A 144179-nucleotide genomic window follows, 5' to 3' on the forward strand; every position below is an offset into this window, starting at 1 on the left:
CATTTGGTTCGGGACTAAATAAACTCGATCTTTTGGTCAAAGTTTTAACACTTCTTTTAGGATGTTATTTGTAATTTATAAAATATTCATTTCTCAGAGAAAAACAATCTTTGATACGTCACTATAAAGTGAATTTAGAAAAAAAAAACTTTATTAACTCGTCATAAAAAATGTTACAACTATTCAAAAATTATAATTTAAAATAATTTTTTTTTGTAAATACATTTTGAATATTCTCAAAATATTTTCCAGCACGCCTCCTCACTCTAAGCATCTATAGCCTCATATGTAATAACATCTGCTCTTGTATAACAATACGAGTTATACGATCATCGCACAAACACAAATAAATAAATGTGAGTTAACCATAAAAAAAATGTGATACAATATAATAACATACTCACCCACACTGCTCAAATCAACCATTCAGATGTAAGGGAAGTTATCTTTTTTATTTGTTTATTTTTTTCTATGATTGTATAACTTGTGTTGTTATACACGAGTAAATGTTGTTATAGATGATATTGGAGATGTTTAGAGTGAGGAGGCGTGCTATGGAATCTTTTAGGAGTTTTCAAAATGTATTTAGAGCAATAATTTATTTTAAATTGTAATTTTCGAACAACACCTAAAGTTTTGGAATTGCAATAAAGTTTTTGTTTGTGAATGGTTGTAACATTGTTTATGATGAGTAAATAAACTCTCTTTTTTAAATTCACTGTATAATGATGGTATCAAAGATTGTTTTTCTTTAAGAAATAGATATTTTATAAATTACAAGTAGCATCCTGAAAGGGGTCTTACAAAAACTGACTCGGTTTAACCTTTGGCCTAGGATGACTTGACACGACCTTTGGTTCGAGTTGACTCGACCTGACTTCGACCCGGGTTGACTCAACTCGACCTTGAGTATGGATCAACTCGGCCCGACCTTCAGCCTAAGTTGACTCAACTCAACCTTCGGTCCATGTTGAATCGGCTCTACCTTCGACCTAGGTTGACTCACCTCAAACTTCGGCCTAGGCTAACTCATTTTGATCCTGGGCTTGAGCCAATTATTGACCTTTGGCCTAACTGACTTGTCTTTAACTTTGGCCTATGTCGATTTATATCGACCTTCAACCTAGTTCTAGTTGTTACAACCTACGGTTCAACTGACTCATCTCGACCTTTAGCCATGATCGACTTGACTCATCATTCATCTCGGGACAAATCAACTCAATCGTATGCATATGCCAAATCAACTTGGCATTCAACCTACATAAAAATGTCTTTACTTTCGGTCCAACTAACTCGCCTCGAACTTTGATTGGACCGATTCATCTTGACCTTTGGCTTGACTAACATGTCTTGGCCTTTAACCAGTGCCAACATTGTCTTGACCTTCGACCTGTACCAATCTATCTCGACCTTTGGTCCAATCAAATCATCTCAACATTCGACCATGACCAATTCGACTTGTCGTTTGTCTTGAGGTTTAATCGATTTTTCCTTTGTCCTTGGGTGAATCAACTTTGCTTTCAAGTTAGGCCATTGCCTCGACCTTCCACCTAGGTTAAATCGTCTCGACCTTTGACTTGACTTGACTTGTCTCAACCTTTGGCTTATTTCAATTTGTGTTAATCTTCGACCCTAATCAACTCATCTTGAACTTCGATTTGGATCGAAAATTGAGTCAATTTGATCTAGATCGACTAGGTTGAGCCTTCTACTCGAACCGACTCAACTAGACCTTCAATATAAGTCAACTTAGGTTTACTTTTGTGAGTAAAGTGAAAGCTGAGTGAAAAAAATAAAATTTCAAATATCTTATATTTTTTAAATATATAAAATTCTTCTATTTTATTTATTTAAAATATCTTTCACAATTTCTTAAATTTCAATTTATTTCTAATTACTTTCAATTTATTTATGTTTATTTATAACTAAAACCAAAATACATAAAAGTTTTAAAACCAAAATAAAATATAAATATACAAGTTCTTAACATTTAAATACATATAAAAGTTTAAACAAAATATAAGTATTGTACTTAAATTTAAATTTCAATAATATACATCAATATTTAAATTTTATATATAAAATAAAAATGAAATAACCAATATATTAGAGGATTTTTAACCATTTTCTGCATCAGATTTGACCGGTTTTATACTAATCTTATTGGATTAATACAAATTTGTATATCACCATTTTAGATGACAACTGAGACCAGAGGTCTAGCAGCGAGGTCAATTTGATAACCATGGTTTGGAGTATATGTTCATGTCGTCCTTTATTACCTTTCTTTTGGTTCTTTTCATGTCTTTTGAGGCAAAAGAATTGGTAATAGTTCTCTGTATGTATTTTTTGTTAGCACAAAGATTGAAAGTTTCTCGTATATGCTTCTTATTTGTAGAGTATAAAATTATTAGTCATCATCATAAACATGCAATTATATCTTTTCTTTGGTGCCATTAATACTAAAATATTTGCAAAATGAGTTTATATGTATTTTAGATGCTTTTGGTTTCTCCTTGGTTGAACAATAGAGTTTTAAGCGGACAATAAATCCTTTGATTCAACCGAACTGGTTAAGGAGAATTGTTTATGTCCATGTTTATCAATTTTTGCTACATTATAAATACATTTGTATTCAATTTTTCTAGAATACGATCACATAAATAGTAGAAAGAATGGCTGTTTCATATACCTTGTTTTCCCATATGCAATAACTAAGTCCAACAAAATAGACAGTTCTACAGAAAAATTCTATTCTCATATACAATCTCACTTCTTTCGGATACAAAAGAAAAAAGAAAAATCAAATTGATTTCACATACAACAGTTGCTCAGGGATTTTGATGGTTGGATATTTGAATCCCTTTTTCCAATTCTGTAAACTCCTAATGTTCTCCATTATTACCTCCCTCGTGGCGAATGAAACAAATGTATCATACAACACATTACAAAGAATCAGTGAATATATAGATGTATTTGGTGCTAGGGTTTCTTGGCCTGCAGAAATTACAACATTATAGTTTAGGAGATAAATAAACAAGATTATGTTGGAAAACAAAGAACAGAAACACAAATACCAAAGAAACTATGGTTAAAGATCGGTGCTTGGAATTCGGAGATTATGATTTAATGCATTTTTAACAAAAAAAAAACTGTAGAGAGAGTTGATGGCAATTGATATTGACATTTAGCCGTGACTCTAGAAACTGGTACGTGCCTACAATGCAGTTTGCATTTCCTCCTATAATAATATGGAAATTCTAAGGTATGAAAAGCAAGGAAGAGTTGCAGAGTAAAACAGTACCTTTTTCAAATATTTCTTATGAAGTTTCATAGCCCCATTGCAAGCTTTTTTGGCGTCTAGATTCCCAGTTATGTCGTTCAAGATCTGAGAATAATTACATCAAAGGAGAAAAAACAAGTTAGTAGATACAAGAAAAATAATAGTCTCTCCCTTCTTGCTAATAATTTTCAATTACTTAATTCATTAAGGTTAAAAGAGTGGTTAATTTCATTGATAATAAAAAACATTTTCAATGTATTTTTTTTTTTTTCAAAACTACCCTTGTCGTTCACACTCTTTTCTGTCCTCTAATTGTTTGGCCATATAACTTCTCTATTTTAATTAGAGGTATTTTAGCCTAAATAAATTAATGAATTTGATATTATCAATTGAGTCTTATAAAAAGGATTAACAGTGTTGACTTTTAATAATATTCACCTAAAAAATTATTCCAAGAATTATTTCTTAGTTAACATATTAAACTTTTGTATTGACAATCATACTGAATGATGGAGCAATAAAGTAAAGCAAAATTTGTTAAAAAAGAATAGTTTAATTTATATACACTGTCAATATAAAACTTTTTACATAGACTTTCAATAGGAATTCTCCCTATCACTACATTTTATTAATAAATAATAAATAACTAAATCTATATGCAAGGTTAGTGTAAATTATGTTCACATAGATGTGCAATGAAATTTAATCATTTTACTACATTATAATATTCGTTAATAGTGAGACAATCGGGCAAATTCTAATTGCATATCTATGAGAAATGTTTTACAATGTATATAAATTAATTTCATAAATGAATAAGGTGAATTATATCCCATATATAAATGTTTTATTTTGACAACTAATGTAAATTATATTTTTTAAAGAATATAAGAATTGTTTGATTTTCAAGTATTGAATTTTAAAATTTTGTACACAGTCAACCAATACAAAAATCACATTGTATACGTCTTTAACAATTTATCTATCTATATATATATATATATATATATATATATATATATATATATATATATATATATATATATATATGACTGTTTATGATTGGATATAGTATAAAAACCTACATTAATGTTAGTATTTAATTAAATTCATACAAATATATTGTTTTTATATAATACATAAAAAAAACTTAAGACACTGTTCAATAAGAAATAATTTAAGGTCAGATTCATTTTTGTCCTCCTAGTTTAGTCAATGTGATTTTCCAATTAATTTTAAAATTTTATGTAAGTAAATAATTAATATTGTCATCAGTTAACAACACATCAAAATTATGTTAGAAATGAGAAAAAATATTAAAAGTGGACTAAAATTATTTAATGGTTTAATTAGTAATTTGATATCAATATTTAGGTTTTTGATTTGTTTTGATTCATATATTCTTTTTGAGTCAGCTTATTTAAAAAAAAATTCAATCGAATCCCTAATTTTGAACAAAAAAAAACTCAAGATGGTCCATTCTTTTAAATTGGTATTGTCATTTGGAAATATCATGTGTCAAAATCTGGGTCTACTATGAATCAAAATTTGATTCATCTTTTACTTAAAAGGTGTCATGTATCAAAATCAAAAGAGTTCTAACGTAGAAGATGATTTAGATTTTGACACAATAGATTTTGATACATAACTTTTAAAAGGTGTTAACTTCAATTTAATGGACGGGACCAGAGTTTTCTCATAAAAATAGGAACTCAACACATTGAGTATTTTCATAAAAATAAAAACTTAATTGCAATTAAAACGTAGGAAAAAAGTGCATTTCAACCATTTTAATATATATAGTTTCTCTCCATCTGATTGATCCATCTTATTCAATGCAAAGTTAAATGTGACAAGACTAACCTTGACAACATCATCCAAACCCCGTGCTTCTTGGAGTAGTTTTGAACTTTTATCTTTCAAAACACTAGCAACAAGGAAAACAGATATAGGAAGAGGAGCTTGAGAAGCATTCTTTGATCCACTCTTCAAAAATTCTCTCTCATACTTTCCACATTGACGTATTGACTTTGATTTCCCTTTTGAGCCCACAGCTTTTTCAGAAGCTGATTCAGGCATTTCATACATCAAGAACAAGTCAGGATCATATTCCAAGGCCCACATCATCTGTTCAAAGTTTAAGTCATTACTTACTCATCATCCCAATGCATACACACAAAGGGAACACTAAACTAATCTCATGAGATAAATCATAAATTTATTGATCCAAAAACTTCTAATACAAAAATAATGTAACATATCAGATCATGATTAGGTACATGATACATCTGTTATATACACAAAGCAAACTTAAGAGATTCCTTGGTTCAATACATGTAACAAAATATATCACAAAGCACAAAAGAAGCCAAACATACCTCCCAAAGATACAATGAATCACAAAAGGAGAATTCTCGACGAAACAAAACCATTAGCATTCGAAAAGCAAACAGATAGTCACCTCCACCAAGATTGTCTGTGCTCCAAGATCAAAAGACAGCACATTATTAGTACATTCTGTTTCTTCAACATTAGTTGAGAGCAGTGAAATTAAATTTAATTGAAGAAAGGAGATTGATTTATTCAACAACTTTGAATGACAATACAAGAGCTGATCATAACAACTCATTTTCTTGCAATCTTCATTTCTTGAAACAAAGATCACATAAAAACAATATAATTTAAGTTAAAAATCCTTCTTTGACCATAACTAAAAGACAAAAGCATATATGCAAGAAAATACCTAAATGGTTATGAAGTTTTGGATCAATTACTTGAGTAACTGAAGCCAACACATTTAGTTGAGATGTCACCCCAACAGAGCTCTCAGTGCATCTAAAATTGCCGCGCTTTACAAATTCAAGAACACAAATAATAAGAAACTGAGATTCAACCTACGAAATACAACTAACAAAACAACTTTCTGTGTAACCACAAAGCACTAACTATTCTCATGGAATCTTTGTGCACCTACTTCTTTAATAAAATTTCAAGCATCGATGACCAACTCACCTAAAAGTTTAAGTTGTTGGGTGAATGCTCAAGAATGGTTTATTACGTGAGTACATCCTTAACCCACCCCATTACACAAGACCCAATAGGACTTCAAAAACGAATAATACATGGGGGCATACCATGTGTTGAAGCTCAAATACCATCTATGCAACCAACTCTCCTAAAAGCTTATGCTGTTAGGTGAAGACTCGAGAATGGTTTAATTACATTTACATCTCTAACATGTACAAAGTTACAAATACATTGCAATTCTTCTCTTTCAAGTTGTATATCTGAAAACATGAAAGCTCAATTGTAATTTTATTAACAGAAGTACATCTTACAAAATTGGGATAGCTCCAACTGTGCAAGGAAGAGTAAAGGTGACATTGGCAAAATTGTGATAGAAATATCTAATCTAACCAAGTATGCACAAGAAAATAGTAAACCAGTGAGTTTTCAACATTATAACGAATGGATTTCTGAAACAGCATACTTAAAACATTAGTGTCAAACCTAGAGGAACTTAAGCAAAATTTTAACTGGCCTCTATGCATTGTGCAACTTAAGAAAGAGATTATATTTAGAAGTGAACAAATCCAATATATATAACATTTCCAGGAAATGCCAAGAAAATTCAATAATCAAATACTAGAACCCTCCCTCCAATCTTGTCAATAAGTAATAGAATAAAAGAGTGTTGAAGAAAGTTAATAATAAAATAGAGTCTAAGAGACAAGATGTTTACAAGCCTGCGCATCAGACGCTCAAAGCACCAAAATGCATCTGCTTCATCATCAAGAAGAATTATCATAGGGGAGCATAGGTCACACATTCCTGCCCAGAATTGTAAAATGTTAAAACTGGAAGCTTTTTGTTGCAAATGGTGGCTAGCAAATATTTCTTGCTTGATCGCAAGAGAAACAGAAGATAAACTATATATAAAGCAATATGCCTCGCTTATTAAATTCTTTCCATAAACCAAGTTGGTGTTTTCTTCTCTCAGAGTACAGATTTATCTGCTTGTTTTTTCAATATTGAAAATGAAGAGGCTTTAATCTGACCGACCACTTAAAAACAGTTGTCTAAATACACAGGGGAATTGATAAGCTATTTCAAAAACTAAAAATACACGAACACAGAAAGTTACCATGCATTAACTACCAATTAACTATTCCATGAATGTTGGCCTCCCCTTGAGGACCAGGTTTGTTGAGGTTAAAATAAGTCTCAACAACTAGTAAATATATCATAGAACAGTGCAAGCTTGTTGCATAGAATTATCATGAGTATTAAGGAATGATCTCAGATAGGAATATCTAAATATTATTATTGGTCCTTGGGTCTATTTGAACAAGGTTCTTTATAAGCACTTTTAGAAGAGATTAATAAGAAAAAATAAATTTGATTTCTACATAATTCAAAATTAGTTCATCACAAGTTAAAATTAAAAAAGCTACATGATAAAACTTATACAACTTAATTTGTGCACAAGTTAATTTTAACTTATAGAAAACCAATTTCGCTTTTTTTATGTTCTAGAAGTTCATATGTAGAAAATGTTGTAAACAGAATGTCCAAAATATACCAAATATGTATGACCCACCTTGACCATAGCCAACGTCTTTATCTACCCAAGCATAAACAGCTAGTACATCCCATAATTTTGACAGGTTTTCTTGCTTCTCATAAAAAACTAATGTCCTATCAGTGCGAACCACATCAAGACCTGAAATATAAGTACAATAGAAATGTCATTTGCTGTGTCAATTATATTTTAGCAATTGGGTCTTATATTATTGCATGAGAAAACTTTCACGACATAATAGATTGTACATTCCACCCATATGCCATGCAAATCAAATTGAATCTGTACAACAAATCATTTCAGGCATAATGGACATGTGAAGAAAATAATTGTGGGGCAGGGTTCTGCCTAAAACTTAAAGATTACATGCAGAAAAAATAGATAAAATATAATATACGAAATATAACAGACTGTATTAAGGAAAAAATTATTTACAAACCTATTTGATGAAGAGTTAACAGCCACTGGACTACTATCTTGTCTGTCACCTTCTGTAAACTATTTGTAGCAATCCTACTTGAATGATTATTATTATCTTGATGATGTACATCCAATCCCTTGGCTGAATTTGTTTCTTTCAGAACCAATGGATCTTGAATTGGAAGACCATCTTCAGTAACAACAGGTGCTGTGACAAATCTACCACTTCCAATAAGAGGAAACAATTGGCGGCATTCTTCTTTAAGTGTAGCATATTGCATTCTGATAACATAAAAAGTAAAAGTGATAGTCAAGTAAGGATCTATTAGATTTGGAATTCAGCAACTGAAGTTTATACCACAAAAAGTACTGATATTATAAAGGACGAGGAAGCAATTACTGTCACAATTTTTAAGGCTCATCTCAAGTATGTGGTGCAGAGAAGTGAAACACCATAAAATATTTAAATTTTTTAGGATGCTGTGACAGTGATAAGGTTGAACAAGAGGATTCTTATAGAAAAAAAAAACAAGGATTCTTATAGAAAAAAAAAAACAAAAACCATTAAACAAGAAAACTCGTAACCTTTTGCGGTGTCTTATCTGATCTCTTTCCTCAAATGTACTTTTGGGGTCATAGCAACCAAGTAGAAATTCCCAAACTTCTCCCCTGATAGATGGATGGACTCCCTGATTCAAAAATTTTAACAAAGCAACCATCAACCCACAGCACAGGAAAAAAAGGTGGAAGATGTTTCACAAGAAAAATGCATATGAAAATATGTGAAAAAAGGAATTTCAATTTTATTCCAATCAACAATATCTTGAAATCTGTAGTTGGCAGTACTTGGCCAGCTTAATTTATTTCTGATAATTAGTGGTCTGTATACTTCAATCTCAGCCAAGTTAATGGAATCTCATGCTCTAAAGAGAACCAAATTATACCAATACCAAAAAGTTCTGTTAGATTCCAAGAGTCAGTTCAACCATTCAAAACAGATAACCTTATGTTTTCCAGCCAGCCAGAGTTCCCCGTGGCACTGACTACACCATTACGGAATGTAGGAGACAGACTAAATTCCATATCCTTAAACATATTGAAGCAGCATTTAACTATAAAAAACAATTACCCCACGGTAGATTCGGCTTAGAGTCTTGCCTATATCTAGATACCCTTCTGGAGTAAATGCAGCATGCCACTTTCTTGCACTTAGTGTTTTACCAGCCTGAACCACATAACAAAAATAAGTTCAAAATAAATGAACATTGTATGAGTATCACTAGATTAGAAATTGAACTAACTGTACTAGTTCTCAGTTGAAGGTGAATGATTACCCTTTTTTCTTCTTTTTTGATAAAAAAATTGCAACCAAGCATAAAAGGAAAAAAGACAAAAACTAAAAACAAGTAATATACAACACAAACATGTCAATCTCTCTATAGATCTAAAAGAGACCCCTGACCCACCCCCAAATAAAAAAATTAAAGAATAAAACAAAAAATGGCCATGGGCAGAACGAAATGAAGAAGTGAGAAAAACTAGCTGATCCAAACTTGAATCGGGACAAACAATGTCTAGAAGATTATCGTGTTTCTTTCCAGCCAAAATACACCATAGAACCACAATAAGACACATGACTTTTGCATTGAGGTATAGAACCATCTAACTGATTTATTTTGTTTAATGTCTCATATGATACAAAGGACAACAAGGACAATTACTCAGGTGGCATTAGTCATGACCCGTTATAAAATAAAAAGTGTATTTTATCCATACTCAAATTTAATTCTCATTTAAGTTATATGTGTACTTCGCAATCAAGCAGTGAATAACAAGCCCAAACGCTGCATTGTTTATTGCAGCAAAAGCAATATGGAAATATTGATACAATGAGTGTTTCACTTAATCAAACTCTGCTTGATCATCTGAATTGTTAAGTGTTTCTTTTTCATGCAACTAGTTTAAGAATCAGGATTGTATCCATTGGGATAATAATATAACCAATAACATTTATATATATGTAATTATGTACAATAAATTCTTCTAACTGAACCAAGTTTCATTGATTAAAACGGATACTTAACATCACTTATTTGAAATACATAAAAAACAAAAAGAAACACTATCCTGCTGAAAGATGTAAAACGAAAACTCCTTTCCCATTGATAAAATACCAACATCAAAACCACTGTCGACGACTTCGTAAAGGTCAACAATTCCCCATCCCTCAGATGAACAAATTTGTTTTCCAGATATTCACTTAACAAGCTCGTATAGCTTACAGAGGAAGTCAAGCCATATGTGTGTATAGCTGACATTCTTAAACGACCAAAACCATTCACAAAACCTCAAATTCACATGCATTGCTCACATTAGACCAACATCAATTCCCATCAACCAAAGACTTCTCATTCACAAACAAACAAAGATACCCTTAACAAATTACACAAGACCAAACCAAATAATGGGGGGAAAAGAAAAAGAAAAAAGAAAAAGATTAAAAACAAAAACAAACCTTGATTTTAAATCGAGAAATAGGAACATCGGTACATTCCGGGCGGATTTCATAGAAAGAATCAGCTGAAACTCCCGGATCTCTCCACATCCCACTTAACCGAGCAAAAGGTAAACACGAGCAGCAAGAAGGCAGTTTTTGGTATGAATAATTCTTGGCAGCAGGCAAGAGCTGGAAACCTTTGAAAAGATCAAACAAACCCAGAAACAAAAACTAGTCAAACGAAGAATTCAAGGAGAATCCAGCTCCAAAAAGCTACACGGAACAAAAAAAATGACTTTTTTATTTTTTGTGTTTATTTAATTGTTGGAATGCTATGGCATTCTGGGTTGGTTGTTGGTGGTGGGCTTGGTGTTAGAGGAAGGTAGCAATACCCTGTCAAAAGGGTGGAATAGGAAGAACTGAAGATTCCCAAAGTTTCATCAACCCTTTTCCGCATTCTCCCCGTTTAATGCGTAAATTTACACCAGATAATATTACCTTTTGTATTTTCTTTATTTCTCATTATTTTTTACCTGCTTTTACCTCATTTTTGCTTTTACTCTTTTGTTTGTATATGTTTTCTGAGAAACGTTGAGTAATCTTACCTTTTCTTTTTTCTTTTTTTCTCATCCTCTTTTACCTGCCTTTACCGTTCAGTTTTGCTTTTACTCTTCTGTATGTTTTCTGAGAAACGTGTAATACTTAATGTTTCTCAGTGTTTTATGATAAGAAAATATATAAAATAAAATAGACTTAAAACTTTGTAAAAAAGGAATAATTTATAATGTATAATTATATTTTAATTTTAATAGTATAATTAAAAAATGAGTGAGTGTGTGTGAATATATGTCACTCGTTTAGTTAAAAATAATATTTACCAAGTTATAATTTCACTTTCAAAAATAACCCATGTATATGGAATAATTTCATGATTTCTTTATTTCTTTATTCCTTTATTCAATAAATAAAAAAGACTAGTAAAATAACATATTATATAAAAATTAAATTTTTGTTTAGTTGCTAGATACACTTTTTGGTTACTCATTTATGATGTCACTTTGCAATTGGAAGTTTTCATTATAAGGGTTTGCATTGGAATTTTTGTGGGGTTAAAAGTTAAGTGAGAGGTGCATTATGAAAGTTGGTGGCTAATAAGTTGAATTGGTCTTTAATTGAGCAGAGTCAATACGTCAATAGAAGAAGGAGCAGTCACAGATTGGATTTTTGTGTAAATCAACTGTGTCAAATAAAATATCAACCAAACAACTTTCACATTCACATTGGATCCATTTTTCTATAAGGTTTTAGATAATCTAAATCAAATCAATTTCCTGTACACAATTTTAGAATTTTCGAATCATACAGTAACAATAATAGTTAAATTTAGATTATAAGTCCTGAAAATACATTTACGAATGGAAGATGAGGAATTAACGTTCTTAATTAAAACATGCTTATGTAATTATAGATAAATTTTATAAACTTGGCAATATAAGAAACTACTACAAGCAATAGTTTGAAACATAAAGAATAGATAATTTTGTATGATGACTTTAAACTGGTATTTTAATTAAAGTTCAAGTAGATGTTAAAAAGCTAAAGCACGTGATGACTTTTTGTTTTTATCATAAATCAACATGTGAACTTTTAAATAGATTACAAGATTTAAGTGACGGTTTTAAAGTTTTTGATAAAACTTAAGTTAGTAAGAAAATTTTAGAATTTATATTAGTAAAATAACGAGTATGAATTATGATTTGTATTCTATCACATGTATTTATAATTTTGTATGTCCTATCAAAATTGTTATAAAATAAAAGAAAATAAAAATTTATCTCATTTATAATAAATAGTAACAATAATATATTATTTAACTACGTTATATATATATATATAGAATATTTATCATGTAGTCTAACTATTAAAATTTGACTATATATTCTATTAATATACTATAATTGTTCCAACAAATATTTTTAAATATTATTTAACCATTTTACGTCAATAATATTGAATAAGCCTTGTTGGATTGCGTTCTTTAATATATAGAGTGAACTTATTGTTGTAACTAACTCTTGTAGTTAGCTTATGTTTATAGGTGGATTGGTCGTTTGGATGGATTGTATGTGATACTCTTTAACCGTGCTAAACTCGATGTTGACTTCTGTATGCATGCATAACCTATACTCGAAAAATTCATTATATTAGCTGGTCAGGCTTAGATTGTCATCTTAGGCAAGTTTTATACTACCAACTTGCGTACGCTCACACCCTATTGAAGTAGGTTTTAACACCCGACTGACTTAGGTAGGCTCGTATATTGTCAAAGTAGGTTTTAACTTGTGCTATTACCTTAGGTAGGTTCATGTGTTGTTGAGGTAGGTGTTAACGGTCATCTCCGAATCACTCAAGTAATATAAAATGGTAAGTCCAGGTATCGTTTCTCAAAAGACTCGTGTAATACTAAAGAATTGTATAATTAATAACTCATATAGACTAAAGAATAGAAGATTATGTGCAAGAAGATAAATTAACAAAGAAATAAAAGGTGGACTTTGATAGTTGGAGGCACTTAGAAGAGGGGAAAGGTTAGAAATGGAATGAAAGGGCATTGCTAAGGGTAGAATTCATCGGCTTCACTCTCGTGCACACACACAATCATCTCCTCTCAACCAAACATTAAAGTCAACCCACTAAAACATTTTAACCTTAATCCCTTAGGTGAAAGAATCTAGGTTTTCTACTAAGAACCAATCCCCGTGGACACTTATAACCTGTATTAAGATCTAAGGTTTAAGACAACTAATAACTCAAGTTCCACTCCTAGATACAAGCTCCATTAGATTTCTTATTTCAAGTTTAGGTTTCACTAGATTCTTCCCAAAACCTAATGAACCACAAATCAAACTATCCACGTCCCCATTTCAAGCAAGCACTAAGGGTAGAAACAAGAAATTAACATTTAATGAAAGACATATATATTCAAAGCATTTACAAAGTAGGCGAAAGTTCAATGACTACAAACACCTCTAACAAGATGGGTTTGGCTTTCCATTTCTGTGGAAAGCCTCGAGCTTACAAAATGGAAGATGAAAGAAGAAGGAGACACAAGGAGAAAGAATAGGATGTTCCTACAAGCCCCAAGCAGCCTCTATGAGCTCCAAACAATGTAGTCGTGCCTCAAAGCCACCAAAGACTTGATTCCCTTTGAGCTTCAAGAAAATATAAGGTTCAACTTGCCACATCAACAAAACACCGCTCAATGCACGAGGTTTACCACTCAGCGTAGGTCTTCATAAAACACCAGAGTTGCTCTTTGGAATGTGCTTGCTCAATGGTGTTTCTAGGCGTTCAACGCAAGTCTTCTCTAGAGTGCTCTCACCCATCAACAAGGAGGTGGCGCCCAATGTCCCCTGGACTTTAAGACTCCCCTTTTTTATGTTCTTTTTACTTCTCTAGGTTGCCAAGCTTCTTCGATTTGGTGAAGGTTCTTCTTAACACAAAATTAGCTACAAAAAGAGGGGATTAGATATATACTTACATAAGTGTAGCCCAAAATGTAGATATTTACGAAAACAAGATAAAATAGAGGATTTAGGCAAGTTATAAGTTATAGAAAAGTTGATTTTGTCAATTAAATGAGGCTCAAATAATGGTAAGAATTAACTTTATCAGTATGATTTAACCCCCCCTGCGCTTATTACCTTCTTCGCTTTTGCAAGTCTTTTCGTCCTTCAACTTTCTTTGCTTTCTCTCTTTATGGTTATTTTCTGCAAAGTTATGTGATGTGTGGTCATACTAGTTGGAGCCATTCTTACTATAAAAAAGCAAAAATGAATAACAAACAAACAAGGGAAGATAAAATATCCCAAGTAAACAGAGTTCTTTTGAGGATAAAGTGTTTGTTTATATCTTGGATGTTTGTGTTTGTACTTAATTTCTCTTAGGATTTGTCTTGAGGTGACATCAGATATTAGCTTTCGATTAATTTCTTCGATGGTAGGCTCTATTCTAGAGAGAGCCCGTAAAATGGTTTGTCCTAGTTGGGTACATGTTTTCTTTTTGCTTAAAGTTTCGTGTTGGAAGTGGGACTTCCAACATCTCGACCATCGCTGGACTTTCTCCAAATTGGATCTATCTTGTGGAACGTTCTTTCTTGAACCCAAGTATTGTAACAATGGGTTGTTATTTTGTTCAGCCATTACTTTTCTTATATGACTATCTCACTAAGTTTGATATCCTAGATATATTTCTAAGTTCATTCAATTGTCCTTTGTTTGACTACTATATTTTGAACTTGAATTAGCACTCCAATTAAGGGTGTAAATTTATCTAACAATTGTACCGGTTCGATTGTAGCACAACAAGGTCATGTATAGAGGGATTTGGTTTGATAAAATAATATCTATAATCTATTCAAGTTAATAATAACTCAATAATAAAGGTTGGACATTTTTGAAAACAAGTTTGAATATAAAGATGAAGATAAGTGATGTTGATTAAGGCGTTGAGATTGAACTTTCTCTTCACTCAATTTACTATCGTTGATTTTTATAAGTTATGTTCTTATTTTAGTGTTTTGAAAGTACTTCAAGATGTAATTATAATTTCCTGTCTAGCATATTAGAATCTAAAGTTATCAAATTCAGTGTGATGTCTCACTCTTGATTAAATGACTCCTTATGTAATATATAACACTCAACAACTTATAAATTTTGAGAAATTTTCATAACTTTTAGAAAATATATAAAAAAAAGGGGACAAAGGAAAACAAAACCAATACAATTTTGTACTAATTAATTGAATTTAACATCCATGTCCTCCAAACAAAACAACACCATTTTAAAGTTGAAAAACAATTATCTTCATGATACCCGTTGAATCAAGTTTAAGTCTTTTAAAAAAAGACAACTCTTTTTTAAGCTTTTTACGGGCACCAAAATTGCCTTAATCACATAGCCAAACTTATGTTCCATTTCATTTAATAGTAGTTTATTCCACAGACAATTTTTTTTTTCTAAAATCACAAAAACAAAACCTAATATAGCAAAAAGTTCTAAACAAGAGAAATTACGGAAATATTAATAATAATGAAATGAATTATATATTGGTAATATTTAATATAATTTAAAAATAAATAAATTATCCTACCCTTATACTCATATTATGAAGGAGTTGTAAGATTGTAAAGTCATAAGAAAAGGTCGAAGAGATCGTGGTTTAACTTTGTCCACTAACATAATACTTCCAATTAATATTTTCAATCTAAATCTATAAGAAAACTTGTATTTTTATGAACTATTAATTTTATCTCATATTTAAAGAACTATTAATTTTTAATTTTATAAATTTTATTTATGGATAAACAGTTTTTAACTTTATGACATTTATTTTAGTCTAATAAGATTTAGTACTATTTTATTTTAATCAAATTTATTATTATTTACTCTCTTTAACCTATAAATGCAATAACTCATAAAAAATGTTTTTCACTCCTATTATAGAAAATATTAGTATTTATAAGATTCACATATTATTCGTTACATTCTATGGATCTGATGTGTTATTGTATCTTGAGAGACAAACACATATTATTTTGTTTTGTCTTATATAGTGGAAACATTTTCTTTCTAAGAACAACATTTTGCATATTTTAATCCTTGTTCTTTCTAATTTTTTTTTTCATTTATAATTTTATCTATATTTATTGTTTGTTTGACTTGTTCAATTTTCTTTTATTTATGTATTTATCTTATTAGTAAGAGACAATATTATATAATATATATATATATATATATATATATATATATATATATATATATATATATATATATATATCATAGATATGTTTAAGTCACAATTCATTTAAGTCTAAAAAATTTATGAATGAATTCTTTTTCTCGCTAACAACAATAAATGAAATTTTGACTCACTAAAATATGATTATTTTTTGATATATCTAAAATTATTGATTTTTCTATTATATTAAGTGATATGAACATGTTTTTGGTTAAGATATTTTATATGAACATATTTTAAGTGTTTGTGTATGATAACATTTATAAAGTGATTCGTTATACTAGAAGGGTTATTGAGTTATGCCTTGCAATAAAATATGCATTTGAAAAAAAAAACAGAAGTTTATCTCGATATTTTATGTGGAAAAATAATTTAATTTTAAATGATTGATTTTAGTCCACATCATGTTTATAACTTTTATAATTTAAAAATTGTTTCCTTAATGGTTTAATTGTGTTAAGTCCTTTAATTTTTCATCTGAAAAGTACAATGTCACTAGTTCTATATTAAATTTTGTTTTTAATTCAAATGATTAATTTATAAATTATAAGACTAATGTTCATATGTATAACGATAACTTTTATATATATATATATATATATATATATATATATATATATATATATATATATATAATTTTTTTTCTATATCGTAAATATAGGAAATAGGTGCACATGTTTTAAGAGAAAGTGTCACGTCCCATTAAAATTCACTCAAAATCCCATCTTAGTGGATTACATGTGTTAAGGAAGGGGATCCGAAAATCAGATAGTAAAAGACAGGTGTGTGATGCAGATTGGACGTTCGGTTTTGACGATAGAAGCAAAACTCAAAGTTTTCAAAAATGCACGCCACTTCTGCATGCACCCTTCTTTCTCAAAGTTCTGAACTTTCATTTTCTCCTCCTTCTCTCTAAAACCCCCTACTTCTCTCTAAGAAATCTTAATCTTTTCTTCTTCTGATCACCACTCAGGCACCGTCTGAACACTCCCGGCGTCGAGGGCGTTCGTTTGAACCGATCAGTTTCGGATTCTGGACTGGTAAGTTCACCTCTATCAGTCGAGTGGTTTTTCTCTGTACATGCAAACCCAGTTTCCAGGTACATGAGTTCCTTAACCCATTTCTGAACGCCTTTCTGGCCATTCATGTGGTTAGTTTCGTAAATTGTGATCGTAGTCTTCTAAGAAATTGGTGGTGAGCCATTCTGTTCAAATTGTGAACGTTCGGTCACGCTTAGAGGTAAAGGAAGCTTATATAATTTGATTAAATTCTTGTTTGAACGTTGATATGTTTACATGATACGTTGTTTGATTTTTGATTAGTATGAGATATGAGTGTACTGCTTGTTTGGACGTGTGGATGGATGAATGATGCATGTGGTGAATTGAGTTGAGATAGGGATTGATCGTCAACTGTAGTATTCCGAGTAAATGTGGTAATCTGGTCGAGCGTCCGTCTACATTAAGTTTTCTTATACAAGGAATTACGGTAATAACGAGCGTGTTATAATATTAGAATATATATATATATATATATATATATATATATATATATATATATATATATATATATATATATATATATATATATATATATATATATATGAGTGTTCAGCCTAAGTGTAGTTTTCCTTTAGACTTCCTGAACAGTTTAGTTAACGTGTTATATACTACTCAAGGTCGTAGACGTTATTGTTCTTTTTCATTCAGAATAAGTGGTGGCTCAATTGTATAGATTTATATAGTCATTTGTTTTATGTGAGTTTATTAGCGATCGGTATTGGACCAAGCGTTCAGTCTCGGTAGCGCTCGTTCCTGATAAGCATTTGGTCTTGGACCAGCGCTCGTTCAATAGTATTCGGTTTCTACAGGGCTCGGTCTTAAACCAAGCGCTGGGTCTTGTTTTCTATAATATATATTATTATCGTGTTTAGAATAAGAGTCTTCATTCAAACTCTATAGCGTTCGTTACTCATAGTTTCTCATCAGTATTAATATCGTGCGTCAAACAGTGTTGGTCTTTAAAAGGTGTTTGACCTAGAGTCTTAGTACTCGGCCTAGGCTTCATGACGCCCGTTTTGAACTCTTAGAGGTCTATTTATTTAAGTAATAAGTGACGCCCAGTCACGTTAGTTTCTGAGACGTGTTATTCCAGTCGAATTTATGAGATAATGAGAGAGTGTGATCGTATTCCAATTGAATGTGTTAATGATTGATTTTAATGGAGTTTGACATGTGATGTGAATGAAATAGTGTGATTCTGAACGAGTATTCCAGGGAGGAATATCTCATGAAGTGGTTATTGATTGGTAAAGTATGAATGTGGGCAAAGCTTAGCGGGCGTTCATCCTGATATTCCATGATTACTCGTTCTCATGTAGAGAGGAGTAAGTCATGTGTGGGAATGACAGGAGGTCCTAGTCCATAAGGTTAACTTGGACGGAACGGATCAACCTCGGGTGACAGCTGTTGATGGTATCCTAGTTACTACATCACCCGGGTGCACGAACGTCGTAGCTACACAGGATTCATACAGTCCGGACAGTCAGAGTCAAGTGGTCATTTTTGCATGCCTTGAATGTATGAATGATGATTTGAGTGTCATTGGTTTATTTATGAATGTTGTTTGCTATTATGGAAGAAATTAAATTACATAAGCTTACCCTGTTTATCATTTTTATCTGTATTGTGCGTCTAGTCGTTGTCATGTTGCAATGATCATCCGTGTGGATGTGAGCAGAAGGAGAAGAGTTGCTGGAAGAATTGTTGGTAGATGCAACGGAAGTGAAAGCCGAACCTTGAGAGCGTTCGGTCTGATGTTGGCTTTATTTTTGTAAAGACCGTACAATATTAGTGTATTTTGTTAAACGTTCGGTCTAATAGTAGCTAGCGTACTTTTAAATCCCTTGTTATTGTGTAAGGTCGTTTAGCCATAATCGTATTTCGTCCTGTGAAAAACTTATTTGTAGTATTATTATTATGTGATGATTCTCGTATATGGTTTTATACTGTATTTTGGGATGTTACATAAAGTCAAGTGAAATTACAGTTATATTTTAGAAATTGTCTTATTTTCATGTTTTTTATTTTTTCTTAATAAAATCTTATAATACTTTCTTGTTGTTCAACAAGGTTATATAGTTGTTTTTTAGTGCAATAAGGTTATTATTTTTGTTGTTAAAATATATGTTTGTGATTATTTATTTAAGTTAAATGTTATGTTTTTATCTTCATTTAATGTTTAATAGTTAAGACATTTTTTATGTAAAATTTTTAACATTAATGAAGAATATATTGATGTGAATTAGATTTTTTTTCTCTAATAACACAATTACTTTGGATGAAAATGTGTTAATATAGAAATATGCTAACCAAATTGTTATGATTGTACAATGGCAAAATTTCTTAAAAAAGAAAATATATGATATTATTAAGCCTAAACATTAGGAATGAAAATTGGTCGAATCAAATATGGATAGTGTCTATCCACAACTTGAATTACAAAATTAAAACTCAACCCGCAACTCGTCCACTACAGTACCTATTTCAAACAATCCACGAGTATTTTAAAACTCGCATGTATATGCAAATATCTGCAAATATTAAAAAATATATTTTTTATACATTTTAAAAATAAAATTTAAATAAAATTACAAAAAATATAAAAAATTAATTTAAATTAAATTAAATATAAATTAAATAAAATTAAAATTTAATTAAAAATTAAAATTTAATTTTAATTAAATTTAATTTAATAAAATATAAATTAAATTTATTTTAAATTTAATTTAATTAAATAAAATATAACACAGATTTTATGAACGAATACTTGCGATTTTTCTTTTGCCATCCTACACATTGAATATTATATATTGAGTGATAAAAATTATAATGTAAAAAGTAGAAACATAAATAAACTATTTTAACTCAAGTAAGATTTTAAAAATAGTGTATGATCATATAGTCAAAGTTTCTTTAGTGTACGTTAGGAACTATAATCGTAGTTGCATCAATTATATTTTTTTGCAATATTTTTTTATAATATTGAGAACTTTGATCGCAATATTTATTAATAATATTAAAACATGTCAAAAATCTTTAATTTTGTCCACTTATATATTTTATAACTTTGAAATAAAATATTAAGAGTAATTATTTAATTTGTTTACAAGTATAATTATGTAAAACTATATATAATACCTGTTTAATTTTTACACATATTTATATAATCATTTAATTATAAAAAGGTATTGATATAACTTTTATGACAATTCTTTCTAAGACAGAAACTATACTATGATTTTATAAAATGGTAGTGTATAAAATATTAGTATTATAAAAGTGTATATTATTTTTAAAGTATATTAATTTAAGAAATATAAATAAAATATACTTTTATGTACTTTTTTTTATATTTTTTAAATAATTAACTAATTATTGATTATGTGTTATTATAAAATAAAAGGTAATTATCATACATAATAGTTTGAAATTGAATGATAAAAATAAGTACATTTTTTCTAAAATTCATAGGATAATATTGTAATATTAGGGAATTAAATTGGTAATTATACAATTTCAATAATTTTAAACAAAAAATTGTACTAATTAGATATTTTTGCCAAAATTGAAAGGCTACACATTCTTCCTCTAACTATTTTGAAAAAGACATGATCTTAGAAGTTCCTGATTACTCATTAATACCAAATCTTAGCCAATAATCCTCTTAATTACTGTATTATAATTTCCGTGAAGTTGTTATATTGAAATAAGACATATGATGGGAGCTTTTCTAGAATTTTTATACAAAAAAAAGTAGGATGCCAATAAGCAAAGTATAAATGGATGCACGTTCATACATTAACATGAAAGATTGAAAGAAATAACTCGTAACAAGGAAAGAGAACTTATGCTTTGCTCCAGAATCAAAGTAACCCAAAGAGGCAGAGAATAAGAAAAAGTTTCAAAAGCTTCACTGCCACATTTTGTAAAGTTTACATGCATCTGATGCCTACAAAAACCGTGATGTTGGTCCAGTTTATTGCATCCCTCTATCTCCAACATTTCCACCACTTGCTGTGCAATATCCACTTGCCTGTTCTCAATGGCTACCATCATTTTAAGGTCAAATGAAGTGCTTCATGCCTTGCTCTTGTTCTGTCTCTTCCTGATGCTGCACAACTGTCGTGCCTATGAATTCATTGTCGGAGGCCAAAAGGGTTGGAGTGTGCCAAGTGATCCCAATTCTAACCCTTATAGTCAATGGGCACAAAAGAGCAGATTTCAAATAGGAGACTCCTTAGGTAAGTTTCTAATCTTATGCATGTCTTCATTGGTTTTAACTTTAATCCAAGAAGGCAGGGCAAACAAGTGAAGCATTTTTAACTGGGTCTAAATTAAATGAAATTTTTTTAGTTGGATTTGTGGAATTAGATTTGTTAACACAACATAGTCTAATCATGTGTAATTGATTTGATACAAATGAGATAAAAAAACTATCTTTTTGTGACGTAATCTTGTTAACACATACTTTAATATTGCTTAAAGTTTATTGAAAACTACCGTTTAAGAGAGACTTGTTAAATATGAGACGAGACCTACTAAAAGTTATGATTTTCAATAAATTTCTTTCTTCCTAGTTCTGTTATGATAAATAAAACTGTACTTTGCCTGTTGGAAGTTTAAAAGCCTTTTAAACCACAATGCTATACTAATCCAAAGGATTCAAACATTGTGTTCTACCTATCCCTTTTCAACACTAAAATGATTGCAACAAGTAAAATGACACAATCAATCATTTCAGTTAAAAAATATGGTGTAGCTGGTTATTGAAAAGGGTGAAGTTATATATTTCAACTACACAAATTACAATTGCAGTGTTCAATTACCCTTCTGGCAAAGACTCAGTGATTCAAGTAAGCAGCAAAGACTATGAGAGTTGCAACACTGATGCATACGCTGAAAAATTCTCAGACGGCCACACAGTCATCAAGCTCAGCCAATCAGGGCCTCACTACTTCATCAGTGGAAACAAAAACAACTGTCTCAAAAATGAGAAACTGGTGGTGATTGTGTTGGCCGACAGGAACAACAAAAACACATACACCAACCAAACAAGTCCTTCACCTTCTCCTTCTCAGTTTACAACACAATCAGTAGCTCCATCCCCAGCACCTTCTCAGCAACAGGTTCCATCTCCGGTGGCAGCACCTCCTCAGCAAGAGGCTGCTTCTCCACCATCTCCACCCTCTAACCAAACACCAGCTCCAGCTCCTGTTTCTGATCAGCCTTCTCCTCCTTCTCCTCCTCACAATGATGCTTCCTCAATCCTGGTCAGTTTTGCTGGTTCTGTTGGAGCATTATTCATGGCCTCGGTTCTGTTTTTTTCTTTGTAAGTGGAGTGTATGATGTTGTATGAGTGGTTGAGTATAATTTTTTTAGTTGTACTTTTTTTTTCTTCCACAAATTCTTTTTTTTTTCTTTTATGGATTCCTATATACTTTGAGTCCAGTGTTATTAAACTGAACTTTGTTCCAAAGTTGGGATGCTATTTGATATTTGTTTGTGAAAACTGAAAAATAAGCTGACAAAACATGTACCCTTTTGTGTGCTTGTATTTGATGGTTGTAAAAGTATGATGTATACATGTTGATCTTGAAATAAAGTATAGCTATTTTTAATTGTAATCTAGTCATAAAGTATAGCTATGTTTGTATCTAATGGAGATGTTTATTTTGGAGTTTTAAGAGATCCTAAAAGAACACATCTTTATATTTTTTCATAATTTATTTATTAAGTTATTTGTTTTATTTTGAATAAATAAAGTATAAAAGTTAAAAGACTTATTTATACTACTATTTCATAAAAATAAATACAAAATAAAAAAAAATAGCTAAATTAAATTTTATTTAAAATAACTAATAAAAATTTAAAGAAAAATGATAAAAACTGTAGATAAATTATAATGATATTATAATATTTTTTCAAATCAGACTTCCACTCCCTTCCACTTTTCTTTTTCACCATTATACTGATTTCTTTTATAAACTTAAAGACCTATGTAATGTAAAAGAGAATGACAATGAAATGTTTTTAAAAATAAAGAAAAATTATTGAAATTTAAAAAAATTGGAATTTCTATAATTTGATAAAATATGAAATATATCTGTTTACTCAAGATTTTAACATTCGAAAACAGTAAAGAATTTTTAAGTGATAACATTGTTAATACATAATGTATTAATCCCTGTCGTAAATTTATGCCTGTCCTGTGTGTAGTCTTGCATGGAACTTTTGGATAAGTATTACATTTTTTCATAACTTCAGATTAGGTATTCTAATATTGTAGAACCAAAACACGCCCTTAGGTGGCACATGGTGCAAGTCAAATTGTTCACTTTTAACCATTTAGGTAAACATTTGATCAATTTAGTCCCAATTTCACATTCAAAATCATTAATAATCTAATACCATAGCAACATTAAGTTATCATCATAACAGTACAAAAAATTAGTGGAGGCAAATACATGATGTATTTATGGGGTTCCCAATCCATGTAATTATCGTTTAACTGAATAAAAAACTAAACAATATTATATTTGTATGCTTTACGGTGGATCCATAGATAACAATCTGCCAAAAGACCTCCTCGCTAAAGTGGATCTGGCGAAATCAACAGTCCTATGCTATAATAAATTGTCAACAGCTATCTATCAAAAATTTTTGCCAAGCTCAACTTTTTTCATTAGTCTAATAGTGTTGTGCAAAATGGAGTCCAAAATTCCAGCAACCTGAAAACCACAGAGAAGACTCGTCAACCATACCAATAGAGGACAATACAGGGGCTGAACCACAATATGAGATACAAACCGTGAAAACACCCCCAATAATAGCACAGACATTCGTAAGGAAGTGAGAAAAGGACTTCGGATTTTCTGTTATTAAGACCTGCTCACAAAAAAATATCATGTAAACCAACTAAACTTATAAAGAAAACGGAAACTTAATCAAATCCATAATCTCCATTTGCAGACCTGCATGGGGGAGAGCTCAAGATGGAACTTAGCAACAGGAATGTGTAAACTCTGTGCAACACTGCTGTGCGCTGTATACTCATACTCCTCAACTAATTTATAATCTTTTCTTGTTATCACCTCTGTTTTAACTACCTGAAGGTAATGTTCCATCTGTAGCCACAGATATCAGATAAATGTGTAAATCAATCTCCAAGCATCGGAAATGCGCTCATATTTTCTGTAGTTATCAAACATCCATGAAGATAATAACCATGTCTAAAGTCACCAAAAGATTAGATTCTATTAGAAGTTGTGTTATCTCTGAGGATATTAACAACTAATGAAGGAACTTGTAAATGGATTTATTGCCTCCACCTCCATATTGCTTTTTTTTTTTTCATTTGTTATCCTTTTGGATGCTTCAGAGATTACAGATGCATGCAAAAATTCAAACACATATACGTTCAACAAGTTCCCACATTTTAGATAGCAAAACAAAGAGTTAAGAAGGTTAAAGATTAGAGCCCTTTAGAAATCAATGATATAACTTCACCATGCATAGGAGAGTAAAGCTTTTATTTATTTCTGTATATTTTATTCTAGAAGTCTAGCAGCAGTCAGTAGTGTATAAAAAAATTCCAGATTATGAGTGAAGGAGAAATGCTGGAATGCAATTTATAGGGAACAATATGTATTATAGTCTAAAAAATGAATAGAACTTCATCACGCCCTGGGCAACCTATATCTACCGCATCTTACTCTGGCAGATGCAGGTCTATATAACTTCTCCATTAATAATCAAATATGCTGATACAAACCATAAAAAGTCACATTCTCAAATAAAAAAAGTTAACGAGGTAGGGATTTTTTATGTTAACTATTAACTTACAGTAACATTTGCTCCTAAATCCCGTGTGTTGATAAATGACAGGCCATTCAGCCTGTCATGACTGCTACCTACGTAAGGTATCAAGCGCTTCACATCACTCATAACCCTAGGTGACACTTTCCTTCCAAAAGATAAGTGGTTTATGACATGTGACATGTTCATTTGGGAAGCATCAAAGGAATGGGCATCGGATCTAGCTGAGATGATTAAGTTTCCAGGAACCTGCAGAGAGCAAAATAGCTTATGTTTCAGCATAATATATGTATATTTTTTAAAAGAACAGGAGGTCATATCCCCTGTACAATTTTTTATTATTTCAATATTAAAAACAATAGCTTCTATTAAAGGCAAAAAGACAATTTAAAAACTAGGTAGGACCTAATGTGTCAGTTATTTCCAGAGCATTGTGAATGTTAGTTCATCCTCGCACTTAAAACACGAAAGTACTGGAGTTTTTTTACATTGCAGTAGGTTAATTTAACCATACAGAAGTATACCTTCTTAACACGCACATATCCTTCAATTCTACATCCCCCAGCTGATGGTGCTGGTCTTTTTGTATGTGACGCAAAAGTGGATTTATCCCCCAAACTTAACTTCTGAGATTCTGAAGGAAGAGACGCCACTAAATTGTCCATGGTCTGCAGGTGAGATACTTCATATCAGGTATGTTTCACTCTAATGGTAAAGAGGTGATGTTCGATTACATTAAAAGGCTTTGTCTGGACTCTTTCATGTTAAACTCAAAGCATATAATGCTAATTTTTAAACTATATATGTTTACCTTGACTAGGCTATCTGTGTCGCGATCACCGTAATAGGACTCGTGCTCATGATGTCCATGGTCACTCCTGAAATAGGAGAAAAGATGACTAGATATGATCAGAAATCTAAAACTTTAAAACCCAAATCACAGACCAAAGAGGTTCAATATTCCAAATGTTCAATCGTGTAGATTTCGTTGAATTGAGATTGCCTACAGATAGAATTATTGACTGCTACGACTTTCAAGAAGGAAAGTGTCAGCAGCAGCACCAAGCTACCTTTCATCATTACTATATAGGACATGACTCACATCACAAATTACCATATGATCTTCCTTCTAAAGTTAAGCTGGTCCACCTATTCCAAACAAACATCCCTGCATTCTCCCAAATTTTCTATCATTACCATTGTTGGCATTTGATCATTATTCTCGTTCTAGACAAGATTTGAGCAAATAAACAAGCATATAATACCTCAAAAATCGCATGAATACAAGTATGTTTCCCAAAAAGAAAACTGTAAAAAGAGATCTTGCATTATTACCTCACATCACTTCCTTTTCGAAAGATACGAATTGAAGGATACCCTTGTACATGATGGCTGGATATTGGAATGAATACCAAAAAAGACAAGGAAAAATAGAAAAGTCAGCAAAAATAACACGCTTTTCTGGTCAAAGCTCATCTCCATCATTATAGTAAGCTAAGCACATATCTATAAACCTATATCATAAGATTTTCTGGTCATAATCCACGAACTTAACATGATTCTCTAATCTCCCGGATGCAACGAAAGAATATATTATATGACAAAAGAACGAATATCTTTGTTACACTATATGGAAATATCCAACGCTATCCTGATCATATCTTTGATAGTCTTTTAGAATTGGTTCTCACATAGTAGGAATATGATTAGTCTAACTAAGGGATAGAGCTCTAGGATTTGTGATCATATCAAGACATGTAACACATCAAATAGTTAAGATTTAAAGAGATTATTGTCCCGTCTCTTTTTTCCCTGTCCCCGCTCTCTATTGTGGTTGGTAGACTCATAATTCATCTAATTTCAATTCAATGTTTGATATTTAATTTTTTTCAAATCCTTCTATTGCTCTCTATTTCATCGATTTTTAAAAATCCATCCCACTGCCTTAATTGCCCCCTAAGTAATAGCTAGTATGAGTGATGGGTAAGACTAATCGATGAAAAGCACATTTTAAGTTTGGTAAAATTGAAAAATCAAGTCCATTTTCTAATGCCTACACATAATTTTTTTGCACATCGTCCACAGTACTCAAACCCTAGGGGAGCAATGCGAGATGTCTAGTCTTAAATTTTGAGCTTTAAACTTAATTTAACTATAGAAAATCAGCTTGTAATATATCATATTTTGGATATATATTTAGATAACATCTTTTTCAGCAAAAATTTGGACATAAAAATATTTAATTTATTTATAATTTAATTTTAATTCAATCTTATAAAACTTTTTGTAACGTGAAACTTATCTCACATTTATATACTATATTTTTTTTATTGTATCTCTAATTTACGTGAGTTTTCAAACAATGAGTTATTCCCTATTTTCTTCGGCGGAAAGTTTAATCTATAGTCATCGTTTTCCCCAATCCATCAGCGTAATCCCTTTATTACAAATATATTATCTCTGTACTTTCAGCCACGGTAAAACATAAAAAATCATCTACATACAATTCAGTCAAATTATGAACGATAGAAAACCTAAATTATCAATAAACACTACATAAAAATCAAGGAGATAATCAGCTGCAAGTAAGAAACGTTCTTAAAAAAGGGGTACCTCCGGCACAATTCTCCATTTTGAGTGCAATCTACCCTCCCCATAACAATACGACCATCCGTTTCTGGATCATATCTTCACAAAAAAGCAATCGTACAGATAAGACATCAAATTATAAAAGTCTAATCTCTAGGACCGAGGAAAGCACTGTAAAAATTGAAGTACCTCTCTCTAATTATTTTAGATGCTTTTTCCCATGAAGGTTTCTGAAAGGAAATAGATGACGAAAGTGTCACACAAAAACTTAAACGTTAAACAGAACAACTTCTACATGATTTTCTTTATCACAATTTAGTAATTCATCAATCATCTTATATATGCAAATTACATGCACTATGCAACACTTACACCCTTTGAATGGCATATCATTTAGGTTTCTGCAGCATGAAGTTGCATTAGTCACCGTTAAAGTGTATTTGATGATGAGGTTGCATTGCAGTAAACATTCAAATTAGCCCTTACCCCTACTTACTTAACCGAACGATTATTTCTTAAGGGATAAAAGTTAATGATAATAGAAATAGAAAAGTTAATGTATTTAGGCAACAATAAAGAAACGAGGAACCCCTTATTTGTTGAACTAATGAGGAACAATAAATGAAGATAAAATAATTACCAATCTTTGACTCCAATAACACCAAGGAGCATAAAAATTAACAACTGTAATTGGAAACCTGCCAAAAGGTTATTCAGAATGGGGTTAATGGTACAAAAATATTGTTCAGTCCCAGACACCAGAGAGAAAGAACTATTCATCTCTAGTATAGCTGAAACTACAAAAATCAACAAAAAATGAATGAATTTCTTGATTAACCCACTTACTGGTGAGCATATTTATCAAAATTATCTGTTGTGAGTTCAAGAGAACCTCCAATGGATTCTTCATGTACTTCATTATCGTGCTTTATGTTGGTAGTAGCTGGTTCTGAATGGTACTCGTGACCAGTGGTTCTTAAATTTGAATCAATAGAAAACTTGCGAATTGTTTTTGTTAGATTCAGCCTGTTCTGAAAACAAGAGGTCACAAATTAAGGACAAGGAAATATCAACAAACAGAGACAAGAAGGAATTAAAGCACAGGTTTCACATACAATTCATAAAAAGATGAGGATTTTGTCATTCGGAATATAAGGAATAGTGCGAAAAGAAGTAATAGATCTATTTGAAGTACTTGTTATATTTCAGTGCACTGGATTCACATTTAAAGGGAAAACATGGCATATAGAATTTTGAAAATCTATTGATGAACAAATGTTCTGAAGGTTAAAGGCATCTTCATTTAATAACACTGAAATTTCTACAAGATTCAATGAACTTTTTCTAGTGGTTAATTACAGGTTCCTTAGGTCTGAATTCACAAAATTATACAATGTATCTTCCGTGAATAGCATACTCATGTTTAGCCAATTCTTTGCTACTCAGTTTTAATGAATACATATGAACTTATTACGTTAAACAAATGGAACTAATAAATACTTGGAGATTTTAATTTTTTTTTTTTGCTACAGTACTATGGTAAACTCAGGGAGACTATGACACATTTAATTAACTAATCAAAAACCAAAGTAAAATTTCTAAAACCAGAAGCATAAATGTTTTTTTGTAAGAGATGATCAAAAGAAAATAATAGAAACTTACTGTGCCCAGCACATCACTCACATCAACCGCTGCAAACTCACAAGAAAGGGCAGGAAAACTACAATATAAATTAAAGCCATCAGCAAGAAACAATATATAGAGAGCAGAAAAGTTCATAAACAGTCATACATAGTAAGAAGAATACGATAAATAGCTATAGTTGCTATATGAATTGAACAAGTAATACAAACTCAGAAAAATCATGAAACATATAAAACACAATTATCACAACGGCAATCCTTGATTTCAAATGTATAAAAATAATTAAAACAGGGTCCCAGTTTTACAGCTTCAAATCCAGTTTGAAAGGAAGAAAGAGGTATACTATATGAAAAATAATAGGTAAGTAAACCTGTCGAAGGAAATAATTTCTTTCTATTAAGAAGTCAAATTACAATTCATTTTCTTTAACAAATTAACCAAATTTTTAATGATTAAGTTATCAAACTCCTAAGAGGTGCCCTTTGTAGATTTTTAAGTGGAGAGTTATACGCATTCTTGATAACAAGAGTGATGGTATACAAATATCATGCAGCACAAGTTCTACGCTGTACGAAGTCCATGTGGGAGAAAAAATGAAGCTATATATACAAACATAGAAAAAGCCTATTTAGCCTTTTACCTCATATTGAAATCTATACGTAAATAGTCCCCATCACTACTCTTGTCAACAATAACAGATGTAGCGGTGCTGACAGACAAATAACTATTAAGTTCCTGCAACACAGTTGCATGTAATAAATCAATATGAATTTTGACAACCAAATTGAAGCATGAGACCTAATATCAATCCTAGAACACATGCATGAAGGCTTCACATGTGATAAACATAAACATTAGTGGTAAAAGCTACAAACCATTCCAAACAAAAACACCATGCAGAGAGCTGCTATTATGGATAACCCTGCTCCTGATACTGAAGCCTCGGTTAAATCTCTAGGGATTTTTCTGCAGACAGAAGACAAACAGTAGGCACATATTTATCAGCAAAAGGACAATGTTACGTGCATTCACAAATCTTCCCCTATATAATTTGAATGCTTTTACTTGAGTAATTTAATTTCTTATTCCACTATCTCTCAAAGAATAACATGCCATTTTTTCTTGTTTATTGCTTCCAAGTTTTCAACAAATAATCACAACATTAACACTTTGTTTTTACTTTATTTTATGTTTCCAAAGATTTACATAAGAAACAACGAAAACAAAAAAAAATCTTGTTTTCAGCGTTTTGTACACATATTTGAAAATAGGATTGAACTTAGAAAGCAAAATGACTATTTTCTAAATGTTTGTAAAAACAAGAAAGAAATAAAAACACTGTGTGGACTACATATACCACCATTTCTCGTATATAAAACATTTAGCACTTTCAGTAGGCATCGATGTATCACATCACAGTACTTCAAAAGGCTTCTCCCTACCGGTAAAAACATTCAATATTTTCTCGGAGATGATAGCACATGGTTCATAGTATAATATCTCAAAATTAAACTCACCAATAAAATCCAGAAGCTTTGCTAATAAAAATTAAAAACACTTGATTCCTTATACGTGTATATGAAGTGAAACATGTTGACAAGGTTCATGCATATAAAAAGTCTTTATTAATAAAGACATATCCATTTGGACTATCCATATCCTCAACATCTTGGAAGTGGTCACTGCACATTCCAAACAAGATTCAAAACTAAATCCCCATTCACTAATATCCATTTTTGCATATACACACACTGATTAAATACCGCATCAACGTTCTCTTATGCTGTAAATTTCCCTGAATCACACACAACTCACAAATAAGTCCGCGACCATGTTAACCGCAATGTAAGGTTTCCGGAGTGTCCACAACCACAATTGAGGCCGCATCTGTCACATTTATCAATAATATTCCATATATCAAGGAAAACGACGAAACTGCGATTGCAACAGCTTCTATAACATTTTCCAAATGCATAACAGAAGCAAAACGAATTGAATTGATTTACCGCTACACCAAAAACAGAGTTAAATGCCACGAAAAAAAAAACACACATAGAGATGATTGAGGGAATAACAGAAAGAGTAATAATCATTATATGAATCAGTCGGTAACTACAAGTTTACGGTCAAATTAACGGAGCCACCGGCATTGCAGCTGAAGATTTTCACGTGCATTCAACGTATAGATAGATTGAACAAACAAGGTGATCCAAAAACACGAAATGCACGATTGTGGAAGAAAAGAAAAGAGAGATAGATACGTAGAGAGGGAGATTCTAACCTGTAAAAATCCACTGATTTGAGTTTGCTGGAGGAAATCATGGTTGCGAGAAAGCGAAATTTCACGGAAAATGGAAAGGAAAATGAAAGAGGAGGATAGATGAAGAGGAGAATAGAAGAAAGCTCAAATCCCAAAGGATTGAGATTTGAGATTGCAAATGGAAATGTATTGGTAATAGATCGAAGGAGAAGGAGCTTCAACTGTTAGCTTTTCCGTTGAGTTTTCGTTCAATACTAACTAAAACTCCGCGCACTCTGTCTCTCTCACTCAGTTTGCGCACAAAAAAATTATATTTTATTTTCATTTTTATTTTAAATAAGTGATAATACTACCTTCAGTACTTTTCACGAATAAAATAGTATAAGAAAACACCTTTACAAAAAAAAGTATAAAAATTCACAAAATAAAAAATTCACAAAATAAAAGATGACTAAATTTGGAATACCTTGTAACAAACTTAAAAATCTTATACGTTTCCTTTTTTCCTTTGTAATGGTGTGTAGTAGTTGAAACTTTAGAATGCCTTACTATTTTTATATGCATGTATTTATTTATATGCATGTATTTATTTATATGCATGCATATATATATATATATATATATATATATAATTTCTTAAATAAACACATTGTTATAATTTTAATATCCTAATTTATACTCTCATTATAGTTTGATTATTGAATATTTTAATTTCTAAAACTATTGATGGTGGATTTATTACAAAGGAGTATTGTAATTATCATTGGCATGATTGTTCTTTAATAGCCTCCTTTTTATTCAGCCAATCAGGCAAAGGGTGGAGGTTTGCACTATCATCATTAAAATATGTGCAAAAAGTATAAAAGATTAAGGGTCAACTACTGTTTTCAGTCAACATTATTAAGATTGGGATTTTAGTGAGAGAGAGACTTTTTATTTTGCAATCTTGTTCATATGATCTATAATGCTATGCATAGTTATAACTATGAGACACAAGGAAGAAGAAAATCAAAGAGAGGAACAAGATAAAGGAAAAGGAGAAGAGGAAACAAAATTTGACTTATTTTTAAAACAAAAAAAAAAACAATCTTAATTTACCATATGTTGCGTTTATTTTATTAGACTCTATTCATAAATGTTTTTTTATTCTATCACGTATGTTGACAAAGTTAAAAAAAAGAAGCTAATGAAGAGAAACAGAAAAAAAATTGACAAAATATACTCAACTGATGGAATGGATTTTATTTTAGATAAATATACCAAAAATAGTTTGGAAAATCTAATCTTATTTAAAACTATGATTAAAATTATAATAAATATCAATCATATTTCTTCTAATTTTAATATTTTTTTTCGTAAAGTCGCATTCATATCTCTATAATTTTTAAGCAATTCACTTACTATATATTTTTAATGAATATCACTCACATTCCTCACAATTTTTTAATAAATAGTTTTACTATATGAGAGAGATGCGAATTATTTAGTGAACATATGAAATATTAAAATCCATTACATGTCTGGAGCCAGGATGTCTCTCCGTGGTGACACAGGAGTAGTTCGATCATAGGCACGCTTAGAGTAAAATTGAATTAAAAAAGATAAAATTTACTAAATTGCGCATCCGGGGAATCGAACCCCGGTCAGTACCGTGGGAGGGTACTATGATACCACTACACCAGATGCGCTTTTGAAAATGTAATCGAGGTTTTATAATATAGACGTTAAAACTGAAGGAGCGAGATTTGTTCGGTTAATGAAAGAAGAAAGAGTAGTGTAAGAAGTAACATGTTCACTTTAGATGATTCGTGGAAAAGTGATTAAATAGATTTGAGAATAGATTTAGAAGTAAAATTTATAAGAATTAGAATAAGATTTTATTGATGTGACAAATAAAAAAAAATTGTTTAATAGATAGAAATTAAAGATTGTCAAAATGCTTCTAGATATTAATGTAATATAAAATTATATTTGTTAATGTTATTTAATTATAACATGAGTTTATAAAGAGTAAAAATTAACATTAAGTATTAAAATTAATTCTAATGTTATACAAAAATAATTTAGCATGTCATTGATTGTTTTTTTATTTTATTTTAGTTTTGTTTACAATTATGGAAAAAGAGAGCGAGTAAGGGATTTATATAATTTACAATTAGCATTTAGGATTTCGTTTAATAATTATTATTTTTTTTATCCTAATTGAATATGTTAGAAGGAAACCCTAAATTTAATTTCCTTTTTCCATTGAGGTTTCCTTTTCTTTTCACGCATCATATTTCGGTTGGCTTGATGAAGCTTACGGTAGTGTTTCTTTCACTTTCCTTTGGCTTCGCACACTCTTCTCCTTCAGAAACAAACCTAGATTAGGATCGCGTAGGGGAAAATCTTTCCCCAACCTCTTTTCTTTTCTAATCACCGTAATACAGAGTAACTAGGTTTTCTCTTCTTGATTAAATCCTCTATGATTAACCCCCTCCACAACGCGCACTAGTCCTTCTTTCACCTGCAAAACCAAAGAAACAAGTGAGATAGCCATCAAAAGGAAGATCTCAAGCCATCAAAACAAAGATCTCTTGCACTGGAATTAAGTATGAAGCAGTTTATTCGGTTACACCCAGTCTCGTAACCGAATACGAGGTGCTGAAGCAATTTTCAAGGCTATGGAACCCAATCCCAGCAGCTGGAACCGAATATGCTGCAACACAAAACATGATGGAACCGAATCCATCCACACAAAATCAAATACAACCTCCACTTTTATATCTTCTACGCGCTGAAATAGATTACTTGGAATCGAATACTTCAATTTGGCATGAGTTATTTCAAACAAAAAGTGATAGCATTTGACGAAAAAACTGAGGGTAAGGATGACATTTCTCAATAAATCAGCTCAAATCATCGCATTTCAGCGAGATATCAAAAAGGCATCAATCCCGCAAATCATCTCAATTTCTTCCTCGTTAATCACTCAAAACGAACACGAATATCTCGCAAATCGTCGCTCGAAATTTCTCTTGAACATAGTTTTCCATTTAAGCGAACACACTGTAAGTGATGAGATTTTTAAATAGTTGTGTTGAATGTGATGTTGGGTGATAAGATGAAGATACGTGAAGATGATGTAAAGAAAAATTATTTTTACGGAGGTGTTGAAAGATGGTTTATGTAATTGTGATTTGTTAAGAAGTAAATTTTTAAGTCTAACTCAATTTTCTAAAATATAAAATGTTTGTATTCATTTATATTATATAAATTGATTTTATTTTTAATTGATACGTTAAATTATATAATAAAAATAAAAAGAACAATAAACACATAATTTATACTACTTTTAGAAAAGAAATAACATGTTCTTTCATACATATTTTTATCTTATTATGTCTAAATGCAGTTTCATAAAATATATGAAAAAAGGTTTAATTTTTACATATTTAAAAAAATAAGAATCAATTGAGATGTAGAAATATGAAAATATGAGATTTTCTAATAAATATAAAAATCAACGGAATATTTCAACCTATAAATTATCATCTGAATCCAAAATAGTTTTTAACATTTTATTTCTTTTCTCCAACAGTAATTATTTCAATTTTTTAAGCCATTTTTTTCAACAATACACCTATATATAGTTAAAAGTAATCAAACCACTAGCAGTAAGAAAAATATAGAAGTAGTCGAAAGTTAAGGTTTTTTTTTTTTTAATTTGTACTGATTGAATATTTCTAGTGTTAGAAGTTTAAAAATACTATTATTTAGAAGGCTGAAAATATGTAACAAGTGAAGTGACAATTGATATAATCAATAATATCAAAACATTTGAAAACGAAAAAAAAGAAAACCTCAATAATAATTAGGGTAAGAAAAAAACATAAAGATGGTCGACAGGGAGAAAGCTTATGCGCAATGGGTTCCTTCCTCTAGACCATTACTCCTGCACTCATGTTTTTTCCTGCACTTCCACAATCTTTAAATACCAACTCTATCTTTTGAGTAATTGTTTTTCATTTTACAATTTAAGTTCCAAATGTAATTCATAGATCTTTCAAATCACACAATCCAGAAAGAAAATGTTATATTTTTATATTTCAAATTATACCATCTAAAATATAAAATTAATATTGTAGATTGCATGCAGATTTAATGACGATTTGCCTTACTACAATAATTGTCAGTCAAGGAACCAGCGTACGTAACAAATAAACTTGAAATATGACTATTTTCTTAATAATAAAATTTTAAAAGAACATAGGTTTATTAAATTTAATATTTAAATCTTGAAATGTTATCCTAAAAGTTTATTTTGGTATAACATTAGTTTAAATATGATTGTGATAGTATTTGATGTAAAAAGTGAATTCTAAGCAATTTAAATTTACTTTTAAATTTAAAATTTTATGCTTTTTTTTCTTAATCTCCAATAGATAAATAAACAAATTATATATATATATATATATATATATATATATATATATATATATATATATAACAAATATAATTTGCATTATTAAGTTTTATTACATACGTACTTAACCTACACTAATAATTGAGCGAAATGAAAGAGGAAGAGAAAACCTTCGGAGAAAGGGAAAAAATATAGAAGATTAAAGAAAGAAAAACAGTATATTTCTTTTTTATAATTTTGATACATCTATTACCTAAAAAAATATAGTTATTTTTCTATTTAATTCTTTTTCTTTATAGTTGTTGAGCTCTGAGGAGTTTAACTTCAAATAGATTTTTTTTTAATTTATATATATTGAGATTTTTAGACACAAGGTATTATTCACTTTTGTTTCATTTTTCATATATCTTTACATTTTATATCTTTATTCAAATTTCGAGTTAACTTATTTCATTAATGAAATAAATATAACTTATTTCATTAATTATTTTAAATAAATTAGTCATTTTTGTCTTAATTAGATAGAAAATAACTTATTTGTATTGGTTTAATAAAAGATACGAGGAAGATACTTCGTATAAATGAGAATATTTGATAAATAAAAAGAAGAAAACCTATAAATTTATTATTTTAAGCTTTTAGATAGAATCTAACATTATAACTTCTTATATGGATTATCTCATTATATGGATTATCTCATTATTAGTATCCAGTCTATCAAAAAATAAAGAATCTTAATTTGTGATTTTTTTATATTGAAAGTACTTCTAGTAAGTGTTTCAGGTGTGTTCTCTTAAGATAAAATGACGATTCAACTAAAGCCAAAGTCGAATTAAGAGAGAGTGAACCAAATGTGAAAAGACTCACACTTACGTTTTGTTCACTTGAGGGAGTTTGGAGGAGACAATTTGGGGGAGTTTGGAGGAGACGATTTGCGGGAGTTTGGAGGAGACGATTTGCGGGAGAGTGATTGAATGAATTTGAGGAGATTTGAAGGTAATTTTTTTGTTGTTTATTTGAGTGGATTTGGAGGTAGATGAGAACGTATTTGGAAGTAAAGTTTGTGAGAATTAATGTAGGATTTGATTAATGTGACAAATTTAAAAAATTTGTTTAATTGGTAGAAATTAAAGATTATCAAAATGCCCCTAGTTATTAAAGTAATATAAAATGATATTTGTTAATGTTATATTTAATTGTAAAAATGTTTATAAAGAGTAAAAAATTAAAAATAATTATTAAAATGTAAAATAATTATAATTTAGTAAAATGAATTTTGTAAAAATTCTCCCTCACCCCACAAGCAAAGCACCCTCAACCTTTTTCGCTTCAATTTTTTATTTTTCATTGCTTCTTTTTTTTTTCTTTCTCTCTACCCCATTTTGCTTTTATGAGTTTTTGTGTTTGTTGTTGGGATCTATTTCATAATGGGTTTATCCCAAGGCCCCTGCACTGATTTCAGGGACCTTACCAATGCCCAAACCTCTTCCCCCGTAGATCACTATTGTGACTACAACAAGCTTAAATTCAGAACATTGCTCAGAAAAATGATTTGGGAATTCGATCTTGCTTGTGTGGCCAACCTTCCTGGCGCCGGAGGGACTCTGAGAGGGGACTGAGCGATGGCAAGAAGACGAATTTGGAACACAATAAGGTGTGGTTGCTCGCGGAGTCTGGTGGGTGTGGAGTAGAATTGTCCAATGCTGACCCTCAATCAGTTCACTCCTCTTTCAGGTTCAGCTTTTGTTCTCAGGTGGAGTTGGAGTCCCTCCACATGAGTTCTTCCAGTGTTGTGACCGTTTTGATGGTTAATTTGGATAATGGGGTGAGTGAATCTCGCGCCAAGGAAATCAAATGCAGGAGGATGGAGTCCTTGGAGAAGAACATATCCCCTATGCCTCACTCCCTTCTTCTTCTTAATAGCATTGGAACTGAATACCAACCATTGGAATCGAATACAGCTTCAGTTCTCCTTCTTCATATCCGTGGAATCGAATACTAGGCAATGGGAACCGAATACAACTTGGCATTGTTGTTCTTCATGGGGTTGAAACCGAATACGGGTTCCTTGGAACCAAATATGCTTTCCTCTTCTTCATCTTCTCCAGCTTCAAACACTCGTTCTCTTCATCAACCACTATTTTCTTCATCTTCCATCAACCTTATCTTCTTCATCTACAACCAACCCTACAATGTAAAAACAACAAATTGCAACTGGAATTATTTTCAGATATAGGGACACTTCAGACTTTTTCGATTCCATCCCTCCAAATCTCACCACATTCGCGAGTAAGTGAATAGTCCATGATCTCGCGTTTCCCTTCAAATCTGCCCGCGCATTTCTCTTCATGTAAACATGTAATTCACTTCAAATCATCGCTCTTAAAACTGCGTAAACAGTACTTTCCCTCGAAGTGAACACGGTGTTAAAGAGGAGTTGCAACGTATATGAAAGAAAACTCATAAACCCATTAAGATTCTTGATTAGAGGTAGTGTCACAACAAGTTGAGAGCGAAATTTTACATCAATTTAGGAAGGAACCAATGGAAAAATTCTCTTTTTTCACTTCAAACAATTCCAAGCATTGTAAACAATGCATCTATCATTTAAAAACATTTTTCATTGAGTGTTCTCAAGCAAAAATTAAAGAGACTTTGTCTTAAACCAAAAGGAGATGACAACATTGTTACAAGGGTAAAGTCCTCCCTTACAAACACGAAGCACATACAACAAAACATTCAAACTATAACGCACTTATGAGGTCGAGAAGACATAAGTGAAACATATTGATATTATTGTACAAATAAAAATATTCAACACCAACTTTTATCCTACTATATAACATTGTCTTTGATCATTATAATAAAACATAATCATTTTTAGTATAAGCACACTCACATAAAAAATAATACAAATAAGAGCATACAATTAAATTATTATTTTTATTAGAATAAAGTTGTAAATCCTCTCACAAATTTTATAAAAAATTTATGCAGATTTACAAAAGATAAAAACTGAACCTTATGTTTGGATAAAACGAATTTAATTATAAGAATTTCAAATACATTATATTTGAAATACTTTCGATTGAATTTTCTTTATTTAAAAAATAGTTTGTTTTGATGGAGTAATTGAAATATCTTAGATTTTAATTTTATTTTTTGGATAAAATTTTTGTAATTTTTTTAAGTCAAAATTCTACTTTAAAAATTTGTTAATAAGTTAACTTTACCCTTAAGCCCAAGTAGACTTAGGTTAACATTCAGCGTAGAGAAACTCATCTTGAGTCACCTTGATCTTAGGATTGGGACAAGTCATCTCAACCTTTGATTTGAGTTGATTCGTCTCAACCTTCGACTATGATGACTCGAGCTAACCTTCGACATAGATTGACCTGCCTTGACTTTTGGTCCGAGCCTAGTTATCACTACTTATGATCTGATACAATTCGTCACGACTTGTCACGCAACCTTTGACCTAATAAACACATCTCGACCTTTGATATGAATCAACTTATCTCGACATGTGACCCGAGCTAACTCGGCTCAACCTTCAACCAGGGACAAATCGAGTTGACCTTTGGCGTAGGTCAAATCGAATCAACCTTCGTCTAGGGAAGAATCAAGTTGACCTTCAGTTTGGGCAAAATCGGGTTGACCGTTAGTCTGGGAAAAATCATATCGATTTTCGACTGTGATTATTTGTTTCAACCTTTAGATCAGGCCAAAATTTCTCAACCTTTCGGCCTAGACTAAATCGACTTGACTTTCTCCCTAGACCAAATCAGCTTGACCTTCGATCTAGACTAAATCTGGTTTACCTTCAACTTGTCCTAAATCAGCTTAACCTTTGGCCTAGGCCAAATTGACTCAACCTTTGTCCTGAGTGGAATCATGCCTGACTTTTGGTCCGTGTGGGATCAACTAGACCTTTGACTCGTGCCGAATTGATTCAACCTTCTGCTCGAGCCAAATATGCTCAACCTTCGATGTAAGCCACATGCATTCAACCTTCGGTCGAGATTGAACAATTTTGTCCTTCAACCCAGACCAACTCGTCTTGACTTTCAATGTCAAATCTTTTTGTCCTCTAGCCTAGGCTGATTCATCTTGACCTTCAACTTAGGTAAAGTCGACTCGACCTTCGACCTTAGTCGAGTCGACTTGTCCTTTGACCTAGGCCGAGTAGGCTTGACCTTTGGCCCAGACCGAGCCAACTTGACCTTAATTTTGATCCGAATTGTTTCTTCTTTCAGCTCATTATGACTCATCTCAAATTTTAGGCCAGACCAAATCGTTTCGTCCTTTAACCTAGATTGACTCGTTGAACTTCGGCCTAGCCGACTGGACAAGACCTACGACTTAGGCCAACTTAGCAAGATCTCTGGTTGGCCTACCCAACTCGACTAAACCGACTTAACCCGACCTTCAATCCAAGTTAACTCAAATAAGTCTTTTGCTTAAGTCAATTCGATTATGCCTTCAGTTTGGATGGACTTAGTTCAATCTTCGTGGGTGAAATGAGAAGAGTTGAAAAGAGTAAAATTACAAATTTACAAATTTATTATATCTTTTAGGATATTTAAAAATATATTTTTATTAATTTAAAATACATTTTAAAAAAAATAATTATTTTTAATTAATTTAAGTTATTTTGAGTTTAAGAATTTTAAATTCTTAAAATACTTGAGTTATCTTTTTAAATTATCTCATTCAATATTTATTGAGTTCTGATGAAACCAATTAAATCAAATTTTAATTTTTATATTATTTTTTATTAGTGATAGTTTAATGAATACTTATGTAAAAAAAAGTAATAGTTGATGAACAATTAAGTTCTCTCAAATTAATTTTTTAGTGAAAATAAAATAAAATAGAATAGTTAAGTATAGCTTATTATCACTCTTTTCACATGTTTCTTCTTTGATTCTGGTTTTGGGTGATTAGTTTTATACAGTCTTAAGGGCTGAATTCTTTTGTTAGAATTCAAATATAGTTTCTATAATGGGTAGTCTTTGCTTCATACTAGATTTATGTTCCATAAATAAATATATAAAAGTGCTACTGATATAGTGTAAAGGATTAAATGATGCCATTGGAAACAAATAAAACGACTTTATAAATTTGAAAACAATGATTGATTCATTATATATATAGAACATGTTCTAGCTGTCTGGCATGATTCTATTTTGCCTTAAAAAACGATTATCCATTATGTGCACTAATTAAGAGAGAGAGAAATTCATAAGTATTTTCAACACTCAAGAATTCACAATTTTCTCATTGTCCTTTTTCTTGTTGCACATCCATATTCATTTTCTTTTCCTGTGGGTGTCAATGGATATATTTTCTCAAATGCATATATATTGAGTGGTTTTTCATGGAATTAATCAACCAATATATTTCGCTATCATCGACATAGGAACTAAGCAAAGACCTTTCTTCTTCAGTTCTGTGTGGTCGTTGTCACTTCTAAGACTTTCATCTCTCTCTCTTGGGGTAGTTTTTTTTCCCTACAAAAACAAAAAGGAACAACTTTTGTTAGTTTTTTTAAAAAAAAAAACTTAAATTGTTCATCAACTTAGTTCCATAATCAACATGTATATGCATTGCAAGCTTTTGCTGAGTCGGAAGAAGGACACCATTTCAATATAGGAAAAGGTAATAAGGAAAAAGATACGATAATAATTCCAACCTTCAATTAATCAAGAAATTTTTCTCAAATATCTTTTCTTTTCTTCCAAACAGTAAGAATGTAACAAATAATTATACACATATCATATATCATCAATAAAAAGTGCATTGAGTTTATCAAATTAGCCTGAAAATTCTCCATTTTTTTCTTTCCCTTTTGCTTTATTAAACTGGTTCTCATATAATATTTTCAATAAATTAAATAATTATAATATGTTGGGAATCCAAAAGACCCATCAATTTCACTAAATGAAAAGAAAAAACACGAATGCATATATAAGATGAAGAAGAAAAGAAGAAAAATAATGAACCTTGGAACCTTTGACCGGAGAAGTTGCAGTATCTTCCAAAGCATCATCAACCACTAAAGCAGTTTTGATCTTCTTTCTCTTCCTGAAACATGAATCCTGAGGTTGCGTGGTGTCATCATCAGTTAAGGTTTTCTGAGCAGCACAGGAAAAGAGGGTGGAGTCGCTATCAACACCAGAGAAAGACACAGAACAACGTTTGTGATCATCAATACGATGGTCGTTAAGGAAATCCTCAAAGTACTTAGTCCAACCACTCTCCTCGGAGGAGCCACACTCACTTGTAGGAGGTTTGGTTATGGCAGAACTCATAGAAGCTGCACCAAGAAGATAAGATGAAGGAACGATGATGAAAATATTATTGGGGTTGGGTGGTGAGAAGTTTTAAAGAAGAAACGAAGAGTGTATAGTTATAACATATATGCAATAAAGAATGAAGAAATATGATAAAATATAGAGGAGTTTGGAATCTTGGGGTGGGACATAGAGTAGGGGAAGTTAAACTAAGGTATGTGTCATTATGTGTGAGTGTTTGACCTTTGTGGTATGTGGGAAGAGGTTTGCAAAATTTTCTTCATGCCGGAGTTAACTTTCCACTATTGCTTTGAATTAGTCATTGCTTCGCCCTACCTATAGAACCTTGGAAATCTTCTTTCGGCTTAACTTAACTCATTCATTCTCTAATCTTCTTTTTCTTTTTGCTGCTTTTATATTTACAGTTCACTTATTGAAAAGTATACATTTTGTATATGAAATTAAATTAATAAGTAATTCGTTTGACAATAGATACAATAATAGACTCAACCATTAATAAACTTTACTAAGAAAGATAGATTCTAACTTATTAATAATATTTTAGTAATTTATATGATAAATTATAAAAACTTAATATGAAGGAATGTTGATTTTATATAGATGGTTAGATAGAATGTCTTTCTCACATATATGGGGATGTATCAATGGAATAGTTTTAGTTGAATGTATAATAAATATTTGAGAGAAGAATTGATGGATATATAATTCAATTCAAACGTATCCAATTATAAACATATTTATATAGTTTGCTTAACAAATTTTGAGTTAATCTATATTTCTATTAATCATCAGTCTCTCACTTACAGAATAAGAATGTTTACAAGAAAAGAAAATAAAAATGGAAAAAAAATTACCAAATAAAAAACAAGATGTAGACAGTGGAAGAACGCAAGATGACATCTGTTGTGAGGAAGTGTGTAATTATGTATTTATTGTGGAAAAATATAATGATAATTAATTAATTTATTATATAGACATACCATACTAGTTGTTATCTGATTGGTTATTCTATTCTCCGATCGATCTTTATATATAAGAATTTGTTATGAGTTTTCTTCACTGTCCTCAATGCTCAGATGAATCAGACTAGACTCACAAAAGTGTAATCGACCAGATCGATTTGTATTACTCCATCAGATACCTATTATACATTATCATCATTACCTTTCTTATATATATATATAATATAATATAATATTTACAAAAATGAATTTCCTAAGTTCCACGTGTTAGTATAAATGTGTAGACTATTTGGATATAAAGCAAGTCTTGACTTTCTTTTGTGTCCCACCTTTGTTCTTACTGAAAATTGAAGCTAACTAGAAATATAATTGAATTTTTTTAGAATCTTCCTATTCATTTAGCATATTATTTGATATAAAAGTAGATTTGTAGAAAAAATGGTTAATACTTTAATTAATTTCAATATTTAAGTTTGTGTTTTAATTGTTTTTAGAAAATCACTTCTAAAACTTTATAAAGTTATGATCTTAAACAAATTTATCGTACTTATATATATGTAAATAGTTTTATCTTGAATTAAGTTACGTACGTGTTTTTTAACATAAGTTTATTGGGAAAAATGCATAAAAAGAATTTAAAAATTTTAAAAGAAGAGGAAAACCTTAAAAAGAAGATAAGAAATAGAAAATGGAAGAAACGATTACTCCATCTTCAGTCAATTTATCTGATTTTAACCCATATTCATCAAAATATTTAAAAAACTTCAAATTAAATTTCTTCTTTTACAGACGAGACATTAATTGATTTGGAAATTAAACTATTATATTTATAACTCGCTGAGTTTATAAAAATGATTAAAAATATAAATGTGAGTTTAAATTTGTAAAAAGCTGGGCATCATCCATCTCTTCTTGCCATAGAGTGTTGAAAATCTGACGATATAATTGAGGAGGTAAAGAGAATTAAAAGGGCCTGCATTTTTTTAATGGTGACTTTATTTAAGTTTCTTGGTTTCATAATTTAAAGGTAGTGATGGTTGAAAAAGATAAAGAAGTAAGGCATGCTGATTGGGTGGAATGATGTATTGAGAGTTTAATTTTGTTGACTTAAATCATAAACAAACACACGATCGTTTTGAAAAGAATAAAGATAGATGGTGACTTTGCGTTTCTTGTTGCCCATTTCTTTAACCACTTTTTTTTTTCATTGTTTTGCTGATGATGTTGCTTCATGATTTTTTTATCTTCACATGTTAAACTACGTCACCAAAGATCCTATTAAAGGATATTAATTTTAATTCTCAAGAGTTTACTATTGCCGTGCCCCACAAAAAACCTACTTCAAAACTCCTAAATTAAAAAGATAATCCATTTTTTTTTCATCTCTGGTTTTTAAACAGGTTTTAAAATTTTAAAAAATGTTTATCTGATTATACTATATATCCAATTAAAAAATTTAGAAAAAAATGGATTTTTTTAAACTAAGTTTGGTAAGCGTGACAATCCGTTTGATTGCTACGTTTTAGTTTTCAGATTCACAAAGTTGACGGGACGGATACATTGAAAACTACACTCGAAGACAACTTTTTTTTCTACTATTATTATTTTTTAATCTTTAACTTTTTATTTTAATCAATGGGATAATTAATATTACGAAAATATAACTGGCATCTACTTACGTATATATTATTTTACTTAAGTTCAAACTTGATTAAAATATTTTAAAGCTGTAATGTAAGATTGATAGTGGAATATACATAACATGAAAAAAATATAATAATTGAAACTAAAATGTAAATAAAATAATCGGTTTACGAAGAAAAACATTCAAAGAGTTAAAAAGAAATTGAAAACAACTATTATAAACATTTTAACCATAAAATAAAATAAAAATTATATAAAAATATTATATAGATATGTATATATTTGTGATTTTATATCTCTACCTACTCTAGTATATATACTTTTGTCAACTATTAATTATTTTCTAAACCAGTTCAACAAGTTTTAGTTACTATAGTTCGTTTTTCAGCTTTTAACTAACTTTCTAGTTTCCAGTAAGCTAAGGGTGTACGTTTAACGTAAACGAGAGATTTATGAATTCTTTCTAAATTGAAGTGTAAGTATAGTTAAAAAAATATTCAGTATATAACTCAATAAAAAATTGCAAACCTTATAATATTTTTAAACTAAAAATGTATATTTTTTATTTTCAAAATTAAAATAAAAGTCCATGAATTAAAAAAAAAGGATTTTCTAAATGTTAAACTTTAAACGCTACAATTATTCTTTCAAAACTAATTTTAATCTCGAAACAATAAATTTAAAAGATTGAAACTGTATTATTTTAATTTGAGAAATTAAAATAATTTGGAAACTAAAACCGGATTCAGTTGAAATTTCAATCAAATTATACCACTCGGAATCGAAAAGGAGAAAACGATTTGACCGAAAAAGATGTATATGGACCACACAACACATGCACAATTTGCAAAAGTTCAACCTGGGCAACTGTTTTATGAAGACAAAACACACATGAGCCTATACCACGATGTCTCTGTGTCGTTGAACTTTTCGTCTCAGTGGAAATGTAGATTTGTCTTCCACCACCCCCATACGTGACTCATGCTAAACCTCACGAATAATTTGACTTATTAAAATCTACTTCACCCTCAAAGAACTCTCTAGCAAACAATGCATTCAGCACGTAGCAATTTTGTTTTCAAATATATATGTGTTGTGACCAGTCATGTATATACTAGAATATTTATTCTATACGAATCATCACTATCATAATATTAATGATAACATTAAATAACTATTTTGACATAAAATTGGTCCATAACGAAATTGGTATATTTAAATTTTCCATGTTTTTAATACTCAATATTTAATAAAATACAAATTTAGGATTAATATTGATTTTATTACTCCTAAAAGAAATCGTATTAACATTAACCTATAATTATCATGTCAATAACTATTAAAACTAAATTCACATATATTTTAAATGTTGATTTTGTAGGTAAGTGTTTCTGATTTTTTTTTTCAATTAGAACTATCATAGGAATGATAGAGAAGATGTTAGAGTGAGAGAGATGAAACAAAAAGGTTGAGAGGAATGAGGGATGAGAGAGGGGTAAGTAAGGATTTAGGGTTTTTTGTTTTTTTTTTTTAGTTTTGAGAATGAAAATTATTCAAATACCTTGACTTTATTAAAATTCATAATATAAGAATATTTTTGTCTACTAAAACTCGATACACTTTGCTAAAATATACCAACTTAAAAAAAAGATTAAGTATGTTAGCAAACCTCTAATACAATAAAGATTAGTGGTTGTATTTATCCTCAATAAGGATGTGACATTCAATACCAAATGAACTTCATGATCTCATATTTTTTTATCTTCTTGCTTTTCTAGGTTGTCAAACTCTTTAGTTTGATGCAAAAACTTCTTGTCACTAAATTAAATATAAAAAATGAAGATTAAAGTTACAGGATAAAGAAAAGTTGATTTTGTTAATAAAATATAACTAAAATAATGGTAAAAATTAAAATTATCAAATAATGATAGAGGAGGAGAAGAGAAAAAAGAAAAAAAAAGAAAAAAAGAAAAAAAAGAAAAAAAAAGAAAACCAAATTGTAAAATTTATGGATGAAGTTTACCAACCAACAATACCTATTCATAATTACCAACAAATATTTATCTATTATTACTTGGATATTTAAGGTCGACAATATCTATTCTTTTAGGAGCTATAAAATTAACTTATTGATAAAATTTGAAAGGAAGCTAATGAAGCTATGAGTCTAACTTTTTCCATAAGATTTGCCGAAAAAAAACAAAAAAACATAATAAGTTTTGTTATTCTTGTGAGAGCGTGGGAGATGCTGTTATTAATCATCAATATACGTTACACAATAATATCCTTTATATGGTTTAGTTGGAAATTCTTATAAGAAAAAAAAAAAAACTAGACTAATCTAGTGGCAAACATGAACATTAATTGAGTTGAATCCACTACTAATTAGTGGGACCAAACTAAAGTAGAAAAGTATTTCATTTAGGCAAATACTCTTTATTTCCTTTTCACTGTAATCTAATATGTCATTCCAGACGTAAAACAAATACATCCGCGTGCTCCATCTGTTGCTTTTGTAATATAGTCCAACAAGTAAATAAAATGAGATCTTAAGGAGTATTTTATCGCATAAAAGTTGTATGAATTTCGAAAATATTTAGATTGATTTCATATAATAAGAGGTTGAAATTTTAATATATAAGATCCTTTCTATATGTGTTTATAAGATTTTAAATAGCTACGTAAACTTAAAAAAACATATTTTCAAAATCACTTGAATAATTTAAAAAATGATAAAAAGACAATTTTTTTATAAAAAAATAAGGTAATTTTAGTTTTTTTCAATTATGATATTAATAGAAGTCATTTAAATTATATATTACTCATTTTATATTAATTTTTTTTTTAGTTTTCGATTTATTTAATCCTCTTTTTTATTCTTTTTATAAGTATTTAGATATTTATTTCTTTTGTAAGAATCTAGAAAATAGAGTATTAGAGTTGGTAGGTATTTTAAAATAATGAGACAAGTTATTTTATTTTAAAATAATTGAATAATATAAATAGAATTTTCTAATCTAGTTACATTACTATCTCTCTAAAATCCTTTTTCTTTGTTTCCTTTCACTTCTCTCTAAGAATTCTCACTACCGAGTCATTTCTTTGATTATCAGAAGGTGTCTAATTGATCACGGCAAAGAGGTCTACATTTCTAGCCATCAATTTCTATCATAGAGCAAGTAAGTCCTCACTCATTTTTTCTCTCTCTTTCCTAATCTGTTTTTGGAAGAAGCAAGTGTCGTTGTATGTGTAATCTTGCTTCTTCTACTCATTATTGGTTCATCTAAAGTTCTAAAGACTTTGTCTGCTTCCAATTTGGTGTTTCATAGATTCATCTATAAATTCCTTGCGTTTTAAGCATATGGTGGAGCGTTTTAGAGTCGGACAGTTTATTATGAGGTAAAGGAAGTTAGACCTTGTCTTAATTATCCGTTTTGGAGCTTGAATTTAGAATATTTTATGATTGATAAATGATTTGAGAAGAATTGTATGTTGTTGCTAATACTATTTGTGATTAAATGAAGATAACTGATGGTATGATATTTGTATGTTTGGTATGGTATGTTACCATTGTATGTACTATCATGATTTGGGTTGATAAAGTAGTTTTAGTGATTAAAAATAATTTAAAGTGGTTGTGATGTGGAATGAGTTAAATTCTTGAGTTTTAAGACTAAAAATGGGGGTTTTGCATGTGTGAGTTTGAGAATTTAGGGTAGAGGTAAGGAAACTATTGTCTAGGTGTTGTCATGGGGTAATTTAGGACTTGTTGGAGGGATATTGTGATTGAAATCTGATGTGTAATGTAAAGGTAGTTCCTATTTAAAGTTTTGAACTGTTTAGTGTAAAAAGGGAGTTTTGAGTGGTGAGATTTTGAAATAAAGAGTGTAAAATGTTTTTGATAGTTAGAGATATGTTATTAGACCTATTAGGACTTTTCTAGACTGTTAAACGAGGAAAAATCCGGTTTAGAATTGTTAGGGTCATTTTAGGGTGAGTTATTAGGTGTTGCTAGCACAAATGAAAGGTTTGATATGGTAAAAACTTAAAACAGAAAGGCTGTGAATATTCTAAGGTGTTAGGGTGTGCTAATGAGTGTGATTGGACTTGGTTAGGTAGTTGGTAAACTAATATGAGAGTTGGAAAGTGTAGAATTGAGTTTAGGTAGCTTATAGGAGTGAAATTGGGTTTTAATGGGTCATTTTGAGTTACAGTTGTGTTTTCAGAATTTTCTCAAAGTTTGGAGGGTTCTAGGGATCTTTAGAAGTTGTGGGGTAAGTGGGAGAAACAATCTAAAAAGAGTAAAATTTTTCTGATAGTGCCTGAGTGTCCAAACTGGGCGTTAAGCGACCCATTCCATGGACCAGGGAGTTGAGCACCAGAAAAGGAGAAGCTAGGGCACTGAGCGCCAGCTTCTAGGCGCCTGAGTGCCACCTTTGGTACTTAAATGTTTATGTTTTAAATGTTTTGTGATGACTTATTGGGTTGTTTATTGCACTTTGATGCATGATCAATGATAATATATGGTGATATTCAATTGTGCAAGTGTGTGGACATATGTATATGGCTTCAAATGGTTTCAAGGTTTGGATGGTTAGTTCCAAGGTGGAACTTCTTAGTTTGGTTCAAGTGTGTTAGAATGAATGCAGGTAGCTCAGTCTTGTGGATTTTCCTAACAATCTAATGGTCATACATTCTCATATAGAGAGATTTGATGTATGTAGTAAGAGTAACAAGAGGTCTTAGTCTAGGTGCTTGTGATGTGTGATAGGGTGAAACCTAATTGGCAAGGGCTTTGCAAAATAGTAGTGGCCACCACAAGTGCATAACTCGTCATAGCTCAACATTCATTCTAAGTCTGGATACTTGATTTAGGTCTTTGTATTCTAAGATGCTTGAGTTGGTCTATATTATATATATGATTATTATGTGAAATGTTTTAACATATATGATGTATTGTTTTTGAATCTAGCTTACCCTTTTGTTTTTGTTGTGTTTGTTATTATGTTTCTTTGGTTTGGTTTGGCTATGATCATCTAGTGGATGTGAGTAGAAGGTGATGAGATGTCAATTGAGCAAGCTCTTGATGGATATGTTTTCTGATGCTCCTTTGTAGTAGTAGTAGTTTCATATGTTATAGCTTGTTTAGTTTTGTGATTGAGATTTCCATTTTTTGTATAGTGTCAATGATTCATATAAGTCGACACACCCCTTTAGTTTGAGTGATTTGGGTTACTAACACGAAGTAATAAATAGACTTCTTTCGGATAATTGAAGATGGACGAGTACTGATTTTCAAGTGAACTGATGTGTATGTTTGTTGTGCGTTTTTTTGGGATTAGATTACACTGAATCTGTTATACACAGCTGCAAGGTTTTAGTCTGAATTTAATTAAGACTGAAATAAGACCAGTTGAGTAAGAAGAAAGTGACCAGACAAGGAAAAAGACTATAGAAAAATTGTAACTATAACTGTATATGGTTTTGGTTAACACTTTTATGTATAAGTGACAATGCAAATGACTCACATCGAAAAAACCAACTCATTCATGGAAGGAAGTCCATTATGAAAGCTGATGAAATGTATGAAGTGGAAAACAGAGATTCATCATCCACAGGATCCTTTGGAACAAAATGTGACTAACTCGTATATAGAGAAAGAGTCTTTGGTAATAGATGCACTTATATGATCAGTGAAGGTTAAAGCTTTTCAAGTAGATATGATCTAGGGACATTACAGAGTCTTAAAAACAATATACATGCTTATTTTCAGTATATTTGTTTCTACTTATGAATTAAAAAAAGAGGACAATCCTTTTTTGTCCCCATTCTAGTTCAATTTCTTTGAATTATTCAATTTCTACTTTTTTTTCTTTAGTTAATTGTATTTATAAAAATAATTTATTTAGGAATTTTAAGAGAAGAGACATAATTTAATCATTTTTACAAATAAAAAAATAATTAAATTAAATAAAAATTAAGATCTAATTGAATAATTCAAACAAATTAAAAAAAAAGATTTTAACAGTAAAAAAAAATCATTTATCTAACTGTTCACTTCTGTAACGAGTGAATGGATTTTAGGAATTTGACGATAAAATTTATGTTATTTATTTTAAGAGATTTGATAGTGAAATGAAAAAAATTTTTAAAGATAGAGTTTATAAGAGATAAAATTTTAAAAATAGTTATAAAATTTTAAAAATAAAATAATTTATACTAATTAGAGTAAAATTAGTAAGTAATAATGTGTACATAAAAAATAATTATGAATGGTTACATAAACCAATCCTCCTTAATAAGTATTAATAAAGATCAAATTGGTAATTTAATATTACACAAATAAATATTACACAATAAAGACGTTGCAAAAAAGCAATCATTTTTATTACAGGTATGTTTTAGATATTTATTTTATTGTTGTTAGTTATTTGAGTTAAAAGAATAGTTACAGAAAAAATTATAAAGCTTTGTTCATAAAGAAAAAAAAATATTTATTTACGAGGGGTTATAGAAATCAATCCTCTTTAAACTTTTAATAATTTAATAATATTTTTATTTTAAGAATCACTAAAATAATTATTTTATTTTATTTATTTGATTACATATCCTCTTTAAAATATTTTCTATAACTATCAGTTTTAAATTGCTTTCTAATATAACTCATCCTAAATATAATTATCTAAATGTATACCTTTACACATTTATAGGCATAGTATTTTTCACGATATCATGATGATAGAATATTATGAGGAATGTTTATTATGTGTTATTGTCATTTTCACTATTATATAAATAATAATGGAACCCTGTCTTTTCGACTCAACGTTTGTTTATTGTTTATATTATAATAACAGAAAAATTATTTTTATCATAATTATTAAAATTAATATAAAATAAATAATTTTGATAATAGGTGAATTTTTATTGAAGGTAATTTCTTTTATAGTTAATTAATTATATTTTAAAGAAAATGTCACAACACAGTACCACACACTATCATGGGGGACCACAACGACAATGGCGCAACAGAAACAAAGCAAATGCACTGACAATGGGGCACACAACACAGACAAACCATACAAAAATCAAAACTTCTGGGGGGACCACACCCAAAGCAACACAACACATTATAAAACCTGCCATAAACGCACCTTCGAAAGTCGCTTTTCGATACCCCACCAACACGATCTCCACGAATGGTCGTCCACTGACAAATGCTTTCTCTTAAACTTAATGGTTCCCGCGATCACTGCCTCTGTCCTCTTTCGCACACACCACAATGCCCTAATCTGCAACAAATCACCCCCAAATCAGTTTATCCCCCAATTTCCAATTAGGTGCCCTAACTTTAAAATCATGTGCCCTAACACCACGTAAGCACAATCTCAATTACGTGTTGACACCTAATCAGTGACTACTGCCACATCATCAGCCCATTAACTCCGTTTGCCTCTATTTAATGAAAGGGACTAAATAGACTCACATAATTACAAGTAAGGATACATTACAATAAGTTTTATAAAAAGGGACTGAATTGAGATTTTCGAACCAAACTGGGGACAAAATTGGGTATTAAACCTAATTTATATAAGTAAGAGTAATTAGAAAGTAATATGATAAAATGGTTACATCCACTTTACTAATAAATATAAATAAGGGTAAAATTGGTGATGAAGTATTACACAAATAAGACTGTTGAAAAAAACAATCTCTTTTATTCAAACAATTACTTCATGGTACTAGCATTAAATAGATGTTCAGGTTTTTTGCTTAAGAAAAAATCCTATACATATATTAGGAAAAGTGAAACTTAATTCCTCAACTATGAACTCACAAAACGCAAGATGATATAAATTACTTTCTAATTTTACTCTTACTGATGTTATTTTTCAACAGTCTTATTCTACATCCACTTTACTAATAAATATAAATAAGGGTAAAATTCTTGATGAAATACTACACAAATAAGACTGTTGAAAAAAATAATCTCTTTTATTATGTTATTGGTATATTTTAGATATTTATTTTACAGTTATTTACTTTAAAAAATAATTACGGACCAAATTATAAGAAGTTTTACATTAAGAAAGTAATTATGTATAAGTGGTTACAAAATCAATCATCTCTATTAATTGGTATATAAATGAGAATAAAAGTGGTAATTAGAAATTACTAAAAAACTGTTACAAAAACCAATCTTGGTACTTTTTATATATTTAATTTATTGTGGATGGATAAGAAAATAGTCATTGACAAAATTATAAACCATTGGTATAAGAAAGGGTAATTAGGAAGAGATTGCATTATACCTTACTTATACTTTACTTTAAAGTCTGTGCTTTCTGTAAACTAAATTTTATACTCCTTTAATTTAAATTTAACTATTTTTTTTCTAATTTTACTTTGTTTAAGTAATATTTTTAAACTTAAATAATTAGTTTACCACTTGTTAGTTTAAATTTAACTTCTTTTTAAAAATGAAATAATTATTTTATACATTTTTTTATTTTTTTAAAATTAAATTAATTATCTATAAAAAAAAGTCTTGGTATATTTCTAATAAAATTATAAGAATTTAGAAAATAGAGTATTAAAGTAGATAGGTGTTTTAAAATAATGAGACCGATTATTTTATTTTAAAATAAGTCGATAATATAAATAGAATTTCATATAGTCGTCTTATTACTTAAAACACACTTCATCTTTTTAGAACTCTAAACTTTCTCCACATTCTCTTTAAGTTTTCTTACACTTGGATCATCTATTTGACGATCAGGAAGTTCCTAGGAGATCACTGCTAAATTGTAGCCACCGATCAATTTCTGCAATAGAGCGCAAGTAAGTTTTTATCCATTTTTCTCCTTCTATTCTCGGTCTTTGATCATACATGTAAATTTGTTTTTGCATGTACCAAAACTGTTTCTCCTTTAATTCTTAGTCAATTTGAGGTTCTAAGGTCTATTTCCAATCATCAATTGGTGATTTGTAAGCTTTTTTAGAATTTTCTTGCGACAGAAGCAATGACCGAGTGTTGGAGACTGGGGTTAGGGCTAACTAAGGTAAGGAAGCTAATTTTGTATTTCATATATGTAGTAGGAAGTTGAAAATCTATTATTGATGTGTTTAATTTGGTTTATGATAACTTGGATATGATAAATTGGGTGAATAAGTGATTGTTGTGCTTTATGATGTGTGTCTACGTTATATGTATGTGCATGTATGTTGTGCGAGTGCATGTATATTGAAATTAGTATGGTTGTAAATGCAAAACGGTATTGAAGATTATATTAATGAAAAGAAATGGTTGAGGTACTACTTGGTGGTTTAAATTGATGGGTGTTGATATGTCAAATTTTGGAATAATGAGTTTAAAGAGAAATCTGTAGTTTAGTAAAGGCCATAGGGTCTAGTATAATTAGTTTAAGTTCTAAAATAGTTATATTATGAAGTTAGATTGAGAAAGAGCACTTGAGTTCATTTTTCTACTGTTTTAGAGTGATATTGGGGTTTTAATAGGTGAGTGAGGGAATGGTGATTTGAGAAAAGTATAAGTATGGAGACTATTTTAAGGTCATTTAGGACTTGTTGAGACTTTAAACCAGTAAAATTCTCTTGTATTATGCAGTAGAGAGTTGTGAGGGTGTATTTTGCATAATTTTTGTCCAAATGAGGGGAGTTGTGAGGGTGTATTTTGCATAATTTTTGTCCAAATGAGGGGGTTTTGGGTAGTGAATTTCTAAGGGAGTGATTCTGGGTTGAATTAGAGGGTTTAGGGTCTGTTATTAAGTAATTTAAAACTAGTTATGCAGCTTATGCAATGGAATTAATGTTAAAAGAGGAATAAATGGGTTTTGATAACTTAAAGAGCTTAGATTAGGTTTGGAGTGCAAATTGGAGTTACAAAGGTGTTTCTAGGGGATTCTTAGTGTTTATAGGGTCCTACGGAGTATTAGAAGTTGGGAGTGAAGTACCCAAGGTCAAAGAAAAAGAGGTACCACATTTGTCATGGCGCTGAGCGCCAACTCTCCGGTTGTAGGGTGCTGAGTGTCAGTCTAGGGGGCACCTAAGCACCAACACACTGTCTTTACGGCGCTGAGCGCCAGTCTTGGGCGCCTGGACGCCAGTCAACAGGTTTTTCCAAGTTGATTTTTAGGTGTGTTGTGATACTTGATTTGGTTTTTTTTTATTCTTTTGTGGATGTTGCATGGTTTCCTATGTTTGGATGCAATCTGTCATGAGGTTATCAATACATGAATGAAATATTGGGAATGAGAATTCCAAGGAGGAATCTCTTGTGAGTGGTTTTATGTGGGATTAGTATAAATTGTAAGAAGTTGATATGGAGGTTATCCTAATACTCTAATGATCATCCATGGTCAATTAGAGAGTAATGAGTCATGTCGTGAGAGGAGCAAGGGGTCCTATCCCGGGGGCCTTTCTTCATGGTAGCAAAAGGCGTTTTAAGGACTAACCTTGTGTTGCATCTTTGAGTGAGTCAGCTAATCCACCACACATGTGTAAAACCTTCCATAGCTCGACATTTATACTATATAGTAAAGGGTTTGGCCAAGTTTGAGTCAGTAAGTGTGAATGGGAATGATGTTCTACTTTTTGTGTGCTTGAAAATTGTATGTTTACCTTAATATGAATAATCGTTTTACAATTAGCTTATCCTTCTTGTATGTTTCTTGGTTGTTTGTTCTGTGTTATTTTTCTTGGGCGATGATTATCCGGTGGGTGTGAACAAAGCCTGATGATGTGATGATTGAGCAAGCATTAGGCGACGAGGGTTCTGACGTGTAGTAGATTTAGTATTTTATTTCCTTAGTTATCCTTTTCTTAGTGATTTTTGAGACACTATTCTTATACATAGTTTTGATACTTGTACTTGTTGTATATAAATTAGTTTTATGGTTACTTTAAATGATTGTAAAAATGACTTTATATTTCTTTTTCATCTTGTTAACTAATTTATCTCATTGACTATTGACTATGTAATATCTTCTTTATGGTTTCAATATTGTTTTTGGGATGTTATAAGAATTCATTGGTTGCTCTTTCAAAGTTTATCTTTCTAATAATTATTTTTTCAAATTTAAATAAACATTTTTTTTAAATTTCACACTAGATAAATATTTCTTTTAAAATTAAATAATTACTTACAATAAAAAATTATTTTTCAATTTTATCTTTTAATTATTTTTTTAAATTGAAATAATTATTTTTTTAAATTGAAATAATTATATAAAGGAGATTTACATATTCTTTTGTCTACAACCTTTTATCTTTTAAATAACTATGTTTTAAAATTTTAATTTATATATATATATATATATATATATATATATATATATATATATATATACACATGTATATATGAATTTTATCCTTTTAATAAATAACTTTTCAAATTTAAATAATTATTTAAAATAAAAATAAAAATAAAAATCTTTTATTAACTACCTTTTTAATTCAAATGATTATTGATAGTAAAAAACAATTTACACAATAAAAAATTATAAAATTATTACTTTTTAATTATTTTAAGAAAATTATTGTTTATTAATATTTTCAATTTTTATTTTAATAATTACACATTATTTCATTGTTTAATAAAATTAGTTTCTGTAACCACTCATATCGTCATAATGTATCCTATCAGAAGGTTTTCTGTTAAGATTTTGATATCATGTTTCCATGAAGATATTTTAAATGTAGTTAAGAATCATAGTTTTGAGTCTCCATCCCAATATTACTGATCACGTTCCTTTCGTCTTCTATCGTCACATCTCATCTCAGATGTAAGTATAATAATTTTGAAGTTCATTCTTTTTTATGAAACAGGGTTTTACTATGAAGATAGTTCTTTCCTGGTAACATTGATTATTTATAATATGACAGCTTATCACTATGGAGGAGAAAGAAATGTCTGATAATCAGTTAGGACTCAAGGATTTGGAAGTGATTTATGAGGTAAACTAATTTTTGAAATTTATAAAATCTGGATCTAATTTGCAATGTTTGAGATGCAATATATTCTCATCAAATTTTTAAAATCAGGAGAAGTAAGAATTTGAATTTAATAGTTGTTTAATAGTATAAAAGATTGCACGTAGCTTGATGATCTGATTAAAAGCTTTTTATGTTATCATACATTGAACATGATTTTAAATTGTTTCAACAACCTAAGATAATGCTTTATTCATGTTGTCAGATGGATACCTTGCAAAACAATAATGGGTGTGGATCATCGGCATTCGATTCTGCACAGTTTGCAGATGCTAATGTTCCTTTATTGGATTCTAGTTCCAAAGAAGACCGAGCCAGTGACCTTCTTTTAGGATTTTCGATATATACTATGAGAAGTGAAATCATTGAGCATGCATTTCGTGGCATGGATGAGTTGGCAAAGATTGGCATTGCAGAGCAACCTTTATGGCAGCGACAGCAGGGAAACAGTGGCTGTGAGATTTTGAATGATACTGAATATTTGAAGCAGTTTGGTGAGGTTGATACCATGCTAAGCGAGATTGTTAAGTTGATGGAGGTTGGAGAGTCTCAAAATTTACCTAGTTTTGACACATATCAAACTGAGCATCCAATAACAACTACTGTGACTCCCACTGTAACTTCACACTCTGAAGGTTCAAGAGATATGGCCTATATAAACATGGCACCAATCTGCATTGTTGAATTACTCATGGATGTGGTCAGTTATTTCTTCTTCCTTTTCCTTTTTCATGAATACAACTCAGGGTTTAATTTTACTTTTTCTCAATCGGTGGGCACTTGCACTCAGGGATTTTGTTTTTTCTTAAATAAGTAAAAATAATATTTTCATTAAGTTAAAACTAGATTATATTAATTAAAAATCAATTTTGAAAAATAATATAAAATTAATTAGTTAAAGTATGCATAAAAATTTAGACTGTTTTCTATCTTCTACATACATAAACTCATTCTTTTACACTGTTTCTGTTTTTATTTTTATTTTTTATATTAAACTATTTTTTACACTAAATTGTTTGTTCCGTTCATATACAAATACATATATATAAAAAATTGTGCAATATATATATATATATATATATATATATATATATATATATATAGTATATTCATTTGTTTATACTGTATATCTAATGAGAGAAGTCTTATCACCTAAGCCCTTTTATCCAAGTTGACATTTAGATATGTTATTCCAAAGCATGGTCAGGTGATATATTTTGAACATTCCTCTGCTTTAATATATTTTGTAATATCACTATTACAAAAGTCCAATCCAAAGGAGGAATGATTAACTTTTTCTGAACAGGAGAGTCTCAATACTTATTCAATTTAGGACTTTTCTTCTGACAATTCATCTGTTAATGAATCCTATTTGCATCTTAATCCAACCTACAATTTATATTTATATCTTCACCATTTGATAAAAAGAAATCTAACTTTTAAAACTTAACTATAGTGGGACAGAGTCAAATCCAAGACAAAATTTAAAGTGGCAGTAATTTATTTTATTTTTATTGAATATGGGATTTGTGACAATTTGTTGTAAAAAATAACAATAGAAATCACAGACTTTTATTAGTAGATAAGTTTTATGGCAAATTTGTGGAAAAGTGTAGTTATTATAAATGATAAGTAGTATGAAATAGTAGCAAATAAGATAAAAGGGTCCATGAATCATTTTCTATATATTTATGATAAATGATGGGTTATATCCACATATGAGTTGAAGTACCACATGCATGATATTTTTTGTGCCAAAAATTGTTCTGTATAGGAAGTCGATTTCTCTCTCGTTTCTCATTTATTGATATATTTGATCTCTTTTTGTTGGATATTAACCAGAATCAATGGTCTGAAGTGTTTTACAATATTGTCTCAAAAGCGACAATAGTAGGAACTTTGTTAGGAGTGGATGGAAGCTATGATAACAGATTGCAGGTGGTAAGTTCAGAATGTTACCCCTTATTGTAAGGTTAGAATTCTGTTTTTAAGTTAGAAATTAAAAGTGTATTTTCTTTGACTTAAAAATAGTATATTCAACTAATGAAATAGTATATTAAAAGTCCATTTTATTTGGCAATTGGCTTGAGAAACCTGTTATTAATATGTTGAATATCTCTCTTCACTTTCACACCTTGCTTACAGTTTCTGTTAAGACTGTAGACACAATGCTTTGAAGAAAATGTACATAATAATTAATGTGAAAAGAAATAATTTAAAGAAAATATACACAAAATTAGAACAGTTCAATGAGAATTTTAACTAGCAATGTACACCTAAATCTAGATAACCTGAAATAAAAATAATTTAGATTAAAGATAAAGTAAAAGACTTTGGAATATAAGAACAACAATCTTATGTTTCTTTTTGAGGGTAATTTGCTTGTGTTGCTTAGAAAATGAGTGAGTCATGGGTTGATTAGCATTACTAAATATGCTTCTTATGTTATAGATTAGAGGTCATGTTGAACATTAATAGAAGTGTTGATGGAGGAATAAAGACTCTATGTACATATACTGTATATTGCTGATTAAAACATATCAAGAAAAATGAAAGATAAAATAAGACAATACAAAAGAACTCAATGAATTAGAATGGTGAGAGCATACATTATACACGATAACATTTTTTTTGAGTAGTCATGACAGAAAATGTTACATAAGTCCACAATGTTTCTTGTTATCTGTTTGTTACACACTAAAATCATACTCATCAACAATTATTAAACCAAAAACACTCAACATGTGTCAATATCTTACACTACCTTAATTGTGTTACTAAGCAAAGTATCTTCAAGGTGGTCTTGATCTTTGCTAATTGCCCACTATTTCTTCTTAGACAATTCCAGTGGCTCCTCTGTAATTCATAGGTTGTGGAAGGATGCCAATTATAGTTAGACGAGTTATTAAAAAGCAATAATGTTAGAGGAAATAACAGTGGGAAGAAATGAGGTTAGGGTCACTATGTTGCAGTATGCATATGATACAGTCTTTTTCGTAAGGCAGGTGTCAAAAAATTGTAATTGTAATTAAAAGTACTATGAGATGTTTTGAACTTGACTCTAGAGTGAATTTTCATAAAGTGGAACATGATTTTAGTTGCGCTTGATTCCCAAAGGTGTAATAAAGTGTAATGTTTCTATTATGTTCAAGTACACCTTCTACTCCACCCTCCTGCCACTGGATCAGAACTTGGGACACCTTTTCTCCTTGTTGATCTTTGTCTCGCCTCTGCAATACCTTCAAAGGTCTGTATAATGGACCTTGCACCTGTAATTCTTCCGGCAATTCTCCTTCCACCTTATTCTCCCCTACAGCTTTCTTCAATTGTGACACATGAAAGATCGGGTGTATTCTGGCTGTTTCTGGCAGCTGCAATTTAAAAGCCACTGGACCCACTTGTTTTTCAACCAAGAAAGGTCCGTAATAACGAGCAGACAGTTTGGGATGCAACTTGGTTGGCATTGACACTTGTCTATGGGGCCTTATCTTAAGGAAGACCCAATCTCCTTCTTTCACACTAGACTCCTTCCTCTTTCTATTCGCATACTGCACCATCCGTTCTTGCGCTCTAGCCAAATGATGTTGCAATTGCTTGAGAGCTTCATCTCTCGTTTGTAAGTCCTGTGCCACCGCTTCTACCACCGTTTCTCCTGGAATGAATCTGTTTAGTGTAGGTGGGGCTCTGCCATAAACCGTCTCAAAAGGAGTGCATTTTGCTGCTCCTTGATAGCTGGTATTATACCAGTATTCAGCCCATGCTAACACGGTGTTCCATGCCTTCGGTTGTTCTGAACAGAAACACCGTAAATAGGTCTCCAATATCCTATTCAATACCTCAGTTTGGCCATCCGTTTCCGGATGGTAGGCAGTACTCATTCTCAATTTGGTGCCCTGAATTCGAAACAGCTCCTTCCAAAAAATGCTAATGAAGAGAGGATCCCGGTCACTAACAATTGATACGGGTATCCCGTGCAATCGCACCACCTCTCTTACGAAAATTTCTGCAATTACCTTTGCTGTATAAGGATGCTTGATGGGGATAAAGTGCCCATATTTGCTCAACCTGTCCACCACCACCAGTATCGTGTCGAACCCCTGAGATTTTGGCAATTTAACCACAAAATCCATACTTACTTCTTCCCATATTGCCTTGGGGATTGGCAATGGTTGTAGAAGCCCCTGGGGAGATGATGCCATATATTTGTGTTGCTGACAGATCAAACAAGCAGCTACATAATCGGTCACCCTCTTCTTCATACCCCTCCAGTGAAAAGCCTGAGCGAGTCTCCTATATGTTCGATATACCCCTGAATGGCCCCCTATAGTCGAATCATGGAATTCTGCTAAAAGCTTGGGTATCCATTCAGACTTCTCTGAAAGCACGAGCCGTCCTTTAAAATGTAATCTCTCGTTCTCCATGGTGTAAGCGGGATGGGAGTCAGGATCTTGTTTTATCTCTTCCATTATTTTTTTCAGTCCTTCATCATTCTCTACTTCCTCCAAAAGCTCTTGAAAATCAGGCCAATATGGCCTGGATATACCTTGCAGCATCTTATCCCCTTCTCCCCCATCTTCACCTTTTCTAGATAATCCATCGGCCACTCTGTTTGAAGCTCCCGTTCTATAATAGATATCAAACTCATACCCCATGAGTTTTGCTAACCAGTTCTGCTGGTTTTGAGTGGTTATGCGTTGCTCCAACAAATGTTTCAGGCTTTTCTGGTCTGTAAATACACTGAAACGTCTTCCCAGTAAATACGGACGCCAGTGTTGAATGGCTAGCACCAGTGCCATCAACTCCTTCTCATACACCGACTTGCCCAATGAGCCTTCTGACAATGCCTTGCTGTAATAAGCTATGGGCTTCTTGTTTTGTGACAATACCGCTCCTATTCCTTTCCCGGAAGCATCACATTCCACTTGAAACGCCTGTGAAAAATCAGGCAGAGCTAGTACAGGAGCAGTAGTGACTGCCTTCTTCAATGCTTGCATGGCTGCCTCCCCCATTTCCGTCCACTCAAACTTCCCCTTTTTTAAGAGATCTGTGAGAGGTCTCGCGATCTTCCCATAATCTTTTACAAATCTTCTATAGTAACCGGTGAGTCCTAAGAAACCTCTCAGCTCTTTGATACATCTGGGCGCTGGCCAATCAGTCACCGCTGACACCTTCTCACCATCCATCTCAACTCCTTGCTTTGATATCAGATGACCCAAATAGCGAATCTGTCTCTTACCAAATTCGCATTTTTTCTTGTTTGCAAATAGCCTATGTTGCCGCAGCACCTCCATCACTTGTCTGAGGTGATCTTCATGAGCTTCCCACGATTTGCTGTACACAAGGATGTCGTCAAAAAAGACCAACACACTCTTCCTCAAGAAAGGTCTCAACAGTGAATTCATCATATCCTGGAAAGTGGCCGGAGCGTTTGTGAGGCCGAAGGGCATTACGAGGAATTCGTAATGTCCCACATGAGTCCGAAACGCTGTTTTTGGGACATCGTCTTCCTTCATCCGTATTTGATGGTACCCCGATTTAAGGTCCACCTTGGAAAAAAAATCTGCTCCATGAAGTTCATCTAATAATTCTTCAATCACGGGTATGGGGTATTTGTTTGGGATGGTAACTTTGTTTAAAGCTCTGTAATCAATACAGAAACGCCAGCTCCCATCTTTTTTTTTAACTAAAATAACCGGGCTAGAATATGGGCTGTTACTGGGCCTGATAATGCCCAAGCCCATCATCTCCTGTACCTGTTTTTCTATTTCAGCTTTCATCAGATGAGGGTATCTATACGGTCTTACGTTTACAGGTTCGGTGCCTTCTTTAAGGGTTATCTGGTGATCAACCCGCCTGACAGGAGGAAGTCCCTGCACTTCCTCGAACACTACCTCGAATTCCTGCAAAATTTCCTCTAAATTTTGTTTTTGCATGATGGTTAAGTCTTCTTCCCTTAGCTGTCCCTCTGCTGTTTCAGCTTTATACATACTCCATACCACCGCCACTGTCTCTATCTCAGCTTCCTTTTGCAACATTTCAGGGGTAATTAATTTTTTCATTAATGTGCTGTCCCCCCTTAACACCACCTCAGCATCTGCTGACCCATACTTCAATGTCATCTTCTTCCAATCCACCCTTATCTCTCCCAATTTTGCTAACCACGCCACTCCCAACACTACATCCACTCCACCTAAATCAAATATGTAGAAATCCTCTCGCACTTCCGCTCCCTCCAACGCCACCGACAGCCCTTTGCAACACCCTTGTGTCTCCTTTCTCTGGCCATCTCCCAAACATACCCGATAGGGTGGCGTCTCCTCTTTCTCTAACCTCAGTTCGTCGACCAAGTGAGCTGAGATAAAATTATGACTCGCCCCGCTGTCGATTAATACGATGATCCTCCGCTCTCGAACCCATCCAGCCATCTTCATGGTGTTGGATTGCGTCACCCCCCCGGCTGAATAGACCGACAGCTCCATGCAACACTGTTCTGCTTCTTCCATCGTCTCCGCATCTTCCTCGTCGTCATCGGCTCCCATAATCATCACCTTAAAACTCCTCTCTGCGCAGCGATGCCCGGGACTATACGGTCCGCCACAGTGAAAGCAACGGCCCTCCTCCCTCCTTTTGAGATATTCCGAATATGGCAGTGTTCGCACTCCGCGATTCGACCCGCCACCACCGGACGTACTTTCGACTTTCGAACCGGCGGTTCTGGTCGTTGCCTCTTTCTTCTGACCCATACCTCCATTGCTGCTTGTGCGTCCCTCCGATGGCCCCCGATAGATCTCCGTGCTAGCCACTGTTCCCCCACTGACAGCGTATTTTCCCCACGTTGGTCCTCCTTTACTCCCCGCGCCTCCTTTGATCACCCTCGATATCAGCCCCGATTGTTCTACGTCTCGTGCCCTCTCCATTGCGGTTAATAAATCGCGAGGGTCGTATGGTCGGACAAGATCCCTTAATTCCTCTTGGAGTCCCGCAAAGAAATACCCCAGCAACTGTTCCTCCGTCACGCCATCCGCTTGAGCCACCAGGATTTCGAACTCCCGAACATATTCCGCCACCGATTCTCGTTGTCTCACTGCCGCTAATTTTTCGAAGATCGTTCCCCGGTGTCTACCTCCAAATCTCCTGACCATCGCCTCCGTTAACGTCGCCCAGGTATGTTTCTTAACTTTCTTCCGCCAAAAACGAAACCAGTAGTTCGCTTCTCCCTCCATGCAAATGTACACCAGTTTCATCTTCTCCTTTTCAGTTACACTCTGTATTTCAAAAAACTTCTCTGCTCTCGCAATCCATCCCGTCGGATCGATCCCTTCGAAAGTGGGTAATTCCACTCTCTTCATCCAACTCTTCTGTACATCCGCCCTTTCTTCCTCCGATTCATCCTCCGATTCGTCCTCCTCCGTCTCTCGACTTCCATTAACCGAATGACTGCCCTCCGAACTCCTTCCCTGGTTCCTTCTTCTCTCATGTTTCCCCAATCGTCTTCCACGGTCGCGATTCCCGTCTCGAGCCCTTCCTCTCATCTCCTCTCGAATCTCTTCCAACATGGCTTCCATGGACTCGAACTTTCCTTCCCACCTTTCCTCCAGTGCATTCATCTTGTTCTCCATCGCGCAACTCCTCCGATCTGGATCCGGCAGGTCGGACCATGGAGGTCTGCATATTAAGTCCTTGTGTTTCTGCAAGTCGACCATGACTGCATAAGAGTACACAGTCTCTAGTCCTAAGCTTATGAGATGAAGAAATTGTGCATGCGGACAGTAACTCCACAAGGGATGATTCACTTTCTCGGGAACCCATTTGCATTTCTAAAGATTTATGGTTGGAATTAACAACGAATTCAATAATTTGTTACAGATTTATGCGAAAGTTCTGTTTTCAGCTGAATTAAAACACTAAGAAACGGAAAAAATGTTTCTGCTTTTCCTTAAAATTACACACCAAACAGTTGACTCCGATTGTAGCTGCAGTGTAAGGTCTTCCTATAATGGTTGCTATTGCAGAACATATTAGAAACTCTTATGTTTTATTAGTTTCAGTTAAGCTAACTGTTATGTTCTTATCGTTGTTATATATTCTATACATCATTAGAATTTCAAAACTAATGTGAATATTGTCCTCATTTCGATGTATACTCTTTCCTTTTCACAGATGAGCGCAGAACTTCATTTGCCTTCGCCTGTTTTATTGACCAGGGAGTGTTATTTTGGAAGGTACAGCAAGCAGTTATCTCATAACACATGGGGGGTTGTAGATGTATCATTGGAGAAATTTCTTCCTTCCCCGACCACCAATTTTCGGAAAAAACCATCTGGATGTTTAATTAAGTTAATGCCTAATGGACACTCTAAGGTTGATTTTTTATAGGATTCAAATGATTGCATCATGAAGTTAACCATTTTTTCCTTTTGTGTTCATTTTGGGAAGCCATAAAAACTGGTTTTACTTTGTTTTCCATTTTTAGGTCACATGGGTGGAGCATGTAGATGTAGAAGATAGTCAAGTGGACCAATATTTCCAGTCTCTATTCACCTCCACTCTAGCTTTTGGCGCAAGCCGTTGGATTAATTCCTTAATTCGATATGGTGAATGGTTACAAAGACTATTCGTAACACCGTTGGTTGCTGATGAAGGAGGTATACATGTTCTGATATCTTCTATTTTAACTGACATTAGTTTATAGTGTGTTTAACTGCTTCCATTAAACTTGCTTGTTTCTTTTGATTTGAACAGTTTTTATAGCCCAAACGGGGAGGACCAGTTTGCTGCAACTGGCAGATAGAATGATGAAAACATTTTGTGGAAACACGAGTTCCACCGCAGACAATCCATGGACCCAAATGGCTCATTCCCCATACGTGAGAATCATGGTGAAGAATAACATGGAAGAAGCTGGAAAGCCTCCAGGTACATCCGTTGTTTTCACCACTTCTGTTTGGCTTGATGTCTCCCGGAATCGACTGTTCAACTTCCTCCGCCATGAGAATTCCAGAACCAAGGTTTTCTCCATAATTTCTTTCAAGCATTTCAGATATTATAAATTATCATAAGAAAAAGTTAACATCTTGTTGTATTTTTTTCATTTTGATGAATGATTGCAGTGGGATTTACTTTCACGTAGACATACTATTCGAGAGTTTGCTACAATGCTGAAGGGTGAAAATCCAGGAAATCGTGTTTCCCTGATGAGAGTCCATGTAAGTGAACATCATTGATTATTAAATTTCATTTTCATCAATTTCTTGAAACTTAACGTTAAACCTAAACAACCTTTTATTTGCAATGTTCTTAGAATTCACAGGGCAAGCTTGTAATCTGTTTTCTGCAAGAGAGTTACACAGACTCAACAGGTTCGTATATAGTGTATGCTCCACTGGATGAGTCAGCTGTGGCAGCTCTTGTACACGGAGCCAACCCTGACAAAGTGATGATCCTACCATCAGGGTTTAGCATTCTTCCTGAAAGGTTGCAAGGAGATGAAGATAGAAACAGTCGAAGTCTTCTAACTATTGCATTCCACATAGTTGAAAGTACCACTAGTAAGCCATATCTCGCTCCTGAATCAATCGAAACCATATACAAAGTCATTTCAGATACTGTTTACTCTATAACAAACTCAGTGCTGTATCATAATCATCGCAATAATTGGATGGATGATTCAAATTTCTAGTTACTTCCTAAATGACTTTGCTTTGGAGCTTTGCATTTGATGTGAGAAAATATTTAATGCAGTGTTTATGACTGTTTTCGCTCTTTCACGTACAGGTATATACTTTTCTCACTTTTAGTATATTTTGCTGTGATATGAATTATTATTGGTTATTTGGTAAGCAAATGATGGTTTTTTTTTTATTAGTGATTAGAAAGGTGTGGAAAATTGAGAGTTATACATGTAAAATTTTCCTCCATCCTTTTCTAACCATAAGAGATACTTTTCTTTTTCCCCTAAGTGTGACTAACGTAAATGCAGAGTACTATGGTTACCACAAAAGTCCTCACACATATAGACCAATGACTTATCTCTGTTAAGGATGATAGTGTTGATTTATACTCATAAAACGGGACACAAATCACTTACCACATTTTTCTCATTCATAAAAAAGTTAACATGTGAATTAAAAGTACTTTTTGGTTATATATATTCTTTCTAATAAAAATTGTATCGTCAGTTACTTTTGTAAATATATATGAAGTGCTTCACAAGGAAATGAATGGATTTAAATTTGTTTTGTGGAAAATTTTTTACAAATTCACATAAAATGTGCGACGTCCAACTTGTTATCGTAGGTTTTGAAATTTATAGTAGATTAAGTTAAAACAAAGTGACGTCAAGTTATTATTCATGTAATACGATTAGTGGTTGAAGCTTGAAAATTATAGTAAATTTTGAAGTTGTTGACAGAAAAGATCCCGAGTTTGGCATGATTTTGTCTCACTTCTCTTGCAACCTCACTCTCATCATTCATCACACTTTTCACTGGTTTACATACACTTTCTTTGGTGAACAAACCATCTTCTTCACCTTTCTCCACTTCCATCCCAACCTTCAATTTTCTACTCGCATTCTTTTATTGATGACGTGATCAGCACCCAACCGAGGTAAAAACACTAATCCACACTTATTCACAAGAGCCTCTGTTAGAGAAGCAGCTCCACAGTGTGTTATGAAGCATCCAACAGAAGGATGTTCCAAGATCAATTGTTGTGGCACCCAACCTCCATATGCAATCCCCCTTCCTTTAACCCTTTCTCTGAACCCATCTGGGTTAGCTTCTTTAACAGACTCAAATCCATTGGGAGGCTTAAATGCTGCAAGAAATGGAAAACCTATTAGTTCAAGACCAAGCAACAACTCTTGAAACTGATTTTGTGGTAAGGGGCTTTCGCTTCCAAATGCACAGAACACAACAGAACCATGGTTGAAACCACTAAGCCATGCAACCCATTTTTCCTCCAATGTAGAGTTCGGTGGCTCAGATAAAAGAGGCCCTGAAAGCAACACAGGTTTTCCATACACAGTTTCTAGATATTCTGCTTATGGCCCATCAATTTCTCTGCAGCCTTTGAATCCAATTGCATCTGTTAAGCTTGTACCTTTGCCCCAACGATCGTACAAAAGAACATCCCCTTCCAAACTCTAGCTTTCTTGTGGCAGCAAGGAATCGAACTTCATGCGCACGAAGCTTGATGGATGAATCAGGGAACCCCTCTGGTGGCTTCATGAGATCAACATCAGTTAATTCTCCTCCTTGGCTCTTCCTTGGTCCATTCCAAAAGTAAGCTATTGATAACGGATTAACTATGAAGTATTGCATGCACTTGATGCCCAACTTTCGTGCCAAGTTGGATAGCCAATGTTGGAAATCGAAAAAAACAATGTGTGGCTTCAGATTCATTAGGAGAAGTTCTATGTCCTTCTCTGTGTGATCCATAGCGGTGGCAATAAGAGGGAACAAAGAGAACGGCACGTCTGAAGTGATTTCAGCGCCATGAGGAAGGCCATCAACAGGAGGAACTGTGATGGGAAAAAAGGTGATGAGATGTGGGTGAAGGTTGAGATGTTGCAACTTGGTTTGTGTTGTTTTGGTGATGAAGAAGGAGATTTTGTATCCTCTACTGGCTAAATTGTTGGAGAAATGGAGATACGGGGTTAAGTGTCCCATGGCAAACCATGGAAACATCACTATGTGCGACGGTATATCCATTTCAGAGGCTCAGTTACTAAACTAAATCACCAACACTAAACCTATATTCAGTATCTATATACGCAACTAAAAGTTATTAAATTGAATGCATGTAGGGAAAGACAAAGAAAACCATGCAATGGGCCATCGAATTGCTTCTACTTTTCTTATTTTAGAAGGCAATAATTTGTAAATAAAACTGCAAAGCAACACCAACTATTTCCATGCTAAATTGTTATGACAGTGATGTTTGATCCACTACATGCGTGTTTTAACACTATTAATAATTTTTTATCTACTTTTTCTATATATATCATTATTATTAATTATCACCTCCATCTTTTTTTACATATCATTATTACTAATTATATAATCATTTATTCATGCTTGAAAACGACCAGAGCAATGACAATGATTACGTCATCAGTATATCCACCTTATATTTAAAAAATTGAAACAAATAGAAGCTTGCCATCAAATTGGACAAACATAGTTTAAGATAGTATGCTGAGAGTATTTTCGTCTAAGTTAAACCTTCTCGTCTAGACGAGATATGCAGAAAACTGAAACACAAGTTTTGCTTATATATTTGTTTTGTTAGGATGCAATAGATGATGTTAAAATGAGTTTGTGAATGAAAATTCAAATAGCAATGTATTTGACTATCTTGAATGAATGAAGTTGTGTTATATTCAGTCTACTATTTGACTCTCTTGATAGCTGTTTCAGGTCGAATTTCATCAAAGTATACTTTGTTGTATAATCCATGAAAATGAGCTACCTTACCTTAATATCAACAATGATGTTAATGGTATATCAAAAAGTAAAAATCCTAATCAAGAAGGGATCATATTCCTGTGGAAGCAAAACCACTTTTCTTTTTGTGATAAAGTACTAGTGTTTTATCTCTTCATACCTCGCGTCCTATAATTTAAGGAAAGAAAACACTCTATTGGAAAGAAAGTGGTTATGAATCAGTCTTTCCGTTTCTGAGTTTTAACACAGGGTCGCGTGGTCTCACTTAATTAAGCTAAACATTTTCGCTTAACCTAGATTGACGAGGCAACAGTTTTACAAGAATTGTCCCAGGCGACCCAAGTTTCGCCTAAGCGAAAAAAACCAGTGGCTCAACCTCAGTCAGTTGTAGGACATTGTCACCCAAGCGAGCAAAGTTTCGCGTAAGCTAAATGTTCCATTGGACATCCCAAGTTTTAGCCTAAATCTTGTCCAAACAACTTAGTTTTAGCTTAAGCGAAAATGTTATAGTGCATATCTCGCCCAGGCGAGAAGGTTTAGCTTAAGCGAAAATACTGTCAGCACGTAAGGGTTTCTTAAACGACGTTTGTTCAATTTGACGGCAAACCTCTAATTGTTTCAATTTTTCAAAAATAAGGATCCAACCGAAATACCGAAAAAATATGAGACCTACTTGAAGTTCTGAATGGAAAAATGGACCTACTGAAACATTAAACCTAAATATAATAAAGAAGTGATTGATTCATAATTAAACGATGATAAATAAAAGTTTATTAGAGTTTATATAAATAGAAGATTCATATATGCACTTATAATTATTGTTACATTTAATAATTAAGTGATTCAATTTTTTTTATTTAAATATTGAAATATCTTTTATAGACAGAAAAAAAAAGTGAAAATATTATCTTTTGTTTTTTTTAATACAGACACCAAAATATTCAAAAGAATCATTTAAAAAATCTTTGACTTCATGATTTCTGGCAAGTCTATTTTCTTATTCAATTTTCAACTAATGCAAACGAAGCAACTTGTTTTGTACATGAAAGGGTAATTTTTTTTCTTTAACTTATAAGTAGGACTCACCTTTTGGTAGGTATTTCTAGTTGATACTTCCTTCTTCCATGAAAGTCTAGTTTGTTCCAATTATTATTATACGTGACAGTTTTTCTCATAATATTCAATCTATGTTTAGAATTTGGATTTATGAGATTAATTTAATTAGAATAATGTTATACTAATCTTTATGTCGATGGTAGAATCTATGCTGTCTTGAACGTGAGTATTTCTTCCTGTATCTCTATTTTTTTTTTTGGACTTCTAAAATTTTAATTTTATAAGAACTAATTAAAATTGATTAAAAGTTTTACATATTTTAAAAATCGTTAAAATTTTAACTAATTTTTTGAAATCAGTAAAGTTTTAATTGACTTTTGAAAATTGGTTAAAAAATTTTTTTAACCAATTTTCGAAAGCCAGGTTCTTATTTTTAAATTTTTTTTATTTTAATTTACAGTTTTTATAATAATAATAATATAAACAAATAACAAAAAAAAGTAAATTAAAAAAAGAATCGTCTTCCAAAATTCAGTTAAGGTTTTTTTATTATTTTAAAATATTTTATTTTAATTTACTTTTTTGTTTTTAATAATAATAATAATAATAATAATAATAATATTTGTATTAATAATATTATTTTAATATATATCAAATAAAGATGTTAATCGGATTTTCAAATTAACATATTTTTCTAATTTTTTTTAATTTAAAATATAATAAATGTTTATTTTTTTAATATTTTATATATAATTTAATATACACTAATATTTTTATTTATAAAATATTATTTGTTAAATGAAAAAAAATAAAATATATTAAAAAAATTAAAAACAAAGAAATTTAAAAAATATGTTAACCGTTTGGAAAACAGGTTAACATATGTTAATTAGCATTTTACAAAATCCATTCTAATATTTTTTAATGCATAAAAAATTAATATATATGTTAACCGGTTTTTTAAATACAGTTAATATATTTTTAAATTTTTTTTGTTTTTAATTGTTTTAATATATATTATTTATTCTTGTTTAATAAGTTATATTTTTTAAATTTAAATATTAATGTATATTAAATTATATTAAAAATATTAAATTAAAAAATAAAATTAAAATAATATGTTAACTGACATTAAAAATCTGTTAACATCTTAATTTGATATTAATTAAAATATTATTAGTATTATTATTATTAGTAAAAGAATAAAATAAAGGTTTAATCCTTTCGAACATCCCTATTTTTGTAGGATCGTCTCAAGTAGGTCTTCGTATTGTAAATGTTCTCGATTAGGTCCTTTATTATGAAAAATTGAATCAATTTAGGTCTTACCGTTAGTTCCATACTAACACCGTTAAAGGGGTGACACGTGTCAGTTCGTGGTTTTTTTGAATTTTTTAATTATATTTTTATTATTTTTATTTTTATTTTTATTTTTTATTTTATTTTTTATTTTTTTAAAAGTAAAATTTAAAAATGCCACGTGTCAAACTATAGTGTGTCATGTGGCAATGGCAGTGTGACATGGCACTGACAGTGCCACATGTCAATGTCAAGCCACGTGTCATTGTATTAGTCTCAATTTGGTCCCTATATTTTTATTATGGTGTAATTTGATCCTTGTATTTTTATTTTGTCTCAATTTAGTTTTAATTTTAAAAATTAAACAATTTTTCCCTCCTCAAATTCAAACAAAGTTTAAATTGTATATATTTAAATAACATAACATAACACCAGCATGTTATGTCACTCTTCTTTCTAAACCCTTATAGATATATTTAAATAACATAATTAACATTTCTATGATTAAGTAAATATAAATATAATTAAACTTAATCTTGTTAAAAATATTTATTAAAAATATTAATTTTAATAAAAATATTTGTTAAGATTTATATACAATTTAAATTTTGTTTGAATTTGAGGAGGGAAAAAATTGTTTAATTTTAAAAATTAAGACTAAATTGAGACAAAATAAAAATACAGGGATCAAATCGCAACATAATAAAAATACAGGGACCAAATTGAGACTAATGCAATGACACGTGGCCTAACAATGACATGTGGCACTGTCAGTGCTAGGTCACACTGCCATTGCCACGTGGCACACTATCAGTTTGACACGTGGCATTTTTAAATTTTACTTTTAAAAAAATAAAAAATAAAATTAATAAAAATATAATTAAAAAATTCAGAAAGACCACGAACTGACATGTGTCACCCCTTTAACGGTGTTAGTGTGGAACTAACGGTAAGGCCTAAATTGATTCAATTTTTCATAATAAGGGACCTAATCGAGAACATTTACAATACGAGGACCTACTTGAGACGATCTTACAAAAATAGGGATGTTTGAAAGGATTAAACCTAAAATAAAAAATAAAAATAAAAAATTTTAAAAATAAATATTAAAAAAACAAATTTTAATCGCTTTTCAAAAATTGATTAAATAATTTTAAGTGATTTTTAAAACTCGATTAAGACATGTCTTTTTTAAATATTTAAAATTTTTAATTAAGTTTCAAAAGCCGATTAATTTTTAATAAAAAATAATAAAATTAAAATTTTAGAAATAGAGGAAGAAAGAAGTAAACGATGCACGGAAAATCACGTCTGCACGGAGTACTGTACTCCGCTTGTTGTGTTTTTAATAGGTAAGTTTATGACTAAGTCAATCTGACTAATGCTAGGTTGACGTGGAAATTAATATTTTCAACGTGAGAGATTAGGTATTAAATATTTATGGATAGTTGAATAGAAATATGAAGGAGCTTAAAGATATACTTTGATATAATTTTAGTTAATTTTTTTTGTTTGTTTTTTAAGATAGATTTAAGGAACTAGATTTGAAGAGAGAGAAAAGTAAAATTGAGATTGTTTAAATTAAGAAAAAAAAATGAAAAAAAAGGAAAGAAAATGAATAAATGTTTGTGAAAGTTATATAATAATAAGATGAATTTAATAAATTAAAAAGTGGTTTTAATCGATAAAATTAAATAATAATTATTTTTCTTGATCATAAAAAAAATTAAAATAAAATTTAATTAATAAAAATTATATTAAAATGAAATTTGAATTATTATAATAAAATGTAATTAATAAAAATTATATTAAAATGAAATTTAAATTATTATTTAAAATAAACAAGTTAAAATTGATGAAATTATACTAAAAGAAATTCAAACAACGTATTGATGATTAGTTTAAAGGGTTAAATATGTATTTAGCCCCTAAAGTATCAAACAATCACTAGTGCACTCAAGGGATATGACCTCGGTTATTTTTGGTTATAGGCACCGATTCTGTAACCGAGGCATATACAGACGAGGTAAAAAATCTACCTCTTTTTGCCTCGGTTGAGTACCGAGTCGAAAAGCGATAGGATTTTGTCTCGGTTTCTGCTGAACCGAGTCAATATCTTGGATTCTACTGTCCCGCTTGGACCTGAACCGAGGCGTATAGTGGTTTTCGATTTTCCGGAAAATTTTCCAGGAAGTTGCAGAAAGCACTGAAGCAGAAAGCACAGAAAATGTTCACGGTCTACTGCCATCCAAAATTGCAGACCAACTAAGCTCAATCTGCCCCAATCCAAGAGTCTACTACCATCCAGTGCCCTCAATCTACCTCACGGTCAAACTCAACACAGATGCAACGAGCTTTAAGCTCTCAAAGAAACCCATACGCAGCGAACAAACCCAAATCTCACCTTCTCAGACCGAGACATTCTCCGCCACAGAGACACCAGCGACCATCGAATAGAGCCGCTTCTCCTCCTCCGCCGCTTCTCCTCCTCCTCTGCCGTCATCAAACCCCAATTTGCACCACCACCATCAACATCAAACCCCAATCACACTCACCTTTTTCACCAAAAAAACTCCATTGACACACCAGCACAGAAAACACTCCGTTCATCACCACCTAGCACTGCCGCCACCATTGACACACCACCACCGGTTGCTCTTCTGTCCAGAGGCGATGCACTCGTAGGAGATTTTGGAGGCGAGAGCGAGGGGAGGGAGGCGAGAGCGAGGGGCGGGAGGTGAGAGCGAGAGCGAGGGGAGGGGAGGCGAGAGCCAGGGGAGGGGAGGCGAGAGCTAGGGGAGGGAGGGAGGGAGAGCAAGGGGAGGCGATCGAGAGCGAGGAGGGAGCTAGGTTTTCCTTCAACTTGAGGAAAATTTTGGGGAAATAAGAGAGGCTTATATGCCTCGGATCTGAGGTAGTAGAGGCTTATGCCTCGGTCCTTCCTACCAACCGATGCCATATAACTCTTCCACCTCGGGTTTCTCTTAACCGCGTCAGAAACCGCGTCAAACACTGATAATTAGGCACCGATTGCCTTTACAACCGAAGTGATAGCTCTTTTTGGCACCGGTCTAGTCTGAACCGAGGCCTATAATGTCTCGTTAATTACGAAACTGCCACCGTGTCTGAATAGGCAGCGGTTTGGTATAAAGAGAGGTCTATTGTGCGAGTTTAAAAGCATATTTTGTACTAGTGAATTTTGGGTTTAGTCCCTCCTCGAAAGGTTTGTTTATTTTAGTCCTCTTAGTTTTGAAACTCTTATGTTTAGTCCTTAAAATTGAACGACGTTAAGTTTTTTTTGACGTGGCAAACGGCGAGCTCACATGTGATGCTAGCTTCCCTCATTACTGTGTGTCATGTTTTTTTTTTTAAAAAAGAAAATGTCACCAATCTCAACCCCAGAAAAGCTTATCTTCTCCAAACAGAAACCTAATCCTCTTTTGTCGTCAGCCATGCCGCGCCGCTGCAAGGTAGTCACTACCGAAAAGCTGCCATCAACATCACGAATCTTTCAAGTTCACATCGGACCACCACCATGAGCAACCATTCGCCATCGTCGCGAGCCTCTACAGCCTACATCATCAGATCGCGCAAGCAAGCCCCAAGTCGCCGCGATTTCAGAGTGCGAGCCATCCTTCGTCGTCCTTCACCGTCAATGCCGTCGCAGAGACCATGCAGAGCTCCTTCTTCGCGTCGCAAGCGGCGTCGTTCAACCTCCTTCCACAACCAAAGGGGCAAATCACCACCAACATCCAGCAACATCATCTTCTTCCCAAATTGCTAGCAACACTGCGAGCTCCAACACCACCAACAATTTGCGAAATTTTTTATCTTATTGTCCCTAATAATTATAACTATAACTTTTCATCTGTCTCCCTTGTTCTGAAAAATTTACAGATCTATTCACTAGGGAAATAGGCATCCAAGCAGTCAATGTTGTTATTAATTTTGATTTTCCCAAGAACTCAGAAACATACCTACACACGATATGTTCTATGCTCAATTTTTGCTTTCTCTCCACTACGATATTGGTTATGTTCTTATGGATGTTCTGTTATGTAGATTCGTCGTTCAGAGAGGTTTGGACACCTAGATTTAGCAGTGACTTTCATTCAAAATTTCTATAAATTTCTCATCGGTTTCCATTTATTTTTTCCATATATAGAATTGAACAAGAACTTAAAACAAAGATGATAATTGCAACTCACTTTTACATCATAATCTAACCTAATTCCTAATTCTTAATCTGAGTGGATCTCATAACCCAATAAATGCATATTCATAACAATCCGTATATCATATGCTTTCTAATTTTTTTATTATGATTGTGCACTTTTATTTCTTTACGAAATGTTTAATGGCAGTGAAAAAAATGACTGAGACTCCAAACAATTTTTCATTTGAAACAATTGTTGTGGTATTTTTTTTCTTGGGATATACCTTTACTATAGGAAAGTTGACAAGTAAATGCTCCATTATCAAAATATAATTTTCCATATTTAATTTCGTAGCACGAAGAAGAAAGATGAATATTTAATTTGCCATTTTTAATGATTAGGTGAGACTTTCAAATCGAGTGAGAATACATTAGATTGATAAATTTTTAAATAATGGCGTATTATTTTTTGACATGTATAACGAGTATTTTTTTTTTTAGAACATATTATAAATTATGTGTAGAAAAGTGATAAACATAAAAATATTATGGTATATACCAAAAAGGCGAAAGGTTTATTCTTTGTCATATTTCTCATATGCTTCTTTCCCTGATTCAATTTGTATTTTATATGTGCAGAAGTGACAAGATTAGGAAATGGTCATCATAATCTTTATGGGTGCTTTTCTTTTATTGTTGTCCTTCCAACTCTTTCAATTATTCACTCATTTTATACTCTAATGTGAATTAGAAAATGGTTGGTGTAAATTTTTAACGAGTTAAAAATTATATATTCGATAAAAGAATATTTAATAGGGTTAAATATGTTTTTCATCCCTTAAGTATCACACGAATTTGGTTTTAGTCCCTACTCGTAACTTTGATAGTTTTTAGTTCTCGTAGTTTTGAAACTCTTACTATTAGTCCTTAAAATTGGACGACGTTAACTTTTAGTAGATGTGGCAAACGACAAGACCACGTTTTATGCCAGTTGCCCTCTTTACTCTCTGACACGTTGGTTGTTTAAGTTTTGAAACGAGATTAAGAGTGTTAAGTGTGCATTTGGTTGTTGAAGCTGTGGCCCAAGGGTTTTAAGTGCTCTCTTCACTCTCTTCACTCTCCACCTAATCGGTCGTCGCTAGTTGCGACCCAACACTTTGCCAGCGTCGCCAATCGCCGCCACAGACTCTGCCAGTCGCCGCACCAACCTTTATCCTCTTCGCGCGAGGTTGTCTCTTTTCCCCCCGCCTTCTCGAACAACGCCGGTCGCCGCTTGCTAGAACCACTTGAAATAGGCCTTCTTCTTCAACATTGCGCCACTCCATCATCTACTCCAGAGACAACCTTAGGGAGAACGATCTCCCTAGTCAACTTCCGATTCAGCGCGGCTCGAAAGCAGGGGTTTCCCCTTCTTCTCCTTCTCTTCCTCGAACTCGCAAACACAACCAACTACAGCGATTGTGTCACCTCTTTTTAGAAACCACACTCGCGCCATCGACGAGGCCGCTACAATTACCTACCTCAGACACAAAAGCCTCGTCGATGCTACTGCTCAGTGTCGCGATACCACCACACCACAACGTCGTCGCCGCCATCGACGCTCCTAGTCGCCGCCCAAGGCCACCACTGGGAATGGAGCAGATGTTGGCGACACCACCTTCCTTCCTCTCTTAACTCTGTTTTGATTATATATTGACAATGAAGATGGTGAGATTTGAGGCTTCCTTTTCTGTTTGATCGATGTATGTATTCTACTGTATGTGTGATGAACTGGAAGAGAGGATTTGATGCTTCAAGAATTTAGATGGATGAAGCCAAATGATAAATGTTTGCGGAGGTAAATGAGAAGAAGAGGTTCAGGTTTCCCATTGTGAGAGTTTGGCTTGGTGATTGAAAAAATGGTGAGAAATGGGTGATGAAGGTTGGAGTTTTTTTTGGAATGTCCCGTTGGTAGGTAGCGTTATTGGGTGCCAGGAAAACACAAACGTGAGTGAAGAGTGATGTGTTTTTGGCTGAAGGGAAAAATAAGTAGGTAGGGGATTGTGTGTGTGTGCGCGTGATGAAGGGATTGGTTTCGGATGGGGTGATTCTATTGAGTTGATAGAGAGGAGTGTGAGATTGAATGATGGAAAATGAGAGTGAGGGGAGTCGAGATCGGTGGCCAAATGAATCTTCAAATTTTTGGAGATGCCTTTTTCCAGTGTTCAAATTCCCTTTTCTCTTCTCCTAACCTATTTTCAACCAAATGCACACTTAACACTCTTAATCTCATTTCAAAACTTAAACAACCAACGTGGCAGAGAGTGAAGAGGACAACAATCATAAAACGTGGCCTCGCCGTTTGCCACATCTACTAAAAGTTAACGCCGTCCAATTTTAAGGGCTAATAGTAAGAGTTTTAATACGAGGACTAAAAACCATCAAAGTTTCGAGTAGGGACTAAAACCAAATTCGTGTGATACTTAAGGGACGAAAAAGATATTTAACCCTATTTAATACGAACGTTTGTGACTACAATATGACTTTTAAATAATATAAAATATGAATAAATACGTAACACATGATTGTCGAACAAATTCATAAACATAATTTTGTAATTAAACAGTATAAATAAATTATAAAATTATTTTGCACTTTATAATATGAGCCTAAAAAAAATTGATATTTTTATTTGTTTTACACATGTAAGACTTAGTTTTCATATGATTCTTATTGTATTTAATATCGCTTGTATTTGAAAGTTGACTTTTGACTTTTTTTTTTTTATCTAAACGAATTTAATAAAAATAAATTGCATGTTTTCAATCAATAAAATAGGTTTAAAATCCTATTCTTAATTTGAAACGATAATTATTTTTAAAAACTCAAAGTTACACCATGTTATATACTGAGAAAGAGTGAAATTTTTTAAAGTGATATGAAAAGACTGATTGTTGATATGTGAATGAAATTGAAAGAAGAATCAATTATAAAAAAAATTCAATACTCAAGTCAAGAAAAATACAAGAGATATGAAGAAGTAAAAAAAAATATGAGATTGAATCCGTACTTCATATAAAAATGGTAACTGATTGACTAATAAAGTTAATTGATAAAGTTTATGCTATTTAATTTATCAATTATATATATATATATATATATATATATATATATATATATATATATATATATGCGCCAATTATCATATTTAATGAGATTAGTAACATAGTTATATTTATTATGGTATAATGTTTTGTGATACACTATATAATTTTATTTATTTCGACAATAATAAAGACATTTTGTAAGATATTAAAGAAATATTTATTATAATTATATTTATTTAATATTATTTTTCAACTCAAATAGAAGGAGGTATACACATCTCACATCAAGAATTAAGATTAAAAGTAGTTTATATACGTTTTTTTTTAACTTCTTGAAATATATCTTTTAAGAATAAAATTAATATGAATTCTAAGGATAATCTTTTATCTTTGCATTATCGTACGATCTTGAATTTTATTAAGATGAAATAAAACTAAGCTACGTTATCATAACTTTTTTTTTTTCAAAAAGAGAAGTTTGTATAAAATATTGTATAAAATATATTTAATACAACCCAGAAAGAAAGCTTACAAGAAGATATCTAGTTTTAGAACGAAACTTTTATAAATATATCAACGGCTAGAGGTGATTCATAATAGTTACTCTTAAAAGTGACATACTACAATATTACGTGTTATGAAATTGACATGTAAAAGAAGTTACAACCTTCACATGATTTCAACTAGCTTAATATTGAGTTAATTAAGTGAGTTGATATATTTTTTTTAACCTTTTTGCATCTTCTCTAATTTCTTAGAAGCTACTAACATCTTATACTCTTCTACAAAAATATTCTAGAAACTTCTAATAAGTTACAATTAATAATTGATCAACAATAAAAGAAATTGGATGCACTAAAGCTAAAACAATTGAAAACAAAAATTATTTGTTTCAAGTCAATTGATCGGTATATTATGGAAACCTTTCTCAATAAAGAAACATCTAAGGATATATGAGATTCAATGAAGAAAAAGTATCAAGGATATACAAGAGTAAGGAGGTAGTAGTTTCAAGCTTTTGTGGTGAGTTTGAAACAATCAGGATGAAATATAGAGAATCATCACGAATTTCACGTTTGATAACGATGCTCACTTATGGTTACAAAATTGAAAAAACAAAAGGTATTGAAAAGATTATATGACCTTTAGCATCCAAATTTAATTTTGTCGTATGTGTTATAGAGAATCAAAAGAAATTGATGCTCTTTCGCGTGATGAAATGAGGAGCAAGTATTGAAACCTTTTACTAATACTTAATTCAACAATTTTAGATAGGACAGAGGTAAAGTTAAAGACAAAGCGTTAGAGAGAAAACAATTTCAAAAGTCCATCTCAAGAGGAGAACATGACAAATCCGACGTAGTCTTGTTTCATTGTGCAAGACATCATATTCAAGGAATGGTTGATAATAAGCTATTGGCAGACTTATCTGTACACTTTGCTGAAATATTGATATATTTTTGTGGTGGATATATAATTATCTGTAATAATATTCTCCATGAAAATAGCTTGACTGCATGTGTGTGTGTGTGTGTGTGAGAGAGAGAGAGAGAGAGAGAGAGAGTAGATAAGGAAGTTACCCAAGAGCAGATAAGGGTTCAGATTTATACCTAATTCAAAGGCAACCGCCATGGATGCTGCTACAAGTGCTGCTCCTTTGCACATAGCAATATTTCCATGGTTTGCTATGGGACACTTCACCCCTTATCTTCACCTCTCCAACAAACTAGCAGAGAGAGGGCACAGAATATCCTTCATAGTCCCACAAAGAACACAAACCAAACTACACCACCTCAATCTGAACCCTCATCTCATCACCTTTGTCCCCATCAAACTTCCTCATGTTCATGGCCTTCCCCACCATGCTGAGACCACTTCAGACGTCCCCTTCTCTTTATTTCCACTTATCGCCACCGCCATGGATTGCACACAGAAGGACATTCAACTTCTCCTCAGGGATCTCAACCCAAACATTGTTTTCTTCGATTTCCAACATTGGCTACCCAGCTTGACTCGGAGCCTAGGCATCAAGAGTGTCGCCTACCTCATAGTTCACCCATTATCAGCAGCATACCTTGGAAACGGACCAAGACGAAGCCAAGGAAGAGAGTTAACTGAACTTGATCTTATGGAACCGCCTCCGGGGTTCCCTGATTCATGCATCAAGTTTCAGTCACATGAACTTCGGTTCCTCGCTGAAGTAAGGAAACTCGAGTTTGGAAGTGGTGTCCTCCTGTACGATCGGGTACACAATAGTTTCTGCTCGGCGGATGCAATGGGATTCAAAGGTTGCAGAGAAATTGATGGGCCATATGCGGATTATCTTGAAACTGTGTTTGGGAAGCCTGTTTTTCTTTCGGGGCCACTTTTACCTGAGCCACCGAACACTAGTTTAGAGGAAAAATGGATTTCATGGCTTGGGGGATTAAACCCTGGTTCTGTTATTTTTTGTGCATATGGAAGCGAAAGCCAGTTATCAGAAAATCAGCTTCAGGAGTTGTTGCTTGGTCTCGAATTAACTGGTTTTCCTTTTCTTGCAGCACTTAAGCCCCCTGATGGATTTGAGAGTATTGAAGAAGCTCTGCCGGAAGGATTTGGAGAAAGGGTTAAAGGAAGAGGGATTGCATATGGAGGTTGGGTGCAGCAGCAATTGATTTTGGGACACCCTTCTGTTGGGTGCTTCATAACACACTGTGGAGCTTCTTCTGTGACAGAAGCGCTTGTTAACAAGTGTGGGTTGGTGCTGCTACCACGACTTAGTAGTGATCATATCATGAATGCAAAGATGATGAGTATGATCTTAAAGGTTGGAGTGGAAGTGGAGAAAGGTGAAGAAGATGGATTGTTCACAAAAGAAAGTTTATGCAAAGCTGTGAAAACTGTTATGGATGATGATGGCAATGAGATTGGCAGAGAAGTCAGAAAAAATCATGCCAAACTCAGGAATTTCTTACTCAGCGACAATCTGGAATCCTCATGTCTTGATACTTTCTGTCAACAGCTACGAGATCTTTGTAATGATTCCCGAATTTGAAAATTGTTCTAATAAATATGTATGTACCAAAGAAATATTTAGGCCAAGATCACAATCATTACTCCTAATTTTCTTTTAAATATAGGTTATCGTTAATTTGAATTTCTCTCTTAGAAGTAAAAATTTGGATAAGTTTTTCTTGATGGTGAGATTCAATAATTAGTATTTAATACATTAAATACGTTTTTACTTAATTATAGGAGAAATGATCGAAATCTTTGTGTTATGTAACTGCGTTTCAAGAAAATGGTGTTGTTTCTTTTATTTTTCAAAATAAGGATGCTGTCTAGGCCGGCATAAGTATAATACTTTACAATTACCATTCTGCTTGAACTTTTGTTTTTTTGTGAATGCTGAGAACTTTATGGATTAGATTTTATTTTTTTTTAAATTCAGTCTAGATTTAATCTACTATTATAAAATAGATTAAATCTATAATTTAGTAAACCATAGAATTTATAATTTAAATTTATTTTAACTAATTCAAACTAGATTTGTAATTTCATAACTCTAATTTAAAATAAGATTGAATTCAGTTTTTTAATTAAATTAAACTAGATGAGATTGGTAAAATATATCTAACAATTAGGTTTATAAATTATGAGTTAGGCTAACTCGACCTGACTTATAACCACCGTGGATTGCGAATAGCGGATATTTTAATATATGCTTATAAACGGGTTGGGTGCAGATATTATATTATCAGTATCCGCGGATATCCGCTACCCACAAAAAATAAAAATAAAAATTTAATTTATATTTTATTAAGTTATATTTAATTAAAATTAACATTAATTTATATTTTATAAGGTTAAATTTAATTAAAATTAAATTTTAATTTATATTTAATAAAATTTATAGTATATTTTATATATTTTTTGTAATTTTATTTAAATTTTATTTTAATAATTTGTAAAAAAATATTTTTTTTAAATAGTTGGGATACCTGTGGGTATCCGCGGGTTTTAAAATACCCGCGGATATTTTTTAACAGGTATCCGTGTGGGTACCGTGTCAGGTAACGGGTCAAGTAGCGTTGGATTTTTTCTTGTCGGGTCGGGTTGCGGGTAGACACTATCTATACCCGACCCGACCCGTTGTCATTCCTATCTATGTCGCCTCACCTCAACATCAGTCAAAGTTGACTTAAGTCAACATGTGCATAGACCAACTTCACTGAACTCAGGCTTGTGTTGACTCAACTCCACCTAGTTCTAGCTTCACTTGGCTCCCCTAACTGACCCAAGCTGACTTGGTTTGAACTGAACCCATCCCAACTCAGCTCAACCCTTTCACTCAAGCCCACTCGACTCAACCTTCATTAGAGACCCACTCATCCAGAATTTTGACCTAAATCAACTAGTTTTGATCTTCAATCTAGGTTAACTAATCTTGACCTTTTAACCTAGGCCAACTTGTCTTGAATTTTAGTATGGGCCACCTTAATTGCACCTTTAACCTGACATGAATCGTCTCAACCTTAGACCCGGGTCAACTTGGCTTGATTTTTTTAGCTTCAGTCGACTTAGTTCGATTTTTTTGCCTAGACCAACTTTTCTTTACCTTTCAACGTAGGTTGACTTGGCTTGACCTTCAACTTGATCGACTTGTCTCAATCTTCAACTCAAAACTGACATGCCTCTACCTTCACTCTATGTCGATTTTTTGGTCCGAGTCACCTCAACTCAATTCTTTGTTCTAGGCTAACTCAACTCAATTATCTAGCGTGAACCGATTTCGCTATACCTTCGACTCGGGCTAAGTTAACTCAATTATTCAACCTAGGTTAACGAGACTAAATTTTTCTATATGGATTGACTTGTCTCAATTCTTTAATGTTAGCTTACTCATTTCAACCTTCATATCGATTGACTTGGCTCAATTCTTCAAATTAGACCAACTTGGCCCAATTCCTCGGTTGGGCCGACTCAGTTCAACTCGACTCAGCTCAATTTTAGGGTCCAAGTCCAATCAACTCAACTTGACTCGGCTCAACCCTTCGAACTTGGTCAACTTGCCTTGACTTTCGACCTAGATCGACTCACCTCGATTTTTGGTGGACCACCTAGCCTTGGCCTTCGATCTTGGTCGAATCACCTTGACTTTCAAAATTTATCGACTTGTGTCAAGCTTCGAATCAGTTAGACTCAATTCAACCTTTAATGCGAGCCAACTCTTCTTGACTATGGATGTCAATGTGAGCCAATCTATGTCCTTTTGGCCTACGTTTTTGGCCTACGTTTTTGGCCCACATAAGAAATGTAGGGTAATTTATTTGGCTCACCTTACAGGTTTAAAGACCGACTTCTGGGTAGCATAAGAAATAATTTGTTTTGTAATTCTTTTCTACAATCAGGATTTTATTAACTATTTATATTTAATTAAATTAGTAGAAATAATAATTTCTATAAGTCTATTTTTTAAAATAAGTAATATTCATACTTTTATAATTTCTAACTTTTGAGTATAAGCCTATTATAAATAAAAATGACATGCATCGAAACATGAGAAGAAACACGAATGAAGAAGCTATTTTTGGATGAATTGAACATAAATGAGTGAGCTACTTTTAGATGGATTGGAGAAGAAATGTGAATGTGAAAGTTGCTTAGAAGAAACACAAATGACATGTAATACTAGTGTTATTGGTTTTAGAAATTTAAGTCAATGCGGTTTATGTAGGTCATCCCATCATTGGCCTGCTTGGGCTATGAGTTTTGTAGGACGAGTTTAAATAAACCAACAAACTAAAATACTCAACTCGTCCTGCACTTTTCTTACGAGCCTACAGGTAATCCCACATGACCGACTTTGCATTGTTATCCATAGTCTTAACCTCTCTATGAGCATACCATCTCGACCTTCGACACATGTTAATCCGTTTATACCTTTGACTCAACTTGACAATTTAACCCAGGCCTACTCATCTTGATTGTTTAACTCAATTCTTTGATTCGAGTCGACTCGACCTTTAATTTGAGTATACACAACTTTATCTAACGGATTTGACTCAACATTCGTTTTAGACCGACTTTACTTAACCTTTGACTCAAGCTAACTCCGCTCGACCTTGGACTCGAACCAATTTGGCTCAACCTAGTATTCAATTATCTTATATTAACTTAATCACACCTTGATAAAATCTAGATCTAATTTGAATCCAAATAAATGGAATGAACTTGAAATCTAAAAATATAAATTTAAATTTGGGATAAATTTATTTAATTAGATTTAAACTAATATAAATTTAGATTATTATGGATTGAATTTTATAATTTGAATTTCTCGACAATCCTTATTGGATATGAAGTAAATTCAATGTTTGGTAAATTCAAATAGTAATAAGTTGTGAATAAATTTATATAACATATTATATTTAATAAAAAAAACATAAATATAACCATGTTGAAATAAAGTGAGTATGACACAATTATGGTCTTTTTATTTTTCCTTAATAACAAGATTGTTAGGTGTTATAAAACTCAAGAAAGGAGTGATATACAATAAGTGCAACTGGAAAAGTTGATGTTGCATACAGCAAAGGTGATGCAAACCAGAGGTTAATTGTTATAAACAATGATTTGCACGTGAAGAAGTTGATTTTGCGATCCAAAATATGTGTAGATCCAAAATATGATGTAGAACAACGTTTCATAATTGTTGTAAATGATGATTTGTCTCAAAATCTTGACTGACTTTCTTTTTTTTTTCAATTGAAGTTTCCAGTAAAGATTGTTTTTACTGATATTTTCTAAACTTTTCACAACAATAATTATTTAAGATGACTCATCAAAACTATTTTTACAATGTTGATGGTTGAGAAGTTTACTTCCAACTTTTTTTATTGATATTGACTACAACTTTCCCCTAGTTGATATTTAAAAAAAAAACAATCCTAATTAATGTTGACCGAATGTTTTCCAATTCACACTAGAAAGAAAAAAGTAAAACGACCAGAAACAGTAAAATTATTTAAAAAAGTAATTAATAAATCAGATCTAAATAAAATGAAGGGAAAGCAATTAAAAGATAAAGTAAACAAGAAGAAATTAAAGGATCCATAATGTAAAGTAAATAAACAAAATCCCCCAAAATTTAGAGCAGATTAAGTTAAAATAAAGTCATATCAACTTATTCATGTAGTATAAAGGTAATGGTGGAAGGTTGGAAATTATAGTAACTTTTGAAGTTGTTGACAGAAAAGATCAACACATGAGGACTCTAAATTGTCGCTCAGTAAGAAGTTCCTGAGTTTGGCATGATTTTGTCTCACTTCTCTTGCAACCTCACTCTCATCATCCATCACACTTTTCACTGCTTTACATACACTTTCTTTGCTGAACAAACCATCTTCTTCCCCCTTCTCCACTTCCACGCCAACCTTCAATTTTCTACTCAGCATTCTTGCATTGATGATATGACCCCCTCTGTGTCCTGGCAGCAGCACCAATTGACACTTATTCACTATGGCCTCTGTTAAAGAAGCAGCTCCACAGTGTGTTATGAAGCAACCAATTGAAGGGTGTTCCAATATCAGTTGTTGTGGCACCCAACCTTCGTATGCAATCCCTCTTCCTTTAACTCTTTCTCTGAACCCTTCTGGCAGGGCTTCTTCAATACACTCAAATCCATCAGGAGGCTTAAATGCTACAAAAAATGGAAAACATGTTAGTTCAAGACCAAGCAACAACTCTTGAAACTGATTCTGTGATAACGCGCTTTCGCTTCCGTATGTACAGAAAACAACAGAGCCAGGGTTGAATTGCCCAAGCCAAGCAACCCATGTTTCATCTAAGGTTGTGTTTGGTGGCTCGGGTAAAAGAGGCCCTGAAAGCAAAACAGGTTTTCCATACACAGTTTCTAGATATTCTGCATATGGCCCATCAATTTCTCTGCAACCTTTGAATCCGATTGCATCCGCCGAGCAGAAACTATTGTCTAACCGATCGTACAGAAGAACACCACTTCCAAACTCGAGTTTCCTTACTGCAACGAGGAACCGAAGTTCATGTGGCTGAAACTTGATGCATGAATCAGGGAACCCCGGAGGAGGTTCCATTAGATCAAGTTCAGATAACTCTCTTCCTTGGCTTCTTCTTGGTCCATCTCCAAGGTATGCTGCTGATAATGGGTGAACTATGAGGTACATCACACTCTTGATGCCTAGGCTCCGAGTCAAGCTGGGTAGCCAATGTTGGAAATCGAAGAAAACAATGTGTGGGTTGAGATTCCTCAGGAGAAGTTGAATGTCGTTCTGTGTGCGATCCATGGCGGTGGCGATAAGTGGGGCTAAAGAGAAGGGGACGTCTGAAGTGGTCTCAGCATGGTGAGGAAGGCCATGAACATGAGGAATTTTGATGGGGACAAAGGTGATGAGATGAGGGTGCAGATTGAGATGGTGTAGTTTGGTTTGTGTTCTTTGTGGGACTATGAAGGATATTCTGTGACCTCTCTCTGCTAACTTGTTGGAGAGGTGAAGATTAGGAGTGAGGTGTCCCATAGCAAACCATGGAAATATTGCTATGTGCAAAGGAGCAGCACTTGCAGTAGAATCCATGGTTGCTTGAGTCATTTGCCGTGGTGATAGACTGCTACTACACTAATAGAACCATATATATAAGAAAAACAACAACTGACCTATTTCATCGGTGTCTTTCATAAAGACATTATATCATTAAATAGTAAAAGAAATCAGACAGAACCAAAGGATAAAGGTATTTTCAATCCGGCCTAAGAATTGCCCTCATCTTCGCATAAAACCACGTGCTCGACGTTGGTGGTGACGTGGCACGTCCACAGGGTGTGAGGGGTTGACGTGGATTTAACTAGTTGGCAATGAGGATTTGCGAGTTTGACTTGATTGGTCCATCGGACGGTGGACAATTGATGGAGTTTCTAAAAGGAAGTGGAGAAATACGGATGAAAAATTCACTACCAAATATTTTGGTGGGTAATAATACTAAATGGAAACTTGTATTTGTTAGTGATACTTGCATATAAAGATATAAAAATACATGAGTATGAAAGGATTTCTTTTATATATATTACCATAAACAACAAAGATCCCCCAATTTTTAAATATAGAAATTATTTAAATTTTAAAAGTAGTAATTAAAAGGATAAAATTGAAAAACAAAATATGTATATAATTATAAATATATAGTTATAGATAAAATAAATTTTAGTAATTGAAATAAAAAATATTATAAGTAATATTCTATAAATGATTTTTTATTATAAATAATAATTCAAATTCAAAATATAATTACTAAAATGATAAAAAAAAGTAATATTTTTTAAAGAGTAATTATTTGAATTCGGTTACTAAAATGATAAAACTAAAAAACATTTTTTTATGTTGAATAATTATTTAAATTTAAACTATAGTAATTAAGAGAGTAAAATTGAAAAAAAAATATATAAAAAGTGTATTACTTTTATATATAGTTACAAATATATATAGATATAGGTTATACTTTTCAATCCATGTATGATTTTAATCTATTATGTTTTATATATTGACCTTTTCAAAATTTTATTAAAGTAGTCATTATAATTAAAATTATCTTACATCATAATTTAAATTGTTTATTTAAACTTTAAGTTTAATTTTAGTAGTATAAAATATAAGAACTTAAAGATATATATATATATATATATATATATATATATATATAGTATTTATGTATGTATAAACAAAAATCCACTAAACTTTTCCTTTTTCCTTCTCTTACGGTTCTTTTCTCTCAAAATCAAAATCTCTAAAATTCAAGTGTTTTTCTTCCTTTACCACCTCTAGTGGCCACACTCCATACTTCTCACATCAATTTCTTCAAATACATTAACATAAATGCCATGGTTATTATTGTAGGCGTACTATCAAAATAATTTGTTGTTGTAAATGCCATGGTTATTATTGTAGGCGTACTATCAAAATAATTTGTTGTTATAAATGCCATGGTTATTATTGTAGGCGTACTATCAAAATAATTTGTTGTTGTAAGAGCTGAGAAAATTAAAGAAGTTGGAAAAGACAGGTGTATACAGAGGATAAGATCGAGTGATTTTAAGAGTGGCATATAAACGAAAATTTCAAAGCTTCGTTTTATTCTCTGAATACACCATCTTTCGTCAAAACTTTGATCTCCTCTTTTCTCTCTAAAATTTCTCACCAGTGGTTCATCTAATCCGCGATCAGAAGCCCCAAGGCGATCCTGAGGTCAAGAGCTTCCTATTCCACCGATCAATTTCGGGTTTTAAGTGGGTAAGTTTCGTTTCTTAGATTCTGGTGATTTTCTGGAATTTCTAGCACATGCAAGAAAGCCTTGTTGTTTGCATATGTTCATCAGTCTTCTCTTTCCCTTTGTAACTTCATTCTTGATCTTTTGGTTGGTCTCTTCTCACCAATCAACGAGTTATATATGTTCTTAGGATTTTCTGGTGTTGTGAGCAAATGTCTGGAAAGAAAGAAGTTGTGTGGTCCAGTTAAGAGGTAAGGGAAGCTAGTTAGTTTAATAGATTTGTTTATGATGTATGAAAATACTATTTGACGGTTCTACATGTATGTGAAATTGAATGATTGTGTGCTCGGTATTATTGGAATGTATTGTGTTCATGTTGAATGTTTTTTTGTACCATTTCTAGTTTATGGACGAGTGTATTGTGAGGAATGTTTAGAGGTTCTTAGAGAAGTGTATAGGTTTGTATAATACAAGTTGGAGGATTAGAAGTTAGGAAGAATGAAGGAAATTGGTAAAGATAGGTATCAGAGCCTAGCCTCTCCACGTACGGTGTGGTTCGACGCGGAAGCTGGTACGCATGTGACACCCGGGCATTGACGAAGAAGGGAAGTGATCGCCGGTACAAGAGGCACGAAGTGCAAGAGGCACAAACAAAGAGCGGCTCCTAGCAGGCTTCTAGTGGAAGGGACACATGGATGAATCGAACATACACCGGAATGAGGGATCTAGAGACTGTATAGGTATGGGACTATACAGTTGAAGGATAGCATAAAAGGATTGATTTGGCTATTCATATGACCAAAATGCATTTTCTTTTCGGTAGTCTAACCCATAAAAACTCTATGGTTTAGCGTGCTTATCCTAGAGTAATTTAGGGATGGGCGACTTTCTGGAAAGTTGTCGGGGCATTATAAGTAGTTTCGCTGAAGGCTCCTTGTTGACCGTTCGACCTTACTCTTGTGTTCAGTCTTAACTGAGTTCTGCTTTTGTAGAGCTTTAGTTAATGACCGATCGTCCTATTGTTAGTATAATGTTCGGCCTAAGCTTTAAGTGTTCAGCTTAAGATTCCATTATTTGGTTTAACTTTAGTATTTGGTTGATGTAGTGTTCGACCCTAAAATCGTGTTCGGCTCATGCTTGAGTCTTACTCTTTAAATGATCGCTCGGTCATGTTCACATATTGGGAGTGTTCACATAATGACCGGTCTTGTTCGTAGGTTATGTTGATCTTTTAAGTTTGGTCGTGCTCAAGGGTGGTGGTTGTTTTACTGTTCGATTTGATTTTACTTAAATGTGTTATGGATGAGGAAGTATGTTGGTATTGAAGTATGGTATGATATATGTAATATGGATATGAAAGAGAATTCCAAGGAGGAATATCTCATGGATGGTTATGGAATTGTAAAGTATGAATGTGGTTACTGTTTAGCTGGCGTTTATCCTAATATTCTGTAATTACTCATTCTCACGTAGAGAGGAGTAACTCATGTATGAGAATGGCAGGAGGTTCTAGTCCATAAGGGTAACTTAGGTGAGGTATAACGGATTAACCACGGGTGGCAGCTATTGAAGGCATCCCAGTTACTACACCATCCGAGTGCACAAACATTGTAGCTACACAATTCATACAATCTGGATATCTAAGTCAAGTAGTCGGTCATCGCATGTATTATACGTCCGGTCATTGTTGGAAATGTATGTTCGGTTGTTGCATGATTGACATGTTGGTTTTTATTTACTCTTATACTTGTTTGAATTATATGTTGTATTGGATTAGTTAAATTACTCTAACTTACCCTTATTTCCTATCTTGTCATGTTGTTCATTCGGTATTCTTCCTTGCGATGATTACCCTGTGGGCGTGAGCATACGGAGAGGAGTTTTCACCGGAGCAATTACTGGAAACAAAGGATCCACCTACTTAGGTATAAGATCGTCCAGTCTTGTACATAGATTCGTACTAGCATAGGAATTTTGTAAAGTTTTAAATTTTTTGGTTATTTTAGGATAATTGTAAGATAATTTTCCTACAGTAATTGTTCTATCTTATTATTATGTGATGTCTCGTTAATGTAGTTTCATACTATAATTTTTGGAATGTTACAGTTGTCATTATTATTCTAGTAATTTAAAATTTCGTTCTAATTTTTATATAAAAAATTAAATTGAAGAACTTTTTTAAAAAACTATAATTGTTTTAAAAATTAAATAGGCCAATTAATTTAACACACCAACCATAAAAGGACTAGACGTAGTGTTACACATGTCTAAGTTGACCACAAGTTCTCAATGCACTATACCAACACGTATATTTCACTATTAATTTTAATAACAATTAATAAGAAAAATAATGAATCAGTGATTAATTAGGACCTACTGTTTTAGAAAATATTATGATTACCTTGGTCCCAAAAGATGCATGTTCGTGAGCCTCTCGTATCTTTGGTTGCGCATTCAAAACCCCGCATAAGACAAGTTGCTTTCCTTTACTTCTGCATTTCTCAACTTCATCTCTTCCCTTGTGAGTAACCAATTGTAGGGCTGTAAGATATCTCCACAGAAAAGAAAGAAAAATAATGCTCAGACAGAGAGAATAATAGAATTCTAGAGGGAAACAGAATTTCCTGTATATTCGCTCCCTTTCCAATCATTTGTATACCTCTATATAACAGCATACATGCTACGCGAAAAAAGTAAAAATGACAAAAGGAATAAAGTTAGTTATGATCCTAAATCCTTCTAGAACCATAACACTGCCAAATCATCAATTAGTCACGTAGTCGTTGAGGTGTGTGGGTTTCCTTCGGATTCTTTTGGGTAATTCTCCTCTGTCCACGTTTTCTTGATCCTGTGTTGGGCCTTGAGGCTCTTCATCAGTAATGGGCCTAACATCTCCTTCCTCTTGAAGAGGCACCTTGTCCTCAAGGTGAAATTGAGCCTGGATTTGGGACCAAAGTTCCCAGCTAGCCTCTTCAAGAGGTAAACCCTGCCAGTGTATGAGTACCAATTGTTGGGGGTTGTCTTGATCCTCGGACATCTTCCAATCCAAAATAGTTGCAGGGATAAGGATGGGTTGGTTGTCCACGATATCTGGAGGAAGGTTCAGGGGCGGTGGTGAGGGAGTTGGCCCATGATGTGGTCGGAGAAGGCTAACATGGAAAACATTGTGAATTTGTGCTGAAGCAGGGAGGTCCAGTTTATAGGCCACTTCACCTATTTTCTCCAAAATTTTGAATGGTCCAAAAAACCTTTTCTGCAGTTTACCAAGGTATGGACCCGTAACTGAGTGTTGTCGACGTGGACGGAGGCGCACGTAAACCCAATCCCCAATTGAAAATTGGAGATCCCGACGATGCAAGTCTGCCCACCGTTTCATAGCCTCTTGAGCCCTCTTTAGATTGGAATGCAATTTTTTGATAATGGCATCCCTAGATGAAATCTCAAACTGAACTGCTGCGTTAGAAGTGTCAATGTTCAATAGATGAGGGATGCTCGGGGGAGGATGACCGAACATGACTTCAAATGGGGTAAAGCCGGTTGAAGCGTTTTTGGTGGTGTTAAAACACCATTCTGCCCAAGGAAGGAACTTGCCCCAAGAGGAAGGACGATGGTGCACAAAGCAACGTAAATACTGCTGCAACACTTTGTTGGCAACCTCGGTTTGACCGTCAGTTTGAGGGTGGTAAGCGGTGGACATTCTCAGTTTGGTCCCACTAAGGCGAAATAACTCCCTCCAGAATTGGCTCAAAAAAATGGTGTCGCGATCAGAGATCATGCTACGAGGAAGACCGTGTAACTTGCCAACCATGTGTACAAACAATTCAGCAACTTTGGCAGCGGAGAATGAACGTGGTAATGTGCCGAAATGCGCTCCTTTAGAGAAGCGATCGACAACCACTAGGATGGTACTCTGTCCTTGATAGGGTGGCAGACCAATAATAAAATCCAAGGATAAATCCTCCCAGCAACGAGAAGGTGGAGGAATTGGTTGTAGCAACCCTGGTGGACGTTGTGTGGGTATCTTAGTCTGCTGGCATGTGATACATTGGCTCACAAAAGTCTGCACATCCTTCCTCATGTGTTCCCAGTGAAAATTTGCTTGAAGTTTGGATAGTGTGCGAGTGATCCCTGGATGGCCTGCTAAAGGAGTAGAATGAAATTCATGTAACAACAAGGGAATCATACTACAAGATTGAGGCAACCATAGTTTCCCTTTGAAGAGTATAAAATCATCGTGCAAGGAATACCCAGGGAAGGATAGTGGTGATGCCAGAAGCTTTCCTTTGAAATCTAAGAAATCTTTATCTGCACTAAGAGAAGACTTGAGATCTTGTAAAAAATCCAATTGTGTGATGGAAATAATAAACAGGGAAAGGGCATGAGTAGAGGGAGTTGGAGGTACTCTAGAGAGTGCATCAGCAACGGTATTAGTTTTGCCCGGTTTATAGTGAATTTCAAAATCATATCCAAGCAACTTTGCCAAATATGATTGTTGATCTGGAGTGAGGACCGCTTGGGAGAGCAAGTCCCTGATGGATTGTTGATCAGTATAAATGATGAAATGACGACCCAACAAGTATTGACGCCATTTTTGTACTGCAGAGGTGATGGCACACAATTCCCTGATGTAAGTAGAAGAATTCCTCAATTTAGGACAGAATTGTTTGCTAAAAAAAGCAATAGGGTGGCCTTGCTGTGAGAGGACTGCACCCATTCCAGTTCCAGAGGCATCTGTTTGTATAGCGAAGGCTAAGTCGAAACGAGGCAAAGCCAACACCGGAGCATTAGTGAGAGCTTGCTTTAGGTTGTTAAAGGCCTCGGTAGCAGCTTCTGACCATATAAAATTATCCTTTTTCAACAAATCCGTGAGAGCAGAGGCAATAGAGGCATATCCTTTGACAAAACGTCGATAAAACCCCGTAAGGCCAAGAAATCCACGGATAGACTTCAAATTCAATGGGATGGGCCAATCGATAACTGCCTTTATTTTAGAAGGGTCTGGACAAACCCCTGTAGAGGACACCACATGGCCCAAGTATTGGATGGACTGTTGACCGATTGAACATTTAGAACCCTTGAGGCGGAAACAATGATCCAATAAAAGTTTGAAGGCTGTCTCGAGATGAGCAACATGATCATCCAGTGTGGAGCTGTAGACGAGTATATCATCGAAGAAGACGATGATGAAGCGTCGAAGATGTGGTCGAAAAAGGTCGTTCATGGTAGCTTGGAAGGTGGAAGGAGCATTACACAAACCGAAGGGCATGACCTTGAATTCGAAATGACCATTGTGAGTTCTAAATGCTGTTTTTGCTGCATCGGATGGAAGCATCAAAATTTGATGAAACCCAGAGAAGAGATCCAACTTGGAAAACCAAGACGCATGTCCCAGTTCGTCCAGTAATTCGTCGACTGTGGGAATGGGAAATTTGTCCTTGACGGTGACAGCATTGAGAGCCCGGTAATCAACACAGAAACGCCAGGTGCCATCCTTTTTTTTAACGAGAAGGACCGGTGATGAAAAGGGACTAGTACTGGGTGTAATGAACCCTGATGCCAACATTTTCTGAACCTGAGATTCGATTTCTTCCTTTTGGAAGTGTGGGTAACGGTATGGGCGAACGGAAATAGGTGGCGTATTGGGAAGGAGGTTGATGGTGTGGTCAGTTTGGCGAGAAGGGGGAAGTGATGTGAGTGTAGAGAAAAGGGTTGAGTATTGTTGGATTAGTTGTTGAAGTTGAGAAATGGTGGATGTTGGTAGTCCTGCGGTTGATGAAGCAGTGGTGGAAGAAGAGGATGAGGTGACAGGTTTAGGTGAGGGTTCTAAAGTAAGTTGGAATAAGGCTTCGACGCGATTTGTTTGTTGGAGGCGTCTGAGTTGATGGGCGGTGATGGGTGAGGGGTTTGGACTTTGTTCGCCTTTTAACTCGACCATTTTATTTTCCCACATAAATTTCATGAAGGGCCCATTGTAGTCCATGATGAAGGGGCTGATCTGTGAGAGCCACTGGACACCCAGAATAAGATCTGTCCCAGAAAGATCAAGAGGGTATAGGTCCATGGGAAAAAGAAGGGATGCAATAGTAACGTGGGCCTGCGGGCAGAAAGATGTGCAAGGTAAAAAATCCCCATTACCAACCATCACACGTAAAGGGTTTGGTGTGGGTTCTAGGGAAAGATTTAGAAAACGGGCCACTCTGGATTGGATAAAATTATGGGTTGCCCCACTGTCCACCATGATTTGAACCTCAAATCCGCCTATGGATCCACTGATTCGGAACGTCTTGGGGCTCCATTGACCCGAGAAGGAGTGTAAACTGATGAGACCCGCTTCTAAAGGAGTGTCATTAGGAGGATCAGCCACATCGGTGAGTGGATTGGTGGGCTCCTCGTCATCAGCCACTATGAGGAGAAGAAACTGGGATTTGCAGCGATGGCCTCGCGTGTACTTCTCGTCGCAATTGTAGCAAAGATTTTTTTCTCTGCGGGCTTGCATTTCGGCCTCCGTAAGTCTCCGAATAGGTAATTTGGATGAGGGTGTTGGAAGGAGAGGGGGAAGTGGTTTAGGGTTAGTGGCAGCGGTAGGTGTGATGTGATTTGGGGGTGGTCGGGAGAATTTGGAAAAGGGTGGTGATGATAATTTGTTTTTGTCATCGTGGAGTTTCGCAAACGCCACTGCTTGGGGCATATCGGAAGGTTGGAGAGCAGTAACTTCTCGTCGGAGGTGAGGTTTGAGGCCGGAAATAAAACAGCTAAGGTAGAAGTTAGAGGGATACCCAGAGATCCGATTAGATAGGGATTCAAACTCAGAGATGTATTCTTGAAGGGATTGCGTCTGTGAAAGCTTGCAAAGAGCAGCGATGGGGTCCTCAAACTTAGAAGGTGCAAAACGTAACTCCAAGGCTCTGAGGAAAGCTTCCCACGAGGTTAGGAGACTGTTGTTGTGCATCCATTGATACCAAGCTAAGGCGGGGCCCTCAAGGTAGAATGATGCTATTTGGGTTCTTTGATCTGGTGGTGTCTGGTGGTAATCAAAAAACTGGGTGATCTTGAAGATCCACCCCAATGCATCCTCCCCGTTGAATGAGGGAAGATCGAACTTGAGAGGTCGTGGAGGTAGTGAGGGAGAGTGCGAAGGGGATGAGGAAATTTTTGATTCGAGAAGGGAAGTGCGGGCGTCGATATCATGAAGGGTATTAGAGAAATTGGCTTGAGAAAGGAGAATCTGTTCCAATTTTTTGTCAAGGTGAGAAATGGCGTCAGAGTGGGAAGCCATGGAAGAGAGTTCTCTCAACGAGAGCACCAAAATGTAAGATATCTCCACAGAAAAGAAAGAAAAATAATGCTCAGACAGAGAGAATAATAGAATTCTAGAGGGAAACAGAATTTCCTGTATATTCGCTCCCTTTCCAATCATTTGTATACCTCTATATAACAGCATACATGCTACGCGAAAAAAGTAAAAATGACAAAAGGAATAAAGTTAGTTATGATCCTAAATCCTTCTAGAACCATAACACTGCCAAATCATCAATTAGTCACGTAGTCGTTGAGGTGTGTGGGTTTCCTTCGGATTCTTTTGGGTAATTCTCCTCTGTCCACGTTTTCTTGATCCTGTGTTGGGCCTTGAGGCTCTTCATCAGTAATGGGCCTAACAAGGGCAGCCGGAATATAGGACCAGAGTTGGTCTTGCTTTTTTTAACAAAAACAAAGTTGAAAGGGTGTACTTCATTGATAGGGTTGGAAGAGGTTGTCCTTGTTGCATCCTTTTAAAGTCATGTACATCTGTTTTTAATATACTCCTCATCCCCCATGCATGGATCTTAACCCTTGATAGGGTTTTAAATGTGATACGTGCTCCTGTTTTCACAAAATGACAATGCTCTCTCGAGATATAAATGATCCAACAATGATTTGATTTAGCAAGATATTGCGTGTTCAAATAATGTGGCATATCACAGTATTCTTCTGTATGTTTACTTCGAAAGAAAGATATAATGGGTGCGATGAAGAATCACCGACAACAGGAGCAATGTTTCCCTCAAATATAACACAAAATGCAAAGCCCATCCAGTCTTCATCCACATTAAATTCCTCTATCCTTATAACTGAATCCCCTTCAAATCTTTTGGTGAACCACCGCGGAATTTCCAAACCCCAAGGAACACCAATGTCAAAGCCACATCGAAAATGACAGGATTCCTGATGTCACCACAGAGAAAATCACCATTTTATTATAATTAGTTGTACAAAAATAATAGGTAGTTAATATAAGCATTTTTTACAAACAATATTTAAAGACACTCCTAATGACAAATTAGGCAAATATGTCATCCAAAAAGACAAAGAGAAGGTAGTACAATGTGAACCTTAATTAGTCTGAAAAGCCATGCAAGTTCCAAACTCCAACAATCCCAAGGTTTGGACAATATATCAACCATCTTGATACAATTAAAAAGATATAAGCCTGACCTATGATCACGAGATCCGGATACTGCTCTAAAATACTTCCCCCCTGATGCAGCTCCTTCAAATGGAAGGTTAGACAAAGATTTAAGCTCATGACAGTGCGACAAGTTTATATATGCTAGACAATGAAGCACCCTGAAGGAGTCAGGTATAGAAACAAAATTGTTTCCCTGTAGATTCAGTCTTTCCAGACATCTTAACTCTCCAATAGCATCAGGTACTTCTAGTAGATTGCAAAAACTTAGGTCTAGAAAAATCAAACATTCCAAATGGGATTTAGAAGCTTGTCTTGGGAGCAGATTTGTAAGTTTAAAACAACGGCATAAATATAGAGTTTGAAGAGATACCAAGGAATTAATATCATTTGGTATACTGACAAGCTTTGTGCAACCTCTCAAACCCAAGAAAGTAAGACTTGAAAGGACTCCAATAGATTCATGAATAGTGGATAAGCTTGTACATTCATCCATGTCAAGGTACTCAAGATGTGTTGTCCTTGTAAAATCTGGCGAGCTTTCAAGCCTACTACAACCAGAGAGATGTAGGACTTTCAGAGAACTCATGTTCCCTACACTGCCAAAGTCAATGATAAATAGATTGCAACAATTTCGTAAACTCAAGAATGCAAGCTTCTTAAGAAGACCAATTGATGAATGAACATGTGATAAACTTGTACATCCAGAAAGATCTAGCCTTTCAAGTTTTATGATTCTGGAAAAATCTGGAGTCTCAATTAGATAACTGGAGTTGCTTAAATCAATCCTTTTCAAGTTGGGGCAGCTCTGTGAAAAAAAAAACCACCTATTAGCATCTAATCTTAAAACTTCAATTTTATTATTTCTCTTTTACTTTGGTATGGATTGAAAATTAAAGACACACTAAAGAGTTAAAAAGAAAAGTTTCATTTAGGTTCGTTTAGTGGAAAAAGAAAAACATTATAATGTCATCCAAAAGGATGGATTACGATGATAGTCACGTAAATTAATAAAACTTCTATAATAACCAACAATTAAATAATTAAATGCTGGACAAAAATACACTGAAAGATAATTAAAATAATCTCTAAAATGTTTTCACTTTTAAAATAATGTTTACTCTGATTTTAATTCTAAAATTATTATCACATGGAATAATACTCTCCTAATTATCTTTCACAGAAAAAACTAATGCATTGCCGCCACTTCTTTTGGGAAGTTATGGAGATAGTCTATCTTTCCGTGATTTCTTCAAATCACGGAGAAGAAAATGGAAAGAATGTAATTATAATACCTTGTGGCCTTCCCATAAACGTGTGATGTGACTGTTAGGCATATTCAACTCCACAAGATTAGAGACTGTAAAATATGGAGGCAGAGAAGCAAAAGGATAATCATGCCATAGAACATATTGCAATCTGTCAGAAAGAAATTCCAACCTTCCTGAAAGTTTTGTGTGATATAATATCAGCAATGTGAGCTCCTTCATTCTTGACAATCCATTAACATTACACTCTGACAGTTCTTCCTTTTTATTTAAAACGATGGCTCTCACCCTCTCTGTCCCCTGAAACGCAAAGATAAACATGTATAAAAAAAACTTAATTGAATCATTTCAGTCATTAGAACACGAAACACCTTTCTAAAAAGAAATACTGAAGTTTTAATTTAAATAACTGTATTTGAAGTATATTTTTTTAATCATATTACTTATGTAAAATATTCGATAGGACATTTTTGTAATAAAAAAGTTTTCAGATTCAATTACATATTTTCTATCTATGAAACAAAAATGCAATAATTACTTCAAAAAGTTCAAACTTGATTTCCACCGAGTTGAAAATATATACAAAAAGTTTAAATATTTACAATAATAAAATGATTATGTTAATGTTAAGGAAATAAACTTTTAGTCTAAACAGAATACCCAATGCTCTCAACTATGTTGCTAGATATTAAAAAAACATTTCACAAGACTCACTAAGTTTAAAATGTTAGTGGTTACCGTTTCTCTCGTCAAGGCTTGAAAGAAGTCTTGATGAAGCCATATTCTACTCCATGATCCTGGCTCCTCGGGTGATTCATCACGAACCATTTTCTTTCCTAATTTTCGTAACAATTCATGCATAAGAATTTCTTCATTACTAATAGTGATGAGTGATTTCTCAATGAGTCTTGAAATTCCAATGCGAGGATGTAACCCACAACCGTCTAGAATTCGCTTAACATAATCCACCCTCTCCCCTTTAAAGAAACAAGCAATGTGTAAAAATATTTGTTTTTCCTCACGTTGTAGTCCATCAACACTTATTTGAAGTACATTCATAATTTTGTCATCTGGACCATTCTCCAATCTATTCAACACATCTCTCCATTCATCAGCATCTCGAGTACACAAGAAAGAACCCAACACTCTAATTGCCAATGGAAGACATTGAGCGTATTTGAGTACTTCAGGAATCATTGCGGCACAATTACTGTTTTGCTCTTCACTTTTGAAAGCCCTTCTATAGAACAATTCACCAGCATCCTTATCATTCAATAATGGAACCTTGTGTATCAACACATAACCCTCATACACTTTCAAAATATGCTCATCTGTGGTGGTAATAACCATTCTACTTCCCTTCAAAAGCAATTTGGGCTTTACGGCCAAATTTTCCAATTGCTCTAATTCATTAATATTGTCCAGAACTATGAGGAGTTTTATGTTGCAAAGCCTATTTTTTACAATCCCTGATATTTCAATAGGACTACTCATATCTATGTTTTCACGTAAAGTTTGATTGATGATGTCTTTGTGTACAGCAGTATGGCCACCATCCCTATAAAGTTTGCTCACATCCTCAATGAAACAAGAAGCATCAAACCTATGAGAGATTTTGTCATATAGGACAGCTGCATGAGTCGTCTTTCCTATTCCATTCATTCCCCAAATTCCTAAAACTTGAACAACATCACTCTTTGAGCTTAATGTTAGAAGTGGACTTGAGCCTAACTCAACCCCACAAAACCGGCTTGTAGAGTGAGGTTTGCACCCACTTATAAAGTAAGAATTGACCTTATTCCTAGTCGATGTGGGACTCCCAACACACCCCCTCCACGCCGAGGTATAGACATCTCGTGCGTGATAGTAGAAATTGGGTGGTCCGATAACGGCCCGATATCAGGTAGAATAGAAGAATTAGAAGCCCGATACCAGGTGGAATAGAAGAATAGAATGCCCACTTAGAACTCGCTAGGATAGGCTCTAACCATGGGATACAGGGTAGTATGAGTTGGTTGAATGGCAGAAGTAGTACCACAGTAGTAATGATCTAGATGTTTAGGTCGAGTTTTATTTCTAAGGGAAATTCTTTGTTCAACAGTGGGAATAATGATATTATCAACAGGATGAGAAATGTTACAAGGTGAATGATTTGGAGCAGTGGAAAAAGGTAGAACAGTAGGAAAATCAAAGAAAATGACATCAGAATTATCATCATTTGTAGGAGAGGGAGGGGAAGTAGAACTATTTTTATAGGGAAAAATATTTTCATGAAAAATGACATTGCGAGAAATGATAATAGAATGTGAATATAAATCATACAGCACAAACCCTTTGGTTCCAGATTTATATCCAAGAAAAATACATTTAGTGCTTCTGGAATCAAGTTTTGTACGTCCTGCAGTGGCAGAGCTGGAGTATGATAAGCAGCCAAAAACTTTTAGATTTGAAAAATCAGGTTTGATTGAATAAACTAATTCATAAGGAGATTTATTGTGAAGAAAAGGTGTTGGAAGTCTATTAATAATGTGAATAGCAAGTTTTATAGCATAAGACCAAAAAATGTTAGGAACTTTAGATTGAAAAAGGAGAGAACGACAAACATTAAGAATATGTTGATGCTTCCTTTCAACAATGACATTTTGTTGAGGAGTAGCAACACAAGAAGTTTCATGAAAAATACCTTTAGTAGAGTAAAAGTCATTAATAAAAAATTCTTTGCCATTGTCAAATCTTAGAATTTTAAGTGTACAGGAAAATTGATTTTCAGTTAAAAGAATAAATTTTGGAAGTAAGTTTTTAACATCAGATTTTTGTTTTAAAAGAAGAATCCATGTAAAACGACTGTAATCATCAACAATAGTTAAAAAATATTTGTATCCATCAATAGAAGAAATAGAAAGGGGGTCCCAAATATCAACATGAATTAGATGAAAGAAACAAGGAGATTTAGTTTTGCTAACAGAAAATTGAAGACGTTTTTGTTTGGCAAAAGCACAGGCGTCACAAGCATCAATAGATTGAAAGGAAATATCAGTATATTGAGAGGCTAAATTTTGAAAAACTTTATTTGAAGGATGTCCAAGTTTCATGTGCCACAAATTACAAGAATCACTAGAACTGGTATGAAAAGCAGAATGAGAAATATTTAATTCAGAAGTAGTTGTGGCATTATTACTAAGAAGATAAAAAAGGCCCTTGTATTTCTTAGCTGCCACTATCTATAATCAAGAATGGCATCATACTGATCTTGAGAAAAAGTGTATTAGTTCTTTTGCAATGATCGCAGTATTCATTAGCATGATTTGAGAAAGCCATGAGATGTAAGAAGTGGACTTGAGCCTAACTCAACCCCACAAAATCGGCTTGTAGAGTGAGGTTTGCACCCACTTATAAAGTAAGAATTGGCCTTATTCCTAATCGATGTGGGACTCCCAACACTTAATCTTAGTTTATCTTCTAATGCTTGTACCCGTGGTTGTATCCCAATAAGGTCATCAACAAACCAAGAGAATTTATGACCCAAATTTTTTATTACAGTTTGTACAATATCTTCAATTACTTCAGATTCGGACCTGGAAGAAAAAAAAATAAAGAAAGAAATAAGCTTAAAATGCTCTCAATCTCTTCAAACGATTTGATGATAAAAATTAAGATTAGTTTGTTTTTTTAGTCTTCGTAGTTTGTCAAATGACTAATATTGTTTTCTTTATTTTCTTGCACTCACCATTTTGAACCCATTCCTTAAAATAATTATTTGCTTTCAGATCAAAAAGGATGTAAATAATTTAAATTACAGTCACACTCCAATGTTTAGAACAACAATTCTATGGAGATAAACCTTCTAATGTTTTTTAAAAAATAGTAAAATGCATATATAAGAGGCATAAATATAGAAAACAGAGACAATAACCATAGCTAACAGATACCTGTTTCTGACATCCCAACCAGCTAACGTGCCAAACCAATTCATAGCTCTCTCCCATCGATAAACTTTATCTGGCTTTCCTTTGAATTTCTGTCTGAGCGAAACGAAGGCCTTCTCGTATACCCCATTCTGATGTCGTACGTGAGACGGATCAACATCATAGAAAACAGGGAAAACAGTTTGGTTAGATTGCTGTTTGCAATCAGCTATAGTGGCCATTTCGTCCAAACACCACGACGAGGAAGGATAATCTTAGGAGAAAACGATGATAGAAATTCGAGAACCTCTGATTGCTTGTGGAAGCTGTGATGAAATGGATTCTCCTTTGCGGAGCTTGCGGTCGTCTTTAAAGACAAAAATACCCTTCCGGAGAAGATGATAGTAGAGATGATCAACGAAAGAGTTGCGGTTATCAGGGCCTCTGAAACTGATGAACACATCGTATCTGTAGTCTTGGTTTTGGACAGTGTCGGATGAGTGATGGGTAGAAGAAGTAGATACTGATGAGATCACATCGGAAGAAGATGATCGACCACAGAAATGGCTCCAAAACCATCTCCTCCCTGATTTCTTCTTTGGTATCGGTGGATGGTAGTGACTGTTTGATGAGAGGGTCGCACCTCTCAACAAAAGTTGTGCATAAAAGAATACAGTATAATACTAGGAAGTGACTCCTAGATCGTCTCTCAAGGACCAATTTGAGTTCAGTCTATAGTAGGGGTTTTGAAGAGTTTGTGAATGCAATTGAACTAGATTAAAATGCATGAACAGAGCATTAAACTAATTACTGGAGTAAATAAATATCCAAACATAATTGAAGCTATTATTTGAAGCTATTAAAAGGCAATGAGCTAACAAATTAAATGCACATTAGACTAAAGCATGGAAATGGTAAAACAAAATTCACTACTGATTCAAGCATCAATCAACACAATGTAGAGAGAATTTTTATAGCTAAAGCAAAATAAAAGACAAATAAAAAGAAATGCTTTTCTAAAAAGAATTGCAAATGAGTCTGGACTCTTAATTGAAAACGCACTCTCTAAGGGACGTCACATTATACTCACTCCTTCAATAATCAAACACCGTGAAGTCACCATCCTATTTTTTAAATGAAAGAAAAGAAAACAGTGCACTAAATGTTACTCCATGAATCAGCGCTATACTTCTGTTTCTTCCTTATGCTCCATGATCGTAGCTACCAAATTGTAAGTGGCAAAGAAAAACAGAAGCACCGTAAGCAGAAAAAGCAGAAAAAGCGGTGACTTGACCCGTCCGACGCTTTTCTTCACAATCATTTTCAAAATCTTGTCCAATTCCGAAACTCCGAGAAACCAACCCTTAGAGATTAAATTAAAATTTAAAATTCATTGACACCATTACAGTCCTTGAAAATTGCAGCTATAATGCATAACTATAGTCAATAGACATAAACAGAATCCTTCAGTCATTGCTCCACAAGAAAAAATGTCAAAAGATCAGAACTTGCAATATATTCAGAGCCTCCCAATGGGGAAAATCCAACCTTGGCTGTGCAAAGACGAAAAAGATTGAAACTTTGGTAGAGAGAATACAAGGGTGGGAAATGTATTAAAGGAAGGAAAGGAAGAAAATCTACATCCTTTGCTACTGAAAATCAACCGAGAGTCCCTGCCTCAGACGTAGCCTCCATAGCAAAATAAAATGTGTTCCTACATGGTTGCGGCTGGAGCATCCACAAAAAATTAAAGGTGTAGGACCCCCCCTCCGTGCAGCTCTCCAATTAAGGGTGAATGACCCACACCCCTTTCCAACGTGGCTTCAGCGTGTGGGCCGCCTTTTGCTTCACTTCTTCAAGCTGGAAAATGAATGTGTGTAGCAGCTTCTCTGGACACCCCCTTTGCTTGCTAGATGCACTTCCAAAAATGGGACCGTGATGTGCTGCTGCGTGTGATTGCTATGAGCGTGGACCGTGTGCATCCAAGCTTCACTCCGTGCAATGCTTCTAAGTGTTGCTATCTGCACCCCATTGTTGTGCTGGAGTTGCTGGATAATGATGTCCGTGTGTGCCTCTTTCTTTCTCCTCCGTGGCAGCTCTTGTTTTTGTTGGACCATGTGCTTTCTTCAAGGTGGCGGCTGGACTTCCAAGTGTGCACCCCCCTTCTTTTCTCGTGGACGCGTGCTGCTGAATGGAAGAAGGTATGGGCCGTGTTGCTTGCTTGACACAATCAATTGTCCATGGGCCAATCTTCCAAAACAGTGAGCTTTGAAGAATAAAAGCTGCAACGTGTTCTGCAACACACCATTTACCATTGAAAATCCAAAACCTTTTCCTTTCCATGTGGATGTGGGTCATGCCAAAATGAATGAATAAAACCGTGAGCACTTGCAAAGTGGTCCCCTCCATCATTTCACTTCAAGTCTTTGGTGATTTCCTACGTGAATTGTTATTGTCTTCAAAAATTCTTGAGAAAACCGTGGACACTACTTGGAAAGTGGTGGAAACGTAGATGCTTCTCATTCATGATTTGCCAATAATGAATTTTCCAATGGGTCCTAGCCGTGTGCAATTGAATGAGTAGAGATGTTGGTGCCTTTCTTATTCAATTGATGAAACCGTAACATCCCAACAGAAAAATTAAGCCCTTCTTCCAAAACGGATCAGTACATCTTTATCTGAATAAGGCGTAGCTTCTTCCAAGTAAAATAGTACAGTGTGCAGATGAATATTCTTCCAAATGTCTCCATTTGCATTTCCAAATCCATTTGCATTTCCAAAATTTCCCTGTAATTATTAATGTAAATAATTAACTCAGATAATTCAAATTAATTAAAATAAGAATTTCTGATCGGATTAAGCTCAATTCAGTAAAATGGGAAAATACTGGACAATTAAGCATAATTTCCCGATTAAATTCGGTACAATAAACTAAGTGAAGTGAATAAAATATTGACTCATCACTGTTCGTTCAAATTCATACCACAACCATTAAGAGGATGAACATGGAGCTCTTTCAAAAGATGGTCAAAAACATGTGAGACACATTACATAACTCAAATGGAGTAGAGATGAGTTGCAGTAATGGAAATCCCTAGAAAAAGATAAGCATTCAGAAACTTCATTACTTGGTAAAGTTGCATATGATATTCCTATTTTTATATTGGATTAAAGACAAAATTAAGGAATAGGAAATTTTTCAAGATGCTCTGCCTCTTCCATTAATCATCTTATACCTTTTAATTTTTTTTATTATTATTTTTTACCAAGTTTAGTGATATGAACTTTTAGGTACCCTATGAGAGGGAATTACGAAATTTTGGTTACTATATTTATGTGCAGGTCTCTTTGTTTTTTATTCTCTTTTATACTAAATAAATATAATAAAAATGTAAAAATTTTGTCTATTTATTTAAGTAATGATTTTTTTATTGTTAAAAAACATGTACATATAAAATTAATGCTACTAAAACAATTTTAAAAATTATGTTATTATAAAATGAATATAACTATATAAAATAATTAATGGCTATTAAAATTTAATTTAAACTTTTTTAGTATTATGAAAAATGTTGTGATCTATAATTAGTAGTATTGAAAATAATACATAGTAGTTATTTTAAAAAACTTTATTAAGATAAAAAGTAAAATTATTAATATTGATAATTAATGTGAATATAAAATATTAATATTAAATTAAAATTTAAAAAATTAAAGTACTGATAAGTAATTGAAAAAACTATTATTATTGTGTATTAAAATAGTAATTTAATAATTCAATTATAATTGTTCACAAAAATCGGTAGGATTCATTATATGAACTCTCCATTCACCTCTCGATCGGGTCATAAACTTTTAGGAGCTTATTTTCTTACGCAACTTGGTGGCAGTGATTCTATAAATGAACTCGTCGTTCACCATCCCATCGTCGGATTATGTTTTTGGGTGATGCGAATCAGGTGGTAGTGGTTCTTTTTATAAACTCGTCATTTACTTCCCGATCGTCTTATTACTTTTTGGGTTCGGGTGACAGTGATTTTATTTATGAACTCGTCGTTCACCATCCAATCGTCTTATTAGTTCTTGAGTTGGGTGGCAGTGATTCTTTTTATGAACTCGTCATTCACCACCCGATCGTCTTATTCTTCTGTGGGCTATTCATGCCGGGCAGCAATGATTTTTTTTATGAACTCGTCATTCACCTTTGGGTCGGGTGGCATTGGTTTTATTTATGAACTCGCCTTTCACTACCCGATCATCTTATTAGTTCTTGAGTTGGGTGGCAATGGTTTTTTTATGAACTCACCATTCACCACCCGATCGTCTTATCCTTTTGCGAGCTATTCGTTGTAGTTCTTTTTATGAACTCGCCTTTCGCCGCCCAGTTTTTGGTTAATGCGCCAATAGTAAATAGTGTAGGTAGCGGAAATCTGAAGTATTGCATTATATATCTTAAATGAGGAAGATAATACAATGATAATTTTAACTAAAGTAAGATTTCAAGTGCGAAGCGATCCATGTATTAGGGACGGTTCTGCCGTTTGGATGAGAGAGACGTTACGCCCCATTTTGAAGGTTTTCGGTTACCCTGAAGGGTCCCTCCCACTTCGCTGCGAGCTTGCCATGAGTGGCCGCTCTTCCGGCGCCTCCTGTTTTTCTCCAGACCAGGTCGCCTTCTTTGAAGCTCTGGGGTTGTACTTTGGTATTGTATTTCCTTTCTACCATTCGTTTGTAGGCTTTTGCCCTGAGGAATGCTCGGTCACGACGTTCGTCCACAGTATTCAGTTCCACCCTGAGCTCTTCGTTGTTGAGCAGAGGGTCTTGCAGTTGCCGCCGCATGGAGAGTTCCCCCAACTCGACTGGTAGCATGACGTTAATGTCGTAGGTAAGGGCAAACGGTGTGTTGCTGGTTGTCCCATGTGGGGTGCATCGGTACGCCCACAAGACTTCAGGGAGTTCGTCCACCCACGCGCCCTTCTTCTCTCCCAACCTCTTCTTATGTTTAGTCACTATTGTTTTGTTCACAACTTCTGCCTGACCGTTTGTTTGGGGTGCTCTACCGAACTCGTAACATGTAAAATCCCCAAACTTTGGTAAAACAACCTAGTTTCCTATCGATAAACTGTCTGCAATTGTCGGTCACCACGGTCTGTAGAAGCCCGAATCGACATATTATTTTTCACATGAATTTTTGTACTTGTTGGGCTGTTATGGTTGCGAGAGCCTCAACTTCTACCCACTTAATGAAATAATCGATGGCGACTAGGAGGAACCTCTTTTGTGTTCGTCTGAGAGGAAAGGTCCCACGATGTCCATTTTCCACTAGGCGAACGACCAGGGTGAAACTAGAGTATGTAGCTTGTTTGACAGGACTTGTGGAATATTGGCATGAGCCTGACATTTTTGACATTTCTGAAAAAGGTTTTTAGCGTCTTCCTTCATTGTTGGCCTATAGTAACCGGTTCGAATGGTGCGAACCCTCATATTACATTGGCCGGTATGAAACCACAAACACCGTTGTGAAGCTCATCTAGCACATAGATCGCCTCCTAGCAGTTCACGCATTTCAGAAGAGGAGTCGAAAATCCTCTTTTGTAGAGATCATATGGTACAATCTGTTCTTTATGGGTGTTTGTCAGGTAGCGTACGGGTATCAACTCGTATAGTTTATTTGTTTTATAGATTTGATTAAAAATAAGTCATTTTCTTAAACAAAGTTAATTGGAAGAATGCGTTTAAATTATAAATTGTAAAACCGGAAATAAAAGACAATGAGGATGTTCAACACTGAAGAGATGAAAAGAAATCGATAACCGTGAAAAATTCAAATATAATTCAGAAAGTAACGAGAAATGCAAATTAGCAAGGATAGAAAAAACTCACAAAAATTTGAAAAGGATGATGATCTGGAAGATGAGTAAACAAATTATCCAGTAGTTTTATAGTTTTTTTTTTTCAATTAAAGAATGAAGAGCATCTAAACATCAAAATAAATAGAAGTTGACCGAGCAAGTCAAGCTCCTCTGAATATCATGATATCATATCAGAAATCTTGAAATAAAATGGAAATTTCATATTTAGCTGCTACGTACCCTTAAAAACCCAAACTCGTCTTGGTTCTTGATTGTTCTTCTCTCCACTGCGTACACAAGGCCATCAAGAATCTTGTCATATGTTCAAAGCAATAGCTCCTGCGCAGGTAAGTTATAGTTCAGCTCCACACTTCAATTCTTTCATACCTGATATGGTTTCCACCTTCTAAATCTTTTCAACAAATCAAATCTACAATTTTTATTAATAGTTGTTCTTCCGCTGTGTGGTGTGAAGTTGAAGGAATAAACACTACCACTTGTAGCGTATAATTCATAGATGCTGAAACCTAAATCAGGGCTTCAACGGTTTTGGGACCGCTTCGGTACTCGATCATCGGGATCCACTTCTTCTTCATACGACTCCTCGGACACCATCCAAAACCAACACTACAGATACGATGTGTTTATCAGTTTCAGAGGTCCTGACGCCCGCAACTCTTTTGTTGATCATCTCTGCTCTCATCTCCTCCGAAAGGGCATTTTCGTCTTCAAAGATGACCACGATCTACAGAAAGGAGAATCCATTTCCCCACAGCTTCTACAAGCAATTCAACTTTCACGCCTTTCTATCATTGTCTTTTCCAAAAATTATGCTTCTTCCACCTGGTGTTTAGACGAAATGACCGCTATAGCTTCTTGCAAACAACAATCAAGCCAAATTGTTTTCCCCATTTTCTATGATGTAGATCCATCTCATGTAAGACATCAAAATGGGGTATACAAGAATAACTTCTTTTCACACAGACGGAAATTCGGAAAAGATCGGGACAAAGTTCTTAGATGGAAGAGGGCTATGACGGATTTGGCCAATTCAGCTGGTTGGGATATGAGGGACAAGTAAGCATCAATTACAGTCTTTGCTTTTCTGTCTTAGATTCATAGCATGACAATTTAAGTAATAGTTGAGTGCTCTATTTTTCCTTCTCTTGCAGGCCAGAGTTTGCACAGATTCAAAGCATTGTTCAAGCAGTAATTAATAAATTAGGTCATAAGTTTTCAAGGTCTGTGAATGACCTTATTGGGATACAACCACGCGTACAAGCATTAGAAGACAAATTAAGATTAAGCTCAAACAGTGATGATGTTCGAGTTTTAGGAATTTGGGGAATGAATGGAATAGGAAAGACTACTCATGCAGCTGTCCTATATGACAAAATCTCTCATAGGTTTGATGCTTCTTGTTTCATTGAGGATGTGAACAAACTTTATAGGGATGGTGGCTATACTGCTGTTCAAAAGCAAATTATTCATCAAACTTTTCGTGAAAACATAGATATGAGTAATCCTATTGAAATATCAGGGATTGTAGAAAATAGGCTACACAGCATAAAGGTCCTCATAGTTCTGGACAATGTTGATGAATTAGAGCAATTGGAAAATTTGGCCATAAAACCTAGATTGCTTTTGAAGGGAAGTAGGATGGTTATTACAACGACAGATGAACATATTCTGAAAGTGTACGAGGGTGATGTGTTGAGACACAAGCTTCCCTTATTGAACGATGCGGATGCTCGTGAATTATTCTGTAGAAACGCTTTCAAATGTGAAGATCAAAGCAGTAATTGTGCGGCGTTGATTCCTGAAGTACTCAAATATGCCCAATGCCTTCCACTGGCAATTAAAGTGTTGGGTTCTTTCTTGTGTACTCGAGATGCTGATGACTGGAGAGATGTGTTGAATAGATTGGAGAATAGTCCAGATGACAAAATTATGAATGTACTTCAAATAAGTGTTGATGGACTACAACGTGAGGAAAAACAAATATTTTTACACATTGCTTGTTTCTTTAAAGGGGAGAGGGTGGACTATGTTAAGCGAATTCTAAAATGTTGTGGGTTACACCCTGACATTGGAATTTCAAGACTTACTGAGAAATCACTCATCACTATTAGCGATGAAGAAATTCATATGCATGAATTGTTACAAGAATTAGGAAAGAAAATGGTTCGGGACCAATCTCCGGAGGAACCAGGATCATGGAGTAGAATATGGCTTCATAAAGACTTCTTGCATGCCTTGACAGCAGAAACGGTAACAAGTTACATTTCCAAACTTAGTGAGTCGTTTTATTTGTATTATCTAGCAACATTTATTGGTTATTCCATTTAGACTAAGATTATTTTCTTTAGATCGTTTTCTTCCCATTAAATAATCATTTATTATTGGTAGTATTCATACTTTTATATCAATATATTTTCAGTACGAGGGAAGGGAAGTTTTGCTTTTTAATTAGGACTTCACTATTTTCCTTTTCTATAAAAACGTTTCGTATTCTAACGATTAAAATGATTCAATTATGTGTTTCTTGACATGTTTATTCTCTATTGTTCAGGGAACAGAGAAGGTGAAAGCCATAGTTTTAAATAAAAAAGAAGAAATGTCAGAATGTATTGTTGACGGATTGTCAAGAATGAAGGAACTTACATTACTGATATTATATCACACAAGAGTTTCAGGAAGGCTGGAGGTTCTTTCAGACAGACTGCAATATCTATTGTGGCATGATTATCCTTTTGCTTCTCTGCCTCCATACTTTACAGCCTTTAATCTTGTGGAATTGAATATGCCTAACAGTCACATCACACATTTATGGGCAGGCGGCAAGGTACTATAATCACTTTTCCACTTTTATGTCACTTTCCCATTTTCTCTTTTGACTTTTGACATCATAATTTGGAATTTTAAAAAAAATTGAATAAATTACTTAAAATAATGTAACATGGTTATATTAATAGAAAGGTTTAAATGTCTTATGATAATTTCAAGTCACTCTGATATTTGTAACTGTTTTAATTAGTATAGATAACGTTAAATTTTGATGATGTTTTTACGTCGACGTGCATTGTTTGATTTGGTTGAATTTTTATTTAAATTAAAAAATTATGACATGCCAAAATTGAATCGGTTTAACTTTTGCTTGAATATTATGGTAATAATTTTGAAATTATAATTCGAATAAACATCTACTTAAAAGTTAAATTTTTTTAATATTATTTGATTATTTTGGGTGTAATTTTCTCTACCATTTAATTACTAAGATAGTATGAATTGTAAAAGTTTTATTAATTTGAGTAACTATCATCAGTATCCTTTTGTATGACATTCTATTGTTTTTTCACCTAATGAACACAAATGAAACCTTTTTTCACCTATATTTCTTTAATTCTGAAAGCATACCAAACTGAATGAATTAATGAAATTGAAGTTTTAAGATTATATGGTAATAGGTGATTGTTTACTTTTTTTCTCACAGAGCTGTCCCAACTTGAAAAGGATTGATTTAAGCAACTCCAAGTACCTGAGTGAGACTCCAGATTTTTCCAGAATCATAAAACTTGAAAGGCTAGATCTTTCTGGATGTTCAAGTTTATCTTATGTCCATTCATCAATTGGACTTCTTAAGAAACTTGCTTTCTTGAATTTACGAAATTGTTACAATCTAGTTTGCATTGACTTTGGCGGTGTATGGAATATGAGTTCTCTGAGAGTTCTACATCTCTCGGGTTGTTCTAAACTGGAAAGCACCCCAGATTTTACAAGGGCAACAGATCTTGAGTACCTTGACATGGATGAATGTACAAGCTTATCCACTATTCATCAATCTATTGGAGTCCTTTCAAATCTTACATTCTTAAGTTTAAGAAGATGTAGGAAGCTTGTCAGTATACCAAATGATATCAATTCCTTGGTATCTCTTCAAACTCTAGATTTATCCGGTTGTTATAACAGTATGAATCCGATGCCAAGACAAGCTCTTTCGTCCCATTTAAAATCCTTGATTTTTCTGGACATTAGTAATTCCAATCTAAAAGAAGTACCTGATGCTATTGGAGACTTAAGATGTTTAGAAAGACTGAATCTACAGGGAAACAATTTTCTTTCAATACCTGATTCCTTCCGTCAGCTTCATTGTCTAGCATATTTAAACTTGTCTCATTGTCATAAGCTCATATATTTGCCTGACCTTCCAACTGAAGGAGATAAATCAGGGGGGAAGTATTTTAAAACGGTATCTGGATCTCGTGATCATAGATCAGGCTTTTATCTTGTTAATTGTACTAATATTAAATTGTCTCGACTTGAGTTCCTCGGACTTGAACGCTTCTTCCACCTAATTAAGGTTCACATTCTACAACCTTATCTTTTTGTCTTTGGCTAACAATTGCCTAATTCATCATTAAAAATATTTTTAGAGATTTAATTGTAAAAAATATTTTTTATTATCAGCCAATTAAATTCTAGTACAAATTGATTACCATAAAACTATTTTGTGATTTTCTTTTGGTGATAGGAACCCTGTAATTTTCGGTGTGGCTTTGACCTTATTCTTCCTTGGGATATGGGATTTCGACCTGTCTTCGGTGAAACATTCTTAGGGAATTCAATTATAAGGATACTTCAATGTGTTATGAATGACAACTGGATTGGCTTTGGCTTTTATGTTACATTTAGTCGTGGGATTGATTTTTCTTCTTCTCACTGTTCATTATCCCATCCACTTTATCTTTCTTTTGAAAGTGAATACACAGAAGAGTACTTTGATATGCGATTTAATTCGGAGAGAGATGAATGCTTTATGTCTAGGCATATTTGGATAATTTACATCAGTCGAGAACACTGTCATTTTGTGAAAACAGGGGCGCATATCACATTTAAAGCGCAACCATATCTTAAGATCGAAGAATGGGGGATGAGACCTATACTCAAACAAGATATAAGTGACAGTAAAGGGAAGAAATACATAAAATTTTCCAAATTAAATCATGATCATGTGGACTTTGAGTATGTAGAAAAAAGCAACAGTGGTTCAGGGCCGAAAATCCAGCTTCCTTACAATTGGTGTGTCACAGAAGAAGAGCAAGTTGAGAATACTGATGCAAAGGCGAAAGAAAATAATCTCTCCAATGCAGGGCTTTAAGTTGCTTCTCAGAGATATGAAAATGGAAGCTCACACATCTTTTCCGGACATATGGTAATGATCTTCTCCCAAACAATTATTCATAATTAATTATTGATCAAATATTTTTATTTTCACAAAAATATATATTTAAACTTATAATCTATCCATACATAATTTAGTGAATCTAAGACTAAATTAGCATAATATTTTGAAACTTCATTAGCAAATACATTGACATTCTAATATTATGTATCCTTTATATTTATTTTCGCTTTTATTGACTTTCTCTGTTTCATTCTTTAAATAATATACTTAATCTAATTGTTGTGCAGTAAAATTTGTTGACAAATACATCTTTTCATATTTATATATAAGTATATATTTAATTTAATTTTATGTATTGGTATATTAAATGCTTATTAAAATATCATAATTTATTTCGTTTAATATTTCTTTTTCATTTTATAACAGATTCTTGAAACACTTAATCCAGTCTTCGAAAGATGTCGAAGGTGAAAGTAGGTTTGTGCATGTAAATGTTTAATTTTTATGGTTGAGTAAGTGGATCCTTTCATTTTAATTTATTACTAGCTTTGTTAGTGATGTAAGTAACCAAATCTACACCTTATTTAGATATGCTATTCCCTCTTTATTTGACTACGATAGATTAAAGGTATGTTTACTGAAACAAAATAAGTTACTAATTAGTTTATTTCATTAAATGTTTTAGTAACAGACATATCTATTGAGTTAATGTGAAACAACATATATACAGGGGGTTTAGCCTGTAAGTTATTTTAGTTATTATTTATTTCTTTTACTAAAATATCTTTTTCTTAATAATTTTATATCATCTTTAATATATATTCACATAATTTTGTGTTTATAGTAGAATGTTAACATTTCACCATTTAAGATATTGAACCATGATACTAAATATTTATTTTAATTATTACATTACTGTTAATGTTTGTTGTGGTATTTGTTTTTAATTTTTATGTAATTTAAATCAACTAAGATTTAAATTTTTAAAAATATAAGTTAAAATCTATCAAAAGTAGAAGTTCTCAAATTTTAATAAAAAATTAATTATTTTCAAATATCTTAAATTATAATTAAATAATAATATTTTTTCCTAAAAGATGTAAATATTATTTGCTAAATAATTTATTAAACGTATAAGTAATTTATAATTGTTATATTTCAAAGTAATCATTAACTTATAAGTTAGTATATTCAACATTATATACATGAATGCAATTTGAAAAATTTTACTTTTTTCAATTTTAACATTTTATGAAAACGTAATTATGTTATTTTAGTACCAATGCAGCTTTCTTATTAAATAAAATATAATTTAATTTCATTACAGTAAGAGCTCATAGTATCCGACTTTAACATTCAAGTCACTGTTGAAGACATTTCTTAACATCGACAGCAGATTATTCCGTATTCCACGCTCCATCTTTTCCTTTATTTTCTCAAACACATAATAATAATTTAACTTAAATATAGACACAATTTAAAAAAATAATGTCTAAATTCAACTAGAAATTTCTAGCTGTCTTTAATGTAAATTTCAATAATTATCTACCTATAGAAAAAAAAAACACAACAAATTCAAAATTCTCAAGTGATTCTAAGAACAAATTGTTATAATAGTATATTATAACACTCTAAAAATTATGTCATTTCTTATGCCTTATGCCATATAGATAGTTGACGACATTCTGATTATGCCATATAAGATCTTTAAGAATATCAATGTCGCAGAAAAATTATGGGATGGAATAAAATATCCTGCTGTAATCAATTGTTTTATATAATGATTTGATACAATCTTTCGTATTTGCTTATACTGAGAGTTAGGTTAGAAATGTATAGGATAATTATTCTCTCTTTTAATCCTTTTCTCATTTAATTTCGGTTTTATCTTCATAACCTTTCATAATCATCTTCAATTTTATCACCATATCCTTTCATAATTAATCATCTTCAATTTTATCTTCATAACTTTTTATAATCATTGTTCAATTTTATCTTTTAATATATATTATCACCACTTATAACTGTTGTTCCTACGAAAATTATTGAACAAACTATGTAATAAATTTATCTCAAATTTAAATTTATATTTTTTAGATTTCTAGTACACTTCACTTATAATAGGAATTGGATGGGATATAAATTTGATAAATTATTAAAGGTTTAATAACAATTTTTGTCCCAATTTTTGTTAGCTTTATTCAAAATGGTCCTACTTTTTTTTTTATTCAATGTTATCTTAAAAAATGTAATTTATGTTCAATTTAGTTCTAGGAGTTTAAATGGTTAACGGCTCGTTGTTCAACTGTGTAATAAATGACACATTCATCATATCTTATTTCTAAAAATCCTAATTTTTCCTACACAGAAACCCTAGTCACCACCTAACCCTAACAGCCGCCGCCACAGGCAACCACCATCTTCGCACCTCCATCATCTTCTCCGTTCAGCAACCACCAAAAAACACCACCCATGGCCACCTACAAGAATCCCTAACCACTCGCAAAACAAACCAAGAATTCCCCAAATCAATTTTGAAACGAAAATCATATATTTCAATTTACAAAAACCAGATAACACAACAAAAACCCCCAAATCGAAACCCTCAATCACGAATCCTATTACAACGAAACTGCCTGAGAACGGTGGGCTTCTCGATCTCGACTACGTCGGAGATTGAACATTCGTGGAAGCGCCGCCGTTGCAACCCTCACCGCGCTGCTAGAAAGGAGTTCGCTCTCATTTCTGCGAAACTCTGACAGACCCACTATAGTCAATTGGACCATCGCAAGCTTCAGTTTTCCTCTAGCGGCGCAGGCGTAAGGAAGCCGGCTGGTCAGCCGTTAAATGACATGAGATTTAAACAAAAAATGACTAAATTGAACATAAATTATATTCTTTAGGACAACATTGAAAAAAAAATTAAGACCATTTTGACAAAAATTGGGACCAAAATTAGTATTAAGCCACTTAGAAAAAGTACTGATAATGGAATAACTAATGTTACTTTAAGCAGTACTGTTTTTTTAAAAAAATAAATCTGGTTAAGAAGTAATTTAGGAAACAGTTTAAGTTTTTTTTTCCCGAAATTTAAGAATAGAAATAAATATATCATTTATTAAAGTTTTTTACTCTGTTAAAAATTCTTTTCATCTCCAGGACAAAATTCGGGGAAATTGATAAGATTGTTCAAGCGGTAATAGAAACACTCGGTCATAAATTCTCTGGGTTTGTTAATGATCTTATTGGGATACAATCTCGCGTACAAGTATTGGAAGATAAATTAAGGTTAAATTCAAATATTGACTATGTTCAAGTTTTAGGAAATGATGATAGGGTGATGTGTTATTTATTGCAAAGTTGGATAGTTTGTTGTTAATAATTTAAATATTATGTGTATAAACGACTAAATTGAACATAAATTATACATTTTTTGGATAATATTAAATAAAAAAAAAATAAGATTATTTTGAATAAAACCGAGACCAAATATTAAATCTATATTATGATATAAAAATGAAAGATAAAGTTAATATGGTATAAAATTTTTATTAACACGAACTTCCCTTTTACCCCAATGAAAAGAAATATATTTTCCAAAAGAAATAAAGAAAAACTCAATTCAAAGTCAAAATGTAAGCCAAGAAAGAACCTTAATTATAATACATACTTGTTTATGATATCCCAACCAGTTGAATTGGTCAAATCTGTCATAGCTTTCTCCCATCGAAGGACCTTGTTTGGCTTTTCTTTAAATTTCGATCGGTGTAAAACAAAAGCATTCTCATACGGTCCAATCTGATGTCTAACGTGAGATGGATAAAAATCATAGAAAACAGGGAAAACACTTTGATTAGATTGTTGTTTGCAATCAGCTATAGTGTCCATTTCGTCCAAACACCACGACGAGGAAGGATAATCTTGGGAGAAGACGATGATAAAAATTCGAAAACCTCTGATTGCTTGTAGAAGCTGTGATGAAATGGATTCTCCTTTGTAGAAGCTGTGATGAAATGAACCTCTGATTTCTATATATTCTTATTTAGTTTAGATACATTGAGAATTTGACAAGAGAAACAAGTTAGTTTATTTGATTAAATTAAGCTAATTTGGTTCATAAAAATATTTGATAATTGAAAATAATTTAGTTTTTAAATTTTTAACATATAAATTACAAATTATATTAGTTGTTGTTTATAACTTATTTAATATTTTTTATTCTTATTATATTTTGATATATTTTCTTATTTATACTTAAGATATGTATGTTAGTTTGTTTCTAAAATAAAATGTTAATGATTAGTTTCAACATTTAATATATTAAAACGCTTATTTTTGTTTTTATTTATTTTAATATTTTAGTGAAGCTTTAACTTTATTTTATATGTTGTGTTATGATCTAAAGTTTCAACTAGTATATTATGTGAAGAACAATAATATACTACAAAGAAAGTTAAGATCTACTCTTGAATCTTTATAAACATTTTTAAATATTATCTTTCTTAAAAGCTTGGAGGTTTCTTCTTTATCAACAAAAAGTCCAAGTCCAATGATCCATATATAGGTTTTGAAGTCTAAAATCCAATGTAATTAGAATCAACAAATATGTATAGATAATCTATGTTTCAAATAGTGAGTAAATGTTAGATGAGCTAAAAATGTAAAATGTAAAATTATTTCTTATTAAAAATATTTCGACAGCATTTTAGCACTTTGAAAATCATAACTTCTTGTTCTTCTAAAATTATGTTTTTAAATAAGAATGGAAGAAATTATCAATAATTTCTGGCAATTGATTTCATTAAATATACTTCGTGCATACATTACAACTAATAATACTTATTTGTCTTTGGTTAGAAAACATATTTAGTTGAAGTTTATAAAGTACAAATTATCCAAAGTTGTGAATACACATGTTAGGGAGTTATTAAAGCATAGTTACTTTAACTTATTTTTCAAGAGATTTATAATGTTGATACTCATCTTGATAGATGAAAGAAGAAAACATTCATTACAACATATAAGATCAATGTATTTACGTGAAATTCAATTAAGATAATAAATGTATTTGTCCTCAAAAGTATATTATTCAAATTTATGACTATTTTGACGGGAAATTCCCTTAAGTATAAGTTTGGATAATATCAAATTTTTTAAATTGAGTATAGAAATATAAGTATAAGTTGATGATGATTTTCTAACAGCTACCTAATGTAGAAATTCAAAATTAGATCTCAAAGTTACATATTTTGTATATTTTTCCATAAAAAGATTGTCCAATAGATAACGATCCAAGCTTTAACATTGCATCTCCTTTAATTCTCTATTTTATATCTCCTTCGGATGGATTAAAGTAGAAAAACAAGCGTATACTTTCAAGGAGGGAATACTTTATTTATAATTTAGTGATTTATATAAATATGAACTCTATTACTTTATTAGATCCATCAAATAACCGTCCTCATCACTACAAATTAACAAGGTAGAAATGACACATAACCCTACAAATTATGTTATTGTAAATATCTCCAAGAGTGTACTATTGGGACCAAATCATCCGGCTGGGGAAAATTTTCAGCTACTCCATAGAAATTTCGCTGGACTTTTCAGCTGTACTATTGGGACCAAAGAAGAATCTCTCATGTTCAATGAAAGCAATAGCTTCTGCGCAGGTGAGTCACTGTTCCTTCCATACTTTTCAGCTTCTAAATCATTTCAATAAATCAAATCTACAATTTTTTTTAAGAGTTGTTCTTCCCCTGTGTGTGTTATGAATTTCACGGAACCAACAGTACTTCTTCTACCAGAAGAAGTAGATGGTGGAAACTAAACCAGGGCTTAAGCGGTTTTGGGACCGCTTCGGTGGTCGATCATCGGGATCCACTTCTTCCTCTTCGTACGACTCCTCGGACAGCATCCAAAACCAAAACTACATATACGATGTGTTTATCAGTTTCAGAGGTCCTGACACCCGCAACTCTTTCGTTGATCATCTCTGCTCTCATCTCCTCCGAAAGGGCATTTTCGTCTTCAAGGATGACCACAATCTACAGAAAGGAGAATCCATTTCCCCACAGCTTCTACAAGCAATTCAACTTTCACGCCTTTCTATCATTGTCTTTTCCAAAAATTACGCTTCTTCCCCTTGGTGTTTAGACGAAATGACCGCTATAGCTTCTTGCAAACAACAATCAAGCCAAATTGTTTTCCCCATTTTCTATGATGTAGATCCATCTCATGTAAGACATCAAAATGGGGTATACGAGAATGACTTCGTTTCACACAGATGCAAATTTCAAAAAGATCGGGATAAGGTTCCTGGATGGGAGAGGGCTATGACGGATTTGGCCAATTCAGCTGGTTGGGATGTGAGGGACAAGTAAGTATCAATTACAGTCATTTGCTTTTTTGTCTTAGATTCATAACATCACAACTTAAGTAACGGTGGAGTGCTCTATTTTTTCCTTCTCTTGCAGGCCAGAGTTTGAACAGATTCAAAACATTGTTCAAGCAGTAATTAAAAAATTAGGTCATAAGTTTTCATGGTTTGTGAATGACCTTATTGGGATACAACCACGCGTACAAGCATTAGAAGACAAATTAAGATTAAACTCAAACAGTGATGATGTTCAAGTTTTAGGAATTTGGGGAATGAATGGGATAGGAAAGACAACTCAAGCAGCTGTCCTATTTGACAAAATTTCTCATAGGTTTGATGCTTCTTGTTTCATTGAGGATGTGAGCAAACTTTATAGAGACGGTGGCAATACTGCTGTTCAAAAGCAAATTATTCATCAAACTTTTGGTCAAAAAGGTCTAGATATGTGTAGTCCCTTTCAAATATCTGGGATTGTAAGAACTAGGATACACGACATAAGGGTTCTCATAGTTCTTGACAATGTCGATGAATTAGAGCAATTGGAAAATTTGGCCATAAAACCAAAATTGCTTTTGAAGGGAAGTAGAATGGTTATTACCACCACAGATATGCATATTCTGAAAGTCTATGAGGGTGGCGTGATACACAAGGTTCCATTATTGAATGATAATGATGCTCGTGAATTGTTCTGTAGGAAAGCCTTCAAAAGTGAAGAGCAAAGCAGTAGTTGTGAGGCGTTGATTCCTGAGGTACTCAAGTATGCCCAATGTCTTCCATTGGCAATTAGAGTGTTGGGTTCTTTCTTGTGTACTCGAGATGCGGTTGAATGGAGAGATGTATTGAATAGATTGCAAAGTAGTCCCGATAAAAAAATTATGAATGTACTTCAAATAAGTGTTGATGGACTAAACCATGAGGAGAAACAAATATTTTTACACATTGCATGTTTCTTTAAACGGGAGAGGGTGGATTATGTTAAGCGAATTCTAGACTGTTGTGAGTTATACCCTCACATTGGAATTTCAAGACTCGTTGAGAAATCACTCATCACTATTAGCAATGAAGAAATTCATATGCATGAATTGTTGCAAGAATTGGGAAAGAAAATGGTTTGGGACCAATCTCCACAAGAACCAAGATTCTGGAGTAGAATATGGCTTCATAAAGACTTCTTGCAAGTCTTGACAGCAGAAACGGTAATAAGTTATTTTTCAAACTTAATGAATTATGTGAAATGTTTTCTGAATCATGCGAAATCTGCTACATAGTGAACAATAATAAAATTATCATAGAATCATTTTATTATTGTTAGTATTTATACTTTTTTTTCTAAAGCACAATTATTTCAAATTAAAACTTCACTAGTTTCTTATTTTTTATAAAAGTGTTTCGTATTCCAATGACCAAAATGATTCAATTAAATGTTTTTTTTGTTAAGCCATAATTTTCGTGAAATGTTCATTCTGTGTTCCAGGGAACAGAAAAGGTGAAAGCCATAGTTTTAAATAAAGAAGAAGAAATGTCGGAATGTAGTATTGGTGGATTGTCAAGAATGAAGGAGCTTACATTGCTTATATTATATCACACAAAAGTTTCGGGAAGCTTGGAGTTTCTTTCAGACAGGCTGCGATATCTATTTTGGCATGATTATCCTTTTGATTCTCTGCCTCCATATTTTACGGTCTCTAATCTCGTGGAGTTGAATATGCCTAACAGTCACATTATAAGTTTATGGCACGGTAACAAGGTAATATATTCACATTCTTTCCATTTTCGTCTGGGTTTGAATAAATCACCAAAAGATAGAATTTCTTTTTTAGTTATATAAAAGTATAAAAGCTATTACCATCTCTTAACATTATATATTATATTTCAAAATAATATCTCTTAAATATCTCAGTCTTCAAAATATAAGAAATAGGTTCAGTATTCTAAAAGATTGATTTTTAAACTATCACTATTTTAAAGCATAAGTGACTTGGTTGAGCTACTGATCTCATATGTTGCTATCTCTACTCACTACGATTATCACATAAAAAAAATAACAATCAACACAAGACAGAAGAAAAAGATAACTAATGTTTTTAAAAGAAAAGTAAGAAAGAAATAAATAATATTATAAAAGGTCTAAAAATAATTTTAAAAGTCAAACATGTAATAAAGTTGTAATTTAAACAAAATAGCTTTTTTTTTGTTAGTATGAATACCAAGAAATATTGTACAATTTAAAACGTGTATGATTAAATTTTATATAAAATTTATTTTCTTAGATACCTACACAGTCTTTCATGAGACAAGTGCATTGAATAGACTCGTAAAACTCTCCTCGTATAATTAAATGACTCAAACCGAACAATGAAAAGGTTAACCTCCTTAATTCCATTGCCTGTTATGTGGAAACAACACTTTTTTCTAATTACAATATTATTGAAAAATAACCAATCCATCCCAAAGAGGACATCTAACTCTCTCTAGGGTAGACAAATCAAATTCACCTTGAATATGTGTCCCTCACTAACAATGAGCACTCAACACTTACTAGAGAAGTAGAAATTGTACCAGAGGTTGGAGTTGATACTAATAATTCAAACTGCAACTCTCTAACTAATGAACTCAACTCTTGCATACACAAAGTTGACACAAAGAAGTGTGTCACTCTAGAATCAAACAATACCCATAAAAATTTTCCAGCTATTATTCCCCCAGAATAAGATTACTTTATCCTTCTCCTACCCACCAAAATTCAGTCTTCCCAGATAATAAGTACACAACATAACTTAGCTTCTTAATTTTAGGACAGGAAGTTGCCTAAAATATCTTTTCTATTTCCTGTCCATCCTTATGCTCGATCAGGGATGAAATTACCAGTAAACCTTGGATAGTTATGCTTCATGAATTAAGACAAACTCAACTGCTCTTGAGGTTGATTAGTTGAATGTCCAACAACATTCTCACTCGTTAAAGGACTTGCAACATTCACCCTAGATACCCTTGTAGCTTCCCACTGTCTTATATTTTCTTGATGAGCATGAGCCATAGTCATACTCTCTTGTTGCATGGCATTAGCCATCATTTCCATGGCCCTTATCAACTGACTCAAGTCAAGATTGGGTTGAGGTGGCGGAGGAGGTCTACGAGACATTCTGATATAATCATGAGAGAAAGGATTAATCCACTTCACAACATTTTTTACAATTATTACTTAGGTACTCATTCATACTAGAAAGACATAACACCCATATCGTGCATAATTACTACACCAAGCAATGTAAACCAGTTGCAAAATTATCAATTACAAGATTTATCTTTTAATCACTTTCAAGCTTGAAACTTTAGAATTAAGACAAAAATATATATTTGACTTAATCATGAGTATTCACCTTCATCACTACATCAAAATTTTTTCTCTCTTACTACTTAAATTTCCACACTTCTCTCCAACAACACTCGACCTTCCTATTTCAGTTCTCTCAAGGTTCAAATTGCTCTGGTATCAATACTCCAATATATGTACTCAACTACTTTAAGTCATTACTTAATAACATCAATACTCAAAAAGTCATACATATCTATATAGAATGAGTTTAAAGGCTATTATAATCCCTTAAATGTATTTCAAAATGACATTTCTTAAACATCTCAAGGTATTTCAAATTATGAGAAATAGGTTTGAAACAGTTTTCCAAAAGAAAGATAAAAACTTCACCATCTTAACTATAACTAACCTAAGCCATCAATGACTGTCTCCAGCTTTCGAGTACTAACCATCTCTTCCTACCTCTGTTCACGTATTAATATTCAATTATCGCATAAAAAAATAACAAACAACAGAAGGACATAACACAAGGGTAAACTAGTGCATTTAAAAGAAGAGTAGAAAAGAAATAAGTCATATTATCAAAGGTATGCAAATAATTTTAAGAGTGTTTCATCCTACACCTCCAAAGTCTCATCCTGCACTTCCAAAAATTCCACTTTTAACCTTTTGACATCTCATCATCATTCTACACCTCCAACTTTTTCAAAACTTTATTTCTAACTTTAATAAATATTTTTTCATTTCTTTTCTTTTTTATTAAAAACAATCTTCATTACCTTAATAATAATTTAATTTAATTTATTTTAAAATTTAAATATTATTTTAAATAATTTTGTATTTTAAAAATTATTAAAATATAATTTATATTATAATAATAGTTATATTAAAAACATAAAAATAAAATAATAATAATAATAATAATAATAATAAATAATAATAAAAATAAATTTGATTTAATATATTCAAATATATTAAATTATAATAAAATATTAAAATAAATTAAATAATTATTAAATTTTAAATAAAAATGAAAATTTTAAAAAGCTTATTTATATATTAAAATCTATAAAATATGTTAATACTTTGTTTTTTATTTAAAATTTAATAAATATTAAACTTAAATAAAAATTATAATATGTATTTATTATATTTATATATTTTAATAATTAATAAAATATAATTTATATTTTTAAAATAGTTTTATTAAGAAAATTGGAAAATAATAACTAAAATAAGAATAAAAATAAAATAAAAATAATACTTAAAATCATATTTAATATATTTAAATTTTAAAAAAACAAAAATTTTGAAAAATTTGTTAATCGGATATCGATATCCCCGATAAGTTATAAATCGGATATTCATATCCGATAAAGAATGATTTTTAAAATTTTATTTTATATATAAATTTTAATAATTATTTAATTTAATTTAATATTTTAATATAATTTAGTATATTTAAATATTTTATTTAATATAATTTTATTTGTTATTTGATAAATAACTGTTTTAAAATTTTGTTTATTATTTAAATTTTAATAATTATTTAATTTAATTTAATATTTTAATATAATTTAATATATTTGAATATATTAAATATTTTATTTAATATAATTTACTTTTTTGTTATTATTTTTATTTTCAATTATTTTATTTTTTATTTTTAATGTAATTATTATTATAACGTAAATAATATTTTAATAATTATTAAAATATAAAATTATATTAAATAATATTTGAATTTTAAATTTAGTTATTATTAAGGTGATATAGAGTCTTTTTAATAAGAAAAAGAAGAAAATAAAAATATATTTATTGAAATTAAAAATAAATTTTTTTATAAAGTTAAAAGTGTAGGATAATAATGATATGTCAGAAGGTTAAAAGTGTAATTTTTGGAGGTGCAGGATGAGATGTTGGAGGTGTTGGATGAAACACTCTAATTTTAAAACTAGAATTGTCAAAATGGGTCACAACTCGCGAGCCAACTCGGCCCATCACGGGTTTGAGCCGGGTTGAGTTAGAAAAAAATTGTATATTTTTTGTGCGGGTCAGATTTCAACCCGGCTTGTTTAAACTCGGCTCATGCGGGTTAAACCCGTGGTGGACCGGGTTGGCCCATCAACCCACGTATCTAATTTTATTTTTTTTAAATTTAATTTTAGTTTTATAAAAAATATTTATTATTTTGTTTTTGCTTGAAAAAATTATTTAAGTTCCTTATTTTCAAAATTAATTAAAAACCCATGTTGGGAGTGGAATTTGTTTAAATTTGTATTATAAAAAGTTTGTAATTTTTTTTATTTAAAAGAAATTGTAATTAAGTGAGCCAACCCATTTTTACCTACCAACCCTTGGTGGATCGAGCCGGGTTCGAATTTTTCTGATTCGCTAATAAATGAGTCGGATTGGGTTAGCTCACTAAGTGACCAACTCGTGGTGGGCCAGGTTGGGTTGGGTCGGATGATCCGTTTTGACAGCTTTATTTAAAAGTCAAACATGTAATAAAATAGTAATTTAAAAACAAAAATAGCTTTCATATACTAATATAGAGAGCAACAAATATTGTACAATTTTAAATGTGTACGATTAAATTTTGTACGGAATTTATTTTGTTAGATACCTATACAGGAAAGACAAGTGTATTGAATTGTGAAACTCTATTGTCATACTTACTTCCAAGTCCTCAAATAATTTTCCAGACCTTAATACCAAATGACTCAAAGCAAACCATGACAAGGTTAATCCCACTAGTTCCATTAGCACGATCCTCTTTCATATCATACCGTGAAACTTCTTTCGACTCACACCACTTAAATATCATACCCTATGTGAGTGAGATATTAGTTGAGTCAGAAATATTCTCACTTTTGAAATCCTCTTTCACTACATTTTAACCTCCTAAACAATACACTGGAACCTCCTAAACAGTAATATTTTCCATTGAAAATAATTAGGTTTAATAGGTTTGGAGGTCCCTATATTTGCGGGTTCGTTTCAATTGGGTCCTCCAATTTTGGAAGTGATCAATTAGGTCCTTAATTTAACAAAAATGAGTCAATAATACCCTTTCCGTTAAATGCAATGGACAGCGTTAACTTTTTAAACAGATGGCATGCTGAGTCATCCTTTTATTTGCAGGTGGCACAGTTTAAGCTGAAGATGTGGATTTTATATCATTTCAAATTGTAAAATGTAATAAAAGCAGAATTAGGGTAAAATGTAATAAAAGCATAATTAGGGTCAAATGTAATAAAGGCATCCTTCTCCAGTTCAGAACCCTCATCCAATTTCCTTTCTTCTTTCTTCGATCATTTGTCTCATTCCTCTCCCAAATTTCCATTAATTCTCAATCCACTCTCTCGTTCCTAATTAGGTCCCATTCCTGTTCAAATTTCGTTTATGGGTTCTCCCAATTCAAAGTTATGCACTTTCCCTTTTTGCAGTGGAATTTCTCGTTCCTGGGGAATTCAATTCCATTGTCTCTCACTAAAGTTGAAAACTTGGAGAGAAAGTGTCATAATTTCGATTCAATTTTTTTTTGACAATTGGGTCTGTGATCTTCCTGTGTGGGTAAGCAAGGTTACGAAAAATTGTGGGATCGTGATTTTGGCTGCAATGTTTAAGAAAACTGTCTATGACCATGGTTTTTGGCTGCAACATCAAAACGAGGTTTAAGAAAATATCATTTTCCTTCGCTGTTTTCCTCTCCCATCTCATTTTGCACAGAGACACTTCGTTGCTTTCCGCTCACGCTTTCGTCCATTGTCGCAATCTCAATCTCTGTTCAGATGGTGTGCTTTGCTTATATATATATATATATATATATATAAAACAAAAAATGAAAAACTAAAGAGAAAATCGATTTGCAGGAGGTTACCGATTAATGGAGGAGTTGGTGTTGTTTTGTTGGAATGTCTGACAGTGGTTTGAGAAAAATAAAAGTAATATGTTTAGAATGGAAAAGAAAAAGAAGGTGAGGAAGGTTTGAAGTCAAAAGGGGATCTGGAAGAGGAAGAGTGTGAGAGCCAGGTTCTTACCCTAGAAAGGATTTTATTTTAAACTTAAAATAAAATAAATTCTACCCCTATGTGCCACGTCATAATTAATTGATTCGTCAGCATGCCACAATACATTAAATTTAACGCTGTTCACTAAAATTAACGGTAAGGGTATTATTGGTTCAGTTTTACCAAATTAGGGACCTAATTGATCATTTCCAAAATTGGAAGACCCAGTTGAAACGAACACACAAATATAAGGACCTCCGAACCTATTAAACCAAATAATTATTAAGAATCAAACTTATCATTTCTAAGCTAACAAAACATAAATAGTTTAAATAAAATATCATACTCAACTTATTAACTCTATTCTTTAAAAGAATATCCACCTCTTAAATTTACTCTTTTCAACATCACATTTAAATCACAATTCATCATAATCAACACAAAAACCCTATTGAGCTTAACATTTGAGTTTTTTTTTATCAGCTCAATTTCTTTCATTCTATTAGAAGAAATTCATACACTTATCCCTTCCACCACGAACCAATTTCTTCAAGATATGTTAGTCCATTTTTTTTTTCAAAATTTCAATCACACCAACATCATCACCACTATGTAATAACACAAATTGAGTACTCATCAAGGAAATTCCTAATCATCATTAATGCATAAGAATAGCAGACAAACTATAATTCATTAGCAATCAAATATATATATACCATCTCGAAACACAACACAAAGCACAAAACCTCACAATTTCACTAAATCAAAGTTCACCAACTAAATCAAACTTCGCCAAATCATTTACAGGTTCTGCCGTTATCAATTCTCATTTTAAAGTAATTTTAAATGATCAACTTCCCTTATCTTAAGGGTTCCTATTACAGTTTTTCTCTTCTCACAAGTTATGATAGTCCTATTTTCACAACCCAAAAACTAAATCAAAGATGAAATCATGGTTTAAGAATCATAACTAGATGAAAATACCCCACGTAACCAAAGAAAATTGCATGCACCAGAAAAATCAGATTTATGGAGGAGCATAATTTGAACTTATTAGAATAATTGAAATTCATCTAGATGTTTGGTAGGAATTTTCACATCAAATACTTCTATGGTTTTAGATCTTAAAAAGGACAGAGAAGGAGATCAAATTTAGTAAATTTATAAGAGAGAAGGGAAAGAAATGGAGAAACATAACTTATGAGAGTTGGGAATGGAGGAGGTTTTGTAAATAACCTCTTATTTTGAAATAAACTATTTCCTAACTTATAAATTTCAAGTTAATAAACTAATTTATTAAATTAAATATATTCAGTAAACTAACTAATAACTATTTCATAAATGTAAAATGACTTTAAAAAATACAATTACATAATATATATATATATATATATATATATATATATATATATATAATGTGTACTTCTAAGGATAATCTATTATTACATAATTTTAATTATAATTTTTTAAATATTTGAATTCTTATTAAACTTTTTGTAGTTGTTTTTATTTTTTCAAAAGTTTTATATGTTTTTTTATTTGGAGAAATTATTTAAAATAAATATTAATTAAATTTATTTATTTTAAAATTTAATTTAATTTTAAGTTTTTATATTGAATTTTTTTTTATAATTTTTGTATTAGGTGTATATTAGTATCATTTAATAATATATTTGTTACGGTTATTTTTCTTTTATTTTTACCAGTATATAAATAAAAATTCAACAAATAAAATTAGTGCAAATAATTAATTGTCTTCATAGAATTAAAATAGGTAATAATAAATAAATAAAAATTAAGAATAATAAAAAATATATTAAATATAAGAAATAATAATAAAAGAAAATTAAGTAAATTAATTGTTAAAAATTAGAAGTTAGTTGAGGTTATAACTTATAAGCTTAAATCTTCTAAAGTAAACTATTTGGAAATACTTAAATGCTTTTATTTATAAATTAATTTATTTTACTAATAATTAATTTACTAATTTCATTAAACACAATCGAAATGGGTAGCATCTATTTCTTTAATTAGAATAATTTTTGCTTTCCATTTTGAAGGAAGTTGTAGATATTATGTAAAACACATTTAATTTTCTTTAGCAGTTAATGATTTTGAAATTAAAATTTAATAAACATTTACTTAAAAGCATATCACTTTAAATATTATTTTGATTACCTTCTCTACCGTTGAATTATTATAATTGTTGATCACTATAAAACTTTTATAAAAGAAAGCAAATATGATTACAGCCTATCCTTTTGGATTGGAGGACATTATAATGTTTTCTTTTTCACCTAATGAACTAAAATGAGTTTTTTTTTCATCTTCTTAATATGTCTTTAATTCTGAAAGCTTTCCAAATTGAATGAGAACAAATAAGACTGAAGATTTAAGATTAAATGTTACTAGGTGATTATTTATTTTCTTTCTCACAGAGCTGTCCCAACTTGAAAAGGATTGATTTAAGCAACTCCAAGTATTTGACTGAGACTCCGGATTTTTCCAGAATCATAAAACTTGAAAGGCTAGATCTTTCTGGATGTACAAGTTTATCTTATGTCCATTCATCAATTGGACTTCTTAAGAAGCTTGCTTTCTTGAATTTACGAAATTGTTGCAATCTAGTTTCCATTGACTTTGGCTGTGTAGGCAACATGAGTTCTCTGAGAGTTCTACATCTCTCGGGCTGTTCTAAACTTGAAAGCACCCCAGATTTTACAAGGGCAACACATCTTGAGTACCTTGACATGGATGCATGTACAAGTTTATCCACTGTTCATCAATCTATTGGAATCCTTTCAAGTCTAACTTTCTTGAGTTTGAAACACTGCAAAAACATTGTCAGTATACCAAATGATAATAATTCCTTGGTATCTCTTAAAACTCTATATTTATGTCGTTGTTTGAAACTTACAAATCTGCTACCAAGAAAAGTTTCTTCGTCCCATTTGAAATCCTTGATTTTTCTGGACCTAAGTTATTGCAATCTAAAAGAAGTACCTGATGCTATTGGAGACTTAAGATGTTTAGAAAGACTCAATCTACAGGGAAACGATTTTGCTTCAATACCTCATTCCTTCCGTCAGCTTCATTGTCTAGCATATTTAAACTTGTCTCATTGTCATAACCTTAGATATTTGCCTGACCTTCCAACTGAAGGAGATACATCAGGAGGGAAGTATTTTAAATCAGTATCTGGATCTCGTGATCATAGGTCAGGCTTGCATCTTTTTGATTGTCCCAACATGGCTCAACGGGGTTGGGAACTTGCATGGCTTTTCAGGCTAATTAAGGTTCACATTCTACGACTTTCTCATCTTGTCTTTAGCTAACATATTTTCCTAATTCATCATTTGGAATGTATTTAGAGATTAATTGTAAAAATTTCTTTTAATTAACAACCGATTTCATTGTTGTACAATTGATTATAATAAAACCTGTTTTGTGCTTTTCCAATAGGAACCCTGTAATTTTCGGTGTGGCTTTGACATTGTTCGTCCTTGGAATAAGGCATATAGATGGTGGGATGGTGAAATGCTTAGCGAGGATTCAATTATAAGGATACTTGAATGTGATACATATGACAACTGGATTGGCTTTGCCTTTTGTGTTATATTTGAGAGAAACAGCGATAATGTAATTCTTAGATATCGACACGGTTCGATTTCTTCATTAGACCCGCTTTGTCTTTCTTTTGAAAGTGAATATAGTGAAGAGAGGTTTGACATGCAACTTAATTTGGAGGCGGATTGGACAGATGGATCTGCACATATTTGGATAATCTACATCAGTCGAGAACACTGTCATTTTGTGAAAACCGGGGCCCATATCACATTTAAAGCGCAACCAAATGTTAAGATCAGTAAATGGTGGATGAGAAGAATACTCAAGGAAGATATCCATGACTTTGGAAAGTTCAGACAGGGATTATTTTCTCCTTTAAATCATAATCATGCCCCCTTTGACTGTGTAAAAGAGAGCAACAGTGGCTCACGGCCTAAAATTCAACTTCCTTACAATTGGTATGTCACGGAAGAAGAGGAAGTCGAGAATATTGATGCAAAGGTAAAAGAAAATAATATCTCCAATGCAGGACTTTGAGTTGCTTGTCTGAGATATAAAATGATTATTCATAATTAATTATTAATAAAATGATTTCATTTTCTTACAAAAAAGAAAGGATATTGAAATTAATAGTGTATTAATACATAGTGTTGTTTCAGGAGTCCATATAATGTATTCTTCTAAGTTCTATTATTGTATTGTCAAGGTCTTGATTATTCGACTAGAGATTAGGTATTGCAATAGACACTCTACTCCACCGATGCAAGTCAGTGTAAAGTATTTATGAGTATTACTGTTATTAAATGTGATACAAACATGCAAAATGTCAATCTATTTATACATTTATTTATCCTGATGAATTTCTATTAACATGATTCATAAACCCTAACAATCTACTATTGATTGATTAATGGGTTTAATACTCGTTACAAATATTTTGTACACACTTTTTTAAATTTATTGTATAGTCATTGGATTTTCTAAATGTTTTATTTTCTATTTTTAACTCATTTCCATATTTTAGTAATAAATTGGATTTTGTTATAAATTTCCTTTAATTTTGCATATTTAGCTTATCTGACATCCGTTTAATGTTTTGGTCATACTTATTTTTTGGAGATATTATTTTGGATTTATTCTATTTGTATTTAATTCTATACTTTAAAGCTTCAAATTTGGATATATATGATTTAGTGGATTTGGATTCTTATGTTAACTTTTATGGATTTAAGAAGTTGAGACAGACTTGCTAAAGAGTTGCAAAGAGAACCCTGTAAATTACTGTGTGGAGAATTCATTTATACAATTTTAGAATTTTAGTTTAATTTATTTTCTCTCTTTTCTCTATTATTTCTGTCTTTTCATTCTCTTTTTCAGTGTCAAGTTTTCTTCTCTACAGTGCTAGATTTTCATTCATAGTATGGAGGATCGATTAAGAAGTTCAAAATCAATTTAGAGTGTTATTGATCTTAGTACATATTTTGTTGTTATGTTCTTACTATCTTCTTTCTTGCTCTTTAGTTTTCTGTTCTTGAGATTCTTGCTCTTTAGTGCTCTTGTCCTTACTTTTCTTACACTATAATTTCTTGCATTCCAATTCTATACAGGTTACATTCCAACACTGTTTTACCTTTCCAGCAACTTTAATTCTAGTACTGCTTTTCAATTTTTGTTATTGTTCTTGATTTTTGTTTTCTGTTTACAAAATCAAAATCCCAATTTAATGTATAAAAGAAATAAAGTTAAAGGTTCAATACTTTGTAAAACTTATAAAATCCTAGTTTTATTTAAAATGACCTACGACAATAGGTTATTAAATGCTATAATCTTGTTTTACTTGTCTGATTAGTTATCGCTTTAGGTTACTGGGATTGTCATTTAAAAATATATTGAACTCAATATTGGCTCCTGAAGATTGACCAAAAACCTTTTTCAAAAAAATGGTATTAGAAAGAAAGTTTTTTCTTCTAAATTTTCTTTGAACAAGGTCATATTGGATGTCTCTATCCCCTAATACACACACTTTAAGGAATTTAGGGTTTGTAGTGAACTTAATCGGTAAAAAAAAGTTTTGAAACTACTTGCAAAACTTGATGAGTTTAAATGAGTTAAAACTTTAATTAGTTGAACGCGATCACCTGAATGAAATTTAATTCTCTTAATGTGTGAACTAATTGAATTTACATTTTATATATATATATATATATATATATATATATATATATATATATATATATATATATATATATATATATATATATATATATATACGGATTTTTGGATTTATGTAATTCCATTTTTTTTTGTAATTAATTTTTGTGGACTTTTTTACCTAAGCATTTCACATCATCTTTCTAAACATTACTTCTAGATCTTTCTTCCTTTTTTAAAATTATCTCATCGTTTGTGTATTTGTTTAAATGGTCAGAGAACGCTAGAATAATTTTTGAAGTAAACTCTCTATTTCTATCATATCATTTTCTTCAATGAAATAAATTGGTTTTCTAAGCTCTCTAAAGAACCGGAAACAAAATTTTTTTCCTGTAGATTCAGTCTTTCGAGACATCTTAACTCTTCAATAACATCACAACTTTTAGCAGATTGCAAAATCATAGGTATAGAAAAATCGAACATTCCAAATGGGATTTAGAAGCTTGTCTTGGGAACAGATTTGTAAAACAATGGCATAAATATAGTTTGAAGAGATACTAAGGAATAAATATCATTTGATACACTGACAAGTTTTGTGTAACCTCTCAAACCCAAGCAAGTAAAAGACTTGAAAGGACTCCAATAGATTCATGAATAATGGATAATCATATATTTACTATGCGGTGACGAAGAGAAAGGAAAAAGAAGGAGAAAAAAGAGAAGTAAGAAGCCAGAAAATACAGGCTGAGAAAGTAATAAAATCTTATTCACAGTACAAAAGTGATACAGGAGAAGAAATATATAGGGGGAAGAACAGAAACAGAGAAAACTGAATAACAGAAAAAGAATAGGCCCAATGCAGGCTTAAAAGGAGGTCAGTAAAACCAAACGGTTCACTGAGCAACACAGTGAGACCGAACGGTATACTAAATAGTACAAGACCGTTCGGTATAACGCTACCGAATAGTAGTATAACCGAACAGTTCATTGATCAACACAGTGAGATCGAACAGTATACTAAACAGTACAAGACCGTTCGCTATAGCGCTGCCGAGTAGTCGTATAACCAACCGGTTCACTGATCAACACAGTGAGATCGAACGGTATACCAAACAGTACAAGACCGTTCTGTATAGCACTGCCGAACAGTAGTATAACCGAACGGTATATCTATTATCAGCCCCCCTCAACCTGGTCGTAAATATTTTGAAGACCCAGCTTGGAACGCAAAAGTTGAAAAGCAGGAGGGGGTAAAGGTTTAGTTAGGAAGTAATTTGATCAATCCAGCAGCAACCTTTTCATGAACAAGGTGGCAGTCAATATCAATATGCTTTGTGCGTTCATGAAAAACTTGATTAGAGGCTATTTGTATTGCAGATTGATTGTCACAGTAGACAAGAGCAGGAGAAATGTAAGGAACATGTAGATCATGAAGCAAGTAAGTGAGCCATTGGAGTTCACACACTGTGTTGGCTAGCGAGCGGTATTCAGCCTCAGAAGAGCTACGAGAAACGATTGGTTGTTTCTTGGAGCGCTATGAAATGAGTGAACTTCCGAGGTAGACAGCGAATCCAGTGACCGATCAGCGAGTATTGGGACAAGTGGCCCAATCAGAGTGGTAGAAGGCTTTTAGCTAAACGGTAGAATTGTGTGGGAGAAAAATGCCAGCACCAGGTGTACCTTTGAGATATCGTAGAATACGAGTAGTAGCTTGTTGATGAGCAAATGTTGGAGCAAACATGAACTGACTGAGGTGATTGACAACAAAAGTAATATCTAGACGGGTGGTGGTAAGGTAATGAGTTTGCCAATGAGTCGACAATAGGAAGCAGTGGCAGCATCATCCAGTGACCGATCGGTAGGTATAAATGGTTGTTTGTGAACCATGAGAGTAGGGACAGGGGAGCAGTCAAGCAGGTCGGTTTCAATAAGGAGATCCAGAACATACTTTCGTTGGCTAAGATGGATTCCTTTGGAGTTGCGTGCAACCTCAAGATCGAGAAAGTAAGTTAAATCACCAAGATTCTTTATGCGAAAGCTAGAATGGAGGAGGTCGGTAATACGTTGTATTTCTCCATTATTGTTGTCGGTTATGATGATATCATCAACATAAATGAGAAGTGTCATAATGTAATCATCATCATGTTGTAGAAAAAGAGAAGTGTCAGAAGTGGAACAAGTATAATTATTTGAGAGTAAGAAATGATGTAGCTTAGCATACCATTGTCGGCCAGCTTGTTTAAGACCATATAAAGACCTTTGCAGTTTGCAAACCTGATTCGTAGTTGAAGTGGTAAGGCCAAGAGGAACTTTCATATAGACATCTTCATGAAGATCACCATGTAGGAAAGCATTGTTAACATCCAATTGTTTGAGTGACCAACTCTTGGAAGCAGCAATGGCAAGAAGAAGTCGAACGGTAGTGAGTTTGGCGACAGGTGCAAAAGTATCGAAGTAATCTAACCCTTCAATCTAGTTATATCCTTTGGCGACCAGAAGTGCTTTATACTGGTTGACCGAACCATCAGAGTTGTATTTGATTTTATAAACCCACCGACAACCAATAACAGTTTTATTAGGTGGTAAAGTGGTTAGGACCCAAGTATTGTTAGCCTGTAGAGCATCAAGCTCAGCACGCATGGTAGTAACCCATTGGGGTTGTTTTGAAGCAGCAGAATAAGATGTTGGTTCAATATTAGATGAAATAGATAAAATAGTATGCTTAAAATGAGTAGAAAGACGATCATAATTAAGATAATTCTTGATAGGATAGCGAACAATGTTGTTAGTTTTAAAATCCTTTAAATAAACAGGAATCTTACTAGTCTAGAAGATCGTCTTATACTAGCAGAAGCATCATTACCAGTAATATCAATTTGAGTGTATCTGTGGATTTGCTATGAGGAATGTCATTAGTGCAAGGAATAGTTGGATTAAATATAGTGTCACCAGTAGTATAACCGATCGATAAAAGATCATCATAGTTATTGGTGTAATTAGTGGGCAAAGGTAGAGATAAAGAGTTGTTGGTTTTATGAGTATTTTTATTTGGGAAAATATTTTCATGGAAAATAACATTACGGGATATATCAACCTTATGGTTTTTGAGATTTAAAAAGAGATAACCTTTCGTGTGATGTTTAAAACCTAAGAAAATGTTAGGGACAACACGATCATCAAACTTCTTTCTGTGAGCAGTAATGGTGTTGGCATAGCAGAGACAACCAAAGATACACAACATTGAGAAGTCACAAGGAGTTCCATGAAGACGTTTGTGTGGTGTATCATTCTGTAAGACAGGTGTTGACATCTGATTGAAAAAAGAAACAACATGTTGGGCTGCATAACACCAGAAAACAGTTGGGAGATGTGAGTGAAAAAGTAAGGCACGAGTGATATTTAAGATGTGTTGGTGCTTACGTTCGACAACATCATTTTGTTCAGGAGTTTCAACACAAGTAGTTTGATGATTAATGCCCTTGTTGGAGAAAAAATCATGCATAGTGAACTCAACGCCATTGTCAGTTTGTATAGTTTTTACCTTTTTTATTGAATTGAGTTTCTGTATTGCAAAGAAAAGTAAGAATGTGATTTTTAACAGAAGATTTATCTAACATAGGTATAATTCAGGTGTAGCGAGAAAAATCATCAATTATGGTTAACAAGTATTTAAAATCATTCATAGAAGCAGTACAGGGACCCCATATATCAATATGTATGCAGTAAATCAAAAGAACACAATGAATTGGATGTACTAGCAGTGTAAGGGAGTTTCTTTTGTTTAGCTCGATGACACGCATCACAAGGAATTTGAGTATCAATTTTTATATAAGCATGTTTGCTTTTTAAAAGATGTAACCTGTCATTTGAAAGGTGCCTAAGACGAGCATGCCATAAATTTGGATTCTGAATAGAGCAAATTAAAGGACTACAACTAGTATCATGTTTACAAGCAGATGAGTCAAAGAGGTATAAGCCATTGTGGTACCTAATCAAACCAATCTTCTCTTGACTTTGTGTGTCCTGCATAATGCAGCCAAAAGGAGAAAAAGTTAGTGTACAATTAAGGTTTGCGATAAGTTGTGAAACAGAGATAAGATTGAAAGAAAAGTCAGGAATATAGAGGACATTAGAGAGACAAAGCTTAGGATTGAATCGAATGGTACCCTTGTAATGAGCATGTATAATTTTTCCATTGGGTAAAGTTATGGGAATAGGAGTAATCTTTTGATAAAAAGAAAAGAATTTTAAAGAAATGCAAATATGGTCGGTGGTACCAGAATCAAGAAGCCATCATAGATTTACTATGTGATGATGAAGAGAAAGGAAAAAGAAGGAGAGAAAATAGAAGTAAGAAGCTAGAAAACACAGGCTGAGAAAGTAGTAAAATCTTATTCACAGTACAAAAGTGATATAGGAGAAGAAATATATAGGGGAAAGAACAGAAACAGAGAAAACTGAATAACATAAAAAGAGTAGGCCCAGTGCAGGCCGAAAAGAAGGTCAGTAAGACCGAACGGTTCACTGAGCAACACAATGAGACCGAACGCTATACTGAATAGTACAAGACCGTTCGATATAGCGCTGCCGAATAGTAGTATAACCGAACAGTTCACTGATCAACACAGTGAGATCGAACGATATACTAAACAATACAAGATCGTTCGTTATAGCGCTGCCGAATTGTAGTATAACCGAACGGTTCACTGATCAACACAGTGAGAACGAACGGTATACTAAACAGTATAAGACCGTTCGGTATAACACTGTCGAACAGTAGTATAAACGAATGGTATATCTGGTATCAGATAAGCTTGTACATTCATCCATATCAGGTACTTAAGATGCGTTGTCCTTGTAAAATCAGGTGAGCTTTCAAGCTTACTACGACTAGAGAGATGTAGGCTCTTAGAGAGCTTATGTGCCCTCCACTACCAAAGTCAATGATAAATAGATTGCAACAATTTTGTAAACTCAAGAAAGCTAGCTTCTTAAGACGACCAATTGATGAATGAACATGTGATAAACTTGTACATCCAGAAAGATCAAGCCTTTCAAGTTCTATGATTTCGTAAAATATGGAGGCAAAGAAGCAAAAGGATAATCATGCCATAGAACATATTGCAATCTGTCAGAAAGAAATTCCAACCTTCCTGAAAGTTTTGTGTGATATAATATCACTAATGTAAGCTCTTTCATTCTTGACAATCCATTAACATTACACTCTGATAGTTCTTCCTTTTTATTTAAAACGATGGCTCTCACCCTTTCTGTCCCCTGAAACGTAAAGTATTTTCTTCAATAATAATTTGTTAATTTAATTAATTATTAACACAAAAAAGAATTTTATATTTCTTTATTTGTGTTATCATTGTTTCGTGTAAGATGTTGAGATCCCTTACTCAAAGCACTCAAAGTTGTTCTGAAGACTCAATGAACTTCCTGATGATCCTCCATTATCTAAATTGCATTTTTCGCTCCCTCTCCTCCTTGTCCAAGCCATGTGGGAGGGTACCTGTCAAAGATACTCCAACGCTCAAGTCAGCGACTTCGCATAATAATGTTTAATAGAAAATGAGTACTCAGAATTAGTTACCTGACCTCCATGTCAAACATATATATATATATATATATATATATATATATATATATATATATATATATATATATTAAAATGGACTTACCCTTAGGTCTCACCCATTACCAATAAACGACTTTCATTATTCTATTAACTGCCAATCAATAACGGTTATTATTATTGATTACCCTGTAACTACATCAACGACTTTCTTTACCAATCATTTACTGAGTTATTAATTTTCTGTCCGGTCCATTGGCTTTACAGGTATCCATACAGTATACAAGCCCCCCAAGCCCAAGCAAACTCTTTATTGGAAGAGGTGCGTATGGATTATTGTGAGCTTGAGAGAGGTCGTTCACATGGTTTTAGGGAATCTGTTTTTGATGCACTTTAAGTCTTCATTCCTCTTTGCATCGAGCAGAGGACTCTAGGAGTTCACTTAGAACATTTCCTAGGTCGAAGAGACTCAGGTGAGAGTTCACGAAGAATATTCCTCACCGAGCGACGAACTTTAGGAGTTCACTTAGAACGTTCCCTAAGTCATAGAGACTTGGATGAGAGTTCACAAAGAATGTTCCTCACCGAGCGACGTACTCTAGGAGTTCACTTAGAACGTTCCCTCAGTCGAAGAGACTCCAACTAGAACAACAACGCTCTTCATGATGGTTTTTACTTTGTTTTTGTTGAATTTTCCATTTTTTGATATGGGTGAGTGAATTCAATGCTATTGGAAGTGCTCCCTGCACCAACGATGAGATTAGGCCATTGATTTCTTCAAGAAAATGTCCATTTAGGTGGTTTTCTCCAACTGAGGTGAGGTGCCTGATCGTTGTTCCCTTCATGAAGGTTTGGTAATTGATTATAGGGGTCATGTAATCGATTACCAGGGGCCTGAGGGCCATTTGTACAAAATGTTCAACGTAACTCCCCAGTTGGAATAGTAACACTCTCCATGATAGTTTTTGGTCTGTTTTGGGTCAATTATTCCATTTTTTGAGATACGTGAGTGAGTTCAATATGAAAGGGTGGTGTTTAAGTGCAATGATGGTCCTATTACCCAGTTTTCCATTTTTTGGACTTCACCTATCATGCTCCTATTACCCATATGGCCTTTTTCCTCCACATTGAAATGGAATAAGATGTTGTTCATGCACTTAAAATTGATGTTGTTCCCACAAGAAATTGAATAGAGAAAGACGAGAGCTTTAATGAGAGAAGGAAAAGAGCTTCAACGAGAGAATGGAGAGAGCTTCAACGAGCGAATGGAGAGAGCTTCAACGAGAGAAAGGAGAGACCTTCTGTAACATCCCAAAAATACAGTATAAAACTATATACGAGAATAATAACATATTAACAATACTACATATCAGTTCTACACTTAACGAGATACGATTATGGTCGAATGACCTTACATAACAGTTGGGAAATTAAAACTGTATGCTAGCTACAACTAGACCGAACGGTTTACAAAATAAACTATTACCGAACGGTCTTACAAAGTTGAAACCAACAACAAACCGAATGTTTCTAATGTTCGACCATCACTTTCGCCTCTTCCAATGCTTCTTCCAGTAGCTCTTCTTCTTCTACTCACATCCACACGGATGATCATTGCAACAAGACAACAACCGAATGCACAACACAGACAACAATGATAAACAGGGTAAGCTTATGTAATTTAATTAATTCAATAACAACATGCAACTTTCATAATTAAATCAACAACACCCAAATCATTATTCATGCGTAATGGCATACAAAGACTGACCACTTGACTCTGATTGTCCGAACTGTATGAATCATGTGTAGCTACGAGTTTGTGCACCCGGGTGATGAAATAACTGGGATACCCTCAACAGCTGCCACCCGAGGTTGATCCGTTCCGTCCAAGTTAACCTTATGGACTAGGACCTCCTGCCATTCCCATGCATGACTTACTCCTCTCTACATGAGAATGAGTAATCATGGAATATGAGGATAAACGCCCGCTAACCTTTGCCCACATTCATACTTTACCAATCAATAACCAATTTCTAAGATATTCCTCCCTGGAATACTCGTTCATAATCAAACTATTTCATTCACATCACATTTCAAATTCTCTTATACTTCATCATTAATACATTCAACTGAAATAAGATCACACTCTCTCATCATAGCATAAGTCCAACTGGAATAACACTTCTTAGAAACTAACATGACCGAGCGTTACTTATCCATTTCAATAAACAAACCCCTAAGAGTTCAAACCGGATGCCATGAAGCCTAGGCCGAGTACTAAGACTCTAGGCCGAACATCTTTTAAAAACCAACACTGTTTGACACCCAATACTAATACTGATGAGAAACTATGAGTAACGAACGCTATCAAATTTGGCTGAAGACCCTTATTCTAAAAACGGTAATAATAGATTACTGAAACGAGACCCAACGCTTGGTTTAAGACCGAGCCCTGTAGAAACCGAACACTATTGAACGAGTGCTGGTCCAAGACCAAGTACTTATCAGGAACGAACGCTGTTGAAATCGAACGCTTGGTCCAAGACCGAGCACTAATAAACTTACATAAAATGAATGAATATATATATATATATATATATATATATATATATATATATATATACACACACACACACAATTACGTCACACTTATTTTTAATGAAAAAAGAACGATAACGTCTACGACCTTAAGTAGTATATAATACATTAACTAAATTGTATAGGAAACCTAAAGAAGGACTACACTTAGGCCGAACACTCATTTACATATGTCTAATATTATAAAACGATCTTCATTAACGAAATCCTTTCTAGAAGAAGAACTTAGTATAGACGGACGCTCAAAGGAAAACTGAACGGCTAATACTGTCTCTCGGTCCCAGTTTACCTAATTCTACAGAGTATTACATAATTACTCTTAGACAATATCACTAAAACATGAGAGATCAGCTAAGACCATGCACTTCCATAAAGAATCGAACGATTACGAATGACACTCGACCATACTACAGCATTTACTCAGAATACTACAGTTTGAAGATCAACCTATCTCAACTCAGTTCACACCATTTATCAATCATCCATCCACACATCTAAAAGAGTAGTAACACACATATTTCATACTCATCAAATAATCAAACAACGTATCATGCAAACATACAAACATTCAAAACAAGAATCTTAATCAAATTATATAAGCTTCCCTTACCTCTATACGTAACCGAACGCTCAACGATGCAGAATAGAGCTCCCCACTACCAAAGATTTAACGTTCGACAGTCGCGTTTTAGCAATACTAAACCAAACAGAAGAACAAAAACACTCAAACTAATACGATTCACTCAGGCGACTAGAAGTAAAGGTTTGCATGCGATAATAAACGAACGTGCTAAAGAGAAAGAAACTCACCGGCTTAGAACCACAAACCGATCGGTTTAAACGAAAGCTCTTGACGTCGGGAGTGTTCAAACGGTGCCTGAGAGGTGATGGGAAGAAGAAAAGGTGAGATTTTCTTAGAGAGAAGGAGGAGATTTTAGAGAGAAGGAGGAGAAAACGTTTTCAGCAATTTGGAGAAGAAGGAAAATATGCAGAGAAGTGGCACGACATTTGAAATTTGGCATTAAGTACTGTCGTCACCCAAAATTGAACGACCACTCTCCTACAGCCACCTGTTTTCTACTAACTGAAATGCTCACTCTCTCCTTGACACATGGATCCCACTACTTGGAATTTTTAGTGGGTTTTTAAGGGGTCTGACACCTTCAACGTTGAACGAGAGAAAGGAGAGAGGTTGAACCACAACACAAAGAGTAGAGAGAATGAATTTTTGTTTGTAAGAGAGAAAGGAAAGAGAAATAGAGAGGAAATGAAAAACTTTTCAAAAGATTTGGTATTTTGGGAACACCTATTTCCACATAAGCCAACATCAAAAAAATTTTGTTATAACAATCACTAGTGCAGCGAGGGGCTTTTACCGCGGTTCATTTTCACTATACGGCGGTTTAAGAACCGCGGCATATTCAGCCGCGGTAGTAAGTCAGACACTTTAGGCCGCGGTTATAACCGCGGTTATATGCCGCGGTTGTCGAGGGAACCGCTACCTAAAAGCCATTTTTTTTAAAAAAAATTAAAAAATCCACTATATGCCGCGGTTCAACCGCGGCAAAAGACGGAAGAATATGCCGCGGTTAGTGTTAAAACCGCGGCCATATGTCTCGTTTTTAAAAAAAAACGAAACACTATATGCCGCGGTTGTGGTTAGAACCGCGGCATATTCCCCTGCAGTTTTTTAAAATTGCAGGTCTGTTTTTGTGATATCCACTACCACAAAAACAGACCTGCATATAAAAACATGTACACAAATTCAATTTGAACATAACAAACACATGTTCAAATGTATTTCAACATCAAATAAAGTACAAAGTCTAAGAAAATTCTATCTAATCAAATGCATTGTTTAAATCTAAGAGCTATTGTATAATCTAACTATATACTTTGCAGCAGCGTTCCTAATGAATAATAGTGACTTCTCAGGAACTGGTGTAGTAGTCTTGAATCTCTGCAAAAGACAATTCATTTTAATTATGTATATGAATTCAACATTTGTTAAAAAATCAAAATTTGTTAAAGTTAAATATTACCGTTTCCCAGCGACTTGTGATGTGAGAACGAACAATATGGGTCATCCAATACATTACATAGTATCCACACTCATATGACCCATTTTGTCTGTTACACTACAATATATCATCACAGTTGATAATAGTTAGTGAATAACATTTGTTATAAAACAATTATAACAAAGTATGACTTTAGCATATGTCAAACCTTGAGAGAAATCCAAGCAATCTTTCTACTATTAACAATTGATCTCCCACCCATCATCATACTTGCTGGAATAGAACTGTA

General features: G+C 32.8%; 8 protein-coding genes, 1 non-coding gene and 3 pseudogenes across 11 annotated transcripts; 5 read left to right on the top strand and 7 right to left on the bottom strand.

Annotated features, from left to right (window-relative positions):
* Positions 1 to 2664: 2664 nt before the first annotated feature.
* On the bottom strand, positions 2665 to 11271 carry LOC124848036 (rab GTPase-activating protein 22-like). Of its 2 annotated transcripts, XM_088092985.1 has the most exons (12): positions 11175 to 11271; positions 10801 to 10979; positions 9415 to 9510; positions 8871 to 8974; positions 8305 to 8567; positions 7884 to 8006; positions 7026 to 7114; positions 6027 to 6132; positions 5662 to 5759; positions 5147 to 5410; positions 3305 to 3388; positions 2665 to 2997 (listed from the first exon to the last, which is right to left on the bottom strand). In XM_088092985.1, the coding sequence occupies exons 2-12, from the start codon at positions 10888 to 10890 to the stop codon at positions 2983 to 2985; spliced, it is 1332 nt and encodes a 443-aa protein (XP_087949111.1). In that variant the 5' UTR covers positions 10891 to 10979; positions 11175 to 11271; the 3' UTR covers positions 2665 to 2982. The 2 variants fall into 2 exon arrangements, with proteins under 2 accessions (XP_087949111.1, XP_047181599.1); XM_047325643.2 differs by lacking the exon at positions 9415 to 9510 and having other exon boundaries at positions 10801 to 11227.
* A 10336-nt stretch (positions 11272 to 21607) lies between these two features.
* LOC124820182 (early nodulin-like protein 9) lies at positions 21608 to 23266 on the top strand. Its single transcript, XM_047291830.2, has 2 exons — positions 21608 to 21883; positions 22458 to 23266. Exons 1-2 carry the CDS (start codon positions 21685 to 21687, stop codon positions 22973 to 22975), a joined length of 717 nt encoding a protein of 238 aa, XP_047147786.2. The 5' UTR covers positions 21608 to 21684; the 3' UTR covers positions 22976 to 23266.
* An 846-nt stretch (positions 23267 to 24112) lies between these two features.
* On the bottom strand, positions 24113 to 32209 carry LOC124820183 (protein disulfide-isomerase 5-4-like). The gene is made up of 15 exons (XM_047291831.2): positions 31972 to 32209; positions 30566 to 30656; positions 30331 to 30425; positions 29709 to 29766; positions 28893 to 29077; positions 28687 to 28744; positions 28236 to 28276; positions 28071 to 28145; positions 26793 to 26849; positions 26269 to 26335; positions 25982 to 26125; positions 25485 to 25706; positions 24614 to 24766; positions 24450 to 24527; positions 24113 to 24370 (listed from the first exon to the last, which is right to left on the bottom strand). Exons 1-15 carry the CDS (start codon positions 32010 to 32012, stop codon positions 24293 to 24295), a joined length of 1443 nt encoding a protein of 480 aa, XP_047147787.2. The 5' UTR covers positions 32013 to 32209; the 3' UTR covers positions 24113 to 24292.
* A 1358-nt stretch (positions 32210 to 33567) lies between these two features.
* On the bottom strand, positions 33568 to 33638 carry TRNAG-CCC (transfer RNA glycine (anticodon CCC)). Its single transcript has one exon. It is a non-coding gene; the product is annotated as a tRNA-Gly (tRNA).
* A 7838-nt stretch (positions 33639 to 41476) lies between these two features.
* On the bottom strand, positions 41477 to 42792 carry LOC124821838 (vascular-related unknown protein 1-like). The gene is made up of 2 exons (XM_047293783.2): positions 42361 to 42792; positions 41477 to 41868 (listed from the first exon to the last, which is right to left on the bottom strand). Exons 1-2 carry the CDS (start codon positions 42667 to 42669, stop codon positions 41746 to 41748), a joined length of 432 nt encoding a protein of 143 aa, XP_047149739.2. The 5' UTR covers positions 42670 to 42792; the 3' UTR covers positions 41477 to 41745.
* A 22684-nt stretch (positions 42793 to 65476) lies between these two features.
* On the top strand, positions 65477 to 67016 carry LOC124821092 (homeobox-leucine zipper protein PROTODERMAL FACTOR 2-like). Its single transcript, XM_047292913.2, has 5 exons — positions 65477 to 65651; positions 65764 to 65935; positions 66033 to 66298; positions 66401 to 66496; positions 66592 to 67016. Exons 1-5 carry the CDS (start codon positions 65631 to 65633, stop codon positions 66967 to 66969), a joined length of 933 nt encoding a protein of 310 aa, XP_047148869.2. The 5' UTR covers positions 65477 to 65630; the 3' UTR covers positions 66970 to 67016.
* Positions 67017 to 67639: 623 nt separating this feature from the next.
* Positions 67640 to 69085, bottom strand: LOC124842550 (cyanidin 3-O-galactoside 2''-O-xylosyltransferase FGGT1 pseudogene; annotated as a pseudogene).
* An 11770-nt stretch (positions 69086 to 80855) lies between these two features.
* On the top strand, positions 80856 to 82472 carry LOC124842548 (cyanidin 3-O-galactoside 2''-O-xylosyltransferase FGGT1 pseudogene; annotated as a pseudogene).
* A 3934-nt stretch (positions 82473 to 86406) lies between these two features.
* Positions 86407 to 88007, bottom strand: LOC148196700 (cyanidin 3-O-galactoside 2''-O-xylosyltransferase FGGT1 pseudogene; annotated as a pseudogene).
* A 4058-nt stretch (positions 88008 to 92065) lies between these two features.
* LOC124842549 (uncharacterized) lies at positions 92066 to 108066 on the bottom strand. The gene is given in 13 exon segments (XM_088093493.1): positions 92066 to 92163; positions 92282 to 92291; positions 92388 to 97038; positions 97154 to 97370; positions 97373 to 97591; positions 97594 to 97813; positions 97981 to 98862; positions 99350 to 99622; positions 100061 to 101030; positions 102769 to 102897; positions 103252 to 103910; positions 105898 to 106014; positions 107815 to 108066. Coding segments are annotated over 13 exon segments (8697 nt in total).
* A 1173-nt stretch (positions 108067 to 109239) lies between these two features.
* On the top strand, positions 109240 to 114884 carry LOC124842544 (disease resistance protein Roq1-like). 2 transcript variants are annotated; one of them, XM_047319052.2, is made up of 7 exons: positions 109240 to 109426; positions 109529 to 110156; positions 110252 to 111350; positions 111652 to 111924; positions 112573 to 113439; positions 113611 to 114291; positions 114691 to 114884. In XM_047319052.2, the coding sequence occupies exons 2-6, from the start codon at positions 109597 to 109599 to the stop codon at positions 114235 to 114237; spliced, it is 3426 nt and encodes a 1141-aa protein (XP_047175008.2). In that variant the 5' UTR covers positions 109240 to 109426; positions 109529 to 109596; the 3' UTR covers positions 114238 to 114291; positions 114691 to 114884. The 2 variants fall into 2 exon arrangements, with proteins under 2 accessions (XP_047175008.2, XP_047175007.2); XM_047319051.2 differs by having other exon boundaries at positions 109555 to 110156.
* A 4846-nt stretch (positions 114885 to 119730) lies between these two features.
* Positions 119731 to 132336, top strand: LOC124842545 (TMV resistance protein N-like). Its single transcript, XM_047319053.2, has 6 exons — positions 119731 to 119936; positions 120057 to 120643; positions 120741 to 121839; positions 122118 to 122390; positions 130411 to 131268; positions 131435 to 132336. The coding sequence occupies exons 2-6, from the start codon at positions 120081 to 120083 to the stop codon at positions 132074 to 132076; spliced, it is 3435 nt and encodes a 1144-aa protein (XP_047175009.2). The 5' UTR covers positions 119731 to 119936; positions 120057 to 120080; the 3' UTR covers positions 132077 to 132336.
* Positions 132337 to 144179: the final 11843 nt, after the last annotated feature.

Source organism: Vigna umbellata, chromosome 6 (genome assembly GCF_029865625.1).
Source record: "Vigna umbellata cultivar VRB3 chromosome 6, Vumbellata_1.0, whole genome shotgun sequence".
In the NCBI taxonomy this organism is placed as follows: domain Eukaryota; kingdom Viridiplantae; phylum Streptophyta; class Magnoliopsida; order Fabales; family Fabaceae; genus Vigna; species Vigna umbellata.

Excerpts from the sequence above, each read along its gene's own strand:
- LOC124848036 (XM_088092985.1), bottom strand. The coding sequence starts at position 10,890 with ATGTGGAGAGATCCGGGAGTTTCAGCTGATTCTTTCTATGAAATCCGC. Across the intron at positions 8,975-9,414 it reads TAAGCCGAATCTACCGTGGG|GGAGTCCATCCATCTATCAG; the intron begins GTAATTGTTTTT and ends TTTTTGAATCAG. Across the intron at positions 8,007-8,304 it reads GTTAACTCTTCATCAAATAG|GTCTTGATGTGGTTCGCACT; the intron begins GTTTGTAAATAA and ends CTTATATTTCAG.
- LOC124820182 (XM_047291830.2), top strand. The coding sequence starts at position 21,685 with ATGGCTACCATCATTTTAAGGTCAAATGAAGTGCTTCATGCCTTGCTC. Across the intron at positions 21,884-22,457 it reads TCAAATAGGAGACTCCTTAG|TGTTCAATTACCCTTCTGGC; the intron begins GTAAGTTTCTAA and ends TTACAATTGCAG.
- LOC124820183 (XM_047291831.2), bottom strand. The coding sequence starts at position 32,012 with ATGATTTCCTCCAGCAAACTCAAATCAGTGGATTTTTACAG. Across the intron at positions 28,146-28,235 it reads TCTAAAATAATTAGAGAGAG|ATATGATCCAGAAACGGATG; the intron begins GTACTTCAATTT and ends TTTTTTGTGAAG. Across the intron at positions 24,371-24,449 it reads TTATTGGGGGTGTTTTCACG|GTTGCTGGAATTTTGGACTC; the intron begins GTTTGTATCTCA and ends TGTGGTTTTCAG.
- LOC124821838 (XM_047293783.2), bottom strand. The coding sequence starts at position 42,669 with ATGAGTTCTGCCATAACCAAACCTCCTACAAGTGAGTGTGGCTCCTCC. Across the intron at positions 41,869-42,360 it reads CTCCGGTCAAAGGTTCCAAG|GGAAAAAAAACTACCCCAAG; the intron begins GTTCATTATTTT and ends TTGTTTTTGTAG.
- LOC124821092 (XM_047292913.2), top strand. The coding sequence starts at position 65,631 with ATGCCTAATGGACACTCTAAG. Across the intron at positions 65,652-65,763 it reads TGCCTAATGGACACTCTAAG|GTCACATGGGTGGAGCATGT; the intron begins GTTGATTTTTTA and ends TTCCATTTTTAG. Across the intron at positions 66,497-66,591 it reads TTTCCCTGATGAGAGTCCAT|AATTCACAGGGCAAGCTTGT; the intron begins GTAAGTGAACAT and ends CAATGTTCTTAG.
- LOC124842544 (XM_047319052.2), top strand. The coding sequence starts at position 109,597 with ATGCTGAAACCTAAATCAGGGCTTCAACGGTTTTGGGACCGCTTCGGT. Across the intron at positions 110,157-110,251 it reads GGTTGGGATATGAGGGACAA|GCCAGAGTTTGCACAGATTC; the intron begins GTAAGCATCAAT and ends CTTCTCTTGCAG. Across the intron at positions 111,351-111,651 it reads ATGCCTTGACAGCAGAAACG|GGAACAGAGAAGGTGAAAGC; the intron begins GTAACAAGTTAC and ends TCTATTGTTCAG.
- LOC124842545 (XM_047319053.2), top strand. The coding sequence starts at position 120,081 with ATGGTGGAAACTAAACCAGGGCTTAAGCGGTTTTGGGACCGCTTCGGT. Across the intron at positions 120,644-120,740 it reads GGTTGGGATGTGAGGGACAA|GCCAGAGTTTGAACAGATTC; the intron begins GTAAGTATCAAT and ends CTTCTCTTGCAG. Across the intron at positions 122,391-130,410 it reads GTTTATGGCACGGTAACAAG|AGCTGTCCCAACTTGAAAAG; the intron begins GTAATATATTCA and ends TCTTTCTCACAG.